The following is a 144,179-nucleotide window of genomic DNA, read 5'->3' as shown; positions in this document are numbered from 1 at the left end:
TGAGTGGGTCTATTGGGAGTGGTTTCATAATTATCTATCAGCTGTGGCAGCTGCAGGGCACTAATGAGGAAAGCTGCTGAGCCTGCATCCCTTTAGACATGTTCCTATTGGGAGTATCTCACCAAAAATGACATTTTTGTTGCAGGGGATGCCAGAAATCTGACTTGTATCTTAGGCAGACTTCTGGGAAAATCTATGAGCCAATCACACAAGCAGGAAATGATTTTTCTGGGGTGTGGTCAGTACACATTCTGTGTACAGAACAGCTCCAGGTAGCCATATTGCATTTTCAGAAAATTACAACAGCTGCAGATTGAAAAGGAAATGTCATTTAAAAAAAAAACATTAAATTACAATATGACTTGTGTCCCAGTTGTATATGCTATATTGTTTTTTCTTTATTTGCTATTTTTTTCCCCATGAAAGTGGAGTTACCCTTTAAGAATACATACTTCCTTAGAATTGTTTAAACCACGGTTTAATGTCACTTTAAACCTGTCAAAAGCATTTTTTTTTAATCCCTAATGTTGTAAATGTTGCATTACAGACTTAAAATGTATTGTCAATTATCACAAATGCAATACAATTATACTGTCTGATCTAGGAGGTACACAGTAGTCATATACAATGTGACAAGAGTATTATTATCACCAACGAGATAAGGTTCAATAAGGGCTGCGTAATTAAACATAGCAGTATATCACAGAAGGAAGGCAAACAGAAACACCATTCTATTATCTTGGGCTGAAGACAAGACACTTCAAGAAAAGAAGAAGCGTTGCCCCTGGGGTAAAGTATTATTTATAATACTTTTGGAAATAGAATAGACACAGCATCGGGATATATGGTATTTGGAGAAGAGGAGGTGGGCATCTTGCTAAGAAAAGAAACAAAAGATGAAAGACATTGATGGCAAGATAGCTGAGGTTCCTCCCTGGGAGGTATGCCAATAGTATTTTAAGCCCAACTCCAGTCATTTAAAAAAAAGAGTTCCAGCCTGTGACCAAAATACAAAAGCAGCAGCAGTATTTACCTCCTCTCCAGAGTTCTCAGTCATCCAGGTTAAATGACACCCAGAGTGATTTATCCAGGTAGAATGAGAATATTCAGCGAGTGAATGGCCACGTGAAGTTGCCCCCTAAGAGGAAGTCATCACAGGTTGATGCATCCTCATCATTGAGGACCTCACTTGAATGGCGAGTTCCTGAGCCAGTAGTTGAGCTTTAACTACTTGCCGACCAGTCACGTTGACTGTACTGCGGCAAAGTGGCTCGATTCCATCCAGCGACGTAGTACTACGTCGCTGGACTCCTTTCCTGGGCGGCGCTCGCGCGCCACCGGAGGCTCGCTCCCGCTGTGTTCAGCCACAGCGGGAGTCAGGCCAGGGGAGGAGCAGCGGCGATCGCCGCCGCTCTTCCCCGAACGTCGGGGAATCGAGTCTGGAGATCCGCCCGCTTGTGTAAACAAAGCAGGCGGATCTCCTAAGTGACAAACAGAGACAGATTGCAGAGTTCAGCGTAGCTGAACCTGCGATCTGTCCCTGTGTCACTCAGTCACCTCCCCCCACACACGTTAGTAAGCACCAGGCATACATTAACCCCTCCCTCTCCAATAAAGTTAACCCCTTCCCTGCCAGTGTCATTTTTACAGTAACAGTGCATATATATAGCACTGGTTACTGCAGTAATGTCACTGGTACCCCCAAAAGTGTCAGAAATGTCAGTCAAGGGTCCGATCTGTCCGCCACAATGTCGCAGTCCCGCAAAAAAAAAAAAACGCAGATCGCTGCCATTACTCGTTAAAAAAAAAAAACACCAAAAATAACAGAAATCTTTCCCTTAGTTAGTAAACGCAATAACTTTTGCGCAAACCAATCAAAATATGCTTATTGTGATTTTTTTTACCAAACATATGTAGCATAAAACAAATTGGCCGAAAATGTTAAAACATTTTGATTTTTACATTTTTTTGGGGGGGGGGGATTTCATATAAAAAAATTTGAAAAATATTGCTATTTTTGCAAAATTGATGCTCTTTTTTTGTTTATAGCGCATGATCAAAAAATCGCACAGGTGATCAAATACCAGCAAAAGAAAGCTCTGTTTATGGGAAAAAAAGGACGTCAAATTTGTTTAGGTACAGAGTCGCACGACCGTGAAATTGTCCATTAAAGTCACGCAGTGCCGAATTGCAAAATAGGCCCCTGTCAGGAAGGGGGTAAAATCTTCCGGGGCTTAAGTGGTTAAAGCTGTGTCTATATAGGTGTCACTTTTTCTTTCCTTCACCTCCTGTATACCCAATTCATATAAAAAAAGGCTGGAAACGCTATTTATCAAAGTGGATTAGAGAACCTCTTTAACTAGGACCTATAATTGTAGAGTAAATATGGAAATACAGATTGTTCTCTATGTGGGGAAATGTGCTTTATTTTGGCAAAGGCGCTCTATATTTTGTCACCACTACAATTGTTAGCTGTTCGGTTTGTTTCAGCTAAGAATAACCCCAGCTGCACGGCTGCTGTCTTCCTGAGATGAATATTATTGTAATTATATTTGTAATAATATTCTAGATAAAAAATGAGATAAATTATCTGTTTTTTTTTTTTTCTTAGCAGATTTACCATTCATTGGTCCAGATTGTTTACCTTATGTGAACTGGGGAAACTATCAGAGAATCGCATGGAATTCACAAAAGAAACCATTTCTACAAAAGAAAAAAAAAAAATCCTATCTTTTGTGTGTTCATGTTTGCATTGAAAGCCACTGCAAGTGGATCAAGGGTGACCTCTGCTGGAGCGGAATGCACTTCAGCTGTCAGTCGTGTTAAATACCCTCAGATGACTGAATGTGTTACAGGATACCTAGCTGGGAATGGTTAATCATTTAGGGATGTACGTTTTAAACATATGTGCCTAAGGATTTCTGGTATAATGACTCTAGAGCATAAGAACAGTATATGTTATGCAACCCTATAGCAAATATAGTGATAGTATAATATAGTATAGTCCTAGCAAGACCACTTGGTTTACCTATTCCATCTTATTAGAAGCTATTTCATATAATGCATATCATATCATTTATTTTGGGCGAAAAGAGACTGCCATTATTGACCTCTCAATCTGAAAATACTAGTCCCCTGGCTGTTCTGCTGTTCCAACTGGCTTTAGTGCCTGTAATAAATATGCAGATTACTGTAGGAGGTCTGACTTTACTAGTATCAGGTTAGTATGATTTCAAGTTAGTATCTCACAGTACTGGGCAGCCTGGCAAATAGCATTTTTAGCAGTTTAGCAATGAGACTCTTCATGTTCTTCTCAGTACAGCAGGTCAGGCAGAGAACATTCAGCTGTATCTTGCATGTTCTCCTTAAAGTGGTTGTAAACCCTCATTTAAAAAAATAAATAAATAACAAACATGCCTATACTTACATGCTCTGTGCAATCACTTTGCACAGAGCAGCCCTGATCCTCTTCTTCTGGGGTGCCCAGCGGGCGCTCCAGGCCCCTTCTCTTCATCAAGTTAAGCCGTGCAGGCATGCTCTAAGTCCCTCTGCTGCATCCATTGACACAGGCAGCAGGACTTTGCCCCTCCTCCTGATCCCATGTCACTGGATTTAATTGTAATTTCATTGGATATCAATCTGTCCAATGAGGGGGTAGGCACCGGCTAGAGCCGTTGTGCTTGTGCACATTACTGGATTGGACTCAGGTAACAAAAAGGGGGGATCTGGAGGGAGCTGCAGCACAGAAGGTTTTTCACCTTAACCTCCCTGGCGGTATGATTCTTTTGGATTTTAGGTGCTGAAAACGGTACCATTATTTTGCATGTAATTCTTGTGAATGAGCAGCCCAAACCAACTGTATACATTTATTTTATATATTATATATATATATATGTATGTATACATATATTATGTATACATATATTATATACATATATATATATATATATATATATATATATATATATATATATATATAATGTATACAGTTGGTTTGGGCTGCTCATTCACAAGAATTACGTATATACATATATATATGTATATTTATATATATATATATATATATATATATATATATATATATATATATATACACTGTATATATATATATATATATATATATATATATATATATAGAGAGAGAGAGAGAGATATATATACATATATATATATATATATCCATATATATATATATATATATATATATATATAAAAAGTACAGTAAAACTGCAGGAAAGGGCACTAGGGGGAAAACTAATGTGATTTTTTTTTTTTTATTTTGAATGGTATCAGTGTGTTTGGTGTGTTTTTACATTTGAATTTGCCGCTGGTTCCACCCCCCTGCGAACGTCACGTCGCAGGAGACAGAAGCCGGGGCACGGAGACGATCGGGAGGAAGATCCGCCGCGAGACACCGCCGAGACACATTGCTGGATCCTGGTGACAAGGTAAGAAACCTCTTTTACAGGATCCAGCGATGCTTCTGGCGGTACCCCGAGTGTGGCTTGGGCTTACCGCTTTTGGCTCTGAAATGTAACCCCGAGCCACGCTCGGGAATACCGCTAAGAAGGTTAATGCATAGAATACATAAGGTGAAAAACCTTGAGGCTTTACAATCACTTTAAAGCATTATTAATCCCAAAACAAAAAATAGAATATATTGCAGCTTACCAATCATTAGAATTGCTGGCTACGATTGTTTTCTTTTCCAGGTTTTTTTCTCCCTCTGTTTTCACCGGTTGATTTGGTCAGTAAAATGTTTCCTGTATTTGAGTGTCCCCACTGGCTGAATGAGAACAGGGGGGCGTTTTAGGACAGCAGCATTGTTAATATGGGGGAAAGAAAAGTTTTAAGGCCCTTTCACACTGGTGCACTTAAAAACACAGTATGCATTTTCTGGTTGCCTGACTCCCAGCATGCACCTGTGAAACATGGACATGCGACTCAAATTACGCACCAAAAACCCAAATGCTATGCCTTTTTAGGCATTTTGATGCATTTTTTTTATGTGTTTCCCATTGATTTCAATGTAAGGTGCATTTTTGGTGCACTTTTGAAACAGGGCACCAAAGGTACAACATGCGGAACTTTAAAAAAAAACTCACCGCACCCACATTGTGCTGGTGTGAAGAGTTCCGTAGGATTTAGAGGAAAATATTGCGTATTTAAGCAGGGTAAAATAACAGCAAAAGCACATTCGTTTGAAAGGACCTTAAGCTTGGGTTGCAGATTTATATACACTAACAAAGTTAATCCAAACTCCAGCTTACACTTTATAATCAGTTATACCAAAAGTTCTTTTTTTCCTTTTAAGGGTAAAGGTTTTACATAAATAAAAAAAAAGCTGATCATTGTAATCAGTCCTGCCAGTTGTAAATGGTTTGTCTCAAGCCTGTAACTGCTACATCTGCACGAGGGTGCTTGTTCTTTTAAAAAAACAACAGACTTGCTTGTTGGATCACCAGATAAAAATAAAGGAAAGAAACCCTCAAAAGAAAACTAATACAACAATCACATTTAAGAATTGGTAAGCTGCAATATAATAAATGTTGGCTTTTGTGTGTAATACTGCTTTAAAACAGCCTTGAACACCCCAAGCAGTGAAACAATCTATTGCACAAATTATTTTTATAATTTATGTGAGAAACATTATACATTTTAGTTACCATAAGTGGCACATTGTAAAAAAATGTAGGGTTTTTATAGTATAGTATACTTTTGTTGACTAGGGATCAGTGAATCTGCCTGGATTCAATTCATGCAGGGTTGTGAACTCCTGTGTGAAGTTTGCAAGAACTCCACAAAACCCAAATGTAGGAGCAAACATCATTAAAGGCATGTGGGACATAATGTATCAATGTTGTTGGACCATGCTGTCAGTGGCCGGGTCCATATGACCACAGGTACATGGTCCAATAAGAATGGGCAGGGATGCTACATATCCTTCAGGGTACACTGGCAGCTGGGAGGGATACAGGGTGGGGCACATTGCTGGAGCTGATACCAGGTGTCTTTTCCAATGGCAACAGTGCAGTCCTTGTACCCCCTCCACACTCCTGGCCTCATATTCTGACTCCTTGGACCAAGCAGTATAGACAAGGGTCTATGCCATATGCAACATCCCAAGCTAAATGCTGTCATGCCATGTTGTAGCTTATATGCCTGGAGCACAGGAGCCACAATGAACTAGAACTGCTGACAGCTCCCCAGGCCCAGACCACAAGGTCGTTGACCCAATGCCATCTTTAGTCTGCAATTTGGTTGCCCTTTGCCTGGGAAAAAAAATCACAAATACCTTTCCTGGCACTTGTTCTCCTCCCCTGCCTTCTCTGCCTTTACCTCCACCCTCTACTTCTGCTCCCCTTCCTCCTCCTTTCCCACCACCTCCTTCTCTTTCTATTTCTCCTTCTCTCTTTCCCCAACATCACTTCCTTTTCTTCCCCCTCCTCTACCTCTACCTTCCTTTACCCCTTCTTCACTTCCTTCTCTTCCTTCTTCACCTCTTCCTTCTCTTCCCCCTCTTCCACCTCCCTCTTCTCCTCCTCCTTTTTCTTCCTTCACCTCGGCCTCCTCCACCTTCTCTTCCTTTTGTGTTATTAGGGCATGAGTAAAGGCTCTGGAGAGCTGTGTTTATATGAGTAAAAAAGTGCCTATTGTATTATACATGGTGATAAACTGACCCAACTGGATTTTTTGGGACAACCACATTTGGCGAAAGACTCATTTTGATAGCCTTTGGTTCTCAATGTCCTTTTCCAGTTAGCCTTTCTCCAGGGACAAGAGGAGAAGGGCAGGCAGTAGCAAAAACTGAGCCCTCCCTGCCCTACCCTAGAGTGATGCTTTCAATTTAAAAAATGTATCTATATTAACAAACCTTCAAATGTCTATCTCCACCTAACAACTGTACTTTAATTTTCTTCATTAGCTCATCCCTCACAGTTATTACCTTTTGTATTGACCCTCCCTTTTACATTTTAAGCTCTAATGAGCTGGCCCCTCTGATTCCTCCTGTATTAAATTGTATTGTAACTGTACTGTTTGCCCTAATGTTGTAAAGCGCTGCGCAATTTATTGGTGCTCTATCAATCCTGTATAATAATAATGGTGTCTACAAGCCCTAAGCTAATTGCTCTTTATTCCTTTTGTCAGCAGCCCGCATTTTACAGCCAAAGCACACTGTTAATATGGCTGCTGGGATCTCACTCTTTAATAGTAAGGGGGCAGGCTTGACCAAAAGTATACTTATTTGGCCCTTTGAAGCCAGTTGACCTTATTTCAAGGGACGGGCAGTGTATTATGATTATTATGGTGAATTCCCTTATTATATTGCCATATCTGTAATCTCAAACATACAGGATTCATAGTGAACTCATGGTAGCAGCGAACCTCATCCCTAATGTTGACCCTTTCACTGTCCCTAAAACACACAAACGTGTCTGAGTATTTTCATGGATTTGCCAGCATGACAGTTTCTGTTTGTAATAATACTGTAGATAAATGTTTGGGGGTTTGGCCAAAGGACCATTCACAAATTCTCCTGGGCAAATGATGGCTAAATGTTTTGCCTAAGGAAAAGTAGGTTGCACCTAGCAATAACCCTCCCTGATTACTCTAACATTTTCTAGAACATTTGTGGTGCAGTAGAGCCCATGCCTTGTCAACTGACTTGTGCTTTGAAAGTGGGCCCACCTTTTTGAAGCATTTGTCAGACAGCAGAAAACGTGCTTGTATTAACATACTGTAGTACTTGCACTTACGGTCTTCTTGCTATTGAAGTTCCCAAAACATATGCTTATTCGGTCAGGTGGTAAAACCATGAGTCTTGAATGACATTCCTTTTTAAATAGTTAAAACAATGAAAAGGCAAATCTAAACACGAAAAAGTATGGATATCATGAACTGCTGGGCAAAATAATTCTTCATTATTTGCTCATCTGTATTCAGTCTCTACTTAAAGTATAACTAAAAGCAAAATGTATTTTTAGTTTTGGACAGAGTGGAAAGGTATTAGAGCCCCTGTCAATTTTCACTGCTGTCTGTGCCCCTGTTAAGGAAATTCACCCTCTCTATTTGTCCTGTTTACCATTATCATTGAAAGTAAAAGTAAAAGAAAACCCCAAATTTTGCGTTGTCCCCAGAAAAGTATTGGATGGGAAATCTTCCAATGGGGACACTAGTTCTATTGATCTTGGGGTCCCCAAGAAATTACTTTAAATCTCACTTCCTGTTTGGCTTCTTTACAGGAAGTGAAGGAAAATCTCTGCAATGGGACAAAGATGGTGAAAAAAAAAAACATCTGACAGGGGTTATAACTTCCCCTTCTTATATCCAAAATTTAAAAAAAAGTTTTGCCCATAGTTCTACTTTAAGGATATTATTGTATAACATTTAAACATTGGGTCCCACAAGTATCTCAGTGTCTAAGTATGTGGGCAGTGACCATGTGGGGACAGGAAGTGAGTGCATGCTCATGCCCCAAGTGGCTAACAGAGAAATATGTCAAAACACCAAATGCCAAACTAATGTTAAGGCAGTATTCTCCGTAAAAGAGACCCTTCTCCACACAGACAATGTTAAAGTCTTTGGAATCCATTGCAGAGTTCCTTAACCCCTCCTTTATACTCTGAGGGTAACCGTTCCCAATTATGCCTCTCTCTTCTGTGTAGCATTTCTGAGCAGGTGCCACAGAGTTTGCACTGAACTCCACCAGTCCAGTCAACCGTCACCTCATCCCATCTTCTGTGACTTTCAGGTTGGGTCCTTAAGATACCCCGTGCCATAAGTCGGTCCCATAATGTAGTACCGTTCGCCAATGAAGGATCAATGCATGTTAGATATATTGCATGTATTGCATCTTCTCTATCATGTCTTGTTTACTGGTTGACCATTTTCTGTGGCACGCCAAGCATTGCATGCACCCCTTTAGGAATGTCCTCAGCTGACTTCAGACTAGGTAAAGTTATGTAACAACAAAGTTCTTTGGTAAAAGTTGTTTAAGTATAACAGAATGTAACAAAGTCCTTTTTTTGTGTCCACTAGGTGGTTTCCAGGTGTCCCTGCACCTTGAGGTAGTCACACCTTAAATCGGTAAGAAAATTATTTGGGGTCCACAAATCCATTAATCAGTAGCATAAGTCCATGTCCCTGAAACCCTGGCAGGGTTCCCACTAACGGGTGGTTTCAGAAGAAATTATAGCTTACATCTTAGTTCAGCTCCTGTTCCCTTCCCATGCATACAGCAATCAATGATTGCCCTAGATGCAGTTCCCATTTTAACTGTTTTTCCCTGCAGAAGGCGGTACTTCCCAAAAAGCCTGGGAAAACCTGGCTAGCAGAGTTATATCCAAAATTTAAAAAAAAGTTTTGCCCATAGTTCTACTTTAAGGATATTATTGTATAACATTTAAACATTGGGTCCCACAAGTATCTCAGTGTCTAAGTATGTGGGCAGTGACCATGTGGGGACAGGAAGTGAGTGCATGCTCATGCCCCAAGTGGCTAACAGAGAAATATGTCAAAACACCAAATGCCAAACTGATGTTAAGGCAGTATTCTCTGTAAAAGAGACCCTTCTCCACACAGACAATGTTAAAGTCTTTGGAATCCATAGCAGAGTTCCTTAACCCCTCCTTTATACTCTGAGGGTAACCGTTCCCAATTATGCCTCTCTCTTCTGTGTAGCATTTCTGAGCAGGTGCCACAGAGTTTGCACTGAACTCCACCAGTCCAGTCAACCGTCACCTCATCCCATCTTCTGTGACTTTCAGGTTGGGTCCTTAAGATACCCCGTGCCATAAGTCGGTCCCATAATGTAGTACCATTCGCCAATGAAGGATCAATGCATGTTAGATATATTGCATGTATTGCATCTTCTCTATCATGTCTTGTTTACTGGTTGACCATTTTCTGTGGCACGCCAAGCATTGCATGCACCCCTTTAGGAATGTCCTCAGCTGACTTCAGACTAGGTAAAGTTATGTAACAACAAAGTTCTTTGGTAAAAGTTGTTTAAGTATAACAGAATGTTACAAAGTCCTTTTTTGTGTCCACTAGGTGGTTTCCAGGTGTCCCTGCACCTTGAGGTAGTCACACCTTAAATCGGTAAGAAAATTCTTTGGGGTCCACAAATCCATTAATCAGTAGCATAAGTCCATGTCCCTGAAACCCTGGCAGGGTTCCCACTAACGGGTGGTTTCAGAAGAAATTATAGCTTACATCTTAGTTCAGCTCCGGTTCCCTTCCCATGCATACAGCAATCAATGATTGCCCTAGATGCAGTTCCCATTTTAACTGTTTTTCCCTGCAGAAGGCGGTACTTCCCAAAAAGCCTGGGAAAACCTGGCTAGCAGAGTTAACCCTTGCTTCTCAGAATTTATCAACTCTACAGGGCAACATAACTAAACTGTGCAATTAACCAACTTTGTAATATACTGTGATACCAAGAATACCAACAAGGCACAATAACAATAAAAAACAAGCAACACTTACAACAATGACAATACCTTCTTAAGCACCGGGTACAACTAACCCATAGCAGACTCCACCTATTGCAATTCTAGTGCGGGTTATAATATACAATAAAAGCTAATATCTAATTGATTGTCAGGGGAAATAGAAAGATATTTTCTTATGTGAGGCAGATATTCTTAATAAAAATAGTGTAATATATGGTTCCTATGACAAATTGGTTTTCACATCTACATTATGATGACACAAGCTGATTGACAATCAGATCAGTTTACACGCTATTGCTGCAGAAGTTTTATACTGCAATATATATATATATATATATATAATTTGAGAGACTTTTCCATTTGAAATGTGAAATGAATTATAAATGATGACATATATGGTCAGTAAATAAGTTATTTCATGGGTCAGAGGAATGTTCCAGAAGGCATTTCCCATTGTTTTCCAGTGTGTAACCAGTGATCAAAGCTTTTGACATTTATCTTTAGTGCAAGCAAAAAAAACAAAAACAAAAAAATAACATATAAATTAATAAACAAGCTTATTTTTCTTTTAAAAGTAGTGTTACTTTTTATGTAAGGATGTGATAGTGATAAATAAACTGTACCTGTAAAACTTTTATCAGAAAATATATTTTAAACAACATGGTAATCTCAGTACTTACTTCTTAAACTGGCTGCACCAGCTAGCAAGAGAAGCTGAGATATGTTTTTGTGCTGGTTGGATTGTCTGCTATAGATTTCTAGCATTAAAATAGACATTAAAACCTAACTGCACAACATTTAGTTAGCAAAAGCACTGTGTATCCTTAAAGTGACAATAAAGTCATGTTTGTTATTTAAACAATACTTGTCATACTTACCTGCTCTGTGCAGTGGTTTAGCACAGAGTAGCCCCAATCCTGCTCTTCTCTGGTCCCCCACCAGCGCTCCTGGCTCCACCCGCCTGTCAAGTGCTGGCAAATATTTACACTGCATCACGTATGTTCCACTTTCCAGATGGTGTTTGCTGCAGCACCCATTTGCTTAGAGCTTATTCCAGAATTGTGTGCGTCGAGATTATAGATGGTTCATTCAGACATGAAGCTGCGGCTCGGCCCCACTCCCTACCACTTCTTATTGGCTCACTGGATGTGATTAAAAATGGCTCTCATTGCTGTCTCAGCCAATGAGGAGGAAGAGTCTCCGGAGAGCTCACCTTCGTGCACATCCCTGGATTGCGATGGGGCTCAGGTAATTATTTGGGGGGGCTGCTGCAATTTTAAAAACATTGAGCCTTTAGAACCACTTTAACAATTGTCATGGGCTAGGTTCACACTTGTGTGCATGCGTTTTCATGTGTGTGTTTTATGCATTTTATATGCATTTTTTTGTGCGCTTTCTTTGAAGTCTATGGGGCCAAAACACACACATTGTCACACCAAAAGAACCTGTACTTTTTTCCAAGGCATAAGGAAGAGAAAAGCACAAGTGTGAACCAGCCTCATAGAGAATAATAGTAACCCTCTTGTTGTGCATTGTCGTGCCTCACCCAACCCACATAAAATCACATAGGTGTAAACAGGACTCAGCGCTACAGCCTTTTCCTGTATACATGTACTAGATTGAGATTCAGCTGCACATCCTGATAGTAAAAGCTATGAGACATGCCTGCACAATGTGTCAGAACAGCATATGATGATAAATCTATTCCACCAGCAATGTATCTATAATTTTATTTAAATTCATGACATTCATCCTTTTTTTTATTCTAACAAATTTAAAAATTAAAATGGCAAAAGTAAACAGTGTATACAGCATGGTAGAATAGTGAGTAAAAGAGAGGCAATGGTGGGTGCCTTTTTACTTTGCCCTGAATAGGCAAACTATGGCCTTTTTTTTTTTAAATGTTGAAGGAAAAAATGCTGAAGGAAATTGACAAAAGGCCAAAGACGGTGAACAAATCTGTATGCACAAAGACCTTAGAGACAGCCCTGGATCCATCCCGTAGTTGGGACCTGAGTCACATCCAAAATTCACCATCATGTAGAAATTCTATTAAACAATACCTTTTTTTTTTTTTTTTAATAAATTTTATTAATTTTTCAAAAGATACAGACAAATGAATCCAACAATATGAATAAGTAACTAGAACACATTCGATCTTGACAATTGAAGGAATCAGCCCATGGGATCCATTGTTGACTGAAGACAAAACTATGTCAAGGGAACATATGCAAAAAGAACAACAGATCCTGAACGGGGGGGGGGGGGGGTAGGGGGGGAGTAAAAGGGGAAAGAGGGGGAAGGGAGGGAATGTGAAGTGAAAATCTTGGCCTCAAGAGTTTCTTTAGCTGTGACATGGAAGTCGGAGCAGACAACAGTACTGTACAAGTGATAAGAAGGCAGAATTGCCAGCATCAGCAGCTGATGCTGTCATCCAACGTAAGTCAGAGATTCCACCGGTATGAGTTCAAATCGGGTATGGGTGAAGGGGCATCCCTGGTGATTGTGAGAGAAAAGGAAGAAGAAGGGTCCTACGATGAGCACTTCCCACCTGCCGCAAATAGCTGGAGTGTCGATATTAGTCCTAGGTCACTTGAAAGAAATTATACTGAATAGAGCAGTAGGTCAGCACAGAGGCAAATTTGATCAGTGGCGAGCCGGTAGGAGTAGCAGACCAACAGAAAGGATCAGCCGCGACCGCTGACTGCAGTTGAGTGGACCATCTCCTATCAAACTTGGTAGTGTCAGATGTGTTAGAGAGCCTAATATCTAAAGCTTCCTTGTCAAACAGCGAACAGTCCGAGCTTGAGAACTCTTAGTGTGGGAAGGGAGTTCGTTATCCATTTGGCCAGGATAGCTCTCCTAGCAACCATGTAGCAAGAGGACAACCAGCTTTTATGTTTGAGAAGAGTGCGTGCTTATAGTTGAGAGATCTTGTGGGTCGTTTCGTCGAAATGGCCAAGGATCAAAAGGAAGGGGTCGTTGCAGGGGGCGAGCCCTGTGGTTGAGGCCACATAAAGTTCCACCTTGGCCCAGAAGGTCCGTATCATAGGGCAGCTCCAAAATCTGTGTTTGAGAGAAGGTTTGGGCGTGTCACATTTAGGGCAGCATGTAGAAACCCCCGCAGAGTTGGAGCGTGGGTATGGGGCATAACCGCAGTGGAGGATTTTGAACTGTTGTTCCCTCCAAAATTCATTGGTGTTGTACTTGCAGGTGGTAAGATATCTGGAAAGGGCACGGTGGCGTGCGTCCATGTCAGGGAAGGCTTTGTCCCATGAGGAAGAACAGGGCAGTGGTTTTGATATCAAGGGGTGGGAAAGAAGGCGCTGGTAGATGTCTGAAATCTTGTGTAGGTCAAGATCCAGGAGCTGATCTATCAGAGTTCTTTTGAACCGGTGCATCCTTGAGGGGCAAAGTTTGACTGTGAAGCCCGAAGCCTGTAGAATTCCCAGAGTGTGGCTTGAGGGCAGGTTGAAGCGAGATGTGATGGTGTGAGCTCCCAGTGGTTTACCTGAGTCCGTATCAAAGAGGTGTGCAAAATGGGTGATACCTTTGGCAGGCCATAGCCGAAAAGGAAGGTGGTACTGCGCCTGTGGAAACAGAGGGTGACCCTCAATAGGTAAATGAGCTGAGACAAGATTAGAAGCTTGGAGCTGTTTCAACACTTCTCTCCAAGCGATTATCGTATCTCTAATGAGAATGTCGTTTTTGAGGTGATTGGGAAGATCTCTGTGTCCACAGTGCAGAAGAGCGGGTAAGGTATAGGGAGCAGCTATTTGCGATTCAAGTAGTAAATTGCAATATCTAGAGGTTTTGCCAACCCAGTCAAGCCCCACTCTAAGGAGACAGGCAAGATTGTATAGTCTAGTGTGAGGGAGTGACACTCCTCCCTCCCTCCTAGGCAGGAAGAGCAATACGTGGCTTCCTACCGTTTCATATAAAGAAGGTGACTGCTTTATGTAGTCTTTGGACATCCTTATGCTTGAGGAGGAGCGGGATAGTTTGTAGAGGGTAAAGGAGTTTGGGGAAGCTAACCATCTTGTAGAGGTGACACCTACCGAAGAGGGAGAGGGGGAAATGTTTCCAAGTGTCTAATTCCGCTACAATTTTAGAAATGACCGGAGGAAAATTGAGCTGGTAAATAGATGATGGGGAGCGGCCAATTTTAATACCTAAGTAAGTGATAAAGTCTTTGGCGATGGGGAAGAGAGGGGTAACCGGCCAGGAATCGGGGGCTGAATAACGCAGAGGTAGAAGTTCACTTTTAGAAAAATGTATTTTGAGGCCGGAGCAGCTACGGAAGGTCTCAAAGATTTGGTGAATCACTTCAATGTCGTGGGATGGTTTAGAGGAGAATATGAGTATGTCGTCAGCGAATAGTGCGATGCGTAGGTCTTGTGTGCCTATCGGTATGCCATGGATGTGAGGGTGCGCAAGTATCAACCTGGCCAGTGGCTCTAAGGCCAAGTTGAAAAGAAGGGGGGACAGAGGGCACCCCTGTCTGGTACCCCTACCAAGCAAAATGGTAGGTGAGACCTAGCCATTGGCCACTACGTGTGCAGACGGATTTGAATACATGGCCTTGATAAGGTGAACAAAGGGCTGGAAAAGCCGAAGCGAGCAAGGACCATATGCAACCAACTTATGTCCACCCTATCAAAGGCCTTTTCAGCATCCAGGGATAGTATGGCCATGTCATGCTGCGTTGAGAGCCGCAAGTACTTTTCTAATATTAGCCGTAGCTGACCTACCGGACGTGAAGCCCGCCTGCGCTGGGTCGATAAGAGTAGGCATGATGGGGGCTAGGCAATTTGTTTTTATTCTTGAAAGAATCTTTCCGTCGATATTTAACAATGAAATGGGGCGATATGACCCGGGGTCAGTGGGATCTTTACCCTTCTTCGGTATCAATTTGATATGAGTCTAGAGTCCGGTAGGGAAGTACGGGAGGCCAGAGAGTATGTGTTGGTATAGCTTCTGAAGGGAGGGAGCAATGGTGGTTGCAGAAAGTTTGTAGAAATCAGAGGTATAGCCATCAGGGCCGGAGGCTTTCCCTGAAGGTAATTGTGAAATGGTGCGGGTGATTTCATCTAATTCAATGGGTGCATTGAGGGACAGGAGTAGGGATTCCTCAATAGTGGGTAGGGAAACCTGATCCAGCCAGGAGGTGGCGACTGTGACGTCCGTTGGTTCTGCACTATAGAGATCCTGGTAGAATTTAGCCAGGATTGTTGCAATATCTGTGGGTGAGGATGACTTTAAGCCATTGTGGTCCTTAAGGGTTGAAATGTGTGTAGGGGTGTAGGGTCGCCTGCAGAGCTTAGCTAGAAGCTTGCCAGGTTTGTTTCCATATTTATGGTATTTCAGGTCCTGGAGTGAAGAATGGAGTCTCTCCTGCGCCGCCGCCCAAGAGTCAAAGGCAGACTTGGCTTCATGCCATCGCTGTCTGTTGGCTTGGTTGTTGGATTGAGAGAGAGCTAGTTGAGCGGCTCGTAGTCTAGTACTAGCTTCCGCATAAGATTTGCGGATGGCCTTTTTGCGGCCAGCGGCGTAGGACAGAATCCGACCACGGAGTACCGCCTTTCCGGTCTCCCAGAAGAGGGTTGGGTCGGAAGCGTGTTCCGCATTGGTGTCAGAGTATTCCTGCCAGGTGTCATGAATAATGGAGGCCACTTTGTCGTCATGAGCCAGAAAGGCCGGGAACCTCCAGCCACTCGGCGGGGGTTTAGATGAGAAACTCGACAGTGTTAGTGAAATGGGCGCATGGTCCGATATGGCTAGATTTTGAATGTCAGTCACTAGAAGGAATGGCATTAGAGAAACATTAAGAAAAGTGAAGTCAATTCGGGAAAGAGAGTCATGCGGGTTTGAGAAGAATGTGAACTCCCTACCCTCTGGGTGTTGTAGACGCCAGGCATCCGTTAAGAGTAAATGGTCTGCGAATTGGGACAGCAAAGATGGGGTGTTGTGTTGGAAGGATAAGAGGGAGGGCTTGGGTGAGTGCGTGATCGGTCTTCCCCCGGATCCATGACCGTATTAAAATCCCCTGCCAATAGCAAGGGGAGATGTAGGTGTGGGGCAAGGTGGGCTGCCAGTGATTGAAAGAATCTCTTAGTGGGAGAGTTTGGGGCATATGTCGTTGAAACCACCCATTCCCTATCACCCATGATCAACTTTACGGCGATGAATCTGCCTGCCTCGTCTATATGAGTGGAGGCGACCGAGCACGCCAGATTTTTGTGCAGTAGTATGAGCACGCCAGCCTTACCATGCACCGCAGGGGAGCCCAATACCTGACCCACCCACAACTTACGCATTCTGCTAAAATCCTGATCCGAGAGATGTGTTTCTTGGAGCAGGGCTATGTCTACCTGAAGCCTCTTCAGGTGACGTAGGATCGCCATTCGCTTAATTGGGCAACGTAGCCCCTTCACGTTCCATGATATTACCTTGAGCATCGGGGGGTTGTGAGGGACATGGCATCAGTGAGCAGAGAGCGTACAGTGGAATCTAAGATGGTATATCTAACAGTATGTGAGCGCCAAAATAGATGTTGGTGGAGGTAGATTATGGGGGGGAAAGGCAAGGGGGAGACGAATGGGGTGGCAAAACCAAAACAATAGACCAGAACAAAAGCAATCAAACATAAACTTGGTAATAGCATACCCAAGGAAGCCCTTGCTTCACTTTTTTCCATATGTGCAACCTCCTAGTACGGCGTTACCGAAAGATGGAGAGGATACAACCCTCGCGGCGAGGCCGCCCCCACTCACGAATCTCCGCCTCCCACAGGGGAAGTCGTCTACACCATCTGGATGGGACAGAGGAATCTGTATCACCCCTGGTGGCGATATATCGGGTAACTTGCAGCAGCGCCGTAATAGTGGGTGGCAGCGGCCGTCTACCTGGCCCAATCCAAAAAACTAGATTAAAAAGAAACAGAGTGATAACATAATGGCATATAAAAACCAACATCAAAAGATAATCGATGAGCGAACGGGGTAAACAGAACCTAATAGTGAATGTAGGCCTTTTTTTTGGGTATGCGATTCCCTAAGAATTTTTTAGTTCGGTTTTAGCCATAATCCCTAAAATATCTTTGAAGGGGGAGGTTTGGTGCCTCAGATCAAGGTGTGTGGGACTTTCAAAGGGCTAATACACAAGAAGGTATCTTAAATATAAATATAGTATTTATTTCAAAATAACATAAAAGGTAGTTATCATACATTTCTGGTTTACAGAAAATATGTTACATGTGGTGTATGGGCTAAGGACCCATAGGTGAGAGTGAAGAAGAGTAGTATGAAAAAAGTGACATGGTGGTAAAGTGATATTAGTCTCTCTCTTGTGGTCCGAACGTCTTGAGTTGGCGTTGGATCTTTGTGTGAGAGAGTTTTTAAATTCCTACGCGTTTCGGCGGGGGGCCTTTGTCAAGGAAAATTGTCAACCATCTCTGCAAGATATATGAAATGGTAGTGAGGGTATTTTATTTTTTGACCATCCTGAGACATTTGTTTCACGGTTGGTCATATAATACATACTTAGGTAATAATATGCCTGGGCCTGCTTGTGGTCCTTGGGTCCTCATAGGAATCAACTGGATATAGCTACTGGGATATATAAGGTAAGGGTATTAATATACGTTTGTGTGTTTAGTACATGTGCCAGTTGTATTGGTTATGTACTTACTGGGTAGATATATTCTCTGGGCCAGTTGAGGGAAGAAGATATTAGATCAACCCGTGTTTGGTCAAGTCTGTATATAGAAGGGAGTGTTTTATTTAAATGTTAAGAACAATATTTACTTTTATATGTTCCATATTATTTTAGCACTTACTTTGCGACATATGATTATATAATCAATATTGCTTCCAGTATTGTCCACTAGGTGGCGTATTGTCCCAGCTGGTCCTGTAGTACTACACAGTTCCAGTGGTCTCCACTGTGGGGTGCTGGTCCGACTGTTCCTGTTCTAAGTATGGTGAACAGGAGAAGTCTTGTTAAAAATATGTCCCAATAGGAAGATACCATCAATGCATCTTTTGCATTGTGGTATACTTACAGTTTTTTGTCCTTCAGTTTGGGGAGAAGAGGGGTGAAGGTCTGAGTAGCGTGGTCCGAGCGTCCTCACCGTCCCTCAGCTCGAGGGAAGTGACGCCCTGTTTGAGATTCCCGGCCTTTTATATCGTTCGCGCATGCGCAGTGGGTGCATGTTTATGTAACTGAAGATCCTTTCCGGATGACGCGTCGCGGGTGCGCGCGCATCCTGTCTTCGTTGTGAACGATATATTCGATGTGGCCGCCGACACAGGAGGTGGAGTTGGGGTCCCAGTTCAGGGTCCTATTGGCAGAAGATGACAAGAGGTCTGCTTAACTCCTTGTTCCCCGGTCTTATCCACCGGGGTTACCTGTGCCGGATGAGGGTTATTTGGGGAAAAGACGAGCAGGCTTTTAAACTTTCTTCCAGGCAGAAAGATATATATGTATATATATAGCAATGAGTAAATTAATTCATCTTTAAATAACGTGCCATTTGGAAGCCGATTTTGGGCTTTTTTTTTTATATCATCCAAGGGGGGCGTCATTTAGGTTATATATGATATGAATATAGGATATAAAATTATTATATTTTAAGCAGCAATTGGTATAAATCTGTTCATGTGTGGTATGGGTGAGACATGAAGTTCTTGATTTTTGGTCGGGAGATGTTCGATTCCAGCAGGGTATTTTAGATGTGGTATCGGAGAATTCCGGAGGGGGATAGTATTTTTCAAGGTAGATTGTCCTCCATATATGGGGGTTTTTTTTTGAGAATAAATGTCTGACGTTGGGGTCTTTTGTTACTGTATCTCAATCGGTTTTCCCAGATACAAAGCCCTCCAAAAAGGGGCGGTAACTAACATTTTCATTCAAGCCCGGTGGGTGGGCTGCATTTAGTTTCTTTATCCAGCGAAGCTCCATCTGGAGGAGCACTTTGTTCCAGTCCCCCCCTCTGGGGGGGATATGTATCCTGTCCAGTATGGAGAATTGGACTTTGGGCATACGGTTTTTGTGGTGATTGGCCACATGACGGCCCAATGGTAAATAGAAGTTGCTTATGGACATACTTTGTAAGTGCTGGTTAACTCTTAGGCCGAACTCTTGTCGCGTTTTCCCTACGTAGAAGCTGCCGCATTCGCACTCCATAAGGTAGACCACCCCTTTGGTCTTGCAATTAGCAAAATGTTTTGGGGTGAACTGGTCTCCGTTCGGTAGTGTCTTGTATGTGGATTTTTTAATAACTGAGCACTGTGCGCATGATCCGCATGGAAAAGTGCCTTTAGTTTGGCAGGGATCTTTTTTGGTTTTGAACTCACTGTGGACCAATGTTTCTTGTAGTGAGGTTGTTTTCCTGTAGGTAACAAGTGTTTTTTCTGTTACTAGTTCTTTTATATTAGGGTCCTCAGTCAATATAGACCAATTTTTTTGTAGTATTTTTTTTAATTGTTTATGTTCATTGGAAAATCGCAAAATCAGCCTTGTTGGTTGTTGCGTTTTGGCCTTAGGGGCATTTTTCTTGAAGAGGATGTCCTGTCTGTTTTTTTGTTGGACTTTGTTAAATGCCTTTCTGAGGCACATTTTAGTATATCCTCGTTCCTGTAATCTCAAGTTTAATTCAGATGCTTCTTTTTTGAAGTCCACTTCTTTTGTGCAGTTCCTTTTTAATCTAAGGAACTGACTATAAGGGATTGATTTTTTTAGGGATTCCGGGTGAAAGCTGGTGGCATGTAGTATTGTATTTCCTGCCGTTTCTTTTCTGTAGAGCGTTGACATCACGTTCCCTTGGTCATCCTTGTAGATGTACGTGTCTAAGAATGGAATTTTGGTTTTATGGTATGACATGGTGAAAAACATGTTATGGTTGTTTTTGTTCATTTTTTCAAGGCATTTTTTGATGAGATCTTCGGGTCCATTCCAGATTACCAGAATATCATCCAGGTATCTTTGCCACAAAAGGATGTTTTCTGTGTATTCTGAGTTTTCTTCTGCTGTCAGGAATTCGTTTTTCCAGTCACCGAGGTATATGTTGGCATAAGCAGGTGCACAACTTGTGCCCATGGCAACTCCGCATACCTGAAGGTAATAGGTTCCACAGAAGGAAAATGTGTTGTGGTTCAATATGAACTTCAGCATGTTGAGGATAAACTGGTTAAACTTCCTGTCGTGGTTGCTCTGTTGGTTAAGAGTTTTTTCTACAGTTTTTAAGCCATGTAAATGAGGAATATTATTATATAAGGCCTCTACATCTATGGTAACCAGTAATGCTTCTTTTGGAACTGTAAGGCCTTCCAAGATCTGTAGCAAGTGTACCGTATCCTTTGTGTACGATGTCAATTGGGTCACATGTGGTCTCAGGTAGGTGTCTATGACTTGACTTGCCTTCTCCGTAATATTCCCGTTCCCCAAGATTATGGGTCTACCGGGTGGGTTTGTTGGAACCCTCATCCGGCACAGGTAACCCCGGTGGATAAGACCGGGGAACAAGGAGTTAAGCAGACCTCTTGTCATCTTCTGCCAATAGGACCCTGAACTGGGACCCCAACTCCGCCTCCTGTGTCAGCGGCCACATCGAATATATCGTTCACAACGAAGACAGGATGCACGCGCACCCGCGACGCGTCATCCGGAAAGGATCTTCAGTTACATAAACATGCACCCACTGCGCATGCGCGAACAATATAAAAGGCCGGGAATCTCAAACAGGGCGTCACTTCCCTCGAGCTGAGGGACGGTGAGGACGCTCGGACCACGCTACTCGGACCTTCACCCCTCTTCTCCCCAAACTGAAGGACAAAAAACTGTAAGTATACCACAATGCAAAAGATGCATTGATGGTATCTTCCTATTGGGACATATTTTTAACAAGACTTCTCCTGTTCACCATACTTAGAACAGGAACAGACTTGACCAAACACGGGTTGATCTAATATCTTCTTCCCTCAACTGGCCCAGAGAATATATCTACCCAGTAAGTACATAACCAATACAACTGGCACATGTACTAAACACACAAACGTATATTAATACCCTTACCTTATATATCCCAGTAGCTATATCCAGTTGATTCCTATGAGGACCCGAGGACCACAAGCAGGCCCAGGCATATTATTACCTAAGTATGTATTATATGACCAACCGTGAAACAAATGTCTCAGGATGGTCAAAAAATAAAATACCCTCACTACCATTTCATATATCTTGCAGAGATGGTTGACAATTTTCCTTGACAAAGGCCCCCCGCCGAAACGCGTAGGAATTTAAAAACTCTCTCACACAAAGATCCAACGCCAACTCAAGACGTTCGGACCACAAGAGAGAGACTAATGTCACTTTACCACCATGTCACTTTTTTCATACTACTCTTCTTCACTCTCACCTATGGGTCCTTAGCCCATACACCACATGTAACATATTTTCTGTAAACCAGAAATGTATGATAACTACCTTTTATGTTATTTTGAAATAAATACTATATTTATATTTAAGATACCTTCTTGTGTATTAGCCCTTTGAAAGTCCCACACACCTTGATCTGAGGCACCAAACCTCCCCCTTCAAAGTGAATGTAGGCCATCAGAAATAGGGAAAAAAAAAACAAAAGGCGTACAAGACTCAGGAGAGCCAAACAATGTGGATAGAGAGATACGACCTCAGAGATGGTGGGGTGAAAAGCTCATGCTGGTCTGTACTGTCCAGAGAGATCCGTGAGGTGAAGTTTTTTAGCTGGATCCTGTCGGGACTCCTTTGGTCCCTAGATACTTGCATGCGGTGTGAGGCTGACAAGGGAGGGGCAGAAGTGTCCATAGGAATACGCATAGCTGATTGAATGTATTGCATGGCTTCCTCTGGATGTGTAAACGCTTTGTGTACCCCTGTGTGATCCGTGAAGCGTAAAGTGGCAGGGTAAGCCAAAGTGAATTTGATACCCTGTTGGTACAATGCAATACATACAGGTTGAAGTGCCTTGCGCCTCCTGGAGACCTCTTGCGAGTAGTCGGCAAACATGAGGATTTTGTGCCCATCGAGTTGGAGGGACTTAGAATTGCGATAAGACTTGAGTATATTTACCCTGTCCGTGTAGTTTAGATACCTCACAATAACTGGGCGGGTGGTCCGACGTTCATTAGATGGTTGCCCCATACGATGGGCACGCTCCGCCACACAGGGAGTTGCAATACCCAGGGCCTGGGGTATGCGAGTGATACAGATATCCAGGAGAGAATCTGCTCCAAAGGACTCAGGGAGGCCTATTATCCGCAAATTATTTCTCCTGGATCTGTTTTCAATGTCGTCCACCTTCTCTAGCAGGTATTGCTGTGTCTGTCTAAACTGCTTATCCATGTGGAAAGAGGCCTGGGTTTCTTCTTCAATTTCCGCCACTCTGCTTTCCAATTCTGTTAAACGCATGGCATGCTCGCCCAAATCCTTCCTGATCTGAGCGATACCAGCTGCCATGGCTTTATCCACTGCTGCTGTAATGGTGGGTGACAACAGGGCAGCTACAGCCTGTGCCATCGCCGTGTATTGCTCGCTTGACGGGGCCAGGAGTGTATCAGCAGGAACTGCACCAGGGGCTGGGGCTGTGAGAGAGGCTGTGGGGCCGTGCTGCAGGCTCGCGCCGTCCGCCATCTTGGCTGTGAGGGAGTCAGACTCTGTGTGAGGATAGCGCGGGACAGAGGGAGCACTGGCCGGTCCGTGTAGCAGGAACTTGTCCATCGGGTGTCAGCCACTATACCGGAGGGCGGCGAGGGGGTGAGGACTCGCCACTGAGGGTTTTATTGCCGATCTTGTAGTGAGATGAGAACGGAGCCGCCGCTTCCTGCTCCCTCACATATGGCGCCGGAACCGGAAGTAAACAATACCTTTTAATGGGAAGCTTGGTGCAAGAGGAAGTAGGCCTAAGTACACCCAAGGATGGCATTCATTTACTCTTACAATATATAATGTTGTAGCGATTTCATATTTTCAAAATACACATTTTAAATTTTTTTGTAAAACATAAGAAGAACTGGGCTGCAGTAAGCTTATCTATGTCTCTATGGGGTTAATTTACTATAACTGGAGAGTGCAAAAGTTATTGCAGCTCTGCATGGAAACCAATCAGCTTCCAGATTTTTTTTTGTCAATGCTTAATTGAACAATTTGAAGTTAGAAGCTGATTGGCTACCATGCACAGCTGCACCAGATGATTTTGCACTCTTCAGTTTTATTAAATCAACCCCTATGTGTTCTCTAAGCACAGGGTGTTACTTTCCCTGCTTAGGCTCTGGCAGGCTGTGCTTAGAGGTATCAAACCTGCTTTATGACTATTTAGTAACCCAGGCAATCACCTGGCTTGGAGGCATGGTGATATGTGCTGGAGAACTTTTAAATATTTGGAACATGTCCTGTTTACTCTCTTCCCTTTTGTGCTTAAGCCTAAGCGGATTGTGCTGAAGGCTTTCTGTTTCTTTCCCAAAGCTTCCAAGTCTAAAGCCCTGTACACACGATCAGATTATCGAACGATCTGTCGCCCGTTTTTTTGTGGCATGCTAGTCTGATGTGGAAAGTGAAGATGTTATTTTCATACGAATTTTCCCATACGACAGAATTCTACTTCAGAAGTGATGTCATGTGCTGGATTGCTTTGTATGTGTTCTTTCGTCTCGGAGCATGCCTAGTCTTGCTCTTAAGATTTTTTTCCGTCAAAATCTGTACTAATGAGATGAAAATCTGACATTGCATTACGAACGACAAAAATGATATAGCCTGCACATCAGGATTTTGTCAGCCGAAAAGTCGGAGTTGGCTGTCGAAAGCACCATACTAACAATCCGAAAGTCGGCAGATCGGTCGTCGGACGCATTATCCCTACAGATTTTCTTATCGTGTGTACAGGCCTTAAGAGTTGGATGAAGTAGGTATCTCCCCATCTTTTAAATGTTCCTGAAAATGTTGGTTTCTGGATGATTAAATATCTGGCCTAGAAGAAGGAACAGCTGCTGCCCTCCATAAAAGAGGTTCTGAGGGACGGGCTGGGCAGAAGACACTTTAAGAACTTTATCAACTCTCCTGCTTTTCTATACAAGGAAAAAGATTCCACTACTAGAACCCTGATCTCCAAGGAACAGACTTGGAGAGCGAAGGGCAGTATTTTCAGCCAATCAGAGTTTTGCTGCTCATTAATCTAACACTGAAAACGCTTATAGAAGAGGAAAGCAAAGGAATAATCTTAGCACCAGGCTGTTCTTTCTTAATTATTCAATCACAGGGAAGATGGAAGAGCGAGGAGAAGTGACTAAAGATGTAGAACTTCAGTGCCCATTTTTTTAATTGTCATCCATATGATGAATAAGTACCTTTTCCATGATTTATGGAAAAAGATGTTCGCCATCCTCAAATACAAGAAAATATATATGACAAATAAATGAGATCCTGATTAGTTATTTTTGTCTGAAATATTCCTATCAATCAGAAATTAGTTTAATGCACATCTTAATCCAAAAACAAAAAATATATATTTTGCATTTCACCAGTCCTTAGATGAGATGGCTGCCTTTATTTTTTAGTTTTTTTTTTTTTTTTTACCTGGTGATTCAGCTAGTAAAATATTACTTGCCTTTGAGTGGCTACACTCATCCCTTCACTGTCTCTAAGGATGAGCAATGTAGAAAACCTTTCAACAATAGTATTGTTCACCTGTGGAGAGGAACAGAAAAATACGTTAGAAATTGATGTTGGTGCCTTCTTGTTCAGCTTCGAAAGTATATATTTGAATGAAGCTGTGGAGAGGATCATGTTGGATGGACTAGTGGATTTGGATAGCTATTACATAAGTGACTAAAAAATTATAAAAAAAAAATAAAATAAAAAACAAACACCTATAACACTTTTTTTGTAAGCTATGGAACATTTTTTTTCTCCTTTTGGAATACAGATTTTAACTACATAAAAAAAACTGAGCATTTTAAGCACCCCTGCATTAAATGGTTCATCTCCACCCTCTCAACGCTCTAGCTGCAACTTTTGCTGGACTGCTTGGTCTGTAAAAATAATTAAAAATAACAGACTTAATAGCAAGATCAACAGGTAATAAAACAAAGTGATGTGTTAATGCTGATGACAGACTGCATCATATATATATTTTTTTGCCCATAGATCCACTTTAACTGGCCTCATTACAATTTAAATAAAAATGTATTTCTATAGGTTACTGCAGTTTGCACGTCCTAATTGCTTTTATTTGCATTGCCATACTAAATTAGCTTGACAATCTAAAAAAAAAAAAAAAAAATTTAGCTACTTTAGAAAACAAAATGGTGGGGGGAAAAATCACAAACCCCATGAGCTGCCATTTGATAGCTTTTCAAAGGCTTTATAAAATATTGAATTCATTTAAAATAGAAATACCAATTATAACAGAAAATATTTACAACACTTTTACATCAATTGCTAAACAAAGCTTATACAAACATGGCTATAAAAAGCTGATTGCATTCACTTGAATTTATGAACACAGTAAATAACACCATGTTTATCAGCCAGCTTCATGAGCCAAATGTATGCATGAGAAAGTGGGGTAATCAGATCTAAGACACAGACCCACCGATATATAATGTATTGACACGGAAACAAGAATTTAAATACTTAACCAGATAAGATTGTCCATGGTTACACTTAATGCTCTAAATGTATGTTATCAAAACCAAGAGAGAGTACAGTTAAATACGCACAATTTCACCAAGCTATAATAAAGGACTAAATGTATGTATAGAACATTTACAACTATAATGCAAATAGGACTTTACAAGCCAGTATGCTTTATTTTACAGTATAATTTTAATTTCCAGCAATGTTTATGCCCTGGATAACCTTGCTTCTATTCTCAGACATCTTCATGGTCAAATCCAGTCTAAGTGGTAGGTAGATGGGACACTGATGGAAAAGGCTAATGAATAAGCCAATTAGTAGAAACACATTTCCATCTAATGCACAGTATGCTCCGTTGCTAGCTAAGACTTGATTTATCATAATATTTATTCAGTTATGGTAAGCACAAGCCCTTATTGGAGGAATAGGCTCTTGATAGCTGATGGTAGTGCACTTACCTAGGAACTTTTAGATTTGGTGTGCTAGGGCCAGGCAAGATGAGGCACAATATTACTATCATTAACATATATAATATCATATCATATATATCATATCATTATCATATAACATTACTATCCACATTGCCTTTCCCTGGCATTGATCATTGTGCACTTAAAATTCAGTGAGTTAGAGATGTTACATTGTCATAGGTTAATATACTGTATATTGGTAGGTTATATTTATTTGACAGCTTTTTCTTTGGAAATTTGGTCAACAAATGACTCCCATTCCATGAAATTTACGTAGGTACAAACTCTAAGATCTAAACTCAGATTGGATTTTTGTATATACTATATATATATCTGCTTTCAGATGTCTGCCTGCATATCACCACCTGCTGAATCAGTTTATGGCTAGTAGCAGTCAGACCCCCAGGTATAATGTAGCATATACAGGTTTTCCTCATTATTATATTTTTTATTATTATTATTGATTTATTTCAATATTTAAAAAAGGACCGAGATATATCCCTGGGAACTACAGGCCAGTTAGCCTAACATCAATAATCTGCAAGCTATTAGAGGGGATGATAAGGGACAATATACAAGATTTTTGCAATGAAAACTGTATCATTAGTAGTAATCAGCATGAAGAATCATTCTTGCCAGACCAATCTATTAACCGTCTATGAAGAAGTAAGCTGCCATCTAGATAAAAGAAGTCCTGTGGATGTGGTGTATCTGGATTTTGCAAAGGCATTTGATACAGGGTCCCACAAATGTTTACTTTACAAACTAAGGTACGTAGTTATGGACCATAGGGTGAGTATCTGGACTGAAAACTGGCTTCAGGGGCGAGCCTAAAGGGTGGGCCAGTAGTCGAAATGGTCTGGTGTGGATCTGGGATTGAGGCTGGGATGAACAGCTCAATCTCAGTATTTGCGGACAATACTAAGTTAAGCAGGGCAATAACTTCTACGCAGAATGTAGACAACTTACAAGAAGACCAGAACAAATAATGTGGTGGGCAACATTGAGGCAAATGAGGTTTAATGTTGGAAAATGTAAGGTAATGCATTTGGGTGAAAAAAATACGAATGCAAGTTACTCACTAGTGGGAGAACCTCTGGGAAAATCTAGGATGGAAAAGGACATGGGGGTCCTAGCAGATAACAAGTTCAGCAATTGCATGCAATGCCAAGCTGCTGCAAGCAAACCAACATAATACTGGCATGTACTGTATTGAAAGGGGATACACTCAAGAGATAAAATTATAATTATCCCACGCTACAAAACTCTGGTCTTGCTGCATCTTGAGTATGCCATCCAGTACTAGGCACCAGTCCTTAGGAAGGTTGTGCTGGAACTGGAAAGAGTTCAGAGAAGGGCAACAAAGCTAATAAAGGGACTGGAGGACTTCAGCTATGAAGAAAGACTACAAGCACTGAACTTATTCTCTCTGGAGAAGAGATGCTTGAGAGGGGATATGATATCATTGTACAAATACCGTAGTGGTGACCCCAGCATAGGGAAAAAACTTTTCAGCAAAAGAGAATTTAAAAAGACACGTGGCTATTAACTAAAATTAGAAGAGAAGTGGTTTACCCTTCAATTGCGGAAAGGGTTCTTTACTGTCTGAGCGATAAGGATGTGGAATTATCTTCCGCAAGTAGTGGTATCAGCAGGGAGCGTCAATAGTTTAAAAAAAACCTGAATAGATGGGCACCTTAATGACCACAACATACAGGGGTATACGATGTACTATTGACATAAACACCTATACACACGCACACACACACTCATCATAGGTTGAACAGGATGGACTGGTGTCTTTTTTCAACCTCACTAACTATGTAACTATCTCAGCACTCTTGTTTATCGCATTTATATTTTTCTTTCTTTTCAGTACTTAGTGCGTGTCTTTTGCATTTATTTTTTGGGAATGTTTGCCTATAGCCATTCTGTGAGTGTGACTAGAACTAATATATGGCTAATCATTACATTTAACATTAATGTGATTGGATTCATAAGTTCAAATACTCAATTTGCTAAATTTATAATAGAATAACAATTACATCTGTTAGCCCCAAGCATTCACTATTTTCAAATTAAATGCTGTTGACTTTAATAATGATTTACGATTGCCATTATTTGATCCCCAAGGAGGACCCCCAAAACTTGATTACGGTCTATTTTTGCTGTATTTTAGCCTAAAATCTTCATTTGCATAGACCCTTTCCTTCAGAATGTATAAATTAGGGGTAGATGGCCAATAAAATCAAATTCACAGCTATGTGCATAGATTCATTCTTAATTTGTGGCGCCTGTGACGATGGACAAAAACAAGAGCAGCTCAAAGAAGATTGATGCAGCTCTGAGGAAGGTCAAAGCCAGGTATAGATAAAGTCAACGGCACCCATCAATTAACTGTGAAAAATCCCAGAAGCATCACAAACTTGAATTGAATGTAAGAGGAATGCATCTGGACGCAAGCTGGTTTTGTCCATTAACACAGCCCAAAGACCATCAACATATTCCTCATGAATATGCCCCTTAGGCTATGTTGATAGGGTTCCATGAACATGTAGGGTCATGTTGTGCAAGTTTCATTCATGCCATGCTGTCAAGGCTCTCTCAGCAGGATAGCCTATTGAGAAAAGCAACCGAAAATAGGATAGTACAGCCAAACATGACATGCATGCATTAGGCTCATCACACCCTTTGTAACCTGATGGCAGGTACAAAGGTAGCCTTTCCTTTAGATTTTTTCTTTAGAACCTTACATTTTTTAAAATGTTTCTTCTGTGCGACTTAATTCATACCATTGCGATTTCAAATGTGACTTGCGTTGCACTAGATTGCATGACAATGGTGTCTGTTTACATCAATGCAACTTAACACAGCATGATTTTGGACAAGGTTTCTGTACTACTTTGGTGCAATTCTAGTTTGATTTTGGCCCCATAGAATATACAAACCACATCCATGTGTGCAAAGCATACTGTAATAGCACTGAAAATGGGATCGCAGCAGTGTGACCCAAGCCTAAAGCTGGATGATATAATACCTTTATATTATACCCTTGTTAAAAATATTCCTCAGTAAAATGCAAGTTAAGAAAAGTCCAAAACAGGAATTTCCACAACTAGCTGTAGAGAAGAGAAAGTGTTTGAATGCTAAGAATAACAGGGAGCTATTACAAATCTAGAGCACTATCTATGAGCTGGTTGTGGTAATTTCATTTAGGCCACCACTGCTCTGCATCCTATTTCTCTGTTCCTGGGAAAGAAATGTAATGAAACTGTCTGCTTGATTTGTATAAATATTTCTCTCTCTCAGCGATTCCTGCATGTTTTTAAAACTGATTTTCAGTTTGTAAAATAGAATTGATAGTTGTATGTAAGAAGCTGAATTTGAAGCAACACTTAGTCATGAGATAACGAGCAGACTTAGGAACTGTGTAATTACACGGGTCAGGGAAGGGAAGACAAAAATCAATCAAGTTCAGCTTTTGTCCACATTGTTTTGTGTTGATCCAGAGTAAGATGAACAAAAACAGTGCTGATGTCATAAACAATTTTACATCATGGTCCTAGTTAATGGCTTTCTATAGCTATGTGACTGATTTGAATAGTAGCAATATGTGCATTGTAAATTCGGAGTCTGGTTCTGGTAGACTTTAGAAAGAGGCTTGCATGTGTTTAGTATTCGGCATCTTTTAGAAGTTGTATCCTTCTAAAACTTAAAGTGGTTGTAAAGTCAGAAGGTTTTTTATCTTAATGCATTCTTTGAATTAAGATAAAAAGCCTTCTGTGTGCAGCAGCCCCCTTCAGCTCCTCTAATACTTACCTGAGGTCCATCTAGATTCAGCGATGTTGCACAAGTGTCTCGGCTGCCCGGGACTCCCCTCTTTATTGGCTGAGAAAGCAGTGCGGTATCACTGGCTCCCGCTGCTGTCATTCAAAGTCAGTCAGCCAATGAGGAGAGAAAGGGGTAAGGCAGGGCAGGGCTGCGGCTCCTGTCTGAATGGACACACGGAGCTGCGGCTCGGCTCAGGTGCCCCCATGGCAAGCTGTTTGCTGTGGGGGCACTCAACAGGAGGGAGGGGCTAGGAGCACCAAAGAAGGACCCGAGAAGAGGAGGATTTAGGCTGCTCTGTGCAAATCCACTCCACAGAGGAGGTAAGTATAACATGTTTTGTATTCTTAACTGAAAAAAAAAAACAGACGTACAATCACTTCAACGCTCAATGCACTCTTTGCAGTATAGCAATTCTTAGATGTGGTAACTGAAATTGTTTTCCTTTCTTTTAGGCTTGTTATCCTCCTTGTTTTCACCTTTTTATGGTGCCGTTTCCTTTAAAAGACCAAGTTGTCCAGCAGAAGTGGCAGTTAGAGTGTTCAGACAAACCATTTAACACTGACAGGGGTACTTAAAGCGATTGTAAAGGACCTTTTTTTTTTAAATAACAAACATGTTATACTTACCTGCTCTGTGAAATGGTTTTTCACACAGCAGCCCAGATCCTCCTCTTCTGAGGTCCCCTACCAGCGCTCCTTGCTCCCCCTTCCTTTGAGTAACCTCCCTAGGAAGTGGCTTTCTAGGGGAATACTGGTGCAGGCTTGATCCTAAGCCACACTGTGTTAATCTATTATTGACACACATAGTGCAGCTCAACCCTCACCCCATTATCATTTGATTTGGTTGACAGCCGAAAAAGCAGATGGCTCCCGCTCCTCTCACTAGTAGTCCAGTCAAAGAGAGAGCAGCACCACTGTTCTCGGGCATAGTGCTAGGTCAAGATAGGGTTTAATGCAAGTATTTAGGGGGTGGAGGAGGAGGAACTGCATCTAAAAGGGTTTTTTAACTTAAACCAAAGAATGTATTAGGATAAAAAAACCTTTAGCCTTTACAACCACTTTAAAATGATCAGCCTTTATTCATTTATGTAAAACCTTTATCCAAAAGGTCTTGTTCATGCATTTCATCTCTGAAGAGTACTCTGCATTCGGAATGCTCTTTAGAGAGGATTTGACAGTCAGTGAGTAAGATGTAAGATAAAAGTAAGATTCAAAATATTACATTTTAGTGTTGGGGGTCAAAGTATAACTATAGCCAAAACATTTTCTTTTCGCAGAAAGCATGGCAATAAAGAAAATGGAAATTTAAAATGTTACAGTTGTCACCAAGCAATGGCTAGAAATACATTTTAACCATTCCCCAAAGCAGGTGCATTCCTTCTTTGCTGTCCTATTCAGGATTGTAAGCAGAGAGGTCAGGGTAAAAATTAGGTTTATTTATTTATTTTATGTCACTTTTTTAGGTTTAGACCGCATTCACACTGAATCGGCACGACTCCTGCATGACTTCGGGGGCGACCTGTGAAGTCCCGTGCACCACGACTTCGGCGCGACTTGCACGGACTTCACATAATTGAAGTCAATGCAAGTCGCTCCGAGGTCGCCCCGAAGTAATACAAGACCCTTTTTCTAAGTCGGAGTGACATGTGTCGCTCCTATTAGAACGGGTCCTGTAGCAGTGCATGGACCACGACGGACCGCGACTTGTCAGGATGACAAGTCGCCTGACCAGTTGCGGCAGTGTGAATGGAGCCTTACGTATCTTTGATTTTCACTATAGTATAAATAAATACAGCGCTATATACAATATTAAATATAAAATAAATTAACCAATAGTGACAATGTGCATCATAAAAAATATATAAATCTTATAAAGTGCAATATATCAAGTGTCCATAAGGTGCATTCCAAGATAAAGTGCATACAAAGTCCAATCAACACATAGATCAGACCATGAGATAAGACAAATCAAAAAAGTGCTTGATAGGTGTTTCAATATAAAATAGTGCTCGTGACACCACCTTCTACCCACAAGATGGCCTCTCACCTCACTGAAGTGATATACAGGCAGTTAATCCTCTATTAGGATAAGCTCAATTGAATGGAGGCCACTTCCTGGATCGATACCTCACATGGATTGATGAATCAGATATGCAGATAAAAATAATAACAGGATCTAAGTGCTCACTGCTACAATCCTTTTATTAAATCGAAGTAAAATTGCACTCACATGAAGGGGCACAATAAGGCTTGTGCGGACCGTACACGCTGAACAATATAAGCTGAAACTGTAGGGAGCCGTGCTGGAGGATCGCCGATCCCCTACTAAACATGATGGATGAAACTGTGTTAAGTTAAGGTGTATATAGCCAATTTTCATTTTCATTTTGGGTAGAGTAGAAAAGGGTTTAAAACCACAAACACATTTTCATTGCTGCAGGTGTCCCTGCTGGGTGGAATGGCCCTCTCTCTACTTGACCTGGAGCCCATTAGTATGTAAATGTGCGCTAATAATGATTTTAGGGTACTTTTAAAACATTGGAAATAGGAGATAGAAAAACATGGACTTTACTGGCACAAGTATAATAAATATAACTTTATAGATAATTAAAATGTAAGACATATGAATGGCAACACTTGCCAACACATACACAAAATATCGACACAAAGAAAAGAAGGTAGGTAATTTCCAAACTACCACATGGTATAATGCAAGCATAAACATGTGTAGACTCTGTGACAATAACCATACTGCATATTCCCCAAGGAAAGGGGAGAAGAAGAAATACCACTTCCCTCCTGGGGAACTGTAGATAAAGTGGTCACAGATGTCCCGAGTAGATGGAGTGTGAATTAGGCTGACATGTTTCGCAGGTGTGCTTCATCTGGAGCTCTAGTTCATCACTCTATATAATAAAACATGTGTCTGAGAGAATGGCTATTAATGAATGAGATCAGGTCAAGCTTTTTAGGTAGTTTGAATTAAAACAATAAAATCAAATAAACAGCTGACTAATGACATGTTAGCAAATTTGTGTCTCCTAGGGAAACTATCTGTGTTGGCAGCCCTGCACAAGGGAAGCCCCAGCAAGGAGAGAATGTGGGGATCCATGTAATAAAGATATAATCAGAACTAATATAAATGGATATAACATACCTGCAAGAGTGCTTGCAAACAGGGTAAATCAAGGGGGTGATTGAAAGAGCTAACAAGATTAAGCCGAGGAAGCTGGAAGGATTAAGTATACTTGTTGATACTTACAAGAACGTTGATCCATATCCAACTGGGACTGCGGTTACAAAATGTAGGAAATTGGCTTCTACAGATAAAAGAAAAATACCAAATATCTATATGAACTATGCCTAGCCTATTGGTTTAAAGAAGGGAGCAACACACAAGAGAAACCTAACCCTGATACACCCATACAGTAGTTGTGAAAAGACCAAATAAAGTTAGATCAGAGGTGCGAACGTTCCCCACACAAATATGAAGGTAAGTTAAAGTAAATATAGAAAGCAAAGCACATAGTGACAAGTAATAGAGCTAAAACAGATCACAATCAGGTGCTAAATAAAGGTTGAATACCCCCATTGGTGTGGGATTTTAAATGCCACTCACACACTGGACAAGAATACAAATAGTATGCGTATAAAATCAAATTTATTGAATAAAAAAACAAAAGGAATTAATTACACAAACATGTATGTCTAGAACAAACTGGACATGACAGATTTAAAAAACTTGCAAGTATTGACAGACCAGTATCCGTACAGAAGACCCTTGGGTATCATTGGTAGGAAGAACCGGAACAGACCTCTGTTCCGGTTCTTGCAAGTTTTTTAAATCTGTCGTGTCCAGTTTGTTCTAGACATACATGTTTGTGTAATAAATTCCTTTTGTTTTGTTATTCAATAAATTTGATTTTATACGCATACTATTTGTATTCTTGTCCAGTGTGTGAGTGGCATATAAAATCCCACACCAATGGGGGTATTCTTCATTTATCTATTTATCGGGATGATGGCCACCCACACTGGGTATTGAGTGACAGGTTCTACCAATCCAATCAGGTGCTAAAGGGCTCACCTGAGAGACCACTCAGTAATCAATGAGAGTAAGGTACGGTCTCTGGGAATAAGGTAAGGAGAAGTCAAAACAGCATAAATGGAGTCCTAGAGATAAAAAAAAAATCCCCAAAAAACTAGTCCTGATATCTCATAAGAGGTGAAATACATGCCTAATTATAATACTAGATGGAGTGGTCTAAAATGATAAAAGCGAATAAATTGTGAGTCTTTTATAAAGTTTTCTTCAGATGTAAAAAGTGGTTTGACCATCTAAAGTAAAAATAGTAAGCAGCTCATGGTAGTGAAAGTGTTGAGATTCTTTTACACAGGTGGGGTCCCTTGCGGTCAGCAGGACCTGTAAAGTGACTACCCTTCCAGACCCTGCTGCACATAGCAGCCATAATGCCCTATGATACCATTGTAATGGTCCATACACCACAATACACAGCCACAGAGCAGGTATCTATCATAATGTTCACAAAGGAAAGCACTCACTGGTCAGCATGACCACGTGTCCACACTAACCATGAGAAGTATGTTCTTGTGGGTGTTAACCAAATGTATTTTAGAAAGTTTTCTTCTGATGTAAAAAGTGGTTTGGCCATCTAAAGTAAAAAATAGTAAGCAGCTCATGGTAGTGAAAGCATTGAGACTCTTCTACACCGGTGGGGTCCCTTGCGGTCAGCAGGACCTGTAAACTGACCACCCTTCCAGACCCTGCTGCACATAGCAGCCATAATGCCCTATGATACCATTGTAATGGTCCATACACCGCAATACACAGCCACAGAGCAGGTATCTATCATAATGTTCACAAAGGAAAGAGCTCACTGGTCAGCATGACCTCGTGTCCACACTGACCATGAGAAGTGTTTTTTTTTTCTTATGGGACACCATACCAGAAGAAGCCTCAAATTTCTTATTTGTCAGCTCAGTCAATCTTCTGACCAATGAGCACTTTCTATTGCGAACATTATGATGGATATTTACTCTGGGGCTGTGTATTGAGGTTTACAGTGTACAGACAGATACACCAGGAGCACTGGGAGTCACGGTCGCTATGTGCAGCGGGGTTCAGAGGGGTGGCTAGGATATTTGGAGTAAATTCCCCCCTTCATTTCTGTGAAAAGGTAAACATACCCTTTTAAGTAGTTACTTTTCTATTGCCATGAAACCACTTTAAATGTTAGGCCGCATTAGTTTGCTTTGTATGTAGTTGTAATGTTTTGTGATTCTGGGGCCTGCTGAGAGAGAACCCTTTGTGGCTGCAGTTCGATGAGTTCCTGGTAAAGTCTTCAGCAAAGGCTTATTTTCAAGCCGCAGTTCCAATGTCTCCTTTTGCCCTGTTGTGTAGCCTTTAGTGTGGTGTTATAAAATGCCTTTAAAAAAAGACGAAAACACTGGTGTCAGGTGTTAAAACAACTGGCAGAATACCAATAAGTTTTTGAATTACACTGCTTAGCTCACAGGTCAATGTGAATCTCTCCTGTCTGTGTCCAAGCAACAAAGCAATCAGCCTGTATGAGAAAAAGACAGAATTTAGCTCTCAGTGTATGTAATATTCAACATGTACTACTGCAAAGAAAATTGCTGGGCTTACATAATTAATGTTAAAATGCCACCTTGTGGCCAAATGACATTCTTACGCTCAGCTGGGTTTTTTTTTTTTTTTTTTACCCTTCCTTTGGTTTTAAACACGTTGTTTGTGAAAATTATATATAATATGAACAAAACATAAAGTAATGACCTAGGTCCAATTAAATTTAGATAATGATCTAATTACTGTCAGTTAAATAAGCGCAAAGTACAATTAAATTCTTAACTGCAAATTTATTTTACCGCACAAAGAATATAATTAAATTGTGTAATTGCCCATAAAGATACTCTTGTTAAGTGTTAGTAATTGTAAGTTAGGATACAGTGCAACCTTGAGTGAAAATAATTTCTATTGACTGGAAGAAAGGGATGCAGCACAAATGAAATTTATGTCAGCAAGTGGCAACATAAATTGATTATTTTAATCAAAGTTGTATTAGTGCAGAAATGTCCTCGTATATCATCTGATGAGGTTAAATGATGGTATATAATAGTAAACACATTTAAGAACATAACAGAGATATGGGTGACTAAATGGACTGTGCAGTGTTGCTGTTAAACTTTACTCCCCTAATATTTGGGTGCTACTCCTATCAACTGCCAGTTTAGAACAACTACAGAACTTACAGATTGCCACATCTAGTTATTTATAACCGATTAAAGCATAACTAAGATCAAAACAAAAATGTAATATATTGCAGCTCGCCAGTCCTTAGATGTGGTGGCTGCATTCATTTTTTATTTTTTTTCACACTTTATAATTCATTTTTTGTTTAGCTTGGTAATGCTGCTGGTAATACACCTCCAGGGGGGATTTACTATATCTGGTGCACATAGAATCTGGTGCAGCTGTGCATAGTAACCAATCAGCTTCTAGGTTTGAGGGCCAGTTTACACTGGTCCGAAATGTGCTCCGACTTCCAGAGCACAAGTCACATGACATGTCAAAATGAATGGTTCCCTTTGAGAGCAGTGTTAACTGGTCCGACTTGTGTCAGTCCGACTTTGAAAATGCCTCCTGAACTACTTTGGCCTGACTTTGATACGACTTCAATGTCATATAGTGTAAAAGGTCACAATAAATTGGATCTAAGTTGGACTAAAGTTGCAGGGAACTGGTCCGACTTGTGTCAGCCCGACTTTGAAAATGCCTCCTGCACTACTTCGGTTTGATTTTGATACAACTTCAATGTCATAGAGTGTAAAAGGTCACAATAAGTTGGATCTAATGCCTCGTACACACGCAACGATTGTTGGCCGTGAATTTTCGGACAGCGTCCAATTGGCCGATTGTCGGCTTGTTAGTATGATGCTTCTGACAACCGACTGCGACTTTTCGGCCGAACAAAATCTGGTGTGCATGCTATAAAATTTTTGTTGGCCGTCAACAGACCGGCAGATTTTCCGTCAGTCAGTACAGATTTCGGCAGACAAAAATCAGATGAGCAAGACTGGGCATGCTCAGATAAGAAAAAACACACGGAAAGTTAACCAGCACATGACATCACTTTTGAAGTTGTTTTTTGTTGGCTGAGAAAATTTGTGTGCAGTCTAGAGCACATTTCAACCAACACAACAACACTGGATGAAAGACGGCCGATTGGTCGGCCAACAATCGTTGCGTGTGTACGAGGTTTTAGTTGGACTAAAGTTGCAGGGAACTGGTCCAACTTGTGTCAGCTCGACTTTGAAAATGCCTCCTGCACTACTTTGGTCTGACTTTGAAACAACTTCAATGTCATAGAGCAGGGGTGGGGAACCTATGGTTCGGGGGCCATATTCGGCCCCCGAAGTCATTTGGTCCGGCCCCCTGTGCAGCGGAGTCTGTGTCTCTCAGCTGATCTGTCAGAACGGAGCCGATGCTTCCTGTATAGTTCCTGCTCCGTTATGGCAGTCTGAGTGAGTCACAGGAGTGATATCAAATGCACTCCGCCTGTGACCAATACAGGAAACATCACCTCTTCCTCCAGCACGGCACCGCTACACTTCTCCTAGCCAGCATTTCCTGCCAGCAGCACACACAGCAGTACCAGCCATAGCCAGCAGTACCAGCCAGAACCAGCAGTACCAGCAGTACCAGCCAGAGCCAGCAGTACTCACAGCAGTACCAGCCAGAACCAGCAGTACCCACAGCAGAACCAGCAGTACCAGCCAGAGCCAGCAGTACCTACAGCAGTACCAGCCAGCAGTACCTACAGCACAGTACCAGCCAGCAGTACCAGCCTGAGCCAGCAGTACCCACAGCAATACCAGCCAGCAGTACCAGCTTGAGGCAGCAGTACCCACAGTAGTACCCGCCTGAGCCAGCAGTAGCAGTCAGCAGTACCAGCCAGCAGTACCCACAGCACAGTACCAGCCATCAGTACCAGCCTGAGCCAGCAGTACCCACAGCAGTACCAGCCAACAGTACCTACAACACAGTACCAGCCTGAGTCAGCAGTACCCACAGCAGTACCAGCCAGCAGTACCAGCCTGAGCCAGCAGTACCCACAGCTGTACCAGCCAGCTATACCCACCACCAGTACCCACCAGCTGTTCTTTTCAAAACTTACCACAAAAAAGTCGACTGCGCTCCAGACTGACCGACGCAAACCTGGAAAACCAGTTGCGAGTAGCAACATCATCAATACCAGCTAACATCACACACCTCACCAAAGAGAAGCAGTTGCAGCCATCACATTAGGGGTGAGTTAATTAAATGTTTGACCAAATATAACAGGCTAATTTTTAAGTTGATAATTTTGTACGGCCCCTGAATGATTTTATAAATACCCAAATGGCCCTTGGCAGAAAAAAGGTTCCCCACCCCTGTCATAGAGTGTAAAAGGTCACAATAAGTTGGACTAAAGTTGCAGAGTTAGATCAGAAGTCAAACTACTTTTGTGTCGGAGCAGTGTGAATATAGGCTTATTGTCAAATCTTAATTGAACAAGCTGACTGTTTACCATACGCAGCTGCACCAGGTTCTGTGTGTACCAGACTTAGTAAATCCCCCTTCATGTTCTAAAATACAATGCTTACTGGCTGCTATGTATTTGGGCCAAGCAATACAACGTGACACCTCAATTCTTCTAGCCTGGAACACAGGTGGAACGCAGAACGGCGTTCCTGCTGTACCAATAGCTCTTGTGGATCATCTGTCTTGTAAGTGTTTTTAACCATTATGCGCTACTAATAAAACGGTAAAATACTGCACTATAAAGGGTCTTCTGTTCTTTCCGATACTTTATGTTTAAAAATTTGGAGCTCCACTGGAATAGTGCCAATAGTGGGAAGTATCCATTGCCATGATGAGGGAGACCTCTCATTGATTGAACACGTGTTAAAAATCCTACTTCTGATGAGTAGGCATTTTATTGTTGGTGGTGGATGAACACTTTATCGCAGTTCATGGTTCCTTGGAAGAGTTGGAGTTTATTCATGATGAAGTCACCATTTTGGAGCACTTTTGGGGTTGATGGATAATTCTTTTTTCTAATTCATTTTTTCTTCAAATCCTCTTTATACACACATTATTATATAATGGAACACTATTAATTATATCAATGGTTGAGAGGGCGGTCTACAAAATAGTAATATTCACTTTTTCATTTGGGCCAAGCAGCCTTGTCAAACTAGGCTGCACTCCTGATTTGGACAACAAACACTCCCCCCTGTCTTCATCTCTATTATATAGAGGGGGGTGCTTTTTAGTTCACAGAAGATCACTCAAAAACTGACAACATTGTTTGAGATATCGCTTCAGTGCACAGGAAGTTACATGGACCCGGGAATTCTTGCAAGATAAACCGGAAAGTTCTGTACGTGCAGAAAATGTGCTTGGCCTGCAGAAATGGAGCCACCTCATTTAAATAGAACATTATGCAGCAATATTTTTTTCTTTTTCATTTTAAGGTTCAGGTATCTATTAAATGTTCAAAGAATAAACAGCCTCAAAATGTAAGTAGACAAAAAAAAGGGGCTCACAGTTTTGGCAAGCGGAAAAATAAATGTTTCTTTTTTAACTTGAGTTCAAGAGTTTTACCTACTTGTTGTCTATGTATTGACACACGATTCAGCACTGTTAGCAAACTAAAACATTGTTTTTTTTTAAACCAAGGTACATTTTTACATTTTAGAGCTGCTTCAGTCTTCCGTCCAACATTTTGTCTGTTGAGGAACAAGATAAGACCCCACATCTCTCCTCCAGGCTGGAAAGCCTGAAATCAAATCTAAAAATGATCTCAGCTTTCCAGCAAAGAACACAGCAGTATTTACAACTGCCAGGCCAGACGTGACGTCATAACATAGCGCCTGGGCCTCCAAGAGTCATAGAGACTGCTGGGGACCATCTGGTCCTCGGTATTCTCTATGATGAACTTCCGCCGCCGGCAGATTCCTTCTCCCTGAACAGCCGCTTACAGTGCAGGAAATGGCCGGCTGAAAAAAATTATATCTGAATGATACCTGCAGCTGCATTCATATATCCCCACTCAAAGCCCAGGACGTACTGCGGGCAGGAAAGAGTTAAAAATGTTCCCTTAGCCCTCCTCCTACCTATTCCACCTAACCTGTGCAAAAAAAGATCTTTACACTTACCTTTACACTTACCTTTTTTAAGTGCGCTCCAGTCCGGTCATGTGATCCTGCAGCTCCAGATCATCTGTGTCAGAGAGCGGCCACTACAGGGGAGAGGAGGGAGCACCGAGGGCCATGGGAGTCTATGGGTGATGTAATTCCAGGAGCGCTCCATGGTATGAGGAATCTTGAGCTGCAGGATCACCTGACCAGAGCAGACTAAAAAAAGGTTAGTATGCAGATCTTTTTTACAAAAAGTAGGTAGCATAGGTAGGAGGAGGGGGGAGGGAATATTTTTTAGGAATAGTTTGTGTTAGGCTTGAATTCTGCGGCAGGTCGGCTCATTATGCAAAATGATGTACCTGTACATCGTTTCATGTAATAGCCAGCGTGCAATGATGATTGGCCAGAGGGGGAGCCAATCAACGGGTTCTATGTAAACAAGGCAGACTGCCGTTCTGTCACAGATGAACACAGGGATCCTTTGTTCCTACTATTTAGGAACACAGGTCCCTGTGTTCATCTATTCATTACATCCCCCACCCAGTTAGAAAGCACTCCCTAGGAGCACACTTAACCCTTTGATCACCCCTGGTGTTAACCCCTTCACTACCAGTGTCATTAGTACACTAACAGTGGATATTTTTAGCAATGATTACTGCAGTAATCTCACAGGTTCCCTCAAAAGTGTCAAAAGGGTCAGTTAGGGGTCCGATCTGTCTGCAGCAATGTCACAATCCCACTAAAAATCACTGATCGCCGCCATTGCTAGCAAAATAAATAAATAAAAATTACATAAATCAATTGCCTAGTTTGTAGAAGCGATAACTTTTGCACAAACCAATCAATATACACTTATTGAGATTTTTTTTATTTAGGTAGAGCGGCGCACGACCGCGCAATTGTCAGATAAAGTAGTTCAGTGCCGTAATGCAAAAAAAGGCCTGGTCATTAAAGGGGTAAAACCTTTCCGGTCCTTAAGTGGTTAAAGTGGAACCCCAGACACACAGCTATTGTACACACAGGTGAGATACATACTGTATTAATGTACAATTAATTTAGTTAATTCAATTTAATTTAAGGTTGTTTCATTTATTCAAGTTTTGTTTAATAATTTGTATATTTGTTCAGCCATGCTCAGGAATCCCCAGATCACAGCCAGGAAGATCCATATACTGTTTCCTGGATTGGGTTTTCTGCTTCCTGCACCCGTTTATTCCTAGCCAAACAGAGTTGAAGATGCGGATTCATTGTTCAATAAGAAGACTGAAGGCAGAATGGTGACAGGGGAAGCATCATGGCTAAACCAACAAATTAATGCATCACATGCAATTAATGAGTCACCTGCCTGGCTGTGCAGGTGAGTGTAAATCAGTATTATGAATCTACATATAAATTGTATTTGGATAGAATTACAACCCCCTTACAGGGCAGATTTATTCATATCATTGAGCCATGATTTAGGAGTCCTTGTAAAGAGTTGGAAAACAGAATGCTAGGGTTTGAACTAGCACTAATCCCTGTCTCCTCCTGTTGCTATTCCCATTCCACAATTCATCAGACCAATGTCTGATTCTGTCCTGGCTACTTAAGTTCTGATATTGGATTGTTGAATAATGAAGATGGTGGCTTAAAGTGTTACTAAACCCACAACAGTAAAATAAGTGTGTGTATGCAGTAAAGCATGCTTGTTATACTCACTGTTGAACCTAAGGGGTTAATCCTCTGCACTGTGTAAAGAGGCTGTTTGATCCTATCTTCTTTGATCCTTCCTTTTTTCAAGAGTCCCCAAACCATCTTCAGATAGTACAGAGGCTTGGGGACAAGCTGCCCATGCTCAAGTTGGTGTTTATTGCTAGATATTTTTTCTTTGTTTTTTTTTTTCGGAGAGTGCATGTGATCAGCACAGGTCCAATCATCACTGTCCAGACAGAGGGTCAAGGGTCCTGCATCTGCATTTGACAATCATTGGAGAATTAAAATTCCTCCTTCAAGCTTAAACCAGACACTAATAGAAGTCAAAAGACTGCTCTAACTGCTGATGAGAAAAGGTATTTAGCAGTTTATATTTACTAAAACTATTGCATTTCCAAAACCCTAAAGCTGATTGTATAAAGATTTTATGATCTGCTTTAAAGATTATCAAAAGTATTTTTTTTTGCAGTTTCATTAGTTTAGAGATAGTGGGACCTGACAAGTACACTTTAACTGAGTTTTTCTTTCCAGATACAGTAGGCTGATAATATAAATGTAAAGTAAAAAATCTGGAATTGTGCAATGCCCCTGAATGAAACAAATGTTGTTTTTTGACATATTGCACTTATTGTTCTATACACCTAGGAATTCAATACAATGTCACTGATTCCAGCTGTGCCTTGGTGTTTTGTGAAATTTTAAAATCTGTACCTGCATGTAGAGTACTGAATTCACAAACATTCACTGAACATTTAGACATGTACAATTCTTCCAAATGATTAACACATGATTTTATATACATACATCCATGCAAATCAGCCCTTAATATGCCAAAAGCACAAAGTAGCTTAGAACAGCAAAAATAAATGAATGTTTTACTCACCTGACTCCAATAAAACTAAATCTGGTTCAATAAAATAAATAAAAAGGTGCATAATTAAAAGCTTGCATAGTATGCACAATGAATTCAAACATCTTATCCTGCACTTTTATTGGAATTCTTAAAGCTTTGGAAGTAACTTAATGGGTTAGTTCACCTTACTTTTCTCTAAAACTTCGCTGTGCAGTGCAGTTTCCTCAATATATTATCATGCTGAGCTCCATTTTGTAAATATTTAATTACTTTTGCAGATGCTTATATTATTGTCATCCCTTCTCTGTCCTGCAGATGGCAGAATGTACCCGACATTGGATACACGCCTCCCCGAAACTCACAAAACGAGCACTCCTGGCTTTGTTCCCTAGCCATGCATACGTCAGCAGACAATGGAATTCAACCTGCTGTCTGCTGAATACAGGTCACAGGAGTGCAGGACAAATGAGCTTTGGCTGTACTTCAACTCCTGCAGCTCAGTGTTCTGTGGGGGTAAATAAAATGGACTGCACATGTCTGAATAGGGAACAAAGCCTAGTCAAGTTTGTGAGTTCCTGGGGCCACGCATTTTGAATTTGGGCATCTGAAAAAGTAAGCACTAATTTACAAAATGTTACCATACTGAGGACACTTTAATACATAGAGAGCTTTTTTGAAATAGTGAACAAAGGGGAACTAACATTTTAACTTTACAATAAAAGGCTAGTTCACCTGAAAAGGTATAATGCCGTACATTCTACCTACCCCTCGGTCTCAGCTGTACTAGTGATAAGCTGTAAGTAATGCTCTGGGCCAGGGCTGACCAATCAGAATCACTCTGATCTGTTCTGGAAGCACTGCAGGAAAAAGAGGGAGAGGAACAGGAAGTTCAAATAACCAGAGTGTTGCACTGGCTTTGTGGCCACTGACAGCTTATCACCCATGGAGGTAAGTACAGTGGGGGATTTAGGGCTAGCGAGGGTGTATAGTATTACCTTTTGATTTTTTTTCTGAAAAGGTGGAATTACACTTTGACTCTGGCAAATTTTTATTGCTCGACACACAGACTATCAGTTTATGGATATTTTATTTAAGAATTTTTTTTTTTTTTTTCAGAAATCATACTTACCTAAGTGGATGCAGCATTGGCCCAATGCTGTTCCAATTGGTCCAATGCTGCATCTGTCCCCTGGTGCCTCTAACACTGAGAACTGAGTGATCAAACACCACAGATTGCTCTGTTCTCACAGCTCCGTAAGCAGAGAGCTGCTGACTGTCAGTCACCACTGTCGGTTCTCCCCCTTCCCCCCTCTTCGCACTCACTGGAGTGCTGGGCTGTGGAGGGGGCAGCAGCGGGCTGCTTAGGCTCTCAGCGGCTTGCTGAGAGGCTGAGCCGGGTGTCGGTCAAGGCATGTGGGCGGATCCCAACTCCATTGTCGACTCGATCTTGCCCGGGCTTGGACCGGCTCTGTGATGTCAGCTGACAACAGAATTCAGCCCGCTGTCTGCTGAAAACGGGTCACAGGAGTGCAGAACAAACAAGCTTTGGCTGTAGTTCAACTTTAACAAAAGTCTTGGCTCCAGGAACACAAAGCCACCAATCAAATTGTTGTGCTTGTATTTTATTGCAGACAGTACTTTTGCACTTAGTAAATATTCTCCTGTGACTAACTTGTCATGCTGTAGACAGCTCTCCATTACATGTGTCTATGATCCATTTATTTAGCGTAAATAGCGTCCTTTCATCTTCAACAATCAATATTGTATGAAATAGCCAGACACATTTCTTCTATTCTTACCGCCTTTTGTGGGCAGCAAAAAATACATTCTGTTCCATCATAAAAGGGCTTCTTATAATGTTTAGAAATATATCTGTAAATGTTTCCAGACCCGGGCACAATTTCAGATTAACTTGTTGTTGTTCACTTCAAACCGCAATGTAACCGTGTGCATACCCTTATATCCTAAATATTTTCTCAATCATTCCTAAATATAGAGAAAGACAACGCTCACTATTTATGTTGTGTGTGTGTATATATATATATATATATATATATATATATATATATATATATTATATATACTGTATATATATATATATATATATATATATATATATATATATATATATACAGTGTTTATATTGTACAGGAAGGGTCCTGGAACACAGGTAAATGTCACCACTGTTTGGGTTGTGGTCCCTTTAAGAGCAAGACAAAAGTGCAGTTTTAGAATGCTCAGGGATTCTCACCCATGCATGGTGAGGGGTCCTGGGATAATTCGGGAAAAGAGGAAATGGACTTTCAGTTTTCCCAGAATTATTAAGTCATCATATAGGTCCCAGAATTAAAAAAAAGACAGTCCATCCAGTTCAACCTATGGTGTGTGTGTGTGTGCATATGTTCATGTCAATAGTAAACCATATATCCCTGTATGTTGTGATCATTAAGATGCCCATTTTTTTAAACTATCGATGCTCCCTGCTGACATCACTGCTTTTGGAAGAGAATTGCACATCCTTAACGCTCTGACAGTAAAGATCCCTCTATGCAGATTAGGGTTAACCAGCCTAGCGGTAACCCTGAGCGTGACTCGGGGTAGAATTTTCCTGCTACTATCGGTATCCCCGAGTCACGCTTGGGATGAATGTGCAGAGAGCGCAGCGGAGTGTCTTACCTTATCCTGGCGATCCAGCGATGAGCTCTCATTGCTGCGACCGCCAGCCGAGATCCCCGCCGCTCGTCTGTCGGTAGGAGGACTTCCTGGCTCCGTTCCCTGCAGCAGCAATGCTGCATGGGAGCGGAATTGGGAGGAAAATTCAAAGTAACACCAAACACAAACATATAAAAAGGAGTTGATACAGTGTAATCTGAGAGGATTACACTGTATCACTTTGGTAAAAGTCACAGTGCCCTCTCAGTGCCCCTTGCCATTGTCATTTGTGTGAAATAATATAATTTGAAAATGGCATCAAAAAAGCGCTGTCCTGCATATGCGCTTTTGGATGAGATGAGCAACTGTGACAGCGACAGTGGCAGCGACACGGAGCTGCTCGCAGAACAGAGCGACAGTGAGTCGTGCGGAGATTTGTCATCTGACTCTGACACCGACACTGATCGAGAAAGTGACGCCGATGATCCCGCACCTGACCTAAGTGATGTGCGCACTTGGTGCCCTTTAGACAGCGATGCGGACCAGGCAGCGCCCCCGAGATTCCGTTTCACTGGACCTCCTGGGATTAAGGTTGATGTGGAGAGTGACAACCCTCTGGCGTACCTGAAGTTATTTCTAACGGAGGAGGTAATTCTAAAAATAGTCGTTGAAACCAACCGCTACCATGAGCAGCAGTCCGCTACGCTGCGCGCCAGATTTTCCTGATCCAGAAAATGGGAACCGGTCAGTAAAGAGGACATCTGGAAGTTTCTGGGACTCATCATCCTTCAGGGGGTGGTGGGGAAACCGCTCCAGAAATGGTATTGGACCACCAATAAGATGCTGGCCCCTCCATTTTTTGGCACAGTGATGTCCGAGTACCGTTTTTCTCTGAGCATGAACAATTTGCATTTTGCCAACAACGAGGAGTTTGATGAGGCCACGCATCCTGCACCCAAACTCAAAAAAATCTGGGAGGTGTGCCAAATGATTGTCACACAATTCCAGCGGACCTATGTGCCAGACAGGGATGTCAGTGTGGACGAAAGTCTCATGGCCTACAAGGGATGCCTGAGCTGGATCCAATTTATTGCATCCAAAAGAGCGCGGTTCGGGATCAAATTTTACATGCTCTGTGAGTCGTCCACAGGATATATATGGAATGCTATCATTTACACCGGGAAAGGTACAAAGTTCAATCCCAAGTACAGCGGCTATGGGATGTCCACTTCCTCTGTCCTTTCACTGCTGGACCCCCTTTTGAACCAGGGATATTGCGTGACAACAGATAACTTTTACACCTCTCCGGAACTTTATGAAGTTTTGCTCCTAAACAAAACTGATGGGTATGGTACTGTTAGGCCAAACCGGCAGGACATGCCATCAATGTTTAGCAGGAAAAAGCTAAAAAAAGGAGAGATGGTTGCCTTTCAAAAGGGTAAAATGATGGCAATGCGGTGGCGAGACAAAAAGGATGTGTGTCTCATGAGCACCGTGCACAGCACCTCCACTGCCATGGTCCGCACAAAACACGGAACAGATATGCTGAAGCCGCAAGTCGTGATCGACTACAATCACACGATGGGAGGTGTCGACCGAGCCGATCAGGCAATGACCTTTTACCCGGCAATGCGGAAGCAACAAAAAAAATACTACAAAAAGATTTTTAGGCATCTCCTTGAACAGTGCCTTTGGAACGCCTATATTCTTTACAAAACCAACACTGCCATACCCCTTGTTCATTCGGACTTTATCTGGAAGGTGGCTGAGCAGATTTTCGTCAACCACCCGACACCATCATCAGTATCTGCTAACAGACCCGGACGACGCGCTGTTGACATTGGCAATCCAGAACGCCTGACAGGCCGTCATTTTGTGGACTTTGTACCACCCACCCCAAAAAAGTCTACCAGGATGTGCGTCGTCTGCTGTTCTAAGAAGGATGGCAATGGAAGAAAAGTCCGAAAGGAAACAAGGTACTATTGTCCAGATTGCAACATCGGACTTTGTCTAGTTCCATGCTTCAAACTGTTTCACACTCAGGATGTGTATTGAATTTCTTTGACAAATTTCATTATTTTTCATTGCATTATTGAATAAAATTCTATTATTGATTAGATTATAATTCATGTGTTTGTGTTTCAAATTCATCACATCTGGGATGTCTACTAGAGTCTTGTTTTGGTAAGTTTTAAGTCAGTAATTACTAAGAATTGTAGGCCTTTAATACATAACGCCAAATTTCCATGCAAAGAATTGTACCGCTTTTGGTACAGAATTCCTGACAGAATCATACCACTAGGGAGGTTAAAGCACTTCTCTTCCAATTTAAGTGAATTGCCATGCATCTTTTTAAAATCCCTTTCACTGAAAAGTTTTTTCTCAATGCTAAGGTCACCAGTAAGGTATTTGTACATCACTATCATGTCCCCTCTAAAGAGTCTCCTCTCCAGAGAGAATAAATTCAATGCTTGTAGTCTTTACCCAAAGCTGAGATCCTCTAGTCCCTTTATTAGCTTTGTTGCCCTTCTCTGGACTCTCTCCAGTTCCAGCACATTCTTCTTGAGGACTGGTGCCCAGAATTGGATGGCATAATCAAGATATATCTGGATACAAAATCAGAGTTTTGTAGAGTGTTATCTTTTTATCTCTGTAGTAAATAACCTTTTACTGGTGCAACTTGTCAGGCGACTTAGTCGTGCTCTATTCAGTGCAATGGAACCGTTCTAATTGGAGCAACTCAAATTACTCCGACTTAGAAAAAAGTTCCTGCACTACTTTGGGGGTGACTTGCATTGACTTCTATTAGAGAAGTAGTATGCAATCCACGCTGAAGTCGCGCTGCATGGGGCAGCTTCAGAGTTGGGCAAGTTTGAAGCCGCCCCAGTGTGAGCCCAGGCTAAAAGAATAAAAATATTTGCTTACAAGATATTTATAAATTGTCCCTTTCACAGTGTATAACAAAAAACACAGATTTCCCACTGCAAAAGTACACCAGAGCTTGTAGATGGGGCCTAACTGGTGTACCCAATAACTGAATAAACACACTTGAATACTTAAACGTTGTCTATATTTTAGAAACTTTTCCACAAATTTAAGGCCCTGGCTCCCAGGTTTTTGCCACACATTTGCGAGTTGGTAGATTAGGGACAGGTACCCCACTTTGTAGGGACAGTACTAGCTGGAACTAGCTGTACTGGAAAAACTTCCTTACAGGATGTCTCCAACCTACAAGCCGACCTCAATGCATTGTTTCATTGGGCAGCTATGTGTCAAATGAGGTTTAATGTTGATAAATGTAAAGTTATGCACTTGGGGGCTACTGAGTGGGTACAGTGCGGGATCTGAAGAGGCCATACAGCAGGAGAGGAACCTACATATGCCCAGTGCTTGCTGTACTATGTGAGTGCATTTCATATTGATTCATTTTCCTTTTATAAAAACTATAATACACTAGGTTTGATGTGCACCTGGTTTTGTTTATCTTTTACACATTTTTTTTATATATTTACCTGTGTGTCCCCTTGTGACGATCCTGAAGTCTTCTTCCCTGGTTTGTGTCCACTTTATTGTCACGGGACTGCATCAACTGTCCATTGCATGGCGATGGCGATGAGGTACATTAAGGCTATGGAATTACCATGAAACACATGCTATTTCCATTAATACCGTGGTTGATCCGGTGGAGAAATCCCCCTTTTTTACATTATTTTCTTTTCAGGCATGCGGCTGGCTTGCTCATGAAAGCGGTCCAAGCGGCTTATGAGCCGGTGTTTCTCGGGCCTACTGTTTTTATTGAAGCGTCCGAGAAATGATCTGACGGAGCGGTCGGCTGGTCACAAAGGCGATAAAAGACTAGATTGTCTTTGATTGCCTCTATGACCTTGGAGGACCAGAACGACATAATGACATCACTTCCAGTCCAGGGTGGAAGTAAACAATTTAAAAAAGCAAATGATTAATATATATATATTTTTTTTAATCTTTTGCTTAACCTCCCTGGCGGTATGATTCTTTCGGATTTGAGGTGCTGAAAGCAGTACCATTATTTTGCATGTAATTCTTAAGAATGAGCAGCCCAAACCAACTATTTACATATGATTTTTTTTTTTACTGTGCGTTCTTCTTTATAACATCTCGGGTATGATAAAGTTTGAAACACAAAATCCTAAATTATAATATAATAAAAAACTATAAATAAGTTAAAGTATGTATGTATCAATACATATATATATATATATATATATATATATATATATATATATATTATATATATATATACTGTATATATATATATATACGTACATATATATATATATATATATATATATATATATATATATATATACATAAAAAGTACAGTAAAACTGCAGGAAAGGGCACTGGGGGGCAAACTAATGTGATTTTTTATTTTATTTTGAATTGTATCAGTGTGTTTGGTGTGTTTTACATTTGAATTTGCCGCTGGTTCCACCCCCCTGCGAACGTCACGTCGCAGGAGATGGAAGCCGGGGCACGGAGAGGATCGGGAGAAAGAACCACCGCCAGACACCGCCAGGACACATCGCTGGATCCCGGTGACAAAGTAAGTAACCCTGCTTTCAGGATCCAGCGATGCTTCTGGCGGTACCCCAAGTGTGGCTCGGGGTTACCGCTTTTGGCTCTGAAATTTAACCCCGAGCCACGCTTGGGAATACCACTAAGAAGGTTAAAGGTAAAGGAGAGATTTGGGGTCTTTTTTTTTTACCTCAGATCACTTTATAAAGAGGACCTGTCGTTGTCATGGCTATCACAAGGGATGTTTACATTCTTTGTAATAGGAATAAAAGTGATCAAAAAATAAAATAAATAAGAAAAAAAAAGTTGAAAGCACCCCTATCCCTCTGTGCTCGTGCACAGAAGCCACGTATACCTAAGTCGCGCAGGCATATGTAAACTGTGTTCACACTACACAGAAGAGGTTTCACTGTGAACATTAGAGTGAGAGCAATAAGTCTAGTGCTAGACCCCCCTCTGTAACTCTAAATAGGTACCCTGTAAAAATGTTAAAAGGGTCACTTATGGATATTTTTAAGTAACAAAGTTTGTTGCCATTCCACGATTGTGCACAATTTTAAAGTGTGACATGTTAGTTATCTATTTACTTGACATAACATCATCTTTTATACCTTACAAAAAATTGGGCATAAATTGCGTTTTGTTTCTTTTTTTTTTTTTTTTCTTTTTTAGCAATATTGTTTTTCAAACAATACAAAAATTGGTACACATCATGGAGATAATGCATATAGTGTACAGGCAGTTAAATATGTACAAAATAATCTGGAGCAACAATAGTTAAAACTTTGGATACATATTTTTCAGACCAAATTGACCATTTTTGGTCAAATTTAGTGCAATTAAGTTTGTTGATCGCCTGTGGGCGTTCATAGGCATAGTTGAGATTAACGGTATTAATGACTTCAGATAAGTTTGGGGAGTCTTGGAATTTCCATTTCTTAACAATGGTGTTTCTTGCTGCCAATAGGATTTGGATAACCAGAATACTTTCTTCCAAAAGCTGGTTAGGTTAGGTTAGGGCAGTCCCAGAGAATGGGGAGTAGACTCCCCGTTTTGCCAAAATTTCTCCAGCGGTTATAGGAGACGCTTTTGGGGAAAATTTTGCAATTCTAAGGGGTGTGTAATACCACCGATGTGTTATTTTTAACATCATTTCCCAGTGGTTCAAACAAAGGCCGTTTGCCACTGCTTTGGGGAATATGATTTGTTGAGATCTGTTTCCCATTTTTGTATGGAGGGGGATTTGAGGAATGCGGTTTTGTCTTGTATTAGGTTATAAAATATAGAGATGCCTTTTTTTATGATGATTGTGAAGTAAGGAAATTCCAGGCCTTAAGGGAAATTGGCATATTTGGTAAGGGGTGTTTGGACATAAAATGTAGGATGCCGAGGCACATGTAGTATGACTTGGTGGGAAGAATATACTCTGTTTGTAGGTTCTCCCATGATTTGACTTTAGAGATGTTATAAAAATTCTGCACTCTGCTCAAACCACTTATTTGAAGTGTATTGGTTTTTAATAAGGGAATCATAGCTTCTAATGTTTGGGTTTTTAGGACAGATGTGTCCACTCTTGTGGGGTGGTTAGGTTGGCTGAGTAAAACTCTCCACACATGTAATATTTCTGCTATTGTGGGGGGGAATGTGGAGGTGTCCTAAGATTTCCATATGTCGCATATTGGTAGTGAGGTGAGGTCCTGCGTAGGTGATAGAGCTGTTTCGATATTAAGTGCCAGTTCACACATGTGCGGTTTGCGAAGATCGCATGTAATTCGGAGCGCACTGCTCCAAATTACATGCAATCTCATGTGCGGTGCAAGTTCAGCAATACACTTTGTATGGCTGAATTCGCACCGCATCCGCAACAAACACGCACATGAGGCTTTTTTTTGAGCCGCAGTAGAATCGGATCGCATAGTGGTTCACACTAGTGTGATCTGATTCTGTGCGAACTTACAGATCGCACTGCGATATGCGATCGCAACTGGGGGTGTCGTTAACTTTTAATTGACACCCCCTGCGTATCGCATATGGCAGTGTGAACTGCCAGAGGTGCGGATGTGATGCGGGATCACGCTGCATATTCGCAGCGTTCGTGCATCGCACAAAATGTGAACTGAGCCTGAACCACAATGGGGCTTCTTTGTTTGTTAACCAGTGTTTGAATTGATCTAGTAGTGTTGCCCAGTGGTAATCTTGAAAGTTCACCAATACTATTCCTCATATGGATCTTTTACCTTTCCAGATAAAGGTATTTAGGAGACCTGAGAGAGTCTTTATATAGGCTGTGGGTATGGAAATGGGGGGCACCCTAAAGATGTACAATGTCTGGGGTAGAATCATAATTTTAAAAGCTGCAAGTCTACTTACCCAGGTAAGTTCACATTGCGCCATATGTTGAAGTTGGTTTTTAATTTTGGTGATGAGGGGTATGATATTTGCCTGGGTTAGGGATGACGCTGAGGGTGTAAGGGTAATCCCTAGATATGGAATACCGTGGCAATTCCATGAAAAGGGCAAGTGATTTTGCAGGTGTTGTTTGACCCTAATATTAAGGATTTAGAGAAGTTGACCTAAAGTATGATATTTTGCTGAATTGTGTGAGGATCCTGTGTGCCTGTGTTAATGATGTTAAGGGGTTGGTTTGGAGAAGAATTACGTCATCAGCAAAAAGGTTACCTTTTGTTGAAGTGGAATATGGGAGTTTGTGCGGATAGATTCTGCTAGTGATTCTATCATGAGATAATAAAAATGGTGGGTGATAGGGGGTATCCCTAGTGGGTTCCATTAGAGATTTGAAATGTTTTGGATTGTAGTCCAGAGGTATATACCTGAAAATATGTGTATTTGTTATAAGCCACCATGTGTTTCTATATGAAGCCTCTGTTTTGACACTAGGTTTGCCCGCACCTGGGTCATTTTTGTGTGTTCTCACAAACCCCATTTGGTTGCTTTGTATTAGGGAAGGTATGATGTTGGCTAGACGGTGCACTAATAATTTGGCGTACACTTTGATATCAGGAGGGCTATGGGCCTGAAGTTGGCTGGTATAACAGGATCTTTCCCAGGTTTGGGTAGTGTTATTATATAGGCTTTCAACATCTCCTGGGGGAAGGAGGCATTTGGGGCTGCAGTAGAAAACACATTTGTTAGGTGAGGGGTTAGTTCTGCGTTGAACATTTTGTGGTATTCATCTGGCAGGTCGTCAGGTCCTGGAGCTTTGCCATTGGGTAGAGATGACACAACCTTACCTATTTTGTAGGCAGTGAATTGGGAATTTAAATGTGAGAGCTGATTCTCTGATATTGTGGGCATTTTTATTTTCTCCAAGAAGGTATTAATATCCTCCACTGAATGTTTGGGAGTGTGGGGATCATTTTTGAGGTTGTATAGTGTCCTGTAATAATCAGCAAATTGGTCTGCTATTTCCTGAAAGTTAAGGCCCGTACACACGTAGCGATTGTCGGCCATAAATATTCGGCCACCGACCGATCGGCCGATTGTCGGCTTGTTAGTATGATGCTTCTGACAACCGACTGCGACTTTTCGGCCGAACAGAATCTGGCGTGCAGACTTTAAAATTTTTGTTGGCCAACACCAGAACGGCCGATTGTTCCTCAGTCAGTACAGAATTCGGCCGACAAACAGCAGATGAGCAAGACTGGGCATGCTCAGAGAAGAAAAAACACACGGAAAGTTAACCATCGCATTACATCACTTCTGCAGTCGGCTGTTGTTGGCCGACAAAATTCGTGTGCAGTCTTTATCACTTTTCAACCGACAGGACAGCACCGGACAAAAGACGGCCGATAGTTCGGCCGACAATCAGTACGTGTGTACGGGGCTTAAGTCCCCTTTTGTTGATGGGTGAGATGAATAAGGTGTGAAATTCTTAGTTTGGATTGTGCAGTTTTAACCCTGTGGGCAAGGGAATTTACCTGCTCGTTTGGCATTAGCATATGAGTTTATTTTAAGCGTCTTATGTGTTTGTCGTATTGCTGTACTAACAGATTTCTTAGTTCTTCTCTGAGAAAGCACAGAGATCAGATGGCTTTTGTGAAGGCTTTATTTATTGCTGCAGTGGGAAATAAATCCTGTCAGCTTACGTGGCTGTGGTGGCAGTTCTTTCCTTCTCCTGGTCATACCTCCAGAGTGCTCGGGTATAGCTGTGTGGCTGGGTGTGTTCTGTGGGCAGATTGGGCTCCGATGGTGGTGAATTCCCCCGGCTGTTTGCGGAGCTCCTGTATCAAGCGGCAATCACAGAGCTCGGTCGCCACGCCCCTGAACCGTTTTGTTTCTTTTTAATTCATTAAGGTGTATTTAAAAAAAAAATGCATTTGAAAAACAGCTGAGCAAATACCACGTGACATAAAAAATGCAACAAATGCCATTTTATTACCTAGGGCAGTGATTGGCTTCCCAGATGTTTTGGAACTACATTTCCCTTGATGCTCATGCACTCTGCAGTGTAGTTGAGCATCATGGGAAATGTAGTTCCAAAGCATCTGGGGTGCCAAGGTTCGCCATCACTGCCCTAGGGTGTCTGCTAAGAAATTATATAATGTTTGTGGGTTACAAGTAATTTTCTAGCAAAAAATACTGATTTAAACTTGTAAACAAAAAGTGCCAGAAAAGGCTTGGTTTTCAAGTGGGTAACAACAGACCCAAAGTCTGGGAAGGTGGTGGCATCAAATGCCTAATGCTTTCTAGTTACACAGGAAATAGCCTAATAACTTGTGTTTTTTCCTCCATTTACACAGATTGAATGTGCATGGACTTTTACTGCACAAATTGCTATGAAATATTTTGAAATACACCGCCAAGTATTTACAGTACATATTCTGAACAACCAGTTAAATCGTGTTTGTAGCTAAAGACATTGTGGAGAATTTTTTTTAATGGTTCTGTTCTGTCCTCTTACTAAGACAGACCAGCCATTAGAATGAGCGCCCCCCTAGCGCTATGGGAGGGAGTACAATCCTTTTCTCTATCCTGTTGCAGCTGATGAGCTCATCCAGATCGAACAAAGAGTGCACTGTGCATGTGCAGCTCTCAAGAAAAAGATGGTGTTCCCTTCTCTAGCACTAGGGGGACCCTCTTGATAACAATTGCTCAATCCTATTAAGAAGACAGGAAGGGGGCCATAAAAAGCATTTATAGTTTTTTTGTAAGGCTTCTGTTATTACAAAAATGGCCTAAAGGTATGCTAGGAGAAGAGAGGTATAGTTTTAAAATCCTATTAGCTTAGGGTGATTGGTTTTTGTATAGTGACTGCATTGACTATAGGGTGAACTAACCCTAAGTGATATAACTTTGACAATTTGACCTTTATTTGCAGAATACACAGGTTTCCTCTATAAACAAATGTGGTTGAAAACACTTTTTATAGGTTACAAATATTTAATGAGAGTCAGTCTCGTCTGTTATATTATTATCCTTCCACAAGCTTGTTTGCATTTGAATTCTCATTTTGCCACAGTGAACTACGAAGCACGTTAATACTAATTAGAACTGCAGACTGCAGTGTCATCTGGAATGTAGATAATAACACTTCACTTCAGCAGCTAAAATATTTCTGCATGTTATTGCTATGACGGCAACAAGCTTCAAATCTATTTTCAAACATTTAAAATACTCCCTCTGGTGGATTTAATGTGTAATTTAGGTACATTTAATTGGGCTTCAGCAAAGCATTTAAAATCACTATATCAGTTTTAGTGTTCATTGCTATAATCTTTAAAATATAGTTTTTGTTTGAAAAACCGTATTTTTATAATCATTCATTTATTTTGAAAATGCTTTATTTCTCTGCACCATTTTCATATCTTTTCTTGTAATCCCCAGGGTGCAATTTTCTTTTACAGGAACTAATAGGTTTTCCTATTTATTGATTTTGTTGCAGATTATATGGCTTCTCCTGAAAATAATAAAAAATATTTATTATGAAAGTGAACTTCAGATGATGCTCAGAGGGCATCTAGTAATTGTTTTTTTTTTCAGTGTTGTTGTGTATTGTTTAATTTCAGCGTAAAGAGAATAGGGATGACGTCTCTGAAATGCCAAGAAATCTAGGAAATTAGCAAACCCTGAACCCCATTAAAGTCTAGGAGGCCTTAATCTTGTCATTTATTTGTGGCCCTTTTCAAGGCCAGTTTGCAAGCTTTGGTTATAAAAATAAGGGCTGGGCAGAGTGGATCTTTTAATGTGTTTTAAAAGGCAACATTAAAAATATGCTTGGGGGACGTCCTATACCTGCACAGGACATTGCACACCTATTGGATGTGCTCCAGTAAAAGTGACAAAAGTGATATAAAAACTAATGCTAAAAAAGTTTCTTCCCCTACATGCTTCTGTTTTGTTTTTGTTTTATTTAATTTAATACTTTTTCTTCAGTATGGGTGCTGTTATTTCCTATTTACATTTTTTTAACCACTTCAGTTTCGGAAGGTTTTACTGCCAGGCAATTTCTTTCAATTCGGCACTGCGTTAATTTACCTGACAATTGCGCGGTCATGCGACACCATACCCAAATACAAATGATGTCCTTTATTCCCACAAATAGAGCTTTCTTTTGGTGGTATTTGATCACCTCTGCGATTTTTAGATTTTGTGCTATAAACAAAAATAAGTGACAATTTCGGAAAAAAAAACAATATTTTTTACTTTCTGCTATAAAACATTCCCAATAAAAAAAAAAATTAAAAAATCTAAATTTTTTATCAGTTTAGGCCAATTTTTATTCTGCTATATATTTTTGGTTAAAAAAAAAAAATCCCAAAAAGCGTATAATAATTGGTTTTACGCAAAAGTTATAGTATTTACAAACTACGGGATAGGTTTATGGACTTTTTTATGTTTTATTTTGTATTATTAAAAAAATAATCAGCAATTTTTATCGGGACTGCGACATTGCGGCAGACAGATCAGACCCCTAACTGACATTTTTGACATGTTTTGGGGACCATTTACATTAACCCCCTCCCATCCGCGCTACAACCTATATACGGCTGCAGCGCGGACTCGAATTTTCGGGAGGCCGTTTTTAAATGGCCTCCAGTGACACGCCCCCCCGCGCGCTCCCTGGAGCGCGCATCGGGGAGAATCTGTGTCGGCCGTGTCCTTTGGACACGGCCGATCACAGATCGTGGTGAATGGCCAATCACAGCGGCCATTCACCACGTGATCAAGCCGTCCAATGAGAGATGATCTCATATGTAAACATATGAGATCATCTCTCATCGCCGGCGCTCCTTCCTCACACAGACACTGCAGTGTGAGGAAGGAGGGGGAGCCGACAGCCGCTGGGGACACAGACAAATGTAATCAGGGCACTGATCACCAGTGCCCTGATTACTGAAGGTAAAAAAACCACACACATTGCCCCCCCATCAGTGCCCACAGTGCCTGCCATCAGTGCCCCCATCAATGCCCACAATCAGTGCCCATAGTGCTGCCAGTCAGTGCCCATCAGTGCCTGCTCATCTAGGCACTGATTAGCACTGACTGGCAGCACTATGGGCACTGAGTGTGGGCACTGATGGTGCCGCCCATCAGTGCTCATCAGTGCCGCCCATCAGTGCTCATCAGTGCCGCCCATCAGTGCTCATCAGTGCCACCCGTCAGTGTCCATCAGTGCCATCCGCCAGTGCCCATCAGTGATGCCTATCAGTGCCCATCAGTGCCGCCCGTCAGTGCCACCTCTCAGTGCCCAGCAGTGCCACCTCTCAGTGCCCAGCAGTGCCGCCTATCAGTGCCGCCTATCAGTGCCGCCTATCAGTGCCGCCTATCAGTGCTCATCAGTGCGGCATATTAGTACCTCCTCATCAGTGCCCATAAGTGCCACCTCATCAGTGCCCATAAGTGCCACCTCATCAGTGCCCATAAGTGCAGCCTATCAGTGCCCATAAGTGCAGCCTATCAGTGCCCATCAGTGCCGCCTCATCAGCGCACATCAGTGAGGGAGAAAAATTTATTTTCAAAATTTCCTCGCAGAAAATAAGAAAAACTTTTTTTTTTTTCAAAATTTTCTGTCTTTTTTCTTTTTTTTTGTAAAAAATAAAAAACCCAGAGATGATTAAATACCACCAAAAGAAAGCTCTGTTTGTGTGAAAAAAATGATAAAAATTTCATATGGGTACAGTGTAGCATGACCGCGCAATTGTCATTCAAAGTGTGACAGCGCTGAAAGCTGAAAATTTGCCTGGATGGGAAGGGTGTTTAAGTGCACGGTAGGCAAGTGGTTAATACAGTAATCAGTGCTAAATAATATGCACTGTTACTGTATAAATGGATTCTAGGACAATATCCCCCCCGGACAATATCCCCCCCGGACAATATCCCCCGGACAATATCCCCCCCGGACAATATCCCCCGGACAATATCCCCCTGGACAATATCCCCCCTGGACAACATCCCCCCCAGACAATATCCCCCCAGGACAACATCCCCCTGGACAATATCCTCCCTAGACAATATCCCCCTAGACAATATCCCCCGTCTAACCCTAACCCTATGTCCCGGGGGATGTTGTCCAAGGGGGATATTATCCGGGGGGATGTTGTCCCAGTGGGATGTTTTCCAGGGGGATATTGTCCTGATACCATATAAATGATACTGGCAGGGAAGGGGTTAAAACTGGGGGTTATCAAGGGGTTAATTGTGCTTACTAACTGTGTGGGGGGATGGGTTGGGCAGGGACAGAGAGAGATCGGTGATTCAGCTTAGCTGAATCACACGATCTTTCCCTGCCTCTTTGACAGAAGAGCCACCTGCTTTGTTTACATAGGCAGGCGGCTCTTCTGTCTCTCTAGCCGAAGATTGCAGGAGGCTGGCAGCGATCGAGCCCGCTCCTCCCGCGGTCTGGCTCCCGCTGTGTCTAATCACAGTGCCTTTGGCCAATCATGGCTATGACAGGACATTGTGCCGTGATTGGCCAAAGCATATAGGTCAGGCGGATGCTTTGGCCAATCATCAGCAACCAATGCACTGCAACAGCGCAGTGCATTATGGGGCGCTCATCAGCGGGCGAACTTCCTGCCGAGCGACCCATTTGTTTGTGTATTCAGCGAAAACACGAACAGCTGATGTTCAAATCGAACACAAAGCCCATTCCTAGTAGAAACCAATCAGCTTCCACTTTTTTTTTTGTCAAAGCTTAACTGAACAAGCTGAAGTCAGAAGCTGATTGGCTACCATGCACAGCTGCGCAAGATTTTGCATTCTCCAGTTTTAGTAAATCAACCCCAATGTCTCCTTCTCCATATCTCTGTAGTCCAGTGCCTAGTTAAAAGAGGCACTCATTAAATTTTGCCTCAGGGGCTCAGGGATGTAAATTAATTCTATCACTTTAAAAACATAAATGCTGAAGCTCTTAAGTGCATGGAAACAGAGCCATAAAGTTAGAAGGGAGAGATAATATGGGCCAATGAATTATTAAATTATAAAATTGAAATGCCACTTTTGCAAAAATGTATCACTTAATCTGATAAGTATATATAGCTTTGCTCTAGTTGGCTTAAACTGACTAGATGTACAGTGGTGGTGGGAATGTGGAGTGTTTCCTGCCCTGTAAAGAAACATTTACTCCTTTACACCTTCTTCTTGGCAAGATTAACATGACATTTCTTAACTAGATTACATTAGGTTAACCTGTTTACATCTCAAATTGTTATTTCTAGATTTAATCCGCTAACATTTTATAGAAAAAATATCATGGATCAAACAGAAAGAATTTTAAACTTCAGGCCAGGTCTGAATTTGGTATTTGCTATATATATGTATTATATATATCTTTCTGTAATAGCTCCCAATGGCCAGAAGATGTCATCATTATGCAGATTTACTATTATAGGTTCCCTAAAGGCATCTTCATTTAAAATATTGTGCAGTCTTCCAGAGCCAATTTTCCGTAACAAAATATATTTTATTTTTATGCTTTCAGTGCTTAGGAAGTTTTCTGTAAGAAAAAAACAAAAAAATAAAAATTCTAACTTTACTAGGAGTTGGATATTTGATGTATTTGATTGTGAATAACTGTTGTCTCTGAGCATATTTAATCCCAAAACAGAAAAATGTAATATATTGAAGTTTACCAGATGTGGTGGCTGTATTAGTTTTCTTTTTGCCAGGTGTTTTTTTCTTTTAGGCTGGGTTCACACCTGTGCAAATTGGATGTGGTTTTCCCCGCATCCAATACGCATAACAGGAGAGCGTGCCCGGCTCTCAATGAAGCTGGTTCACACATCTCTGGGGAGGCTGTAGAGCGGATTGCACAGGGGTCCTGTGCATCTTTGGCTCCATTTCAGGTCCGAATTCGACCAAACATTTGGGCCTGATTCATTCCTTAAATGTAGAACAGGGACGCACCGGACCCTTGCTATTAGTCGCGTCTGAATTAGGTGTGAACCCAGCCTTATTTTTACACAGTGATCCTGCCACTACACACTGCCTATCCGACGATGACAATGCTTCCTCACTGCACTACATCTGCGTAGGAGCAGCATTGTCACCCTGACCAACTCTCCTGATTAGGGATGATCGAACTTTTGAAAAGTTCGGTTCGACCAGAACACCCGAACTTCACGAAAGTTCGGCCCGGATTTCAGAACCCCATTGAAATCAATGGGACCCGAACTTCTGTAATCAAAAAACACCATTTTTAAGCCCTAAAACCCAATAAATGCCCCTAAAAAGTGCCTAGGGTTCTGGGTCATGCCCCATTAACTATTAATCACACAAAAAAAAGTTCTTTAAAAATTGTCATTTTTGATAAAAAAGCCAATTATTGAAAAATTTAAAAAAACAAAAAAAAAAGAGATTTTTTTGATTTTTACTTTGGATTTAGTATCTGGGGGGTCTAAAAGGTGTGCATGTGAAGTTTCAGCTCTGTAGAATGTCCAGAACCATGAAAAAAAAAAAAGATAATTTTTCAGTAGAACAGGGATGTGGTTCGGGAGCCTCCTTTAACTTTAACACCTATATGATCTTTTTTTCTGGTTCTGGACATGCTACAGAGCTGAAACTTCACAGGTACACCTTTTAGACCCCCCAGACACAAAATCACACAAAAAAAAGTTCTTAAAAATTGTCATTTTTGATAAAAAAGCCAATTATTGAAAAATTAAAAAAAAAAAAAAAAAGAGATTTTTTGATTTTTACTTTGGATTTAGTATCTGGGGGGTCTAAAAAGTGTACATGTGAAGTTTCAGCTCTGTAGCATGTCCAGAACCAGAAAAAAAAAAGATTGTTTGTATTAGAAAACTTTAAGCACAGGAATATGGCTTCTCTGCTGTAACACCTTGCCGGTTTAATAGCAGGCATTTTTTTGGGTTCTTTGCAGTCAGGAAAAACATCTGAACTTGTGTATAGTGGTACTGTGCATAAGTTCTGATGTTTTGCCTGCCTCCAAAACCCTCCAAAAAATGCCAGCAAAAACACACCTGGGCATTTTTTTTTTTTGACGCTAGCGTTTTTTTGGCATTTTTTGGGGTTCTTTTGAGGCAGGCAAAACATCTGAACATGTGTATAGGGGGGATATATAGACATATATGTCTGAATATATACCCCTAGACATATATAGGTGTGATAGTAGCAGAAATAAATTCTTGCGCTAATGAAATCATTTACAGTAATATATTTCTGCTACTATCACACCTATATATGTCTAGGGGTATATATTCAGACATATATGCCTATATATACACCCTATACACATGTTCAGATGTTTTGCCTGCCTCAAAAGAACCCCAAAAAATGCCAAAAAAACGCTAGCGTCAAAAAAAAAAAAATGCCCAGGTGTGTTTTTGCTGGCATTTTTTGGGGGGTTTTGGAGGCAGGCAAAACATCAGAACTTGTGCACAGTACCACTATACACAAGTTCAGATGTTTTGCCTGCCTCAAAAGAACCCCAAAAAATGCCAAAAAAAACGCTAGCGTCAAAAAAAAAAATGCCCAGGTGTGTTTTTGCTGGCATTTTTTGGGGAATTTTGGAGGCAGGCAAAACATCAGAACTTGTGCACAGTACCACTATACACAAGTTCAGATGTTTTTCCTGACTGCAAAGAACCCAAAAAAATGCCTGCTATTAAACCGGCAAGGTGTTACAGCAGAGAAGCCATATTCCTGTGCTTAAAGTTTTCTAATACAAACGATCTTTTTTTTATGGTTCTGGACATGCTACAGAGCTGAAACTTCACAGGTACACTTTTTAGACCCCCCGGATACTAAATCCAAAGTAAAAATCAAAAAATCTCTTTTTTTTTTTTTTTTTTTTTAATTTTTCAATAATTGGCTTTTTTATCAAAAATGACAATTTTTAAGAACTTTTTTTTGTGTGATTTTGTGTCTGGGAGGTCTAAAAGGTGTACCTGTGAAGTTTCAGCTCTGTAGCATGTCCAGAACCCCAAAAAAAACTCATATAAGTGTAAAAGAGGGGTCCCACCATCCCTGCTCTACTGAAAAATTATCTTTTTTCTGGTTCTGGACATGCTACAGAGCTGAAACTTCACAGGTACACTTTTTAGACCCCCCAGACACTAAATCCAAAAAAAGTCATGCCTGCCTCCAAAAATGCCCGATAAATGCAAGAAAAAGCGCCGTAGAGAAGCCGTATACCTGTTCTAATAAAAATTATAAGAAAATGCTAATTTTTGGGGGGTTCTGGACATGCTACAGAGCTGAAACTTCACATGTACACTTTTTAGACCCCCCAGATACTAAATCCAAAGTAAAAATCAAAAAATCTCTTTTTTTTTTTTTTTTTTTTTTTTTAAATTTTTCAATAATTGGCTTTTTTATCAAAAATGACAATTTTTAAGAACTTTTTTTTGTGTGATTTTGTGTCTGGGGGGTCTAAAAGGTGTACCTGTGATGTTTCAGCTCTGTAGCATGTCCAGAACCATAAAAAAAAAGATCGTTTGTATTAGAAAACTTTAAGCACAGGAATATGGCTTCTCTGCTGTAACACCTTGCCGGTTTAATAGCAGGCATTTTTTTGGGTTCTTTGCAGTCAGGAAAAACATCTGAACTTGTGTATAGTGGTACTGTGCACAAGTTCTGATGTTTTGCCTGCCTCCAAAACCCCCCAAAAAATGCCAGCAAAAACACACCTGGGCATCTTTTTTTTTTGACGCTAGCGTTTTTTTGGCATTTTTTGGGGTTCTTTTGAGGCAGGCAAAACATCTGAACATGTGTATAGGGGGTATATATAGGCATATATGTCTGAATATATACCCCTAGACATATATAGGTGTGATAGTAGCAGAAATATATTACTGTAAATGATTTCATTAGCGCAAGCATTTATTTCTGCTACTATCACACCTATATATGTCTAGGGGTATATATTCAGACATATATGTCTATATATTCCCCCTATACACATATTCAGATGTCATGTCTGACATCAAACATGTCCTCAAAAAAGCACTGGCAGTGGCAGCCCCTGCAGCATTAAAAAATGCTTGCTGGTGAGAAGCCACATGCCTGTGCCGAAGCAACACAGAGAAATGATCATTTCTCTATAGCGGTCACCCTGCTATGGAAGGGTTTTGTCACCCTGCCATAGCAGTCACTGTCAGTTAACCCTACACTACACTACGGTCCCCTGACACTTAACACTTTCCCTACAGAAACTAAATTTTTGAAGCTAACTTAAGTGTAAAGGAGCACTCTAACTACACTAGCTATCCCTTTCCTCACACTAAAAATAGCTAAATGACACTTTTAAAGTAAAATTAACAGAACTGCTTCCACTCTCTTCCATGTCCAGTATAACAATGCTGGGAATATGGCGGGGGCGATCTTATATACTGGGGGGCGTATTCACTAATGATTGGTCTAGGGACCCCCTAGTCACTCCAATCACATTCCTAGCATTCTCCTGCCCCCTCAATTGGCTTTTGCTAATGGTTCTGGTCCAATCACGGGCTTTTAAAGCCCATTTCCTGAAGCATTGCATTTTGGGCGGTTCTGGTTGCCGAATTCCGAACTTTTTGGGCAAAAAGTTCTAAATTCGGCCGAACCTCGAACACCCAATGTTCGGGCCGAACCGATGGTGGACCCGAACCGTTCGATCATCCCTACTCCTGATTTGGACTGCGAACACCATCCCCATTTCTCCATTACATTTAGTGTTTTGTAGTTCACAGAAGATACGTGAGAAGGCAGTAATGCTTTAAGGCACATACAGTATATATATATATATATATATATATATATATATATATATATATATATATACATACATATACATATATATGTATTGATTCTGTTTCTGTTCTTTCCTAGCTTTCCTTATTTTCAGCTGGCCGTCCCACTTATGCTCCATGAATAAGTCACCACTTATGCAATACCCTCAATCCCTAAGGTAGGGGACCACCGATTGGGTAGATTTTCAGGTTTTCCAAACAAAAGAGTGCCTTCCTATATGAATTGTTTTGATTTGTTTCAGCCCTGCACGCTCACACTCTCAAAGGTCAAGAGCCAGAGAAGACAGAGGATCCTTAGAGGAGGGCAGCCACATGCTCCTCTCATTCCAAGAGAAAGTCCAAAAAAAAAGGTGACATGCCTCCTTTTCTCCTGAGCAATATCAGTGCTCTGAAAAAAAGACTTTCTGATCTGTAAGGGGTGTTTGAAGGAATTTGTGGACAGGGAGCAGGAGACTGCACAGGTATCGTCCTTGTTAAAAAAAGTGGTGCGAGACTCCATCTCAGAACTCACCTCTATTATTTTGGCCAGACAACCTGATAGTGGTGTCAGTCAGGAAGCCCCACTGGAAGATCAGCCAGGGACCTCGGCAGGCAGCACTCCTCCATTTAGCGCTGCTTCCTTAGAGTCCGCACAACTGGTCGGGGATAGCAGCTCATCTTCTTCAGACCCAGAACAGCTTGGGTTTAGTTGGATCCATACATCCAAGCAGTCAAGCAGACCATTGCATGGGAGGAGGAGGATGCACCAAAACAGGAAAAATCCTACTTTCCCCTCCTCCAAAAATGCCAAACCTTCTTTCCCTTCATGACTGAGATTAAAGGTGTCATAAAACAGAAGAATGGTAGAAATCAGAGAAAAGATTCTCATTCAATAGACTGCATAAATTGTACCCCCTGCAGGAGGCAGATGTGGCTTCACTCGACTCCCCTCAAACTGTATATGCAGCAGTGGTCCACCTAGCAAAAAACATTACCCTCATTAAAGGATGTGATCATTAAAGCCTCATTAAAGGATGTGATGGATAGAAAAATAGATCAGGATCTCAGAAGTGCCTATTAGATGGCCGCGCAGCCTGCTGCTCAGCCATAACCCTCACCTCAGTGGCCAGCACTCTAAAAGTCTGGACATAAAACATTAGGACAGCAGTAAAAGAAGGGGTGCCTAGAGCAGATATTCTTTGGGTGCTGGATGAGCTGAAGGTGTCATTGGATTTTATTGGTTAGGCAGCTATAGACAATAAAGTGCAGTGCAAGTGCAGAGCAATGCTGCATTCGGTCACGGGTAAAGGGCACTGTGGTTAAAACCCTGATCTTCATTCTTCAAAGCAAAATTGGTGCAAGATACCATTTGATAGGAAATTCCTGTTCGGAAATAGAATGGAAACGGCCCTCTCAAGAGTATCAGGAGGCAAGTCCGGAATGCTTCTGCTGGATAGGAAGCAAAATAAGACAAAATTCCTTCAGAGCAAATTTCATTTTGCCAGGTCCAGGGAACCTAGAGCCAGACGTCAGCCCAGGGGCCCAGGTGGAAGGGGACACAGGCAACCTTCCTCAGGTCCCACAAGCAGAAGACTCCAAATGTTCCGCAAGAGGCCAACAAGCCCTTTTGTCGGTGTGCAGCCCCAGATGATCACAGTAGGAGCCAGGCTAGCGCATTTTACGGATGTCTGGGCAGAAAATTGTACAGACCTGTGGGTAAATACAGGAGTCTCCCAAGGCCATTTCTGGAGGTTTCTCAAGGCCCCTCCTCCAGATCACTTCTCACCCACCAAAATTCCAGAAACGCCGCACAAGGCAGATATACTGCTACAGTACATACATGCACTCTGAAACCAGCTGGCCATAATACCAGTTCTATCTTCAGAAAGGTACACTAGTTTTTACTCCACCCTTTTTATGGTCCACAAGGAGGACGGAGGTTGGCGTTCGGTCATAGACCTGAAAAGGCTAAACTGCTTTATTCTTTTGGAGAAATTCAAAATTGAGTCCATCAATACAATTAAGCAAACAGTCCAGCAGGGCGCCAACCTTCACATCCCAATCTTGCCGTCCTTTCAAAAATATCTGAGGTTTGCTGTAGGTCATACACATCTGCAATTCACCAGTCTCCCATTTGTCCTATGCACATCGCCAAGGACTTCACAAAAGTCCTCAATGCACTGTTAACCCGGCTCAGAGTGCAGGGCCTCCGGGTTCATCACTATCTGGACAATAAACTTCTACTGGCCAGTGACCAGAGAGAACTGTTTGCACACAGATAGATTCTCAACCATACCCTACAGAGATTTGGTTGGATCTTCAACTTCAGAAAGAGCCAACTTGCTCCGACACAGCAGTTAGTGTACTTGGGGGCACTCTTCAACACTGCCAATGCCTCAGTCTTAATTCTGTCAGAATAAGCAGTGACAGTCAGAAAGAGAGTTCTGAGAGCTGCGACCTCCACTTACCTATCAGCTTCCCAATGTCTCTGCCTGCTGGGCACTATGCCCTCTTGTATTCCAATGATCTCTTGGTCACATTAGCACCTGCGGCAGTTCCAGCTAGGATTCCTGACACAGTGGAGAAAAGAAAACCTAGCACAGTGAATAGTAGTGTCACTCACGAAGAGGAGCCTGCAGTGGTGGTTGAAGAAAGAGACCTTGAAGAAGGTCATTAAATTAGATCATTCTTACAACCAATGACAGCAAAGCAGGCTGAAGGCAGTTTACCCACCTGGGAGGTTGAACATACAGGCAGACTATCTTTCCTGACCCTTTCCGGATCACAACGAGTGGGCCTTACATCCCCAAGTCTTTGCTGGACTTGTCCACAATTGGGGCTCACCTCAAATAGGTCTCTTTGCGACCCACAACAATCGCAAACTTTGCAGATTCCTTTCACACCCTCAAGCAGAGGGGACAATGCTCTAACTGCACCCTGGAATTGTACCCTAGCTTATGCCTTTCCCCCAACATCTCTTATAATGAGATTTCTCTTGAGACTACTGAGAGAGAGCATAACAGTTATAGCCATTCTTTAATTCTGGCCGTGGAGGCCCTGGTTCCCTCTAGCGATCCACCTCACAATGATACAACTAGTTCCCCTCAAAGTTTTTCCATGGCTCCTAGTACAAGAAGACTTTCTACATCTGAACATATGCAGGCTGGGACTTCAAGCATGGCTGTTGAAAGGGGAAGGCTGGAGAGCCTAGGTTGCTCCTTTAGGGTAATCTCTACTCTACAATAGTGATGAGTCGAACACCCCCCCCCCCCCGGTTCGGTTCGCACCAGAACACAGCGAACAGAAGAAAAGTTTGTTAGAATAAACTAACCCTATTGAAGTCTATGGGACTCGATCCTCGAAAATCAAGCCGCCTCATTTTGAAAGCTTAAGTGTAAGTTATTTCCCCAAAAAAGTGTATGGGGGTCCGGGCACTGACCTGGGGAACATGTAGCAATAATAAAAAAATAAAAAAGCTTTTAAAAACAATTGTTTTTAAAGGAGCACTGATTTTAATGAGGCTTAAAGTGATACTATAAAAAATCCTTCAAATATCTTGCCTGGGGGGTCCCCTGAATGTGCCTGTAAAGTAGTGCATCTCTACGATATATGTAGCCTGCTGCAGCAATACTGACATTTCTAAAGCAAAAAATTTCAAATATACATACAAATTTCAAATCGCATGTACTTGTCACACGGGTGCAGAAAAATTGTGCCTTTTCTGTAGGTGGTGCCTGAACACTATAACCCCTCACAGTTAGCAGGACAGAGGGACAGTGCCTGCTGTTAAAAATGACATACAACATTTATATTGTATGCACCTGTCATACAAGTGCAGAAAAATTAGGCCTTGGTGGTTGGTAGTGAGCTAAACCAAAAACATTGTTGGAAACTAGCAGAATCAAGGTAGAGGAATAGGATATGCAGCATATGCAGTCTTCAAGGGATGGCAGACCCCTAGCAAATTCAATCAGTTACATCAGCATCAGGGGCTTGATAGCTCTTGTTGATCCAGGTCTGGCTCATAAAAGTCAGCTGGTCAACAGAGTCTGTGGACAGACACACTCTTTTGTCCGTCACAAAACCTACAGCAGCACTGAACGTCCATTTGGAAAGCACGTTGGAAGAAGGACAGGCCAGTAGCTTCATTGCATATTGACCAAGTTCTGGTCAGTGGCCCATCCTCAAAACCCAGTAACCCAGTGGATGCTCAGCTGGAAAGGTCTCCAAGTCTGCTCTTGCACCTAGATAATCATGCACCATATGATGGAGATGCTGCCGTTGGTTGCTTAAACCTAACAGCCCTGGGTGCTGCTGATGACAAGAACTTTGTAAAGGCATCGGTCAGCCGGCCACCTTCTCCACCGCTCCTCCTTTGGCTGAATGATGCCTCAGAAACACGTCCAGAGAATGTTGACTTCCCAATGTCTGAAAAGGTGGTACACAAATTTTTTTTCAAGGCCTCCTCAAGATGTTTCATCCTCTGCTCCCTCTGCAAAGGCAGGATGGGCTCTGCAATTTTACCCTTGTAACGTGGATCAAGAAGGGTTGCCAACCAGTAATTATCCCTCTCCTTGATAGCTCGAATGCTCGGGTCCTTTCGCAGGCTTTGCAGAACCAGGGTGCCCATGCAACGTAAGTTGGAGGAGGCATGAGCTTCTGAGTCCTCTGGATCACTAAGGTTGACATTGTCAGCAGGAGCAACCTCACCCCAACCACGTACAACTCCTGGGGTTTCTGGGGAATCAAAACCATCCCTTGAAGACTGCTATATGCTATCCTATTCCTCTACATCCATGCTGCCGAAATCCTCCTCCTCCTCTACCTTCTGTGTGTTTTGTGGCCCTGCAGGAATGATATCTGCATAAAGGGGGCCATGTGAGGAAAGGAAGTCCTCCTCTTCCTGCCGCTGTTCTGCCTTAAGTGCCCTGTCCATGATTCCACACAGCGTGTGCTCCAGCAGGTAGACTGGTGGGATAGTGTCACTGATGCATGCATCGACCCGGCTCACCATCCTTGTGGCTTCCTCAAATAATGACAGCATGATGCATGTATCCTTAATCAAAAGCCACCGTGTGGCGAAAAAAAGCCAAGCTCCCCTGACCCTGTCTTTGTGCCATACTCGCACAGGTACTGATTGATGGCCCTCTGCTGCATATGCACGTTGAGTTCCACCTGGTGGGCATGTCACAAATGAGGCGGTTAGTGGGCACTGGCATTGAACGAACGGCAGAAATGGCCACAGATTTTTCTGGCCTGCCTCAAAAGATCTTGGAACCCCGGGTATCTGCTCAAGAAACGTTGCACCACCAGATTCAGAACATGTGCCAAGCATGGAACATGTATCAAGTGTCCCTGTCGGAGGACGGAGAGAAGGTTGGTGCCATTGTCGCATACAACCATTCCTGGCTCAAGCTGTTGTGGCATCAACCATCTCTGAGCCTGCCCCTGCAGAGCTGACAGAATCTATGCCCCGGTGTGACTCCTATCCCCTAGACAGACCAACTGAAGCACAGCATGGCATCTTTTTTTGCCTGACTGCTTGCGTAGCCCCTTGAATGCTTAGGGAGCACTGCTGCTTCAGAGGACAATTGAGCAGAAGAGGACATGGAGGAGGAGGAGGAGGAGGAAGAGGTGGTGGAGTAGTCAGATGAGGCAGAACCAGCACCAGCTTTTTGGAGGCGTGGTTGAAAAACAAGCTGCAACACTGAACCCTGTCCTGCATCTTTCCCAGCAGCCAGCAGAGTTACCCAGTGCGCCGTGAAAGAAATGTAATGTCCCTGTCCATGCCTGCTGGACCAAGAGACATCAGTAATGTGCACCTTCCTGCTGACCGCTTTGTCCAACAAGGCAGCACCAAAAAGAAATGCCTTTTTGGGACCTGCCACTGTGGTGCAGCACATTCCACAAATTCGCGAAAGGGAGCCGAGTCTACCAGCTGAAAAGGCAGCAACTGTAATGCTAGCAATTTGGCCAAGCTAGCATTAAGACACTGAGCATGTGGATGGCTGGCACAGTATTTCTTTCTACGGTTCAAAAACTGGGATAGTGAAATTTTCCTGCTGCTCAAATCAAGCTGTGGTGTATTGGGAGCAGATTGGGTGCAAGTCTCTGTGTCACTCATTGTTATACCATCATCCCTCTCAATTCTGCAATTTAAGAAGGCATTAGGTATAAGAGGGTTAGAGATCACAGATGAAGAGCAAGGTGATGTATGCTTGTTTTGATCTGGTGCCTCTTTCAGGTGCTGTTGGCAACGGACTGCATGGCAGGTCGTCATATGCCTTGTCAAGCATGTGGTGCCCAAGTGGCTGGTGTTCTGGCCACGCTTGATCCACTTTAGACAGATGTTGCAAACAGCAACCCTGCAGTCTACTGCACAGATGCTGTAAACAGCCCACGCTAATGAACTTTTTGGAGTGCGCTGTGATTTTGCAGCACCCTGCACCTGTGGAGCTCTGTGCTGTGATGCAATAGGTTGGTTACTGCTATGGTGTCCCCTGGAGCACATCCTGCCTCGTTGGAGTTGTGGGTCCTCCTTATCCTCCCCCTCCCCCTCCTCCTCCCCTATCCTGTCAGGCACCCAAGTACAGTCAGTGACCTCATCATCCCCTTCCTCCTCGTCACTGGAGCAAACCTGGCAATATGCTTCAGCTTTGGCAACAAGACTGCTGGTTTTTTGTCCGTCATTGTCAACCCCTCTCTGTAGGCTCACGTTATTCCCTTCATCAACATGGGAACCAACATCACAGCTTTCGAATTGCTGCGCATCCTCTAGCAGCATGTCACTGACACTATGATCGAAAAGTTCAGGTGACTCCTCTGTGTATGATGGTGGGGCAACTGAAGGAGTAGCTGTGGAGAAGGACCCTGTGGAATGGGCCGCTTTGGCAGCTGCAGTGGAAGGCAAACTACTGTGAGCATGGGTGTCAGAGGACGAGGAGGATCAGGACAGCTTATTGATCCACTCCACCAACTCTTACACATGTAGTGGCTGAATAGCAGCACCGGAAATAAAGGACGGGTGTGCACTATGTCGACTGTGACCACCACTTTTCACAATGGACACAGAGGCTGCTTGCCCTCTTTTCGTGACCTGTGAGAGTAGGCCTCTCCTTGTCGACCTTTCGGACATGATGTTGATACAGATAAATATAGGGTATATGCAAATGACCAATAGATACTCAATGACCTGATATGATGTAATCTATAGCCCTATAGATGATCTGTGCTGCTTATAGGATGTACCCAAATGACAGATGAACAATACTCTCACTGATATCTGATGCAATCTATATTCCTATAGATGGATGATCTGTGATGCTTATAGAATTTTCCACAACTGACCAATGAACAATACTCTGACTGATTTCTGATGTGATCTATAATCCTATAGGTCTGTGATGCTTATAGAATTTTCCACAACTGACCAATGAACAATACTCTGACTGATTTCTGATGTGATCTATAATCCTATAGGTCTGTGATGCTTATAGAATTTTCCACAACTGACCAATGAACAATACTCTGACTGATATCTGATGTGATCTATAATCCTATAGGTCTGTGATGCTGATAGAATTTTCCACAACTGATTAATGAACAATACTCTGACTGATATCTGATGTGATCTATAATCATATAGGTCTGTGATGCTTATAGAATTTTCCACAACTGACCAATGAACAATACTCTGACTGATACCTGATGTGATCTATAATCCTATAGGTCTGTGATGCTTATAGAATTTTCCACAACTAACCAATGAACAATACTCTCACTGATATCTGATGTGATCTATAATCCTATAGGTCTGTGATGCTTATAGAATTTTCCACAACTGATTAATGAACAATACTCTGACTGATATCTGATGTGATCTATAATCCTATAGGTCTGTGATTGTAACGCTCCTGCGTTTTATGTATGATGTTTATTTTTAGCTGCAGAAATATTCCACTTCAGTAGTCATGTAGAGAAATGCTGAGACACCATTCCCAACTCCCAATGACTCATCATGTGTGGATGATCTCAATTCAGCAAGTAAATACACACACTCAATAAGATGTTTCCTAGAGTGACTTATGTATATAGTAACACAGTGATGATAGGCTGAAGAGACAGGTTGGGTAGAGATGGTAGATGACAGACACTTGAAAGGAAATGTTCTTGAAAGTAAGATAGTAGCAGATGGGATGCAGATAGGTTTAGCAATCATGTATGGTAGCAGATGACAGAGTAGCAGGTGGACATACAAGAGAGATCAACCCAGTGCAAGAACAGGTGGTAGTAGGCTCAAGAGCTAGCAATCTTAGATAATGCAGATGTAGTAATAGTCCTTAGTATGCAGAGCTAGATAGTGTAAGCTTTAGTATGAAGGTTATAGAGGTTTCCCCTATGGGGTACTTATCACTAATAGCAATGTAGCAGAGAAGAGGTTCGGCAAGAGCGGATGATCCGGTAGCGGGATACAGGGATCAGCGCAGCGTGGTTCCGACAGCGAGGTATGCTTGCAAGCATGAGAGCTTCAAGACAGGTTAGCATCAAGGCACAAAGCAGTTTGAACGAACACATGTGAGTGAGAGCCAGCGATCTAAATAGCCATCCAGTCCGGCGCTCAGTGATGACAGCATCAGTCTTAAAGGTGTATGCGCACCTTACCAAAAGAGAATGGTGGGGCGCATACACTTATGAAAGAGTAATTAGGGTACCCAAAGGTACCAGAACATTACAGTACCCCCCCCCCCTTAAGGCCGGCTCCTGAAGGCCTCTGGAGCTGGTTTGTCTGGGTACTTCGCATAAAAATTGCGGATTAATCTAGAGGCATGTATGTCAGAGGTGTTTAGCCAGGTGTCGTCTTGGGGCCCATAGTTCTTCCATCGAACCAAGTACTGAAGTCTTCCTCTGTGGATACGAGAATCCAGAATCTCTTTTATCTCATATTCTTCTCCACCTTCAACTTGTACAGGAGGAGGAGGTGGGATAGTAGGCCTTATTCCTTGGTCAGGAACATGGGGCTTCAGTAGCGACACATGGAAAATGGGATGTATTTTGAGGTCTATTGGCAATGTAAGCTGTACTGCAGCTTTTCCAATAAGTTTCTTGATTGGGAAAGGTCCCAAGAACAGAGGTCCAAGCTTTTTGCTAGGGATTTTCAGTCTTAAATTTTTTGTTGAGAGCCAAACGAGGTCCCCGATAGCGTACTGAGGAGAAGGTCTTCTGCGAAGATCATAGTACTTCTTTTGTTGACTATGAGCGTGTGCAATGGTAGTATTAAGCAAACCCAGAGAGTCCTTTATTTGGGTAAGATAGTCTGAGGCTACTGGGTTATTTGAAGGAAGGATGCGTGGTGGAAGAATAGAGGGATGAAACCCATAGTTCAAGTAGAACGGACTCTGCTTGGTCGTACTGTGGGTTGCGTTGTTGTAGGCAAATTCTGCCAGAGGGAGAAGATCCACCCAATCATCCTGTTGGTAAGAAGTGTAACAACGTAAATATTGCTCGATGCATTGGTTGACTCTTTCAGTCTGTCCGTTGGTCTGCGCATGGTAAGGAGAAGTGAGCTTCCGCTCGATCCGTAGTATGTGACATAGTTCTTGCCAGAACTTGGAAATAAATTGTGATCCACGGTCAGACAGAAGAGTTTTTGGGATACCATGTAACTTAAAGACATGTTTCATCAGGAGTTCTGCCGTTTGTTTGGACGAAGGTAGTCTGCGAATAGCAATGAAATGTGCCATTTTTGTCAGATGGTCCACTGACACTAAGATGGTATTAAATCCTTTGGAAGGAGGCAATTCCACTATAAAGTCCAAGGACACAACTTCCCATGGAGTTTGGGTATTGGTAGACTGCATAGTAGACCGGATGGTCTCGTAGTGTCAATTTTGGACCTGGCACAGACATTGCATGAAGAGACGAATTTTTGTATAGATGTTTTCATGTCAGGCCACCAGAATTGCCTGGTAATCAGATTAAGAGTCTTTGTCATACCCATATGTCCTGCCATAGGCACATCATGCGATAATTCCAAGATCTTGGTGCGTATGGTAGGTGGTATGTAAAGTTTGTCGTTGTAGTAGAGGAAGCCTTCTGCATCAGTATTTAGTTGTGGTGGGGGTGAATCCAAACTTATACCATGCAAAACCTCTTCCTTCAAGGAACGGACAACTCCAATAATGCGTTTGTGAGGTATTATAGGAACGGAAGGGATTTCGAAGTAGTTTTCTTCAGTTAGTCGTGATAGTGCATCCGCCTTTTTGTTCTTATCTGCAGGTGTGTAGGTCACTAGGAAGTTAAACCTTAGAAAGAATAGTGACCATCGTACCTGTCGGTGAGAGAGAGTTTTGTTAGTCTGAAGATATTGGAGATTTTTATGGTCCGTGTATATAAGTATTGGTAATTGGGTGCCTTCAAGTAGATGTCGCCAATTCTCCAGAGCCAATTTTATAGCAAGCAGTTCCTTTTCACCCACGGGGTAATTTATCTCTGGACTGCTTAGGGATTTAGAAAAAAAGGCGACTGGATGAAGTGGTGAAGTGTGAGTTGGTCGTTGGGAGAGTATTGCTCCTACTGCCATGTTTGACGCATCTACTTCCAGAATGTATTGGAGGGATGGGTCTGGATGGCGTAGTATGGGAGCAGAAGTAAACCTTGTCTTTAACAGGTGAAAAGCTTTATTTGCTTCATCTGACCATTTGAATGTTTTTTTAATGCTAGTGAGCTGTGTGAGGGGTCTCACAATGGCAGAGAAGTTTCTGATGAACTTCCTGTAGAAATTCGAAAATCCAAGGAATCGCTGTAGCGCCTTGCGTGTGGTTGGTGTAGGCCAATCCTGAATGCAGGATATCTTACTCATGTCCATCTCGATTCCTGTTTTGGATATGATGTAGCCTAGAAACAGTACCTCTTCTCTATGAAACAAGCATTTTTTCAGTTTCACATAAAGGTTGTGTGCAAGCAATCTCGATAATACTAGTCTTACATGTCTTATGTGTTCAGACAGGGATCGTGAATATATAAGTATATCGTCCAGATATACCACAACACAGACATCTAGTAAGTCTCTGAAAATATCGTTTATAAATCGTTGAAAAACTGCAGGGGCTTTGCATAGCCCGAATGGCATTACAAGATATTCGAACAATCCGTATCTGGTTCTGAATGCAGTCTTCCACTCGTGTCCATCACAGATTCGAATGAGATTGTATGCTCCTTTCAGGTCCAATTTTGAAAAATAGGTAGCTCCACGCACCTGCTCAATGAGCTCAGGGATAAGCGGTAGAGGATAGCGATCTTTTATTGTAATAGCATTCAATTGCCTATAGTCGATGATAGGCCTGAGACTTGAGTCCTTATTGCGGACAAAAAAGAGTCCTGCTGCTGTGGAAGAAGTGGAAGGTCTAATAAAACCTTTCTTCAAATTCTCATCCAAATAGTCTTTGAGATGGGAAAGTTCATCCTGTGAAAGAGGATAAACATGACCGAACGGCAATTTGCTATTTGGGAGTAGATCAATGCTACAATCATAGTCTCGATGGGGAGGTAGTGCTTGAGCATGCTTGAACATCTTCGTTGTTTCTGTACTTTTGCCCAAAATGACTGGATATCCCTTCTCCCATGTGCGGAGTTTGCATACAATAATTCGGTACATGCCTCCACTAACCAGTCCCCATTTTGGGCGAATTATGGGTTCCATCCCTCCTTTTTGCCCAATACCCTTCCGGAAGCATCTGTCCCTGCAGTCCAAGACCAGATTAATTCTATTCAGACGAACTACTTATTCCTTCAGGAGGCCGTCCAGAAAGCACAAACGGATTACAAGAGGTTCTATGATAAAAAGAAAAGAAACGAACCTACCTTTAAAAGAGAGGACAAAGTGTGGCTTTCCTCAGCTAATCTGAAACTTTCCTGCCCATCTCGAAAACTGGGTCCAAGATTCGTTGGACCCTTTGAGATCAAAAGGGAGGTCAACCCTGTGGCTTTCGAACTGGTTTTACCCAACTCCTACAAAATTCACCCAGTATTTCATGTATCTCTGCTAAAACCAGTTGTACCCAGCCCTTTTTCTGGTAGGCATGAATTACCCCCTCCTCCAGTCCTGGTGGAAGGTGAAGCGGAGTATGAAGTGGAGGCCATAATGGACTGCAGAAAGAGGGGTAGACAAACCCAGTACCTCATCAAGTGGAAGGGGTATTCTGCAGAGGAAAATTCCTGGGAGCCTGCAAATAATGTACACGCTCCTAGACTGATCTGGGAGTTCCACAACAGACACTCAGAGAGACTGGCCCGTCTGGACATCCGGAGGCTGCCCCTTGGGGGGGGGGGGCACTGTCAGGGAAATGGCCATAGGATCAGACTCATTGCTGGATTATCTCTCAGCTTCCTGTGTTTCCTGTTTCCTGTTTGGATTTCCTGTTGTGACTTGGCTTGTTCCTGATTCCGTTTGATCTCCTGCTCCTGGTTTGACCCTTGGCTTCTCCCACTGACCTTGCTTCCGTTACCTACTGTGTATGACCCCGGCTTGCTTCAAGACCTCGGCTATTCTGGTTGTCTCCTGTGCATGACCTCGGCTTGTACCACGGTTTCCGCTACTAGAGACTATTCCTTGGCACAAGGTAGCCCGGCTGCTTCAGAGCCTTGAAGACTCATACCCTGCTGCGATTCCAGCCTGTTCCAATTCACTCTCGGATTGCTCTGGTTCTACCTACCTGCCTGCAGCTGGTAACCCGTGCCACTTGGGGCACCACACCCTTTGTACCATCTCCAGGGGTGTGCCGCACTGAGCCGCAAGGGGAGCCCTCTCAGCACCTCGGCCTCGGATCAGGTAACCCTGACAAGACCGCTGTTCTGTCAGTTATGAACACAGAGCTCCTCTTATTTAGGAATACAGATCTGTGTTCATGCAGCAAGCCCTCCCCCCACAGTGAGAAAACACCACCTAGGGACACACTTAACTAGGGCTGAAACAACGAATCGACTAAATCGATAATGAAAATCGTTGTCAACGATTGTCATTATCGATTAGTTGCTCCGTTGATTAGTTGGTCTGCGTACAGGACTTTCCTCCCTGCCTGTCAGTGCCGTGCCCTCTGTACAAGCGGCTGTGTGAATACACTTACAGATCTGTGTTCCTAAATAAGAGGCGCTCTGTGTTCATAACTGACAGAACAGCGGTCTGCTGCGTTTACAACAGTAGACCGCTGTTCTGTCTCCACGGGGAGCGATTGCGGGTGCCCGGCGGTAATCGCGGCTGCTGGACCTGCTGATTGGATCCCCCTGTAGCCAGTCCGCGTGTGTGCGCCCCTACTAGCAATCCCGCCAAACAACGTACTGTTACGTTGTTTCGTGGAACAGAGTTGACTTGCCGCAGTATATGTATTGCTGGCAGTCGGCAAGTGGTTAAACCAGGACACATAATTACACAGGTAGGTTCTGAGGCTGATATAATGCAGATAAGGCACTAAGTGAGTTTAATTACCCCCTAATCAGCCACAGAACCAGTGTAATTAATATGTGTCCTGGTTTTTCACCTTATAAGGAATATTATAATAGAAAAATAAGTGAATAAAAACATCCTTCTAGCACAGTGGTTCTTAACCTTGTTGGAGGTACTGAACCCCACCAGTTTCATATGCGCATTCACCAAACCCTTCTTAATTGAAAAAATAAAATATGATTTTTTCAAATTCAAAACATAGGTATATATTTAGGTATATATTTATACATAGGGGCAAAAAATGAACAAAACCATTAAAAAACAAAACCATAAAAAAAAAAAAAAAAAAAAAAAAAAAAAAAAAAAAAAAAAAAAAAAAAAAAGGCTCCATAGCTCAGGGGTTAGAGCACTGGTCTTGTAAACCAGGGGTCGCGAGTTCAAATCTCGCTGGGGCCTCCCTGCAAGTGTTGGCGACTGTATCTCAAAAAACAAAACCATTAAGAACAAAACCATTAAAACATGGGGTGTCAGGAGGGCACACACTGGGATGGGGGGGGGGGTTGGGAGGGCATACCATGGGGTGTCAGGAGAGAACACACTGAGGGGGGAGGTGTTGGGAGGGCATACTATGGGGTATCAGGAGGACATACACTGGGGGGGGGGGGGTTTTGGGAGGGCATACCGTGGGGTATCAGGGGGGCACACACTGGGGGGGGTTGGGAGGACATAGCATGGGGTGTCAAGAGGGAACACACTTTGGGGGAGGTGTTTGGAGGGCATACCATGGGGTGTTAGGAGGGCACACATTGGGGGGAGGTGTTGGGAGAGCATTCCATGGGGTATCAGGAGGGCACACACCAGGGGGTATTCACAATGCTTTATTGAGCTAAATGAAAAGGACATGAATTTCCATCTGTCAGCTAACAGCAACTCTATGCTAAGCTGCAGTAACTCAGCAGACGTAGCATAGAGGTCCTTGTAAACGAATCCACCATGTACAGCTAGCTGAGCCTACCTCCAGGAACATTCACTCGGCTCCCTCTGCTCAGCTGCTCACACTTCCCACTTCCAGGCGGGTGCGATCTCCGTGGTCAGGTACATCCCCATCCCGCCCACTCAAGCAGCAAGCAGCCTGCAGGAGATAGGCTGGAAACCTGCTGGGGGAGGTACAGGGGGCGGAGTGTCAAGTGTCTATGTGTAATGGCTGCGAGTTGTCCCGACCGCAGCTCTGATTTCCCGGGGTGCGCTCGGCCTCACAATCAGTAATATTTTCTCGGGGGGAGGAATTGCCCCTTTGTCCCCCCCGCCGAACCCCGGAGACTGACTCACCGAACCCCTGGGGTTCGATCGAACCCAGGTTAAGAACCACTGAAGCACATATAGTGGGTCTTTCTATGCTCCCTATCATGGAGTGAAGTCCCATTTTATTAGTGGAATTGCACTATTATAATTTTTCACATCTTTTTTATAACTCTGGCTGACGTTTTCATTCACTTATTTTTCTATTATAATATTTCACCTTATAAGGAATATTAACTATTTTATCCGGATAAGCACATATTTCTTAGGCTTTTGGCTCTGCATTGATTCTTTGTTTAACCACTTTACCGCTGCTCACTAGAACTCTACTGCGGCAAAGTGGCTCTTGTAGGTCTGACGACGTAGACCTACGTCGGCAGACACTCCCCCTTCTCGGCGGCGCACGCGCCGCCGGAGGCTCGCTCCCGCTGTATTCAGTCACAGCGGGAGTCGGGCCAGGGGAGGAGCGGCGGTGATCACCGCCGCTCTTCCCCGATCGTCGGGGATCAAGTGAGGAGATCCGCCCGCTTGTGTAAACAGAGCGGGAAGATCTCCTAAGTGACAGGCAGGGTCAGATTGCAGGGATCAGCATAGCTAAACATGTGATCTGTGTCTGTGTCACTCAGTCACCTCCCCCCACACACGTCAGTAAGCACCAGGCATACATTAACCCCTCCCTCTCCAATAAAATTAACCCCTTCCCTGCCAGTGTAATTTTTACAGTAACAGTGCATATGTATAGCACTGATTACTGCAGTAATGTCACTGGTAACCCCAAAAGTGTCAAAAATGTCAGTCAAGGGTCCGATCTGTCCGCCGCAATGTCGTAGTACCGCAAAAAAAAAAAAAAAAAAAAATCGCAGATCGCCGCCATTACTCGTTAAAAAAAAAAACACCAAAAACGACAGAAATCTTTCCCTTAGTTAGTAAACGCAATCATTTTTGCGCAAACCAATCAAAATACGCTTATTGCGATTTTTTTAACCAAAAATATGTAGCAGAAAACAAAATTGGCCTAAAATGATAAAAAATTTTGATTTTTACATTTTTTTGGGGGGGGGGGAATTTCATATAAAAAAATATTGTTATTTTTTCAAAATTGTCGCTCTTTTTTTGTTTATAGCGCAAAAAGTAAAAATCGCACAGGTGATCAAATATCACCAAAAGAAATCTCTGTTTGTGGGAAAAAAAGGACGTAAATTTTGTTTGGGTACGGTGTTGCATGACCGCGCAATTGTCAGTTAAAGTTGCACAGTGCCGAATCGCAAAAAGTGGCCCAGACATAAGACAGCAAAATCCTCCGGTGGTAAAGTGGATAATTTTGATTTGTGGTTAGTGAAAGGCACTTTTTTGTAAGCTAAAATGGGAGGGACCAATGCGCTACCAGAGAGGTAAATGAGATCAATGGCAGAAAAGAGTGTGTGGAGCACCAAAATTAGCTGCCGATTGTAGTAGTGTCACCACATACTGTTCAAACATAGAAGAAAAGGGGAATCGGCGCTCAATTTCTAAAATGGTGGACCACAAAGTGGATGAAAGGTGTAAAAGAAATCCAAAATAAATAGACAATATAAGTAATAAAATAACAATGAAGATGATAAAAAATCGCTGTTAATTGTGATAAAATATCCAGAATATGCAAATAAGCAAAAAGGTGCTAAAAAAAAGTTGAAGTAAGGGTACCCTTGATAAAGTAATGTGTCTGTTGTGACGCAACGCGTCGTGTCTGTTGTGACGCAACGCATCAGCAGAAGACGGGTGACGTCACTTCCGGTCTACGGCCGAGACCGGAAGCTTCTGTGAACACCGCATCGGCGGTTTGCTTTGTTGCTAGTTCCTGCTTGATTTCCCTTACTTCAACTCATTTTAGCACCTTTTTACTAAAAAAATTGGGGATTCCGCGCTAATGGATAAAAGAAGAAAATGGCTGCAGCCTACCTCAAAATACAGTGTGGAATCTATATTCAGATATATAAGGGATGGTGGTGAGGTGGATGGCGCTGCCAGATATAGTGTTTCAATAAGTAATGATGGTAAATCAGATACGGTATATCATTGAAAGTGTCAAATAAATATAAATAAGTACAATGAACCAATAGCTAAAACAGTTGATAATAATATAATATAGTAAAAAAAAGGCACATTGATATATTATAGTGAGTAAGTGCAACAAAGTGACAGTGACCGTATTAAAAAAATAAATATATATATAAAATTAATAAGTAATTAAATACAGTGAAATTAATTAAATTTAAAGGCTAGGTGAGCATCCAGTGATAAAATATATAGTGAAAAATGGATAAATAAATTGATGTTAAGAGCAGCGTGTGCAAACTAGCTAATTGCTAGGTGAAGCCAATTTATCAATTGGCAGAGAAGGTATAAATAAATAAATGATATAAAGTGATCTAAGAAAAAGAGGGATCTCGGGTATGCTAATAAAGATATAGCAAGTGAATTGGTGGAAAGGTGAAAAAAAAAATCAGAAAAAAGGTATAGTATATATACACATATAATTATATGTATAAATTAGATGTGAAAGATCCAGTAAAAAAGTCCATATACAAATAATATGTATAGAAACGGATTATGTGCCGTGCAAATGTTACTTTTTAATGATTTTATTCCCAAACTTGCTCAAGGATCATTCCAAAGCTTATGGAAATGGGGATTAGGGTGGCTGTACAGGTTGATAGCTAAAACGTGTTTGCAAGAGTCAGCAAAGAAAAAAAATAAAATAAATTTCAGCATTTGGAATAACAGAAGTGAAATATAGTGCCTCATCATTGGTGTTCCCAGGAGGAATGGTGCCTCATCATTGGTGTTCCCAGGAGGAATAGTGCCCCATCATTGGAGTTCCCAGGAGGAATAGTGCCTCATCATTGGAGTTCCGAGGAGGAATAGTGCCTCATCATTGGAGTTCCCAGGAGGAATAGTGCCTCATCATTGGAGTTCCCAGGAGGAATGGTGCCCCATCATTGGTGTTCCCGGAAGGAACGGTGCTTCATCATTGGTGTTCCCGGGAGGAATGGTGCCTCATCATTGGTGTTCCCAGGAGGAATGGTGCCTCATCATTGCTGTTCCAGGGAGGAATGGTGCCCCATCATTGGTGTTCCCAGGAGGAATGGTGCCTCATCATTGGTGTTCCCAGGAGGAATGGTGCCCCATCATTGGTGTTCCCAGGAGGAATGGTGCCTCATCATTGGTGTTCCCAGGAGGAATAGTGCCCCATCATTGGAGTTCCCAGGAGGAATAGTGCCTCATCATTGGAGTTCCGAGGAGGAATAGTGCCTCATCATTGGAGTTCCCAGGAGGAATAGGCCTCATCATTGGAGTTCACAGGAGGAATGGTGCCCCATCATTGGTGTTCCCGGAAGGAACGGTGCTTCATCATTGGTGTTCCCGGGAGGAATGGTGCCTCATCATTGGTGTTCCCAGGAGGAATGGTGCCTCATCATTGCTGTTCCAGGGAGGAATGGTGCCCCATCATTGGTGTTCCCAGGAGGAATGGTGCCTCATCATTGGTGTTCCCAGGAGGAATGGTGCCCCATCATTGGTGTTCCCGGGAGGAATGGTGCCCCATCATTGGTGTTCCCAGGAGGAATGGTGCCTCATCATTGGTGTTCCCGGGCGGAATGGTGCCCCATCATTGGTGTTCCCAGGAGGAATGGTGCCCCATCATTGGTGTTCCCGGAAGGAACGGTGCTTCATCATTGGTGTTCCCGGGAGGAATGGTGCCTCATCATTGGTGTTCCCAGGAGGAATGGTGCCTCATCATTGCTGTTCCAGGGAGGAATGGTGCCCCATCATTGGTGTTCCCAGGAGGAATGGTGCCCCATCATTGGTGTTCCCAGGAGGAATGGTGCCTCATCAATGCTGTTCCCGGGAGGAATGGTGCCCCATCATTGGTGTTCCCAGGAGGAATGGTGCCTCATCATTGGTGTTCCCAGGAGGAATGGTGCCCCATCATTGGTGTTCCTGGGAGGAATGGTGCGCCATCATTGGTGTTCCCAGGAGGAATGGTACCTCATCATTGGTGTTCCCGGGAGGAATAGTGCCCCATCATTGGTGTTCCCAGGAGGAATGGTGCCCCATCATTGGTGTTCCCGGGAGGAATGGTGCCTCATCATTGGTGTTCCTGGGAGAAATAGTGCCCCATCATTGGTGTTCCCGGGAGAAATAGTGCCCCATCATTGGTGCTCCCGGGAGGAATGGTGCCCCATCATTGGTGTTCCCGGGAGGAATGGTGCCCCATCATTGGTGCTCCCGGGAGGAATGGTGCCCCATCATTGGTGTTCTCGGGAGGAATGGTGCCCCATCATTGGTGTTCCCAGGAGGAATGGTGCCCCATCATTGGTGTTCCCGGGAGGAATGGTTGCCCCATCATTGGTGTTCCCAGGAGGAATGGTGCCCCATAATTGGTGTTCCCAGGAGGAATGGTGCCCCATCATTGGTGTTCCCGGGAGGAATGGTGCCCCATCATTGGTGTTCCGGGGAGAAATAGTGCCCCATCATTTCAAAGAAGGGGGGGGGAAGTTTGGGACTTTAAATGAGGCGCACGATGGGATTGTCGTGCTTCTCCATCCCTAATTCATGTAATGAAAACAGCAGCATGCTTGGGACTTTAAATGAGAGAAATGATGCGGCTTGCAGGAAAAAATATTTATTAGAAGATACATATAAATGACAATAATGACATGTTGAATATGTTGTAACACAAAAGAAATAAGTGGCTGATGGAATGCATAGAATAGGGAATAGTACCGATGGCAGCAGAACAGAAATTGTCTTTAAAGATTAAGAAGTATTTTGTAATTAAAAAATTATATATATAAAAATATAAAAAGTAAAATTGTATACCATGCTGCTGCCAAAGTGAGGATATAAGAGCAACTAATCAATAGTCGGTGTGGCACCAGGTGGAGTAAGAAAGATGGAATAGGGTGCAGAGTGTGGATTAATGGATAAAAAGCCCAGAAATGAAGAATAATGAATATGAAGATAAAATAAAATAAATTAAATAAAAGGTGATGAGACCCAATGATGAATTGAAAAACATCAATGTGTAAAAAGCAAGGTGAGAAAGGGAACAGTAGTGCCAGGAATAAAATGAAACAGAGAGCCAAACACCCATGGGTATGAGTGTTGAACCAAAGAGGAATGAAAATCACCAAGAAAACATAACAAAAATGTACCAAAAGTGGAGCCCACTGGTGTCTGGTGACCGCTGATGTAGCCAAGCACTGAGGTCCCAGCGTCACGCCAGTGCAAAGCTGTGAATCACCGCCAGACGGTGAGCACCATAGGCAGACCGATGGCTGGGCTACCTAATATGCACTGAGGTGGAAATGAAAACGACGGCTCAGTGGAGCCAAAATGACGTCATGAGCCGGCGCCAATGCGTGGAGAGTCCGCCCACCCGATCCCCCGCGTAAACTAGCCAAGGGAGAAAGGGGGGGCATCGCAGCTCCCGACATGGATTTCCAAAGGCCAGCCAGCCTAGTGAATCAGCACCTGCCCAAAAAAAGGGGGAACATGTGGATGTAAAAAATATAAAAAATGTTGTAATGATCTGTGTGTTTATGTCTATTAAAACATATGAAGCATCCAAATGCCCTAATTGTCACAGAGGGGATAGAAGTAACATAGTATATTGGACAAGGGAAAAAGTAAACCAATAGTATGCACAGATAAAAAATAAAAACCTGTTTGCTTAGATCAGTGTTAGTCAACCTTTTTTAAGTTGTGGCACCCTTAACAATTCTGCACAATCTTGAGGCACCCCGTTCTAAAATGTAAAAAAACCCCTAAACTAATATTTTTATACTGTATAAGGCAGCAACATCCGTACACATGGGCCATCCAACATTTAAAGTGATTTATTCCTCCACTATTGCAAACTGGTACGGACTAGTATTCTAGGGTTTCTCTTCTCCCTCAGTTTCTCTTCTTCTATTTGCTAATGTGACCCCAGTGCTGAGCAGAAGGGATGAGGAGGAGTAAATAAGGATGCTGTGCAAGCACCCGTCATTCTCCTTATCAACCAGTGATGTCACTCTGGTTGTCAGAGTGCCAGTGGCTTGACCCGCACAGTGCCCAGGTTTGTCAGGGTGCCAGTGGCTTGACCCGCGCAGTGCCCAGGGTTGTCAGGGTGCCAGTGGCTTGACCCACACAGTGCCCAGGGTTGTCAGGGTGCCAGTGGCTTGACCCGCGCAGTGCCCAGGGTTGTCAGGGTGCCAGTGGCTTGACCCGCACAGTGCCCAGGGTTGTCAGAGTGCCTGTGGCTTGACCCGCACAGTGCCCAGGGTTGTCAGAGTGCCAGTGGCTTGACCCGCACAGTGCCCAGGGTTGTCAGGGTGCCAGTGGCTTGACCCACACAGTGCCCAGAGTTGTCAGGGTGTCAGTGGCTTGACGCACACAGTGCCCAGGGTTGTCAGGGTGCCAGTGGCTTGACCCGCACAGTGCCCAGGGTTGTCAGGGTGCCAGTGGCTTGACCCACACAGTGCCCAGAGTTGTCAGGGTGTCAGTGGCTTGACGCACACAGTGCCCAGGGTTGTCAGGGTGCCAGTGGCTTGACCCGCACAGTGCCCAGGGTTGTCAGGGTGCCAGTGGCTTGACCCGCACAGTGCCCAGGGTTGTCAGGGTGCCAGTGGCTTGACCCGCACAGTGCCCAGGGTTGTCAGGGTGCCAGTGGCTTGACCCACACAGTGCCCAGAGTTGTCAGGGTGTCAGTGGCTTGACGCACACAGTGCCCAGGGTTGTCAGGGTGCCAGTGGCTTGACCCGTACAGTGCCCAGGTTTGTCAGGGTGCCAGTGGCTTGACCCGTACAGTGCCCAGGTTTGTCAGGGTGCCAGTGGCTTGACGCACACAGTGCCCAGGGTTGTCAGGGTGCCAGTGGCTTGACCCACACAGTGCTCAGGGTTGTCAGGGTGCCAGTGGCTTGACCGGTACAGTGCCCAGGGTTGTCAGGGTGCCAGTGGCTTGACCCGCACAGTGCCCAGGGTTGTCAGGGTGCCAGTGGCTTGACCCGCACAGTGCCCAGGTTTGTCAGGGTGCCAGTGGCTTGACCCGTACAGTGCCCAGGTTTGTCAGGGTGCCAGTGGCTTGACCCGTACAGTGCCCAGGTTTGTCAGGGTGCCAGTGGCTTGACGCACACAGTGCCCAGGGTTGTCAGGGTGCCAGTGGCTTGACCCACACAGTGCTCAGGGTTGTCAGGGTGCCAGTGGCTTGACCGGTACAGTGCCCAGGTTTGTCAGGGTGCCAGTGGCTTGACCCACACAGTGCCCAGAGTTGTAATTCTACAAAGTAAAAACCTGTGGCAATTTGTTGCCATTTTACCAAGGCACCCCTGAAGAACCCAGGAGGCACACCAGAGTGCCACAGCACCCTGGATGAAAAAGGCTGGCTTAGATCATGTTACTCCATCCCTAATATCGAGTCAAAGAAGGGGAGGAATGGTGCCCCATCATTGGTGTTCCTGGGAGGAATGGTGCCCCATCATTGGTGTTCCTGGGAGGAATGGTGCCCCATCATTGGTGTTCCCAGGAGGAATAGTGCCCCATCATTGGTGTTCCCGAGAGGAATGGTGCCCCATCATTGGTGTTCCCAGGAGGAATGGTGCCTCATCATTGGTGTCCCCAGGAGGAAAAAAACGGCATATTGAGTTTTTTTTAATGATTTTATCCGATTAAACGAAACAATCGGCCAACTAATCGATTATGAAAATAATCGTTAGTTGCAGCCCTACACTTAACCCTTTGATCGCCCCTGGTGTTAACCCCTTCCCTGCCAGTGTCATTATTACAGTAACAGTGCATATTTTTAGCACTGATCACTGCAGTAATGTCACTGGTCCCCCCAAAAGTGTCAAAAATGTCAGTCAGGGGTCCAATCTGTCGGCCGCAATGTCGCAGTCCCGCTAAAAATCGCAGATCGCCGCCATTACTATTAAAAAAAAAAAACAATAAAAATGACATAAATCTTTCCCGTACTTTGTAGACGTGATAACTTTTGCGCAAACCAATCAAAATACGCTTATTGCATTTTTTTTTTTTTTAACCAAAAATATGTATCAGAAAACAAATTCGCCTAAAGTTAAAAAATTTTGATTTTTAATTTTTTTTTTTTTTTGGGGAATGTTATATATCAGAATGTGAAAAATATTGTTTACTTTTCAAAATTGTCGCTCTTTTTTTGTTTTTAGCGCAAAAAATAAAAATCGCACAGGTGATCAAATACCACCAAAAGCTCTATTTGTGGGAAAAAAGGACATCAATTTTTTTTTGGGTACAGCGCCGCACGACATTTATTCCAATAAAAATGTAAAAAAAAACCTCACTTGGTGCCTTTTGTGTCATTCACCCACAACGTCCATTTCAGGACAATGTAAACAAAGAGCGTGACTGACCGACTTCCTGTATACGTTCCGCTTACTTCCGGTAAAAACACAGAGTGCGTGACGCAGCTGACGTCCCGTACGTGCTCCGCCCACCTCTCTGTTCACCCGCCCATTTTCTTTTTGCGCGCCCATTTTCTCTATCTATCGCGGACTTTGCGTATACTCCCCGCCCACCTTCTCTGTCCCCGCCCACTGTCTGTAAACACAGACTGACGTCTAATGCTCCACCCATTCTCTGTTCTCACGTCCCGCCCCCCCCCCCCGCAGACGTCACGTCCGGTCCCTCCGGTGGATAGGAAGTTGCCGGTGTTCCGTGAAAAATCCATACCCGTGAGAAAACCATACCCTCGTCACTTCCGGTTCCGCTACGGAGGGTATGGATTTCTCACGGTAGTTTAACTTGCGGCGCTTATATGTCACTGCCCTCATCTCCGGTAATAAATATAAAAGCGGATCACGGAGCCGCGATCGCCGTCACATTTAGATCACATACACCCGCCACCGCTTTTATATTTATTACCGGAGATGAGGGCAGTGACAGGGCGAAGAGCGGAGATGATTTACGTTTCAGATGAGCTGTTTTAATGTAAGCGCCGCAAGTTTTACATTAGACACAGTGCCGTGAGAATTTCATGCCCACCGAGCATGCGCACTTGTCTAATACTTTAATGTTCAATCACGTCTCCGGGGCTCTGAGCATGCGCACTGCTGCGCTGCTCAGCTGTTTCAGCCCGGAAGTGACGAGGGTATGGTTTCTCCACGGGGTATGGTTTTTTAACGTTACACCGGTACCATTGTTGTGCTATCTCCTCATGGAAGAGAGACTTCCTCCGCTCTACATCTACAGCCGGGAATATGCGACTCTGTGCGACAGTCTGCAGAGCAAAGTGCCGAGACGGGTAAATGAGGGGACAGGTGGGGGGTGTCAGTACAGGAAATGGGGGGACAGGAGGGGGGGTGTCAGTACAGGAAATGAGGGGGACAGGAGAGGGGGTGTCAGTACAGGAAATGAGGGGACAGGAGAGGGGTGTCAGTACAGGAAATTAGGGGACAGGAGAGGGGGTGTCAGTACAGGAAATGAGGGGACAGGAGGGGGGGTGGCAGTACAGGAAATGGGGAGACAGGAGGGGGGGTGTCAGTACAGGAAATGAGGGGACAGGAGAGGGGGTGTCAGTACAGGAAATGAGGGGACAGGAGAGGGGGTGTCAGTATAGGAAATGAGGGGACAGGAGGGGGGGTGGCAGTACAGGAAATGAGGGGACAGGAGGGGGGTGTCAGTACAGGAAATGAAGGGACAGGAGAGGGGGTGTCAGTACAGGAAATGAAGGGACAGGAGGGGGGTGTCAGTACAGGAAATGAAGGGACAGGAGGGGGGTGTCAGTACAGGAAATGAGGGGACAGGAGAGGGGTGTCAGTACAGGAAATGAAGGGACAGGAGAGGGGTGTCAGTACAGGAAATGAAGGGACAGGAGGGGGGTGTCAGTACAGGAAATGGGGGGACAGGAGAGGGGGTGTCAGTACAGGAAATGAGGGGGACAGGAGAGGGGTGTCAGTACAGGAAATGAGGGGACAGGAGAGGGGGTGTCAGTACAGGAAATGAAGGGACAGGAGAGGGGGTGTCAGTACAGGAAATGAAGGGACAGGAGGGGGGTGTCAGTACAGGAAATGAAGGGACAGGAGTGGGGTGTCAGTACAGGAAATGAGGGGACAGGAGAGGGGGTGTCAGTATAGGAAATGAGGGGACAGGAGAGGGGGTGTCAGTACAGGAAATGAGGGGACAGGAGGGAGGGTGGCAGTACAGGAAATGAGGGGACAGGAGGGGGGTGTCAGTACAGGAAATGAGGGGACAGGAGAGGGGGTGTCAGTACAGGAAATGAGGGGACAGGAGGGGGGGTGGCAGTACAGGAAATGAGGGGACAGGAGGGGGGTGTCAGTACAGGAAATGAGGGGACAGGAGAGGGGGTGTCAGTATAGGAAATGAGGGGACAGGAGGGGGGGTGGCAGTACAGGAAATGAGGGGACAGGAGGGGGGTGTCAGTACAGGAAATGAGGGGACAGGAGAGGGGGTGTCAGTACAGGAAATGAAGGGACAGGAGAGGGGGTGTCAGTACAGGAAATGAAGGGACAGGAGGGGGGTGTCAGTACAGGAAATGAAGGGACAGGAGGGGGGTGTCAGTACAGGAAATGAGGGGACAGGAGAGGGGTGTCAGTACAGGAAATGAAGGGACAGGAGAGGGGTGTCAGTACAGGAAATGAAGGGACAGGAGGGGGGTGTCAGTACAGGAAATGGGGGGACAGGAGAGGGGGTGTCAGTACAGGAAATGAGGGGGACAGGAGAGGGGTGTCAGTACAGGAAATGAGGGGACAGGAGAGGGGGTGTCAGTACAGGAAATGAAGGGACAGGAGAGGGGGTGTCAGTACAGGAAATGAAGGGACAGGAGGGGGGTGTCAGTACAGGAAATGAAGGGACAGGAGTGGGGTGTCAGTACAGGAAATGAGGGGACAGGAGAGGGGGTGTCAGTATAGGAAATGAGGGGACAGGAGAGGGGTGTCAGTACAGGAAATGAGGGGACAGGAGGGAGGGTGGCAGTACAGGAAATGAGGGGACAGGAGGGGGGTGTCAGTACAGGAAATGAGGGGACAGGAGAGGGGGTGTCAGTACAGGAAATGAGGGGACAGGAGGGGGGGTGGCAGTACAGGAAATGAGGGGACAGGAGGGGGGTGTCAGTACAGGAAATGAGGGGACAGGAGAGGGGGTGTCAGTACAGGAAATGAAGGGACAGGAGAGGGGGTGTCAGTACAGGAAATTAAGGGACAGGAGGGGGGTGTCAGTACAGGAAATGAAGGGACAGGAGGGGGGTGTCAGTACAGGAAATGAGGGGACGGGACAGGAGAGGGGTGTCAGTACAGGAAATGAAGGGACAGGAGGGGGGTGTCAGTACAGGAAATGAAGGGACAGGAGGGGGGTGTCAGTACAGGAAATGAAGGGACAGGAGGGGGGTGTCAGTACAGGAAATGAGGGGACAGGAGAGGGGTGTCAGTACAGGAAATGAAGGGACAGGAGGGGGGTGTCAGTACAGGAAATGGGGGGACAGGAGAGGGTGTGTCAGTACAGGAAATGAGGGGGACAGGAGAGGGGTGTCAGTACAGGAAATGAGGGGACAGGAGAGGGGGTGTCAGTACAGGAAATGAGGGGACAGGAGGGGGGTGTCAGTACAGGAAATGAAGGGACAGGAGGGGGCGGGGGTGTCAGTACAGGAAATGAGGGGACAGGAGGGGGGGGTGTCAGTACAGGAAATGGGGGGGGGACAGGAGAGGGGGGTGTCAGTACAGGAAATGGGGGGACAGGAGAGGGGGGTGTCAGTACAGGAAATGAGGGGACAGGAGAGGGGGGTGTCAGTACAGGAAATGGGGGGACAGGAGGGGGGTGTCAGTACAGGAAATGAGGGGACAGGAGGGTTGGTGTCAGTACAGGAAATGAGGGGACAGGAGAGGGGGTGCCAGTACTGGAAATGAGGGGACAGGAGAGGGGGTGCCAGTATAGGAAATGAGGGGACAGGAGAGGGGGTGTCAGTACAGGAAATGAGGGGACAGGAGGGGGGGGGTGTCAGTACAGGAAATGAGGGGACAGGAGAGGGGGTGTCAGTATAGGAAATGAGGGGACAGGAGAGGGGGTGCCAGTACAGGAAATGAGGGGACACGAGAGGGGGTGTCAGTACAGGAAATGAGGGGACAGGAGAGGGGGTGTCAGTATAGGAAATGAGGGGACAGGAGAGGGGGTGTCAGTACAGGAAATGAGGGGACAGGAGAGGGGTGTCAGTACAGGAAATGAAGGGACAGGAGGGGGGTGTCAGTACAGGAAATGGGGGGACAGGAGAGGGTGTGTCAGTACAGGAAATGAGGGGGACAGGAGAGGGGTGTCAGTACAGGAAATGAGGGGACAGGAGAGGGGTGTCAGTACAGGAAATGAGGGGACAGGAGAGGGGGTGTCAGTACAGGAAATGAGGGGACAGGAGAGGGGGTGTCAGTACAGGAAATGAAGGGACAGGAGGGGCGTGTCAGTACAGGAAATGAGGGGACAGGAGAGGGGGGTGTCAGTACAGGAAATGAGGGGACAGGATAGGGGGTGTCAGTACAGGAAATGAGGGGACAGGAGGGGGGTGTCAGTACAGGAAATGAGGGGACAGGAGGGGGGGGTGTCAGTACAGGAAATGGGGGGGGGACAGGAGAGGGGGGTGTCAGTACAGGAAATGGGGGGACAGGAGAGGGGGGTGTCAGTACAGGAAATGAGGGGACAGGAGAGGGGGGTGTCAGTACAGGAAATGGGGGGACAGGAGGGGGGTGTCAGTACAGGAAATGAGGGGACAGGAGGGTTGGTGTCAGTACAGGAAATGAGGGGACAGGAGAGGGGGGTGCCAGTACTGGAAATGAGGGGACAGGAGAGGGGGTGCCAGTATAGGAAATGAGGGGACAGGAGAGGGGGTGTCAGTACAGGAAATGAGGGGACAGGAGGGGGGGGGTGTCAGTACAGGAAATGAGGGGACAGGAGAGGGGGTGTCAGTATAGGAAATGAGGGGACAGGAGAGGGGGTGCCAGTACAGGAAATGAGGGGACACGAGAGGGGGTGTCAGTACAGGAAATGAGGGGACAGGAGAGGGGGTGTCAGTATAGGAAATGAGGGGACAGGAGAGGGGGTGTCAGTACAGGAAATGGGGGGTGACAGGACAGGTGGGTCAGTATAGGAAATGGGGGGGGGGGGATTGGACAGGTGGGTCAGTATAGGAAATGGAGGGGGGGGGGGGTGCGACAGGTGGGTCAGTACAGGAAATGGGGGGGAGGGCAGGTGGGTCAGTATAGGAAATGGGGGGTGGGACAGGTGGGTCAGTACAGGAAATGAGGGGGGGGGGTCAGTGCAGGAAAAGGACAGAAACTTTGTTGTAGTTTGCTGTCTATAATGACTTTGTACAATGATGCCTCCTGTGTGTTCCAGGCCAGTATGGTGCACTCCCTGATAGAAGCCTATGGACTCCTCAGTCACATGAGGTGAGTTGGGGTGGGGTGGGGGGGGCATTTAAAGGGGAAATAAAGTTGAAAATAAGTGTGAGCAGGCAGGTCTCTTCTGCAATAAAAATACAACTACCTGCCTGCCTGTGCTCAGTCCCCTGTAGAATGTACATTGAGCTGCGCATGCAGAGCTCCGTTTCCATTCCAGCACACTGCCTGTGTGCTGGGATGACTGTACTCCTGCGCATGCACGGAAGTGATGTCATCCCATGCCGGCCAATGAAGACAGCTGAAGAAACTGGGGGGGGTCAAGAAGCTTAGGTAAGTATTTTTGCCTTTATTTCCTTTGTTTCTGATATCCTTCAGTAATATGACTCCTGAGACGATATCACTTCTCATTGGTGTGGGGATCAATAACAAATATTCAGGCCAAGAGGAAGGTTACTTGACCTCCATGGAAAATTTACCCCCCCCCCCCCCCCCCCCCCACAAATAGAGATTTCTTTTGGTGGTATTTGATCACCTCTGCGGTTTCTTTTGCGCTATAAACAGTAAAAGAGCCACAATTTTGAAGAAAAAAATAAAAACTTTTTTTACTTTCTGCTATAAAACGTTCCCAATAAAAAAAAAAATTATTTTATTTTTTTTTAGATTTCAATATTTTTATTGAGTTTTCAACAGGGTTCGTACGGTCATGAAAATCCTGGAAAAGTCATGGGATTTTGACATGACACTTTCCAGGACTGGAATAGTTATGGAAAATGAGGAAAACCCACTAAGTTTTGGAAAAGTCATGGAATTTTGTGCACCTATTTTATTTAGAAAATGTATTGTATTGTATTCTGTGGGAGCGGGGGACAGTAAGTGGACTATTTTCTCTGTTTCGGGTTTAGGCGGATTGATCTGCCGCAGCGCACTGCACAGCTGAAGCCTGATCACTGGTCTCTTCAATATGAATAGACCGTGACAGGCTAGGAACTCTGCGGCGGATTGATCCGCTGAAACTGAGAAGTGCACTTACTGTCCCACTCCCAGGGGCGTACCAGCAGGCGGGGGAGGCGCGCGCACTGGGGGATGTCAGACGGGCCACTGGGATCGCCGCACTGGGTAGGGATGTCAGCCGGGCCACTCGGATCGCTGCACTGGGGGGTGTCTGAAGGGCCGCCCGCATCGCCGCACTGGGAGGATGTCAGGCAGGTGTCCGCCGGGCTGCCCGCATCGCCGCACTGATGGGTGTCAGGCCGGTGTCCGCATCTCAGTGTGAAGAACTTCCTAGAAAGCAGCTGCAGGAAGAAGGTCAGTGCCTGAGGAGTCTCATTTTGTGTGCTGGATGGGAGGGGGATGGGATGGGGCAGCTGCATAGAGATGAATTGAACTTTCCATATTTATTCCTCATGCCTCATGTCGCTGAATGTTGTTACTCCTCCTCTCAGAAGCTGCACTAGGAATATGGAAAGTTCAATTCATCTATATGCAGCTGCCCCATCCCCCTCCTATACAACTTCCTTTGCTAGCCCCCCTCAGTGCTCTTTAGCCCCCCCCATGCACTTTAGCCTCCCTTCAGTGCTAATAACCCCCCTGGTGCTATTAACGCCCCCTCAGTTCCCCCCCAGACAGTGCTCTCCAGTTCCCCCCCCCCTCCCCCTGTGCTCTCCATCCCCCTGGTTTTTCCTGCTTCCACCCCCCTGCGCCTTCCAACCCCCCTAAAATGCTTTCCAAACCCCTCCTTAATTCTCTCCATTCCCCCCCCCCCTCCGTGCCATTCAGCTCCTCCAGTGCTCTCTGCTTCCCCTGTGCTCTCCGGCCTCCCTAGTGCTCTTCTATCATGTCCGCAGTTCTTGACCATCTCTTGCATCATGTCCGCAGTCTCTGACCATCTCTTGTATCATGTCCGCAGTCTCTGACCATCTCTTGTATCATGTCCACAGTCTCTGACCATCTCTTGTATCATGTCCGCAGTCTCTGACCATCTCTTGTATCATGTCCGCAGTCTCTGACCATCTCTTGTATCATGTCCGCAGTCTCTGACCATCTCTTGTATCATGTCCGCAGTCTCTGACCATCTCTTGTATCATGTCCGCAGTCTCTGACCATCTCTTGTATCATGTCCGCAGTCTCTGACCATCTCTTGTATCATGTCCGCAGTCTCTGACCATCTCTTGTATCATGTCCGCACTTTCTGACCATCTCTTGTATCATGTCCGCACTCTCTGACCATCTTTTGTATCATGTCCGCACTCTCTGACCATCTCTTGTATCATGTCCTCAGCCTTTGACCACCTCCTGTATCATGTCCACAGCCCCACACTTTTTTTCCCAGGACTTGACCCCTGAGTATAGACAAGAGTAAGTGCCACATTTGTGCATCTGTGCCATCCATACCAGTCCACCTGCACCTCCATCATGACTGTGGCTGGGGCCTAAAGAGTAAGCGCTGCATTTTGTGCATCTGACTGTGCCATCCATACCAGTCCGGGAGCACCTCCATCATGACTGCCTAAACTGAAGCTTTTTCCCCATGTACACTACAAAGATTGTCATTTATTTTACTAAAAATATGCTGGGTGTGACATGGATTTTCTTCTTATTTAACATGTATACATAGAGATTTCATGAAACTTTAGGTCATGAATATTTACGTGAAGTCATGGAAAAGTCATAGAATTTTATTGGTAAAAATGTGTATGAACCCTGTTTCAAGAAAAGGTGACAACAGTGCAAAAAATACAGTCAGGTTACGGCCATGAAATAAAGTACCGTATATACTCGAGTATAAGTCTAGGGTGGGAAATGCAGCAGCTACCGGACCCAACTGGACCACCACGAGACACAAAACAGGGGCTGCGGGCATGGTACAGAAGATGGCACAGGTGATGGTAAGGTCATGGCACAGGTGATGGTAAGGTCATGGCACAGGTCATGATACAGGCATTGCACAGGTCATGATACAGGCATTGCACAGGTCATGATACAGGCATTGCACAGGTCATGATACAGGCATGGCACAGGAGATTGTATAGGCATAGCACAGATGATGGTACAGGCATGGTACAGTAGGTACAGGCATTGCACAGTATGTACAGGCATGGCACAGGAGATGCAGTGCTGCGGGCATGGTACAGGAGAATGTCCTGTACCATGCCCGCAGCACTGCATGAGGAAATGCAGGGGCTGCGGAGGAGTCTCACTTACCTGTCGGTGAGGCGCCTTCGATTTAAAAATTGCGCCGCCCGGCGCCAATACATCACTGCGAATGCGCCGCCAATGCTCGGGAAAACCCGTACACGTTCGGCTTTTCCCCCCTGCATGCGGCGCATTGCGCGGTGACACGTCGGCGCCGGGCGGCGCCATTTTTAAAAAGACAGTGACTCGAGTATAAGCAGAGGGGGGCTTTTTCAGCATGAAAAATCATGCTGGAAAAACTCGGCTTATACTTGAGTATATACGCTAATAAAAACGGTACACACAAAACAGTAGGTATGAAAGTGTAAACAGTGGAACACTGGCTCAAACATTAACGGAAGCATAGCCCCCCATCCCCTCCCTTTCAACTTTGGCCGGTCCGTGCCCACCTCTGCCCCAACCCCCCCTCCCCCGGCGCCCCGAGGGAACTTGGCCCCCCAACCCCATTATTGCACAATGGACCGGGGAGGCGTCTACCAGCAGCCATACCACAGGATACCTACCTGAGTGTATAGCAGAGGTAGAGGCCATGGTCAATGACAACCTTGGACCAACCGTGGTCCCTTGACACTAGAATCCTTGTGACAAGCATTATAACAGACAAGACAAAAGAAAGGGAGGAGAATGGAGAGGTATAGGGGCATCGAGAGAGAATGGAAAAGGGGGAAAGAGCAGTAGGAAATGAATAGTAAAAGGGAGAAGTAGCGGTGGAAAAGGGTCGGTGTTCAGGCCCATATCCCCGGAATCGGGGTTAACACACAAGTCATGTGGTCCCAGTGGACACCTGCTCCCCTTCTGTTTAAGGGGGACCAGCTAGATATCGTACCCAGGGGGTCCCAAGTTTTTTCAAAGAGGTGCATTTTGTCATTAAGCATCGCCACCATCCTCTCATTTATCATGATCCAGGTCAGCTTGGCCTTCAACAGCCCAATTGGCACCACCGGAGTCCGCCATGAGTGGGCTATTGCAATTTTGGCGGGCGTAAATATAAAGGCTATAAGACGATGACGTAGTGACGAAATGCGTAGGACGGGAATACAGCGTCACTCGTCACTTCCGGGTTGAGTGGTTCCGGAACGCAGAAGCGCCGAGGCGGCCAGACACCCAGAAGCGGATTGTGAACTTCCTAACAGTGAGTCTATGCTATTGTACAGACATACTACGCCATGGGAGTTTCTTCTTTTGTATATTGACTCTATAGCCACAGTGGGAACGTCCGAGTTCTCCCACCAGCCGAGTCTCACCCATCAGGCTTACACCTTCAGCAAGGGAGACAGCGTGAAACAGTGGGATATCCATCCACCCAACAGCTTTATACCTGGAACAGGGGAGATAGTGCGGTAAGTGCTTTACCTAGTGGGGTCACGGGTACTAGCACTCGCACTTCCAGCACGAGACCAGAGGGTGATACACCCACGAAAAGACTGGTACTCATCACTTTATCGGCTGACACTTCAACATTCAACTATTCTTTCACCCCCTGAAATCCGAGATATTACAAAAAATAGCTTTACAGCACGGTCACTTTTTTATTTTTGCACTATTTATTTCAGCACGCAGCACTTTATGTATCTATAGCTTTCTTATATATGCACAACAGCTGTCCACTACGTAATATTATTAAGCATCTGGAATTGTCATCCAGCATGCTGGCACTATAATACCTTTGCACAGTGCACTTTTTGTTTCCCACGATATATGCAATATCTTTTAAACAATTTTCAGCACAGTGCACCTTGTAACAATCAGGTTTACGTTTAAAACATTGTTTTTTCTGGAACATTGCCATACACCAATTGTATTTAATGCACAATTAGACCTGTGCATGGTGGTAGCGCCACTCGCCAACACTTTTTTTTTTTTTTTTTTTTTAACCACAATATAAGGCGTTTAGTGAGTTTTGGTATCCCCTCAACTGGTTTACCCAGTAGTGCCTGTTGGGGAGATTTCACCAGGTTAATATGTGTTAGAGAATATATAAAATTGAATGTGTGGATCCAGAACCGTCTGACTTTCGTGCAAGTCCACAAGGTGTGGAAGACAGTGCCCACTTGTCCGCATCCCCTGAAGCAGTTGGGGCAGGGGTGGGGAACCTTTTTTCTGCCAAGGGCCATTCGGGGGCCGTACAAAATTATCAACTTAAAAATTACCCTGTTATATTTGGTCAAACATTTAATTAACTCACCCCTAATGTAATGGCTGCAACTTCTTCTCTATGGTGAGGTGTGTGATGTTAGCTGGTATTGATGATGTTGCTACTCGCAACTGGTTTTCCAGGTTTGCGTTGGTCAGTCTGGAGCGCAGTCGACTTTGTGTGGTGGTAAGTTTTGAAAAGAACTGCTGGTTGGTACTGCTGGTGGGTACAGCTGGCTGGTACTGCTGGTGGGTACAGCTGGCTGGTACTGCTGTGGGTACTGCTGGCTTGTACTGTGCTGTGGGTACTGCTGGCTCTGACTGGCACTGCTGTGGGTATTGCTGGTTCTGTTGTGGGTACTGCTGGCTCTGTCTGGTACTGCTGGCTCTGTCTGGTACTGCTGGCTCTGGCTGGTTCTGCTGTGGGTACTGCTGGCTCTGGCTGGTTCTGCTGTGGGTACTGCTGGCTCTGGCTGGTTCTGCTGTGGGTACTGCTGGCTCTGGCTGGTACTGCTGGCTCTGGCTGGTACTGCTGTGGGTACTGCTGGCTCTGGCTGGTACTGCTGTGGGTACTACTGGCTCTGGCTGGTACCGCTGTGTGTACTGCTGGCTCTGGCTGGTACTTCTGTGGGTACTGCTGGTTCTGCTGTGGGTACTGCTGGCTCTGGCTGGTACTGCTGTGGGTACTGCTGGCTCTGGCTGGTACTGCTGTGGGTACTGCTGGCTCTGGCTGGTTCTGCTGTGGGTACTGCTGGCTCTGGCTGGTTCTGCTGTGGGTACTGCTTGCTCTGGCTGGTTCTGCTGTGGGTACTGCTGGTTCTGCTGTGGGTACTGCTGGCTCTGGCTGGTTCTGCTGTGGGTACTGCTGGCTCTGGCTGGTGTGCTGTGGGTACTGCTGGCTCTGGCTGGTACTGCTGTGGGTACTGCTGGCTCTGGTTGGTTCTGCTGTGGGTACTGCTGGCTCTGGCTGGTACTGCTGGCTCTGGCTGGTACTGCTGGCTCTGGCTGGTACTGTTGGCTCTGGCTGGTACTGTTGTCGGTACTGCTGGCTCTGGCTGGTACCGCTGTGTGTACTGCTGGCTCTGGCTGGTACTGCTGGTTCTGCTGTGGGTACTGCTGGCTCTGGCTGGTACTGCTGTGGTTACTGCTTGTTCTGGCTGGTACTGCTGGTTCTGCAAGGAGTACTGCTGGTTCTGGCTGGTAGTGCTGGCTCTGACTGGTACTGCTGGTTCTGCTGTGATTACTGCTGGTTCTGGCTGGTACTGCTGGGAGTAGTGCTGGTACTGCTGTGAGTACTGCTGGCTCTGGCTGGTACTGCTGTGAGTACTTCTGGCTCTGGCTGGTACTGCTAGTTCTGGCTGCTATCGCTGTGAGTACTGCTGGCTCTGGCTGGTTCTGGCTGGTACTGCTGTGTGTGCTGCTGGAGGGAAATGCTGGCTAGGAGAAGTGTAGCAGTGCCACGCTGGAGGAAGAGGTGATGTTTCTTGTATTGGTCACAGGCGGAGTGCATTTGATACATGCGCATACGGCCCCCGAACCATAGGTTCCCCACCCCTGAGTTGGGGGATGCATCCCGAACCGCCGCCTCCAACCTGACCGGGACCATGTACCACCGCAAAAACACTTTGTAGTTAGCTTCTATTAAAGATGCATTGAAAAAATTGGGTATGGGGATGCCAACACCCTCCATCATGCTCAAAGGCTAGAAGGGTGGTGTGCATGCATAACCCCACCAAGAAATTGGGACTTTGAAGGCAGAGACATATGGTGGAAACCTATATTGAATATGAACCAATATAGGATAAAACCTCAACTTTTATTTGACAGTCACATGACAAAGTGTTAAAAACACTGATGCAGCAAATACATCAAGAGACAAAAATCAAAAAATACATAAGAACCAGAAAACCACAGAGAGGAAGGTCAACAGGGTCCTACATGTTTCGCTGATATGATTGGCTTCTTCAGGGACCAGTGGTATTTACGACCTGTTTTGAGGTTCAATTATTTAAAATTATAGATGTGTCCGTTGACAGCGACAAGGGCCCTGAAGTAAGGGACGGCCACACAAGATGAACTGGCCTAGGTCAAATAGTGACATAGAGCCATATGCCTCCAAATTGGTAGGCACTGGACCGGACTGAGGCCAGCAGCAGGTGTACAGTATCCCACAAAGAGGACAGGGAATATGTATCCAAGCCTCAGTAGTCCAGTCACAGGCCAATACAAAGAAAATCATCCAATATGCCAGGGTGTCAGGTAGTCGCGTATGTCTCTGCCTTCAAAGTCCCAATTTCTTTGTGGGGTTATGCATGCACACTTCCCTTCTAGCCTTTGAGCATGATGGAGGGTTCTGGCATCCCCATACCCAATTTTTCCATATATATATTTAGGGATGTGGCAGTGACAGGTGGCTCTATGTGAACCAGTGTTTGCTGTGATCTTTGTAAAGATGCATTGAGTATGGATTTAGAGTTAAGCTGGGCTAGAGAGTTCCATTCTGTGCGGTCTAATTCCTCATCCAGATCCTCCTCCCAGCGCATCATATAAGGAAGTTTAGTGTTATCTTCATGCAGTATATTATAGATCGTGGATATACAGCTTTTATTTGTTTATCCAACGTGCGGCATAAGTACTCCATTGGTGTGGAGATGGTAATATCACATTTGCGTTTGAGGGAGGTTATATAATGAGAAATGTGGCCGTAACGATAGTATTCTCTCACTGGGAGAGAATATTTCTCCTGCAACTGGGCTCTAGTGAGCAATCCCCTGTGATCACACAGATCCGCCAACCTGAGAAAACCTTTATTCGTCAACCACTCGAATGCGGAGGGACAGAGACCCGAGAGGGAACAATGGGTTGCCCAAGAGGGGCGCCAATGGAGTGTGGGGGGACTTAAAGGCATGCCTTTTCGACAATCTATCCCATATTCCCAAAGATAGGGACAGGGTGGGGCAGAGAACCCCTGGTCGATCCTTGGCCCGCAACCACAATACACGATGGATTGGGACATTTTGGTAAATGTGCAGATTCCAGTTGCATCCAAATTGGGTGAGGGTACCGGGAGTGAAAGCAGATTAGGTGGGTGAGCGGCATAATAATACTTCACCAAATCCGGGACCCCCAATCCCCCCCTCAGTCTCGGGGCAAAGAGAGTGCGTCTGTTCACTCTAGGCCTCTTATCGCCCCATATGAATTGTATAACCGTCCTTTGAAACTTCCTTAGATCAGACATTTTAATCATTATAAGTAAGGTGCGAAATAGATATAACAGTCTAGGCAATATATTCATTTTAACTGAATTCAACCTACCGAAACACGACGGGGGATTAGCAGCCCATCTCGAGAGGTTCTCTCGCAACTTTTTATAAAGAGGTGGATAATTGCGTGTGTAGAGAGTGTCAATGGAAGCCGTGAGGTGGACCCCAAGATATGGCATCGACTGTTCCTGCCATGTAAACCTAAAGTTGTTTTTGAGAGCAGATATCGTTGCCCTATCCAAGGTCAAGTTTAAAGCCTGGGATTTAGAAGGGTTCACTCTTAAGCCAGATATCGCAGTGAACGCTACCAGTTCCCTGAGTAAATTGGGGATGGATATCAGTGGGGTTGAGATATATGTTAAGATATCATCTGCAAAGAGAGTGCACTAATGCTCTATACCCCCACATGGGATGCCCTGAATATTCGGTTTATAGCGTATCTTAATGGGCAACGGCTTTAAAGCCAGGATGAATAGGAGCGGGGACAGGGGGCACCTCTGACGCGTTCCCCTTCGTATATTGAGGTAGTCAGATCCATAGCCTTTAATAGACAGTTTCGCAATAGGGTCGCTATATAAGGTTTTGATGATGGTGAGAAAATTGTGTCCAAAGCCAAATTTCCCCAAAGTCTGTAGCAGATATTCCCAGGATAGGGAATCGAACGCCTTGTGTAGGTCTAGAGACAGTAACATGCCCTTCCTCTGTCCCATCCCATTTAGATTTAAGGGCAGAAATAATATTAATCGGGCGTCTAGTTTGGTCAGGTGCTTGTCTACACTGGACAAAGCCCGTTTGGTCAGGATGGATATAGTCTGCTAAAAATGAGTTCAGTCTGGTCGCCAATATTTTTGTCATTTTTAGATCGACATTTATAAGGGAGGTCAGACGATAATTTAGGCATTCGCCATGATCCTTGCCTGGTTTAGGTATGACGTGTATGAAAGCATTGAATTAAAATAGGAGCAGAGGTGAGTGGTGAGGGTCTCGCTGAATTTTTTTTTAGTAGTGGCCAGAGAATCCGTCGGGACCCGGCGCTTTAGCTGAATTGAGGTTTTTGATAGCAGACAGTATCTCGGGTTCCGGGAACTCTCTATCCATGACGTCCGCGTGTGAGGATGAGAGTTGAGGGAGGGGGATGTCGCAGAGAAAATCCGCAAATAAAGACTGTTGGAGCGGTTGTGGCTGGGAATAAAGTTTTTATTTATTTATTTTTAATTCTGTTTATTGAAAATTTTGAACGAAAAGACACAAGCAGAACGCCATACGGGGCATATCCCGGCGCAAAACAACTGAAACCTCTACACACTACTAAACACATATAGACATCAAAGCAATCTCGGCCCAAAAAAGGAGGGCCGAGAGCCCTGAAAGTTGCACTCTCACTTAAAGTCAGGAGAAAGCAATATGCATTACATATGTGATCAGAACATTAAACCCTGTCTCCCACCACCGAGGACCCACAGGTCACCACAATATCCCCTCCCATCAGACACAAAGGGGTCATCACCTCATGCAGGGCCCTCCACCCACCACAAGAGCCAGGGGGCTAATCCTGGGTATCGGTTTTTAGAGAGGAGTTCACCCATAATTGCCACACTTTTTCAAACTTTCGAGGACACCCTCTGGACATGTATGCTGTTTTATATAAAGGCACCACAGCGTTCACCAGTCCCTTCCAGAAACCCAACGTGGGAGGGAGTGTTGATTTCCACTTCAGTACTATTGCCTTCCGGGCGTAAAACAATAGAATGCCCACCAGAGTACGTACCGCCCTGGGAGCCTGTATGACTCCCACCAAACCCAGGAGGCAGACGGTGACCGTCAGCGGAACCGCTCTCCTAACAAGAGTAGACACAAAGCCTGTCACCTCCCACCAGAAGCCACCAACCACCGGGCACGCCCATAAAATATGGGAGAACCCCGCAGAGTCACTGGGGCATCTCCAGCAGGAGGCCGGGACTGCCGGGAACATACGATGTAGCCGCACAGGGGTCAGGTAGATTCTGTGTAATATCTTAAATTGAATCAGCCTATCTCTGGTTGCAATCAGAGCCCCGAAGGGACTGTCCCAGATATCTTCCTTGTCTAACCCCCCCTCCGCATCCCATGTAGCACGCAGTCCTTCCAGACCAGTCTGGATAGAAGGATGGAGCATCTTGGAGAGGGGTTTTTCCAGGGTGTCATCCCGTAGCAGAATCTATAAGTTGTCTCGCTCAAGACTTACAATGGGTCGTCTAAACTGGGTAGTAAAGGCATGTCGGAGTTGTAACTAACGAAAGAAGGAGTTAGGTAGTTGGAATTTATTTTTAAGCCTATCAAATGTAGACAGGGTCGCCCCCTCACAAATGTCTGCCAGGGATTTCACTCCCCTGCCCGCCCACAAAGCGGGATCCGGTATAGAGTGAAACTCCGAAAGCTGAGGGTTAAACCACAATGGGGTATCAGGTGACCAAATTGCCCCCTTGTGATTGGGCATTGCAATAATTACATGCCAGGCCCTGACCACCGTCTGCATGGAGACGGTCAGGGCGGGATGTGTGGCCCTCGGTCCCCTATATAAAGCATTCCGTAAAGTTTCGTACGAGCCTGCAAATGCTGCTTTGAGGACCACGGATGCGTTGGTCTTATCAGCCACCAACCATCCATGTGCCTGGACCAGCATGGCTGCCATGTAGTACAAATATAAATTTGGACATGCTAGTCTTGCCCCCCCCCCCCCCCCTGCTTCCAGGGTCTGCATAACAACCTTCCTGATAAATCTGGCTGGACCTGGGGACCATAGGAATGTGGTAATAAGTGTATCGAGTTGCCTTAACAGGGACTTCGGTAACCAAACCAGGGAATGGCGAATAATATAGAGTATCACTGGAAGAATTTTCATTTTGATCAAATTAATCTTCCCTATGAGGGAGAGGGGGGAGACAGGACCAAGCCCCATGGGAATAAAGTTTGGTATAAAAATTATAAAATTAATTGACTATCAATTGTGGATTTTGTGACCTGTGTCCAGTTCGGAGCTTCAATTTCGGGACTGCTGGGGAATGGTGTCTCGGGGCTAGTTTACGAGCTAGTAGAGTGTGTGGTTTGTCACCCAGTGTATAGTAACGGTTTCCCGATCAGTGAATGGATTTTTTGGCTTTGGTGGTTAAGCGAAGATTAAGGGCTACGTGTGCGGCGTCAATCTTATGCCTAATATCAACCCCCGGGGTTCTTTTCTGTTTTCGGAAGAGGTCTCTCAATTCTGTCTCTTGTCGCAGTATGTCACAGTCCTGTTCCCTTTTTTTTCCGGGAGGCTATTTGGATCTGTTTGCCCTTAACCGTCGCTTTGTGTGTAGCCCATACAATCGCAGGAGAGGTGTCCATGCTAGGGTTGTCAGTAAAGTATTGTCACAAACAATCTTCCACCTTCCTAAAGACTAAGGGTTCATTTAACAGTGAAGCATTTAGCCTCCCAGGATGCAGGTTTGGGTTTGGTCCATAAATCCGAAACTGTCAGCACCACTGGAGAGTGATCCGACCATGGTGTAGCTATTATCTGAGTTTTTAATACAAATGGAAGGAGGGAGGTGACAAGGCAAAGAGATGGTCTATACGAGCTTAAGTTTTATGGGCATGGGAGTAGTGGGTAAAATCCCTCGTGGTGGGGTGGTCATTTCTCCAAACATCCACCAGGCCACCATTAGAGTGTAACAGGCATGCCAACTTAACCCCCTGTTTAGGGGCATGTTTAAGGGAAGTGCGTAAGGAGTTGGATGTGTCCATGATCTGGTCTAGTGGGACATTGCTGTTTCCCCCAAAGATGACATGGCCAGTTGCGTGTGGCATCACCACTTGCAACATATCACAGAAAAAGGGGCAGATGGCCTACGTTGGGAGCGTAGTAGGAAACTAAAGTAACTTCGTGCTCGTTAATTTTGCCGTGAACCATAACATACCTCCCCTCTTTATCCCTTATTACTCCCTTGGGTGTGAGCGGTACTCGATTGGTGATACAAATTGCTACACCCTTTTTCTTGTCCGCACTATTTGACCTATAGCCGGTGGATTATTTGGCGCTAAGGCATTTAGGTGCTGAGGTGCGTGTAAAATGGGTCTCCTGTAACAGGAGGACATCTATACCTTGTTTGTAGTAGAATTGAAAGGCCTTTGCTCGCTTAACAGGAGAAAATCCCTACATTATGTGTAAGGATTTTAAAGTAACTTGCCGAAGGACGTGTCATCGCGGCTCGGTAGGTTGTACTCGCCTGTATCTGCCAAGGACCATCCCCTGTCCCCCCCCCCCCCCCCCTGGTCTCGTAGACATGTGGACCACGTTGATGGAATAGGATGAGCAAGGAAGAAAAGGAAAAGATCCGAGATGAAACAAGAAGGAAAAAAAACAACAAAGTCCCCCCCAGACCACTACCCCCCGGTCACTCGTGATGGGGGGAGGGCAAGGGATCCGCCCTTAACATATGCAAATTACATAAACTTGACTGGTTTTGGGGTCCAGCACCCCATACGTTTTTGCGAGGTTGCTCACCGCCGGCCGTGAGCAAGGTCGCAGTAATGGCGCTTTTCCAGTGTATGGAACCGAACAGTTCGGCTCGCTTTTGCGCTTTTCCACTGCATGGTAACCCATGGTACGGTGTAGGAACGGTTCGGTACAGTACGGCGGCGCTTTTCCACTACATGGAACCGAATGGTATGGCTCGCTTAAACAGTACCACCTCGGTTGTGGTTCCAACAGGGCCGTACCGGTACCATATCCCACAATTGTTTGCATGCAGCCTTGACTGTTTGTCACTGCTAGCCACTGATTGGTCAGAGAATCGTTGTTATCCCACCCACTTACTATTAGTGGAAAAGCAAACCGTACCGAACCGTTCCAACACGGTACCATGCAGTGGAAAACCAAACAGAGCAAAGCAGGGCCGAGTGGATCTGAGCCGGTACTTGCAGTGTAAAAGTGCCATAAGTGGCATACGGAAACAACCCGAACCGCTTTAGTCCAACCTGTAGGTTCTATTCACTGTTAGGAGCGAGGTGGAACCATCCCGGGAGCCCGAAATTACTGGGCCATCAAACCTATAACCCCCATCACAGTCCCTTCACCCCAGCCGACCCCAGGAAGCCAGTCCGGCGCTAGGGGAAAAAATAGCAAAAAGGGTTCCAAAAATAGGTGGGAAAAGTCCCTTAGTCTTCTAGAACATAACCTCAAAGAAAACCGTTTAGCAAAATCGGAAAACTGGAGTCCCCGGTGGGGGTCAGATGGGGCGAACCTGTTCGTCTATCCTCTTCATGCAGATGCAGTCCATGTCCGTTGGATTTAAACAAACATCTTCTCGAACTGTGGATCTCTAAAACTGTGGCTATCCTCCAACCAGATTGATGTACTCATGGTCACGGATCTCCCGTGAACCCAGAGCCCCCCCAAAAAGTAGAAACAGAAGTATAGTCGGTCGATTCAAGGTGGGGTGCGCGACTTGGTATTGCCTCTCCGTGTAGGCTGGGACCATAAGGGCGACAGTGGTCTGGCAGCTTCTGCCGGGGACTCCGGTGGGGATCTGGGTGGGGGGGGCGTCTCTTGAGAGTATGCCTAGGCCCAGTAGGACATCCTCTCCTTCATGGAAGCTGGTGAAGGAGTGGGACTTGCCCTTGAACGTGAAAGATAGCCGGAACGGATAGGACCATCTGTACTTGATTTGACGGTTGATCAGGAGTAAGTAACGGTTTTAGGGATCTCCGTTTTTGTATAGTCGTTTGGGATATGTCCGCAAATATTTGGATGGAGTGGCCAAGGAGGGAGACATCATGACGAAAGCGGGCTGCCGCCATAACTTTTTCCTTAATTCTATAAAAATGGGGCTTCACAATGATGTCCCTGGGCAGGCCATCTGAGCGTGGAGCCGTCAGGGCTCGATGGAATCGGTCCAATGCCAGGTGATGCGGTGAGATATCTGGGATAAGATCCGTCATAAGTGTGTGTATCGCAGGTTCCAGATCACTTATTGACTCGGGGAGCCCCCTTATCCTGAAATTGTACCTGCGAGACCTATTCTCTAGATCATAAATTTTAGCTTGAGCTTGATCTAGTTGATCTTGCAGGGATACTATCAGCTTGTGGTTTTGGTTAACTCTTTTCACAGTGCCGTCTACTTTAGATTCAATGGAGTCCAGCCTCCCTCCTATTTCCTGGAAGTCACCCTTTAAATCAGCAGTAATGGTCGCACAGGCCTTGGAAAGCTCCTGTTGCAGTAAAGCCGAAAATCTGGGTATCAGTATGGAATCCCCTGCTAAGTATGGTTTCGGGGGGCTACTCTGGCTCAGGGCAAGTTCAGCAATGTCAGCCATCTGTCTATCCCAAGAGGATGCTGGAGAATTAGCTCCCTCCACCTCCCCATCTGATGAGGCCTGGTATGGGGAAAAGTGCTGTGGCTCTCCGTGGGGGGGACTGCGAGCTGGCACCCTGGGATTGGGAGGAGAAGGGATCCCTTACCTCCTCCGGATGAGAAGCGGCAGGTGGAGTCCCACACTGTTGGGAGATGGTGTGGCTGTGACTGGCGGTGCTGGAAGAGGGCTGCCGAGCCGCGGGTCGCCGCCATCTTGGGTTTCTGTGTGCCGGGAGGAGACGGGCGTGCTGCTGATGGAGGCTGTGCTGGCGTGGATTGCTTTTTTTTTTTTTTTTGGCCGCACCTGTGACCCTCCGCTTCATCCTCACTTCCTCTCGGTATTGCAAGTGGTTTGGGGCGGCCACTCCCGCTCCGTTAGGCTTGTTGTAGGTTGTGAAGTGGTCGGGGTGTGCGGAGCGCGGTCAGTGCATGTACCGTCCCGCGCATGCGCACTATTTTTTTATTTTTTTAATAGTAATATTAAAGTTATTAATATTAAGTAATATCTTATAGTGGGACTGCGACATTGTGGCGGACAAATCAGACATACTTTTTTGGGGGACCAGTGACACTGATACAGTAATCAGTGCTAAAAAAATATGCTCTGTCATTGTACAAATGACACTGGCAGGGAAGAAGTTAACATCAGGGGCGATTAAAGGGTTAAATGTGAGCCTAGGGGGGTGTTTTCTAACTGTGGGGGAGGGGCTTGTGAAATGATCATAGAGACCTGTGTTCCTATATAGAAGGCTCACAGGCGCTCTGTGATCATTTCAGAGAGAACGGTCGGCTGTGTTTACAACAGCAGACCGTCCTCTCTCAGCGGGGAGCGATCGCTGGTGCTCGGTGGCAATCGTGGCTGCCGGCCCCGTGCATCGGCATCCCCACTGCCTAGAGGGGGCAGGAGTGCGCCCTTGGCGGCGTGCGCTCGCCCCCCAGCGCTACGAATGCGACCAAGGTAGGGCTACGTCGGTTGAGGCTGCCTGCCGCAGAAAATCTCCGGCGGGCGGTCTTAATGTGGTTAAATCTTACATTTATTTATTTTATTTTTTTATCAATTTTAATAAAATGCTTTTGGAGTAAAAATCTATCTAAAGATAGGTACATTAATAATTGAGCTTATTCAGCATGAAATGGAGCTTAGTTCAATGTTCCTAGCCAGTGTTTGTGTACTGTGGGGGGGGGGGGGAGGTGCTTTTACTAAGGGAAGGCATAGACCTGTGTCCATGCTTTGCAGCAAAACAGGATCCATGCCTTCCCTGCTGGCAGATCACCGTTTTGCCTGTGTACTGAACGATCGGGGAGTGCCGGTTACGATCAGGGGGTGCCAGGTACATCGAGTCCGCGGTACCCGCTTCTGGGCTCCTGCTGTGGGTGATGGGAGCGGGCTGAAGGTGTCGCACATGCGCTCCCCATACCTGGAAGTGTCAGATCACATACTAGGTACCTGATCAGGCGCAGAGCAGCCACCCTGCCACAGTATGTGAGGTGCTTTTACTAAGGGAAGGCATAGATTTGCCATGCTTTGCAGGAACACAGGACCCATGCCTCCCCTGCTGACAGAGCGCCAATTAGGTAGATCGCCTTTCTGCCTGTGTACTGAACAATGGATGATGCTGGCGGACATCGAGTCCGCCGTACCTGCTGCTGGGCTTCCACAGCGGGCGCGGGCCGAAGGGGGGCGCACATTCGCGCCCCAGACCCGAAAGTGTTGGATCACCTACTAGGGAGGTGAAATTTTAATTATCTTCTTTTCTTTGCAGACTTTTTGTTTAGTGGAATCCTCTTATATGGTGATATTACGCCATTGTCTACCTCTTCCTTCCACTGTTTACCAGTGTTACGCCCCTGAATCCCCATCACGTGACCCTTGTTCGCAACCCTTTCTAAAGTGAAGACCAATGAATTACCGAGCAGCAGTTTATCCATGACATTGACCAGTCTTGTCTCATTCAGTCTATGATGTTTTCAAACCATCCCCTCCCCTTTCCTCCCACCATTCACCAATGTTGCGCACCTAAGTCTCCGTCACGTCACCCTAGCCCGCACTGCTTCTCTAGAAGTGATTCACCACTGCAGTTCATCCACATTAACTGGTCTTCTTGCTGCCTTCTGTCACACCATCCCCTCCATCTTCTTCCTTATATTCACCAATGTTACGCACCTGAGGCTGCTGTCATGTGACCCTTGGCCTGTACCTCTTCCTGGAGTGAAGACCAATATTTCACTACAGCAGTTCATCCATGACACTAACCAGTCTTTTTGCTACCTTCTTTCCATGATGTCATCACGCCATCCTGTACCCTTTCATCCCACCCTTCCCCAATGTTACACACCTAAATCGGTCATCAAATAAACCTTGCCCGCACCTCCTCCCGGAATGAAGACCCCTTTCTCCCATAATTTGCCAATATTACGCACCTGAGCCCTGCCCACAATTCTTCCCAAATTGGAGACCAGTGATTCACCCCAGTAGTTTATCCAATATACTGACCAGTCTTGTGGCCGCCTTCTCTTTATAATGTTATTATGCCATCCTTTTCCCCTTTCTTCCACCCTTCCCCAAGATTACTCATCTGAGTCTGTCATCACATGACCCCTGGCTGCACTTCTTACCTGAATGAAGGCCAATGATTCATAGCAGCATTCAATCCATGACACTGACCAGTCTTGTTGTCATCTACTCTCTATGTCATCACTCCATCTCCTAGTTTTGCCTGCCACCTCCTTTCCATTACAGCCCTTGCTTGAGCCCACCACCCCCTGACCCTCACTCGCACCTGTTCCTAGAATGGAAGACTGTTGATTCACCACTGCAGTCCATCCATGACACTGACTGATCTTGTTACCACTTTCTCTCTAACATTTCATCCCACCATCTTCTACCCCTTCCTTCCACATTTCACCGGTATAACTTCACTTGAGTCTGCCATCACATGACCCTCGCCAGCACCTCTTCCCAGAGTGAAGATCAGTGATTCTTTGACGCAGTTTACTGACTGGTCTTGTTGCCACCCCCTTTCCATGATGATATCAAGACACTGAAATCTTCAAGAACCTGCTGATGGCAGCTCATAAGAGGTGGCCATGTCACAGGGCAGTGACATAGGCTCTTTATGGTGGAAGCTCGCACTCTGCAGTTCAGAAAAGAGAAGACCTGTGACCTGTTGTGTCACATGACCAAAGATTTAGGTAAGTATTGGAGGTAATTAATGTAGTTTTTTAAAAACTATAATCTATAATTGGGCAATTGGCTACCCTGGAGCTAGATTGCTTTAGTACTGAATCTGCTGCTGCCTGCCTGTTGCTTGCCTGTCCGGACTACTCTTGCTTGCCACCTGCATCGACCTTTCCCTGGACCTGACTACTCTCTTGCCTCTGCCTGGTTTTGTTCTCTTTGTTGTCTGCCACCTACCTCGACCTCTGCCTGGACCTGACTACTCTTGCCTGCCATCTGCCATGACCACTGCCTAGACTTGACTAGTCTCTAGCCTACTGGCTGCCTCGACCGACTACTATCTTGCCTGCTTTAACCTGTGCCTGAACCTCCCTACTCTCTTGCCTGCTAGGACCTCTGTCTAAACCTGACTTACCACCTGCCTGCCTCTGCCTAGACTTGATTACTATCTTGTCTACTGCCTGCCTTGTTCTGACTACTCTCTTGCCTGCTGCCTGCCTCAACCTCAGCCTGGAACTGACTACCCTCTTGCTTGCTGCCTGCCAAGACCTGTGTCTGGACATTTCTCTCTTGAATGCCTTGACCTCTATCTGAACCTGACTACTCTCTTGCCTACCTCAACCTCTGCCTGGACCTGAATACTCTCTTGAATGCCTCTTTATGAATTGTCAGTGCACCATAGCCCTTCTGTTCACCAACCACTTGATAGGGTGGTCCTGTGAGCCACAACCTGGTGGCAGTTTGCGGCAAAGAAAACTGGAGACCATTAGGGTTTCCAGCCCATTACCTCTTGTGGGGTGTTCTGGTGACGACCAACTGTCACTTAGATCAGATGAGCCCATGTCATCTACCAGGGGGGTACCGTAACCGCTACTACTGCAGAATTTCCTGGCCAGACTCTGGTCAGAATCTCCATTCTTTTCAACCAAGAGTCTACCTTTTGGGATGATATACATATGACCTGTCCCTCAGAATGCATTGAGATCCTTCCAGCATGTGCAGACGAAAAGCTTGATGGGAGATCCCTTAGTGGTGGCTAAGCTCATCGAGGATCAGGGAAGACTAGTGGAAAGGGGGACTGTGCCAAAATACAGGTATGGTCAAATTGCTTTTATTTTACTGATATACAATTTCATTCCTTCCTCAGAGGCCTGGTGATGCTCTTTCTGTGTCTGGTGACCGTTTCAGCACGACCTCATCTGATGACGAAGGCGCCTCTGATAGCCGACAAGGGCAGTGGCTCCGTAGAAGACGACTGGATGGGGCTTTGAACAGAGTGCCAGTTGGCTTCTATCAGAAAGTTTGGGCTATTTTGCAGAAGGTAAGGCAGATATATTCTTTACATTACAAGAAGAGTCATGGAGAAGGCAGAGTTTCTCAAATGTTCTTTTTTATTTTTTTTCAGTGCCATGGATTGTCTGTGGAAGGGTTTGTCCTGCCTTCTTCTAGCACACGTGAGGTACAGCATTGCATAGAGTCAGTCCACACAAAATTGGCATTTCAGCTTTGGATTAATGCTTGATTAATTCATTACCCAATGGTTTCTTGTGTGCAGTGTTTAAAAGGGATCCTTACAAAAATTTGCAGGTAAACAAGTATTTAAAATGCGTATTTGCAGCATTTTCCCATTCCATATACAGCTCTCTATTCACTTGCCATGGGCCTCTGAACCTGCTAGGAAATGTGACTTCTTCAGGAGCTTTAATTCCCTCAGCATTCCCCTCTTGCCATGTCATAGCCCTCTCCCCCTCTGGGAGTGTGTAATAATTTCTGTGCTGGCCCAGCTCCTTTCTCCTTGCTTGTCATAGCCCTCTCCCCCTCTCTCCTTGCTTGTCATAGCCCTCTCCCCCTCTCTCCTTGCTTGTCATAGCCCCCTCCCCCTCTCTCCTTGCTTGTCATAGCCCCCTCCCCCTCTCTCCTTGCTTGTCATAGCCCCCTCCCCCTCTCTCCTTGCTTGTCATAGCCCCCTCCCCCTCTCTCCTTGCTTGTCAGCCCCCTCCCCCTCTCTCCTTGCTTGTCAGCCCCCTCCCCCTCTCTCCTTGCTTGTCAGCGCCCTCTCCCCCTCTCTCCTTGCTTGTCATAACCCTCTCTCCTTGCTTGTCATAGCCCTCTCCCCCTCTCTCTGGGAGTATGTAATATATGTGCTGGCCCAGCTTCTCTCTACCCTCTCCCCCTCTGGGAGTGTCTAATAACTTTCTGTGCTGGCTCAGCTCCTTCCCCCCTTGCATGTTATAGCCCTCTCCCCCCTCTGGGAGTGTCTAATAACTTTCTGTGCTGGCTCAGCTCCTTCCCCCCTTGCATGTCATAGCTCTATCCCCCTCTGGGAGTGTGTAATTTCTGTGCTGGCCCAGCTGTTCCCTCCCTGCCCATCATAGTAATCTCCAGCCCTGAAAGTGTCTATATACTTGTTTTGCTGACCCAGTTCCTCTCCTTGCATGTCCTAGCCCTCTTCTTTGCTGGGAGTGTCTACCTTATTGTTTTGACCCATCTACTCTGTCCTTGCGTTCCAGAGCCCTTTTCTTCTCTGGGAGTGTCTAATAACTTTCTATGCTGACCCAGCTCCTCCCTCCTTGCATGTCATAGCCCTCTCCCCATGTGGGAGTGTCTAATAACTTTCTGTGCTGGCTCAGCTGTTCCCTCCTTGCCCATCTTAGAAGTTTCCTCCTCCAAAAGTGTCTAATTACTTTTTATGCTGGCCCAGCTCCTCCCTTTTTGCTTGTCATGGCCCTCTCCTCCTCTAGGACTGTCTGCTTCCCTCTGTGCTAGCCCAACTCCTCTCTCCTTGCATGTCATAGCAGTCTCCTCCTCTGGGAGTGTCTTTTTACTCTCTGTGCTGGCCCAGCTCCTTCTACTTGCATGCCATAGCCCTCTCCTTCTCTGGGAGTGCCTAATAACTTTCTGTGCTAGCCCAGCTATTCCATTCCCTTCTTGCTGTCATAGTAATCTCCTCCTCCAAAAGTGTCTTATTACCTTCTATGCTGACTAAGCTCCTCCCTTTTTCCATGTCATGGCCCTCTCCTTCTCTAAGACTGTCTGATTCCCTCTGTGCTGGCCCAGCTCCTCTCTTCTAGCATGTCATAGCTCTCTCCCCCCTCTGGGAGTGTCTAATTACATTCAGTGCTGACCCAGCCCCTCCCTCCTTTCATATCATTGCCCTCTGGGAAAGTCATACTGTCTGCGCTGGCCCAGCTCCTCTGCCCCTCCCCTCCCTGCATAATGTTTTATATAGCTACCAGGGAGAAGGATTAAATTGGAGTGTCGGCTACTAGTCTTTAGGGGCTGCTGACATCACTCCTAAGATAGCGGCACCCAGCTTTAGTCTCAGGGCTTTTGGATGTCTACACAAGGGAAATGGCATGTATAAAATACTTTAAATGCACATATAATTGTATAGGACAGTGGTCTCCAAACTTCAGACCGGGGGGGGGGGGGGCCAGATCCAGCACTTTGCTTGCCTTTAGTGCCCCAAGGGCTGAATAGTATCCACTGACCCCAATGATGGAGCAGAATTCCTCCCACTGATACCAATGAGGGAGCACTATTCCTCCCACCGACACCACTGACGGGGGCACCATTCCTCCCACCGACACCACTGACGGGGGCACCATTCCTCCCACCGACACCACTGACGGGGGCACCATTCCTCCCACCGACACCACTGACGGGGGCACCATTCCTCCCACCGACACCACTGACGGGGGCACCATTCCTCCCACCGACACCACTGACGGGGGCACCATTCCTCCCACCGACACCACTGACGGGGGCACCATTCCTCCCACCGACACCACTGACGGGGACACCATTCCTCCCACCGACACCACTGACGGGGACACCATTCCTCCCACCGACACCACTGACGGGGGCACCATTCCTCCCACCGACACCACTGACGGGGGCACCATTCCTTCCCACTGACACCACTGACGGGGGCACCATTCCTTCCCAACGACACCACTGACGGGGCACAATTTCTCCCAACGATGGGGCACAAATCCTCTCATTGACAGCAAAGATGGGGCATTGTTCTCTCCCATTGATGCCCTCTGGGTGTGAAGGACCGTACTCTGGCCCCATGTTTAGAAAGTTTGGAGACCGCTGGTAAACTGTTGACGTTTTTGCACAAGTTTTAAGCGAATTTAAATGAGATTTTACTAATTACAGATGACGCCGGGTGAGTTGAAGTTTTCAGCAAATGTGGAGTCCGTCTTGAACCGCGTGCCTCAGCCGGAGTACCGGCAGCTGTTGGTGGAGGCCATATTGGTCCTGACTATGTTTGCTGAAGTGGATATACAGAGTGTGGGTGGAATCATCCATGTGGAGAAGATTGTTCGCATCGCTAATGAACTTTTCTGCCAGGAGCAGGTCAGGAGCCGTCCTCTTCTCATCTTATGTATAATAGATTCCAACCAGTTTATGGTGTGTGCAGTCCTCTGCAATGAGCACATCAATGTTCAAATCTCTATTCATTATAAAGCGGAATAACATCCACATACCAACAGCAGCTGAGATGTATTTATTTTCACATCAGAGGTCCCTTCTTTACACCAAAGGTCCCCACCACTCTTCATATCAAAGGTCCCCCTATCACATCAGAGTTCCCCCATCGCATGAGAGGACCCCCTATACATGGGCCCCCCTCATCACATTAGAGCCCCAATTCACAACAGAGGCTCCTTATCACATCAGAGACCCCCTATACAGAAGTATAGCACGCCCCTCAAAATTAGAAGGTTCTACCCCCCCCCCCTCCTTCACATCAGGTGTTTTCTCCCCCCACCCTTCTTCACATCGGACATCCCCTACATCACATCCGAGATCCCCTCATTACATCACACATCCCCCCCCTGCAATTCAGAGGTCCCCCTATCACATCGGAGACCCTCTATATAGGAGTCATCCCCCTTCGCATCAAAGGTCCCCCTGTGCTTCAGAGACCCCCCTCATCACATCAGAGACCCCCTATACATACAGTAGGTCGTCTCCACCACCCCTCAAAATCAGAGGTCCTCCCCTTCACATCGGACATCCCTTCATTGCATCAAGGCATCCCCCCCCCCCATAAAATCTAAGATTCTCTCTTTACATCAACCCCCCCCCCTTCACATCAGAGGTCCCCCCTATCACATCAGAGACCCGCTATATATGAGTCAGCCCCCTTCGCATCAGAGGGCCCCCCCATCACATGGGAGGGAAACCACCCATGACATTAGGGTCTCCCCTTCATAAAAGAGGCCTCCCATCCAGTCATAGTCCTTCCTACACATCAGAGGCCCCCCTATACATGATCCCCCCCATCACATTGGAGCCCCCATTCACATCAGAGACCCCCCATCACATTAGTGGCCTCACATCTCGGAGTCGCCCCCCCCCCTCCATACATGAGTCGACCAGTAACAGTGCCACTCCCTTTTTAGATAATTTGCTCTCATGGTCAAGGTTTTCCCAATCCTCTTGAATTTGGAGACTGTACCGCCCCCCTTTATTTTATGTGCCGCACAAACCGCTGGCGCGATAGAATTCCCAAATATTAATAACATTGTAACTTTGTTTCTTTTTCCTCTCGGCAGAAAGTGCTTGGTGCAGACGACAGCATGCTGAAAGTTGACCCCGGAACTGGAATCTGCTGCTTGCTGTACTACAGCACCCCCAGTGGACACTTCGGCACAATGACTTACCTCTCCAAATCAGTGGCCATCACCTTGCAGGACTCTCTGCTGCACAGCGGCTGCTCCATGCAGTGACCAACGGACAGTTTCCACCCGAAAAAATGCACTTTTGCCACAATCACCTTTTTGCCTTGTCGCTTCTTGAGACCTACTCCAGAGTGTGTTGCAGGTCACTGATTGGACGATTCGATGACTATGGTTGGCCAAGTAGCCCAAGCCCAAAATATCGCAGAAACCGAGCAATATAGAGAAGAGACTGCAAAGTGTTCATGATGTTAGCTGGTCATGTTAGACACCATGAACAGAAGCCTGGCTCTAGTATCACGCTGCTAAAATCCGCCATGTTTTAAAGTGTATGTCCGGGCAAAAAAAAAAATACTTCTATGCAATGATTTCCCATGGAATATCCCTTTAAAATGTTACAGAAAAATATCTAATCATCTGCCAGAAATCCAGTGAGCGCCTAACTTCCTGTAATGAGCTGACAACGCTGCCTCTGCTGCACTGAAATTATAAGCTGTGTTGTCTCCCATGCCCAGTTCTCCTTTAGTCATATTATTTTTTTCATTTATTTCCTTGTTTTTTGTTGGGTGGGGTTTTTGTTTTTTCTCAATTTTTTTTTTTTTCTTTTTCGCCTATTTTTTGTTTTTGTTTATTTTGGTTTGGTTTATTTTTTACTTTTTTTTTTTTTTTGTTTTCTATTTTTTGTTGATTTTCTTGTTTTGTTATTTGTTTTTTTTTTATTTTTGTTTGTTTGTTTGCACTTTTCTATTTTTTTTTTTTTTTTTTTTTTTTATGGTTTTTTTACTTTTGTGCTTTGTTTTCTATTTCTCAGAGCCGGTTCACACTGAGGCGACACGACTCCTTACTACTTCAGGGACGTACATTGCACCACGACTTTGGAGCGACATGCAGGGACTTCACATAATGGAAGTCTATGCAAGTCGCTCCGAGGTCGCCCCGAAATAATACAGGACCCTTTTTCTAAGTCGGAACGACTTGTGTAGCTCCTATTAGAACAGGTCCTGTAGCGGTCAATGGACCGCGACTTGTCAGGCTGACAAGTCGCGCTAATGTGAACCGGGTCTTAGTGTTTTTTAATTTTTTATTTTGTTTTTTAAATAAATATGAACAGCGTTTGCTAAATAAATAAAATAAAGTATATAATAAATATACAGCGACCGAAATGCTAATAAGTAAAGTGCCAAATGCATACATAGAAAAATGAAAAGGGCAAAGATGAATACAATGAATGTGCAAAAATACAAAAAGAGTTTTAAATGACCATAAATATTATAAACTTCCATATATTGTCCAAAAAACAGCGCAAATGTGCTCAGACTGTGTGGTACATTTGCACTGTTTTTTTTTTTTTTGGACAATATATGGACGTGTATAATAGTCATTTAAAACAGTTTTTGCACATTTTTATATGTATCCATTTGGTACTTTTAGCATTTTGGTCACTGTAGATTTATTACATACTTCATACATATATAGAAAGCGCTGTTTAATATTTATTTATTTAGTCCCACATCCCCATTTGGGTGAACAGCAGCTGCTTTTTGTTTCTTCTTACGCCATCCAAAGCACGGATTTCCCTATACATTATTTTGTTTTTTGCTTGGTTTTGATTTTTGGGATTTTGAGGTTTTGTTTTTTCTTTTTTACTTTTTGTGTTCTACTTTTTTTTTAAATTTTGTTTTTTTCTTTGCTTGGAAATTAATTGCAGTGAATGCCGCAGTGCTGTCAGCTCATTTGATTTCTGGTAAGATCAACAGATATTTTACTGTATTTACAGCATTGTTATAGATTGCATGTATTTTTTTGCTCAGACATGCGCTTCTAAGTAAAAGAACTTAAAGGTTGCAAGCAAAGCATTTGGCTTTCCCGCTTGTTGTCTAAACTACCTAGGGGTGTATTTAAAGAAAAAAAAAAAATAATAATAATATTAAGAGCTCATGAAACTGTGTATATACAATACGTTTTATGCCAATGGTGGAAACATTGGATGTTGTCAGGCTATTTTCTCTCCAGGTCAAATGTCATTCATTCATAAAATATAGAGTAGCTTGGGAAAATCCTGCGTTATGGCCACTGGATGAAGATGGCAGTCATAGTAAATAATATTTATTTCCTATAAGTAGCTTCATCAAGCAGCCATAATGAAGGATATTCAACCTGGAGAGAAAATAGCGAAAAAAACGATTAACTCCCCCCCTGCACAGAATGAATTAATGAATGAATGCGCAGTTTCACATGTGAATAGGCTATAAAAACACCCCATAGTGTCAGTGTATTGTAAAGTACAGCTATTATTGTTGCACTTTAAAATATATACTGTACATTGCAGTGTATTTTATGTTTATCATTTTATCCTTCTCTAGGAAGGAAAGCCAAATCACTTGATAAAAGCAATGGTGGTCAGAGATTGTAGACTTTGCACTGTTATTATTGTACAAGTATAAAGAGTTTAATTTAAATGACAATATATTGGATACTAAATAATGTTCCATTGGATGATTCTTATAGAGGGAATCTTTTTTTTGTTTTCAGTTAGTAGGCGTTTTAAATTATTTTCTTCCTAAAGTTATATTTGATTAAGACTTTGACATTTTACATGTTTTTTGTGTTTATATTGTTATGATTGTACTTCATATTTAGATTTGTAGAGGCTCCGGCTGATGGCTACTAGTCATCAAATAACAAATGGCAGCCACAGTGTGACTCTGGTCACCACGAGATAACGTATGGCAACAACAGAACAGTAAAGGCCAGTTGATGATCTACTGATCGGGCGACGTGGCTTCTGTATGTCATATGGAAATACAGTTGCCTGAGCATGTCTGGGCAAAATTAAAAAATAAAATTAAGTATATAAATGTAAACAAAAGTAAAATTCAAAATGTGTGTGTGTGTGTGTGTGTGTAAAATATATATATATCTGTGTTAAAAAAAATCTGTATCTAAAAAAGAAATAAATATATATTATGTATGTGTGTATGTATGTGTGTGTGTATATATATATATATATATATATAAAATAATAATGTGTATGAATTTTACCCCCTTCCTTTTTTGCGATTTTTTTTTTTTTTTTTTTTTTTTTTTACTGCGTGACTTTAACGGACAATTGCGCGGTCCTGCGACGCTGTACCTTAATGAATTTGGCGTCCTTCTTTTTTTCCACAAACAGAGCTTTCTTTTGGTGGTATTTGATCACCTGTGCGATTTTTTGATCATGCGCTATAAACAAAAAAAGAGCGTAAATTTAGCAAAAATATTTTTCACATTTTTTTTATATGAAATTCCCAAAAAAAATGTAAAAATCAAAAATTTTTTAACATTTTCGGCCAATTTGTTTCATGCTACATATGTTTGGTAAAAAGAAAAACCCAAAAAGCGTATTTTGATTGGTTTGCGCAAAAGTTATCGCGTTTACTAACTAAGGGAAAGATTTTTGTCATTTTTGGTGTATTTTTTTTTTTAACGAGTAATGGCGGCGATCTGCGATTTTTTTTTTTTTTTTTTTTTTTGCGGGACTGCGACATTGCGGCGGACAGATCGGACCCTTGACTTATATTTTTGACACTTTTGGGGTTATCAGTGACATTACTGCAGTAATCAGTGCTATAAATATGCACTGTTACTGTAAAAATGACACTGGCAGGGAAGGGGTTAACTGTATTGGAGAGGGAGGGGTTAAGTGTGTCCTAGGGGCGTGCTTCTAACTGTGATTGGACATGGCTGCTACTGTAAAAACAGAGATCAACGGTCCTACATAGTAGAACCGTCTGATCTCCATTTTTACACAGGGGAGAATGACAGGCGGCTTGTTTACATTAGCCGCCTGCCTTTCTCCCTCTCTACCGACGATCGCAGTGTGACCGGCGGACATCGGGTCCGCCGGTCACACGCACGGACTCCTTAGTGAACGAGCCGGGGCGGGCACGCGCCCGCCCGCTATTGGCTCACAAGCCGATGACAGGCTAGTGAGGTATATATACGTCACTTTGTCTGGCCGGGGCTGACCGCCGCAGTATATGTACTTGCGGCGGTCGGCAAGCGGTTAATATAGATATATATATATATTTTTTTTTTTTTTTTTGTCCAGACATGCTCAAGCGTCTGTGGATATTTCTGGCAAATTAATAGGTATATTTCTGCACTTTCAGCATTTTTGGGGAGGATTTTGACGCAGCAGAGACAGCGCTGTCAGCACCCTACAGGAGGTTAGGAGCTCACTGGATTGCTGGCAGATTCGCATGTCATTTTGCTGCATTTGTTTAGTTTGCCTAGGTATTTTTCTGTACTTGGGGAAATGTGCGTGTATTATATTTTTTAATTTCTATTTTGCCCAGACGTACACTATAACAAATTGTGTATAGACATTTCAAAGTTTTACGCACCCAATCAGATTTACTGTATATTATGGTGATTACATTCACATGTGTAACTTAACTTTAAAAAAAGGTTCCCTTGTAAACCGTTTTTATTATGCCTGGAAACAATAATATAGTTTTGAAAATTGTATTTTATTATTTCATTTTTTTTATTTTATTTTTTTAATTAACAGACGTAATTTAATTTTTCTGTATTATAGGCTGTCACATAGGAGTCTATTTAAAGGGGTCCTTTACTTTTTTAAACAGCCTGAACATATATAATGGTAATCGAACGATATTGTTTTTTTTATTACCGATATTTTGGTCATCGCATATCGGTATTGGCCAATATTTTCCTACATTTAAAAAAAAAAATATATATATATATATAATTTTTTTTTCCCCTCCTCTGCACTTCAAAGCATTCAAAACGCAAAGTTTGGCTGTTTTGAATGCTGTCTTTTTTGGAATCTGCCACCAGACAGTACCCGGAAGTGATGTCATGACATCACTTCCGGGTTTTTACATGGAGACCCAATCAGAGCCAAATGCGGCTTTGATCGGGTGTTCGGCGGCCGTGCAGGCTGGTTGCCCAGGTCTCTTAGTGGGACGGGAGACCCGGGCGAGCCGCGGAAGGCGGCGGCGGGACGTCCCCTCCCGCTCCTTGTAATGACAGCCGAGCGGCTTCTCAGCCGCATCAGTTTTCATTACAAGACAGCCGACCATCGGCTATGGACGCCGGTACTGGGGTGATGCCTCTAGCTGCAGACATCACTCCGGTACAGCACTTTCCCGAAATATCAGCAATATCGGTAACCTCCGGGGCCGATTTCAAAATGTCGGAGAAAGTGCATATCGGCCCCCGATAATCGATTGGTCCCTAATGTATAACCATGATTAAATACAAAGAAGGTTTAGCTTGGGTTTGAAGAAATACATGTAGCTTCTCATCTTTTACTGGTATGGACTGGTTAATGTGTTGGGATCTATACTGGTATGGACTGGTTAATGTGTTGGGATCTATACGGGTATGGACTGGGTAATGTGTTGGGATCTATACTGGTATGGACTGGTTAATGTGTTGGGATCTATACTGGTATGGACTGGTTAATGTGTTGGGATCTATACGGGTATGGACTGGGTAATGTGTTGGGATCTATACTGGTATTGACTGGGTAATGTGTTGGGATCTATACTGGTATGGACTGGTTAATGTGTTGGGATCTATACTGGTATGGACTGGGTAATGTGTTGGGATCTATACTGGTATGGACTGGGTAATGTGTTGGGATCTATACTGGTATGGACTGGGTAATGTGTTGGGATCTATACTGGTATGGACTGGGTAATGTGTTAGGAACTAAAGGATGCCACAACATTTGATTAGAAAATAAAATGATCACCCTACAGAGGGCTGAATTCAAAGACACCCCAAAATCAAAGTAAAAAAAGGATGCAACAGGCTAGTCAAGTTTGCTGAAATTTCATTACAGGAACTCAGAATGGTCCTCAGTAGTTTGTATGGTTCCCACATGCTTGTATGTATGCCTGACAACATCGGGGCATGCTCCTACTAAGACGACAGATGGTGTCCTGGGGTATTTACTCCCCGATCTGGACCAGGGAATCACTGAGCTCCTGAACAGACTGAGGTGCAACCTGGCAGCGTCGGATGGACCGAAACAAAATGTCCCAGAGGTGTTCTATTGGATATCGTTCAGGCGAGCGTGGGGGCCATTCAATGGCATCAATTCCTTCATTCCCCAGGAACTGGATGCATACTCTCACCACATGAGGCCAGACAATGCCCGGCCTCATGTGGTGAGAGTATGCAGCCAGTTCCTGGAGGATGAAGGAATTGATACCATTGAATGGCCCCCACGCTCGCCTGACCTAAATCCAATAGAACACCTCTTGGACATTTTGTTTCTGTCCATCCGACGCCAACAGCTTGCACCTAAATCTGTTGAGGAACTCAGTGATGCCCTGGCCCAGATCTGGGAGGAAATACCCCAGGAGGCCCCAATGTCAGGCATACATACAAACTACTGAGGACCGTTTTTAGTTGCTGCAATGAAATTTCAGCAAAATGGACTCGCCTGCCGCATCATTTTTTTTCACTTTGATTTTCGGGGTGTCTTTGAATTCAGTCCTCTGTAGGGTGATCGTTTTCATTTCCATCAAACAATTTCAGTCCCAACACATTACCCAGTCTATACCAGCATGAGATTTTTCCTCATTGAGATCTGATGTGTTTTCAAAGTGTTCCTTTAATTTTTTTTTTTTTTTAGCAGTGTGTAACGCATCTATAAAATGAGTCCTCTGTTGAAGTCTACCAGACGAAACCGGTCAGGATGCACGTACGCTGCTGCTGAGGAGACGAAGGGAGGATACCGCTGTTGTTCTGGATCTCGCCTGTTAGCCGCAGGAGCGCTGTAATCCACAGCAGGGACTAGCTCGCGGTCGGCAAGCGGCGGTACCTTTCAAAGCCTCTGTGTCTATGATATGCGTGCAAAGGGTGATTGAAATGTAAGCATATACGCTGAAGGGGAGGAAAGTTTTATTTAATTAATAAAGTCGAAACAGTATTACACTACTCTCTTGCTTCATGTCGTTTGCTTACAAATTGCACTGAGGAGATATACAGCCTGATAGTGACCCCTGGTGGACCGATAGGATCTGGACGTGCTCAAGAGACGACAGACCGACCAGAAGCAAGGGCTCATGCAGCTTATGCATAAAGGCGTATTTCAAGGGCAATTTGGTGAGTGGCCACTTCATAGGGGTGCACAGTCGGTGTGGTGAAGGATTAGTGATACTGTGTGTACAATCACTGCTGAACATCAGAGGGGAAATCTTTTTGTTGGCTGTGACTGCTCATCCTGTGGAGTTGGGACTAGTTTGCAGTTGCATGCTCTGAAGCACTGCAGGAACTGACTAATATACTTGCACACATACATTGTGTGTGCTGAAGCGCCGCTGAATGTATGATATAATGAACTGAGACGCACAGATTGGGCTATTATTATACATTTGATTTTGCAAGTTTTACGTTTACAGTGGCAGCTAGTGCATTAAAAGGATGCACAGAGTGACATGTTTTACATGATTTTATTTACTATTTATTCATGATTTGAGTAGATATATTTATTTCTTTATACCTTACACTGATTTATATATATATTTCTCTAGCGCTCATCGACAGACGTAGTCCTCGGTGATACACCACCTTCGGGTTATGTTACCTCCGCAGGAGCAGGACTAGACAGGAAATTAAAAAGCTCTGGCCACACCCTAGGGGCAGTCCCAGAGGGTATATCCTCTCTCTCTCTGCCTCAGCAAATCAGTTATTTTCTGTCTAGTTAGGAGTAAGGACCTAGATACCTTGCTGGGATCTTAGGTCCTGGCAAGAAATTTTTTTCTAAAAGGATTTTTGGACAGCTTTTTTTCTCCAGTGTTCCTGTGAGATCTTCAAGCAAGAAAGCTGAACTGGGCGACGGGCTGGATGTTGAGATCCGGTGGTCACCCCAGTTCAGCCTACGAGCGCGTGCAGGCCATAGCTCCGCGCTGAGTCGGCCGCGACAAAGTCCCATTAAAGGACTGAACCCGCGAGTTAAACGTCTCGCTGAAACGCCAAAGACCATGAGTCACGGCGTCTGTATCGGTCGACAGCCCTCCCGCCCCGGTGGAGAGGGGTACTGTCAGGAGTTGGTGCCCGCCTGGTTCCGGTATGGTGAGTAGTATGTTCCCCCTGTTTTCCCTGACGGGTTTTGTGGTGAACGCGGGCCCCTCTCTGTATGGTAAGAAAGAGTTTCTTTCTATCCTATAACATGTCACAAATCCTCCTACTTTGAGTGTGATTTTATGTGTGCAAAAGCCAGGAGGCTTGGTTTGGGAGCTAACAATCTATTGTATACATGTTTTAAAGATGTAATCTGTGGCATTCTGGGTTAAGTATAAGCTACCTACCAGTCAGAAGCCATGGACATGTAAACTGCCTTCCAAGTCAGATCTCCAGCTAATAGCAGGCCTCCCGAACGGCCATGCGGTCCGCCAGGGCCGGCACCGCCAAACACGCCATATCCCCATGCAGAGAGAGTGTTGTGTGCCTGCAGCACACCGCTAGTCAGCACAGGCCGCCGCCATTTTTTTTGCTGGATCGCACGAGCCGCCATTTTGGCGTAGCCTCGTGTCTCCAGCATGGGGGCGGCCATGTTTTAGGTGATTCTACACCTCGTGGAGCTTGGGGGAGGCGCCGGAAGGCGTACAGAGGGGCGGAGCCGCCTCCTTTCTTCCTGGGCAGCCAGCCAAAAGACTTCCTGTTTGTCTAAGACAGCGCTGTGAGCTGTTGCAGTTCAACTCTGAACATCAAGTGGTGAGCCTGGGGGTCTATCTCTCTCTCTCTCGATCGATAGGGATCCCTAGCAGGGAACACTAAGGGGTTTTTTGTGGCGCTGAGGGTCAAAAAAAAAAAAAAAAAGTTTTTCTTTACTTTGAATTATATCATCCAGGAAGTAACTGGAGTTATTATGGACCCTGCCACACAGATTCCCCCACCTGTTTCCCTCGAGGGGGCCTCGGGACCCGCCGGTGTACAGAGTATAGAGTCATTTACAGCAATTTTGGAGTCTATGGTGGCTCGGGTGGAGGCGGCCTGTCAGGGACGGGGGTCAAGGAAGCGACCCCCGCCTACCCCTATACTATCTGACACCTCTGACTCTGATTCAGAGATGGTCACTGCAGTTGCAGGTTCCTCTGCAAGGGCTGCTATCCCAGGTAAAGCCCCCTCAGACAGTGAGGAGGACGCTTCTTCTCCTGCTATAATTCAGGAAGAAGCATTGGTGGACGCACTAGTTGTGGCAGTGCAAGAAACCTTAAAACTTGAGGCTTTACCGGCAGAGGCAACTGAAACAGAGATTCCTTTTGGGACTAATAAGCCCATCAAAACGGCGAAGGCTTTTCCTGTACCTAAATGTTTTGGAAATCAGATTAAAGGAGAATGGGAACATTCTAAACGTACCTTTACTATTTCCAAGCGTATTGCTAGACGCTATCCGTTTGAGGAATCCATCATTAAGAAATGGACGGTACCACCAGTCGTGGATCCGCCTATTTCCAGGCTGAATAAAGCCACGGTTATTCCAGTGGAGGACACTTCGTCCTTTAAGGATCCGGTGGATCGAAAGATAGAAGCGGAGTCCCGCACTATCTTTTCTCTGATAGGGTCAGCATTTAGACCAGTAATTGTTATTGGTCTAGTTTCCCAGACACTTACAGAATGGGCGAAGATGGTACGCCAAGATCTTAGGGGAAAAGATATTCCCCAGGAGACATCTGATTTGATGGAACAGATCATACAAGGGCTACGGTTTATCTGTGACGCAGCCTTGGACACTACTCCCTTGTTACGGCATGCATCTAAGTTAGCAGTGATCCTCAGACGTGTGCTGTGGTTAAAATGCTGGTCAGCTGACCTAGGTTCCAAAAAGACTTTGACCAATCTCCCTTTCCAGGGGAATCGTCTATTTGGAGCCAACCTAGATGAAATCATTAAGGATGCCACCGGGGGCAAGAGTACTTTTTTGCCACAGGCTGCAAAAGCTAAGGAACCTCGCAACAAGCGAGGACCTTTCTTTACCGCCCATAAAGGATGCCCGGCTGGTACTTCCGGGAAAGGCAAGACTCCTCCAGGAGGGTTCAAGAAGGGCTGGTCGGACAAGCAGAGGACCAACCCAGCCAAACCCGAAGTAAAGGAGTACACAGCCTGAAGGTGCGCCCCCACCCAATTTCAGGGTGGGGGGACGTTTTCACCGGTATTCAGGACATTAGATCGAGCATCAACCACTACTACCGGTGCGATTCTTCCCTTCCAACATTTAAGTACAGGAAGCGGTAGTTACCGTTCCCTGTATAGATCTTTTCCTTTACCTTTTCCTAAGATTAGTCCCGATACCTCACAGGAATCGGATCTGATTGACCAGATAGGCCAAGTAGCCTCTAGTCGGGTGACTTCGGTCCCTGAGGTTCAACCAGAAAAGATCACCTTGCCTGATAACTATCAGGTATCTGATAAATGTGTGGGAACAGAAAACGACCAGACTTTCTCGGATGGTCGGGGCCAGATACCTCTAGGGACGCCTGGTTCAGATCCAATCAGCGCCAGTGGTCCTAGAAATTCTAGGCTGGCCTCTTCAAGCCGGCCTGGCCGACTTGGACAGGTTAGTCGCAGACGTTCCGTGGGAACTTCGTCTCAGGGAGTGTCTGTAGTCTCAAGGACCTATTTACCTTCGTGCTTTACAGTCGCTGGTTTTAATGGCCTGGCCATTGAGACCCAAGTACTGAAGGACAGAGGTTTGTCTACTTCTGTCATTCCTACCCTTATTAAAGCAAGGAAAGCGACTTCCAGCAAAGTCTATTATCACACATGGAAGACTTATATTGCGTGGTGCGAATCTTTAGGATTTCCTCCACGTACCTATTCGGTGTCTCGAATATTGGCCTTTTTGCAACAAGGGGTTGAGCAGAAGCTAGCCTTGAGCACCATCAAGGGTCAAGTTTCAGCATTAGCAATCTTCTTTCAGAAACCTTTAGCTACCAAATCCTTGGTGCGGAATTTCATCCAGGGGGTGCGGCACCTGGCTCCTCCAGTCCGCGCGCCCTTACCGCCCTGGGATCTTAATTTGGTTTTGTCGGTTCTACAGAAACCTCCCTTTGAAAACATCAGGGAGATTCCCTTGCTTACTTTATCCCAGAAGGTGGTCTTCTTGGTGGCTATTACTTCTGCTCGCAGGGTGTCAGAACTGGCTGCATTATCATGCCAGTCCCCATACCTAGTGATTCATAGGGATAAGGTAGTACTTCATCCTAAGCCATCTTTTCTTCCTAAGGTGGTTTCAGATTTTCATCTGAATGAAGATATTGTACTACCTTCCTTGTGTCCTCAGCCCAAGCATCATCGGGAACATGCATTGCATTCCTTGGATGTGGTTCGGGCAATCAGGGTATACCTGAAAGCTACGGAATCATTCCGTAAGACGGATTCACTTTTTGTGATCACGGATGGCCCCAGAAAGGGTTTGCCTGCATCTGCCGCGACCATTGCCAAATGGATTAGACAAACGGTGGTACAGGCTTATTCTATTAAGGGTCAGAGTCCTCCGTTCCCTGTTAGGGCGCACTCCACTCGAGCACTCAGTACTTCCTGGGCCTTTCGCCATCAGGCGTCAGTGGTCCAGGTATGTAAGGCGGCCACTTGGTCGTCGGTACATACCTTTACTAAATTCTATAAAATTGATGTGACGGCATCGGCGGATGCCTCATTTGGCCGCAAGGTTTTGCAGGCCGCAATTTGAGGAGACCGGTGGTCTACCTCGAGGGTTTTTTTCTGTTTGAAAAATTTTTTTGTTGAGTCTCATCATTAAGGATGAGCATTGTAAACTTCTAGTTGGCACCGGTTGGGCCTTCTAGATTGGGATTTGATTTCCATTTTCCCACCCCTCAGTTGTGATACTGCTCTGGGACGTCCCGAAGGTGGTGTATCACCGAGGACTACGTCTGTCGATGAGCGCTAGAGAAAAATGGATTTTTGTAAAATCTTACCGTAAAATCCTTTTCTCTTAGCTCATCGACAGACGTAGTCCCCGCCCCTCTGTTTTGGAGTTGGGTTGGGTTAAATTCTCTAAGCACTGCTTTTTCACATAACTGATTTGCTGAGGCAGAGAGAGAGAGGATATACCCTCTGGGACTGCCCCTAGGGTGTGGCCAGAGCTTTTTAATTTCCTGTCTAGTCCTGCTCCTGCGGAGGTAACATAACCCGAAGGTGGTGTATCACCGAGGACTACGTCTGTCGATGAGCTAAGAGAAAAGGATTTTACGGTAAGATTTTACAAAAATCCATTTATTTTAGCGCTGGGCGGGTGGTTGACGTTTTTTAGCATCAGTTACCTTTTACAATATAAAATATGAGTTTCACTTTTTGAATTGAATTACTGAAATAAATTCCCTTTTTGATTATAGTCTCATTTTATGAGATGCACCGGTATAGCACTGAATAAATAGATTAAGGGCAGGTTTGTCTGGATGGAGCTCACCCCTCCTTAATGGTATGGGGGACACACTCGACACCCAACAAGAGCATAATGGCATCCAGTGTGTCTCCACGCCAAACTCAGCCAGCAAGCTGTGCATGCATGTGGCAATCACCACAATCTATACCTAGCCTTTACAGTAAGATGCACATGGAAGGGCAATGCACAACACAAACAACAAAAATGTTTTTTTTTTCCCCAGCACACTTACCCGGTAGCCTGCAACAAAATCAAATTAACAGTTTGTTAAAAACAGAGGTTTTAGTTGCACACATTGCCCACCACACTCCCCAGGTCAAAGGTATTCCCACCAACGTCACTCCAGGATCACCTCGAACCCAGGGCGAACATGCCAAACTCCACCCCCCCCCCCCCCAAGATTTATTAGCACCATGTGTAATCTGCACGCTTAGCTCAAAACCTCCTGACCCCCCCCTCCAAGAAAATTTCCCCTTCCTTACACAAATTCTCTACCCCACAAATGTCTCTCCTAGGCAAAAATCCCCCATTCCAGCACAAATTCCCCTCACCAATCTCCCACCCTGGCACAAAGCCAGCCAGCCCCCCCCCCCCAATTTCACCTTAAGGTACAAATGCCCCCAACCATCCCTACGAACAAAAATTCCCCCCCTATATTAGTTTTTCTAGCACAAATCCCCCATCCTGGCACAAACCTCCCCAAATTTCCCCTCCTAGAACAATTCTTACCTCCTGCTGCATCCCCAAATTCCACCTTCCAACACAAATCCCCTCTCAATCTCCTTGTGCTGCCCCCCCAACTTCCCATGATACCACAGTACCCAGGGCAGCTGCCTCCCCTTGTCCCGGCCCTGGGTATTTCCACCCACCTTACCACCCTCGGTCACAGGTATTCATATCAACTTTACCCTCCAGTCAAAGACATCCCCACCAACCATACCACCCCTCATCCCCGGGTCACCGGTATCCACACCTACCTCAACTCCCAAGTCACATGAATTTCCACCAAGCTCACAGGTATCCCCATCAACTTTACCCCCCACCCTACACACATCACATGTATTCCCACTAACCTCAACCCCTGGGGCATTGGTATCTCTCTAACCTCAATCTCTAGGTCAATGATCTCCCCACCAATCTTACTCCCAGGCCACATGTATCTCCACTCACCTACCTTCCCCCCAGGTCTCCTCATTAACTAGACTCTCTGAATCCTGGAAGATGAAGTAAAAAATATATAAATAAAGTTCGCTGTCATAAAATAAGCTAAAAAGCAAAAATCCCAAAGGAAGGGTATATAAGAATGTGTAGTGCATAAAATGATGTGCACCAATTCATATACATATCAGATTCCTGTGTATAACATAGTATAATCAAAGTGCATAAAAATGCAAACAGGAGAAAACAAATATGCAAAACTTAAAACAACGAAAAAAAAACCACCCTTACTCCCTGAGTCGCAGGTATCCCCACCAACCTCACCCATCAGGTCAAAGGTATCCTCACTAGCTTTAACTTTGGATCACAGGCATCTCCTGGTTAACCGCATGTATGACTACCAACCCCAACCCACACACACCGTTACACATACTCTACCCCGCCAAATAATAGAATATTGCATGATCAATAAATATAGACACCATAGTTACTGGTAAGTAAATATTATATAGAAACAATCCTTTAGAGGCATAAATATCACAGACAAAGATGAACAGCAATACCAAGAAAACATTCCACAAATATTACAAAACCAATTCTAAGCGGCATATAAATCACAGGCACAGATTCACCCCAACAAAACCCAATCAAATCATCATAAACTGGATGAATTACCAACCAACAGACTTATCCAATATTCCCACTCTCCTCAGTCAGGTCTCCTTCCTGCCATTATTATACTAGTTCCTTCCATTCACTATCATTGAGGAATCTCTGATTGGTCCAAACTGAACAATCATATCTTTCTCAGGAAAATGATTGGATGGAACTCAAGCCCCCTTTATTGTGATTCCCATCAGTATTTCTATCTAAATAAATCTGTTTGCTATTCTTAGTCGTGGGGTCTCTTGCATGGACCAGTTCATTAACCAATTGTCAACCGCCTACCACATATATACTGCGGCAGGTCGGCTCTATTGTGTGAAATGACGTACCTGTATGTCATTTGACGCAACAGCCACTGGGGCGTGCACACGCGCCACGGGAGGCGTGGTCGCGTGCTGATTGGACATAGGGGGGCCAATCAGCAAGTCCGGTGGACTGGATGTCTGCTGGCCATCCGCGATCGTTCCCAGAAAAAACGGCAGATTGCCGTTCTGACAGAGGAGAAGATGGAGATCTTGTGTTCCTGCTAGGCAGAAACACGGATCTCTGTCTTCCCCCAGTCAGACCATCTCCCACACAGTTAGAAAGCACCCCTAGGGACACACTTACCCCATCGATCACCCCTGATGTTAACGGCTTCCCTGTCAGTGTCATTAGTACAGTGACAGTGCATTTTATTAGCACTAATCACCGTATTAGTGTCACTGGTCCCCAAAAATGTGTCAGGTGTCCGATTGGTCCCCCACAATGTCGCAGTCCAGCTAAAGATTGCTGATCGCTGCCATTACTAGTAGAAAAATAAAGTAAATAAAAATTCCATAAATATATCCCCTAGTTTGTAGATGCAATAACTTTTGCACAGACCAATCAATATACACTTATTGGGATTTTATTTACTAAAAATATGTAGCAGAATACATATTGGCCTAAACTGATGAAGAAATTTGATTTTTTTTTTTACATTTTTTTGTTGGATATGTACACTTAACAGTCCATTACATGGACCTAGAGGCAAAACATCAATTGACACTGAGGGATTAATACAACTTCAATCACCAAAGAATGTTTATTGTTCAAGAATAGATCAGGAGTTGTGAAAGTTGTTCAGTAGAAGTCTTTGGGGATCAACTGAACAGGGGGTGTCTGAAGCCATGGATGTCAGACTGAGGTAAGGATGCATCAGGGGCAGCATATGACAACAAAAATTTGGGTAAAATTTTTATTTTTAACTTTCCCAGGAGACAGGAGGCTTTTCTTTTTAGCTGAGAAGAAGGGCCAACTTCGTATTGACGGCCATGGATTTGAAATGGGATGTCCAAAAAGTCCAATAAGGTGTGTTAGTCTATTTCTCTCACTGACACCAACAATGAGGCACTATTCCTCCCACTGACACCAACGATTGGAAACAATTCCTCCCACTAATATCAACAATAAACTACTATTCCCCCCACTGATACCAACAATTGGGCACTATTCCTCCCACTGACACCAATGATGGAGCACTATTCCTCTCACTGATACCAATGATGGGGCACTATTCCTCTCACTGATACCAATGATGGAGCACTATTCCTCTCACTGATACCAATGATGGGGCACTATTCCTCTCACTGATACCAATGATGGGGCACTATTCCTCCCACTGATACCAATGATGGAGCACTATTCCTCCCACTGACACCAATGATGGGGTACTATTCCTCCCACTTATACCAATGATGGGACACTATTCCTCCCACTGACACCAATGATGGAGCATTATTCCTCCCACTGATACCAATGATGGGGCACTATTCCTCCCACTGATACCAATGATGGGGCACTATTCCTCCCACTGACACCAATGACGGGGCACTATTCCTCTCATTGATACCAATGATGGAGCACTATTCCTCCCACTGATACCAATGATGGGACACTATTCCTCCCACTGACACCAATGATGGAGTATTATTCCTCCCACTGATACCAATGATGGGGCACTATTCCTCCCACTGACACCAATGACTGGGCACTATTCCTCTCATTGATACCAATGATGGGACACTATTCCTCTCATTGATACCAATGATGGGGCATTATTCCTCCCACTGATACCAATGATGGAGCATTATTCCTCCCACTGATACCAATGATGGGGCACTATTCCTCCCACTGACACCAATGACGGGGCACTATTCCTACCACTGATACCAATGACGGGGCACTATTCCTCCCACTGATACCAATGACGGGGCACTATTCCTCCCACTGATACCAAAGATGGGACACTATTCCTCCCACTGATACCAATGATGGGACACTATTCCTCCCACTGATACCAATGATGGGACACTATTCCTCCCACTGACACCAATGATGGGGCACTATTCCTCCCACTGATACCAATGATGGGGCACTATTCCTCCCACTGATACCAAAGATGGGACACTATTCCTCCCACTGATACCAATGATGGGACACTATTCCTCCCACTGACACCAATGATGGGGCACTATTCCTCCCACTGACACCAATGACGGGGCACTATTCCTCTCATTGATGCCAATGATGGGGCACTATTCCTCCCACTGATACCAATGATGGGGCACTATTCCTCCCACTGATACCAATGATGGGGCACTATTCCTCCCACTGATACCAATGATGGGGCACTATTCCTTCCACTGATACCAATGATGGGGCACTATTCCTCCCACTGATACCAATGATGGGGCACTATTCCTCCCACTGATACCAATGATGGGGCACTATTCCTCCCACTGATACCAATGATGGGGCACTATTCCTCCCACTGATACCAATGATGGGGCACTATTCCTCCCACTGATACCAATGATGGGGCACTAGTCCTCCCACTGACACCAATGACGGGGCACTATTCCTCCCACTGATACCAATGACGGGGCACTATTCCTCCCACTGATACCAAAGATGGGACACTATTCCTCCCACTGATACCAATGATGGGACACTATTCCTCCCACTGACACCAATGATGGGGCACTATTCCTCCCACTGACACCAATGACGGGGCACTATTCCTCTCATTGATGCCAATGATGGGGCACTATTCCTCCCACTGATACCAATGATGGGGCACTATTCCTCCCACTGATACCAATGACGGGGCACTATTCCTTCCACTGATACCAATGATGGGGCACTATTCCTCCCACTGATACCAATGATGGGGCACTATTCCTCCCACTGATACCAATGATGGGGCACTATTCCCCCCACTGACACCAATGATGGGGAATTATTCATCCCACTCACAACAATGGGACACTACACCTTCCACTAAAACCAACAATTGGAAACTATTCCCCCCACTGATACCAACAATTGGGCATTATATCTCTCACTGACACCAACAATGAGGCCCTATTCCTTCTATTGACACCAATGATGGGCCACTATTTCTCTCACGGACACCAACATGTACTTTTCCCCCTTTTGGACAGTTGATTGCATGGACCTAGAGGCAAAACATCAATTTACACTGAGGGATTAACACAAATTCAATCCAATCACCAATGAATGTTTCTTGTTCAATAATAGATCAGGAGTTGTGAAAGTTGTTCAATAGAAGTCTATGGGGATCAACTGAATAGGGGGTGCCTGAAGGAAGTAAGATTGCATCTGGAAGCGCTAAAAGGTTCCTACAAGCCATGGATGTCAGACTGAGGTAAGGATGCACCAGGGACAGCATATGACATAACAAACAAAAATTTGGGTAAAATTTTTATTTTTAACCTTCCCAGGAGACAGGAGGCTTTTCTTTTTAGCTGGGAAGAAGGACCAACTTTGTATTGACAGCCTCGGTTTTGAAATGGGATGTCCAAAAATTCTAATAAGGTGTGATTGATGGCCTGGTGACCACAAAGTGTCCTAAGCTAAGCATAGCTGAAGTTGCACATGGGGAACGTCATTGTAAAATAAGTTTTATTTCTGAAGGATCCATCTCAGCAGCTTCCAAAGCTTCCCACAGACGTTGGATGGTGGCCTTGCGTCCCATGTGTTGCTTCCATTTCACCAGTCCCTCCAAGACCTGTGAGTGCAGGTTACATGGATGTTCTACTTTACACCTGTACAGGTCGCTTTGGTCTAGTCCTAGGTGACCTAGAACCTGCTCCCATTCCGATCCCAGTTTTCCCGCCAGACGGTTCAGTTGCCGGTCGTTGGGACAGTTCTGTAGGACATTGGCAGGCAAGGCTGAAGATTTGCTCTCGGATACAGGAGGGATCTTTAGACAGTGCTGCTTTAAATTCTCCTGGACCCATGGGAATTCGGTCAACGAGTCCAGGAAGATGTCAAAGGCCTTGGGCCCCCGAGTGGGCAGGATGTCTAAGAGCTTCATGGCTCTTCTCTGACTGGTGACTTGTCCACATATGTCCTCCAATTGTTCACGGGTGATGATGCCTTCCTGGTACAGATACTGGGGAACCAGCCCGTCGGCTACGGCATGGGAACACAAATCAAGACCAAGGCTCCTGAGGAGCTCCTTGTGTTTAGAATCCATCGTTCACCTGTGTAATAGGGACATCAATAGGGAATTTATTACAATACAATATACAGGTCTATCCATACAAAACTTTAGAGCCTCATTCACACTCAAAGCCAAACTTCAGGCAGATATACAAAAAATAACGCAGCTCTGTATTCATTATTACATCAATAAAATTATTATTTTTTAAATGCAACCAATGTAAGTCCCTGAATTTGACTTCTGCCGTGCCTGTACAGCAAAGCCCTGACTGGGGGGGAGGTGAAGCAGCACCAGGAGCCAGTTATAACATGCTAATAGGAGGAGAGAGGGTGCCATTCACAATCAATAATCAATGCACTGCACACAGAACAGGTACACCATTATACGTTTTGGAAACGCGCGTTCAGTGGGTATTGCACGTGTGTCTGTAGGCCATTAACCACTTAAGCCCCGGAAGATTTTACCCCCTTCCTGACCAGGGCCTATTTTGCAATTCGGCACTGCGTAATTTTAACGGACAATTGCGCGGTCGTGCGACGTTGTACCCAAACGAATTTGACGTCCTTTTTTTTCCCCACAAACAGAGCTTTCTTTTGGTGGTATTTGATCACCTGTGCAATTTTTTTGATCATGCGCTATAAACAAAAAAAGAGCGTCAATTTTGGAAAAATAACAATATTTTTCACATTTTTTTATATGAAATTCACCCCAAAAAAATGTAAAAATCAAAATTTTTTAACATTTTCGGCCAATTTGTTTTCTGCTACATATGTTTGGTAAAAAAAAAAATCGCAAAAAGCGTATTTTGATTGGTTTGCGCAAAAGTTATCGCGTTTACTAACAAAGGGAAAGATTTTTGTAATTTTTGTTGTTTTTTTTTAACGCGTAATGGCGGCGATCTGCAATTTTTTTTTGCGGTACTGCGACTTTGCGGGCGGACAGATCGGACCCTTGACTGACATTTTTGACACTTTTGGGGTTACCAGTGACATTACTACAGTAATCAGTACTAAAAATATGCACTGTTACTGTAATAATGACACTGGCAGTGAAGGGGTTAACTTTTTTTTAGAGGAGGGGCTATGTGTGTCCCTAGGGGTGTGATTCTAACTGTGATTGGCTGTGGCTTGAGATGTATGAACAGTGATCAATGGTTCTACATAGCAGAACCGTATGATCATCATTCATACACCGGGGAGAATGACAGGCGGCTTGTTTACATTAGCCGCCTGCCTTTCTCCCTCTCCTACGACGATCGTGAGTGACCGGCGAAGATCGGGTCACACGCGCGGGGGGGTCCGTGACCACTCGGGGGCGCGCGCTCGCTCCCTAGACCCTCACAGGCTAGCGACGTAGTACTACGTCGCTCTGCCTGTGAGGGGCTGACCACCGCAGTAAATAGTCGTGCGGCGGTCGGCAAGTGGTTAAGCTGAACTCTAAGCCAATATAAAAAAATAAAATAAAATACACTGTTTTGCATTTATTAACTTTTTGATGTAGCTAGTGCAAGTTCCCAGAATTCATTTCATTAGGTTTATTTTTGCCATCTGTGTCCCCATTGAGGAGATTTTCCTTCACTTCCTGTCCCAAAGCCAAAAACAGGAAGTTAAAGGAAATCCCTCCAAAGTGGAAGAATCCCTGGTTGTATCCAGAATTAGTGTCCCCCCCCCCCAATTGAAGAATTTCCCGGGGAAGAACTCAAAATTTAGAATGTTCTTTCACTTTTTGCAAATTTTGCCTTTAGTTACACTTTATTCATTTAAATGATAAATTAATTTAGCTGAAAGCTCTTTCACTCCTCCCCAGTGAGAGGACTTAGAATGGATTGCCCATAGGTGGGGTGTGAGGGTATTCACCGTCACTGGAGGTCAGGAGCAGATACTTAATGGTTTGCATTGCTTCAGCACTAGGAGCGTCCGTCAATGGAGGTGCCCGGTCGGGGTGCCGGTTGATCCGTTACATTGGGTGCTGAGATGTAATATTTGGATTGTAAGCTCTTAGGACCCTCTGAACCCTCCTCTTGTTTTAACAGCTTCCCCTCCGCCCCCCTGCCCGCCGCACATTTACTGCGGCAGGCTGGCTCTCCTGCGCAAACCGACGTAGCCCTATGCCGGTTGCGTGCGTGGTGCTGGGGGGCGAGCGTGCGCCTCCAGCGGCGGGCTCCCACCCCCACTTGGCAGCAGGGATGCCGATCCACGGAGCCGGCACCTGCAATTGCCGCCGGGCACCCGCGATCGTTCCCCGCTGAGAGAGAAGGACGGTCGGCTGTTGTATACACAGCTGACAGTTCTTCTCTCTGGAATGGTCACAAAGCTCCTGTGGTCCTTCTATATAGGAACACAGGTCTCTACGATCATTTCACAAGCCACGCCCCCCATACAGTTAGGAAAAAACCCCTAGGCTTACACTTGACCCTTTGATCACCACTGTGTTAACCCTTTCCCTACCAGTGTCATTAGTACAGTAACAGTGCATATTTTGCCACGCCCCCCCCCCCCCACAGTTAGAATCACTCCCCTAGGCTCACATTTAACCCCTTGATCACCCACAATGTTAACCCCTTCCCTGTCAGTGTCATTATTACAGTAACAGTGCATATTTATAGCACTGATTACTGTAGTAATGTTACTGGTCCCCCCAAAAGTGTAAAAAATGTCAGTTAGGGGTCCGATCTGTCCGCCGCAATGTCGCAGTCCCGCTAAAATTCGCCGCCATTACTAATAAAAAAATAAATAAAAATGACAAATCTTTCCCCAAATTTGTAGACGGGATAACTTTTGCGCAAATCAATCAATATACACTTATTGGGATTTTTTTTAACCAAAAATATGTAGCAGAATACAAATTGGCCTAAAAGGATAAAAAATTTAGATTTTTAAAATTTGTTTTTTTTTTGGGGGGGGGGGGGATGTTATAAAGCAGAATGTAAAAAAATAGTGTTTTTTTATTTTCAAAAATTTTGCTCTTTTTTGTTTATAGTACAAAAAAAAAATTGCAGAGGTGATCAAATACCCCCAAAAGAAAGCTCTGTTTGTGGGGAAAAAAGGACATCAATTTTATTTGGGTACAGCGTCACACGACCGCGCAATTGTCCGTTAAATTAACGCAGTGCCACATTGTAAAAAATGGCCTGGTCATTAAGGGGGTAAATCCTTCCGGTCCAGAACTGGTTAAAGCGGAGTTCCGGCCACAAAATCGACATAGTTAATTTTGGGCCATCCGCTTGCTATAGGTCACCTGAAAAGGAATTGGGTAGTTAGGATTTTTTTTTTTTTTTTTTACTTACCTTGTAATTGCAGAAAAACAATACTCACCTTCCTTCCACTTCCTCCCTCGGCTCGCACCGTCACTTCCGCTTTGCAATGATTCCTGGGAGCTGAACGTCATCGCTCCCAGGAATCAATGCGACGGCACCGGCCCTGACGTCAGTTCCGGTGCTGGCGCCGTCATACCTTGCTAAACAGCTTCTGGGCATGCCAGAAGCTGTGGAGGAATGCGGCGACGCACCAGAAGTGACGAGAGGGGCCGGTGAAGGCGCATTCTGGAAGAAGACACGGAGGAGGACACAGAAGAGGATCGCGCCGGCTTCAGCTGCCCACAACAGAGATGGCAGCGCTGGAGAAGAAATTTTATAAGTGAGTATTTCTTTTTGCAGGTAAGTGCGAACCGGGACAGATCAGAGGCTAGCCATTGTGGAATGTACTAGCCCTGACTGTCCCGGGGGTATGTTCATTGAATTTTTTTTTTTTTGTGGCCGGAACTCCGCTTTAAATCATATTGTAAGACTCCGTTCACACTGGGGCGACCAGGTCGCCTGCCATAGAGTAGCTGTGGACCTGTTCTAATAGGAGCGACACAAGTCGTTCCGACTTAGAAAAAGGGTCCGGAGCTTCTTTGGGGCGACCTGGAGCGACCTGCATTGACTTCAATGTTATGAAGTCCGTGCCGGCCGCTCCGAGGTCGTGGTGCGAGCTGCGCACCGCGACCTGTGAGGTCGCCCCGGCAAGTAGCGTCGCCCCAGTGTGAACGGGGTCTAACTGTAACGTGTTTTTGTATTTTGTAAAGCACTGAGCAAACCATTGGTGTTATATATCTTGTAGAATAACAATAATAATAATAATGAAAATAATGATAAGTTAAAAAAAAAATGAAAACAATAATATTTATAGTAATAATAATATTATAATTATTATTAATAAAAAAAATAATATTAATGAAAATACTAATACTACCAATAATATTAATAATAATAACATGAATAAAAACAATAACTTAATAATAATAATAATATTATTGATAAAAATAATATTAATGAAAATACTACTTCTACTACTAATAATAATAACATTAATGAAAACAATATAATGTATATTATTATTGAAAATACTATTACTACTAATAAAATAATAATCATTATCTGATCATGCCAGGCATGCAGACTAAATGACAGCTTCCTGCATAATGAACTGTCTGAGCCCCCATCTATATGCAAACTGTTGGTTCTATATAAATCCTGTATATAAATAATAAGATAATATTAATGAAAATAATATTCATAGAAATACTAATATTATTGTTACTACTACAACTACTAATAATATGATAATACCATTAATAAAAACAATAATATCTATAATACCATCAATAATCATAATAAATTAACAATAAAAAAAATAATCATCATCATCTGATCACTCTGGGTATGAAGACTAAATGACAGCTTCCTGCATAATGAACTGTCTGAGCCCCCCCCCCCCATCTAAGTGTAAACTGTTGGTGCGATATAAATCCTGTATAATAATAATAAAAATAATAATAATAGGATAATAACATTAATGAAAATAATATTTATAGTAATACTAACATCAATGCTAGGACTACTAATAATATGATAATGACATTAATAAAAACAATAATATTTAAAATAAAAACAATTATAATAATAAATAAACAATAATAATAGAATAATAATCATCATCTGATCACTCCAGACATGCAGACTAAATGACAGCTTCCTGCATAATGAACTGTCTGAGCTCCCCATCTAAGTGTAAACTGTTGGTGCTATATAAAACCTGTATAATAATAATAAAAATAAGATAACATTAATGAAAATATTATTTAAAGTAATGCTAATATTAATGCTACTACTATGACTACTAATAATATGATAATGACATTAATAAAAATAATAATATCTAAAATAACAACAATTATAATAATAAATTAATAATAATAATAAAATAATATTTATAGTGATATGATAATAACATTAATAAAAAACAATCTCTATCCAAAAACAACAACAATAATAATAATAATAATAATAAAATTATAATCATCTGATCACTCCAGGTGTGCAGACTAAATGACAGTTTCCTGCATAATGAACTGTCTGAGCCCCCCCATCTAAGTGTAAACTGTTGGTGCTATATAAATCCTGTATTATAATAATAATAATAATAATAATAGGATAATAACATAAATTAAAATACTAATATTTATAGTGATATGATAACATTAATAAAAACAATCTCTATTGTAACAACAACAATAATAATATTAATAATAATAAACAATAATAATAAAATAATCATTATCTGATCACTCCAGGTGTGCAGACTAAATGACAGCTTCCTGCATAATGAACTGTCTGAGCCCCCATCTAAGCACAGAGATTGGATGGGAATGTGTATGGGAATAGCCGTATATCCCGGAATTTACAGAATCCCGTCACACACATGTCAGGAATACACCGTACCGACCTTCCTGCGCTCTCCCGGTGTTTTTGGCTTTTGCTTACTTCCTGTCACCCAGGCAGCTCTGCAAAGAGCAATGGGTCATGTGATCAGAACAGAGTCAGCCATCTTTAATACTGGCATTGTGAAAATGGTGCACCCTGCGTCCTCCCTGAATAGCAGAGCTCACTAGAGCCAAACATATATAGTAGATACTCTGCAGACGTCTGTCTTCCATTAGTGCAGAGGAGAAATACCAACAAACAATAACATTGTCCTTTCTATCAGCTACTTGTCAGTATTTATAATGAAAGTGATGAACGGGTTTCATGAAGTTGTTGCACCAGGTTAAGGAAATGCCTTAAACTGACCATAGACTATACAATCTGATTGTATAATCTCTGCACAATTTCCTTACAGTGTATATATACTAATAAAAAAACAAAATGTAATATACTGCTGAATACAATTCTTAGATGTCGTGTCTGCATTAGCTTTTATTATATCACATAGGGGACTTTTTGTTCCCATGATATAAAGTTTTACTAAAAAATAAAAAAAAAGTGTCAAAAAATATAATTGTCCCCAAGCGCTGTGATAATAAATTCTCTTTTTTGGGTAAAAATAACAAACATGTTATACTTCCCTCCTCTGTGCAGTTGGTTTTGCAAAGAGCAGCCCGGATCCTCCTCTTCTCGGGTCCCTCCCTCCAGCCGAGTGCCCCCACAGCGAGAAACTTGCTATGGGGGCACCCGAGCCGAGCCGCTGCTCTGTGTGTCCATTCAGATATGGTGCTGCAGTTTGGCCCCTCCCCTCTGCCTCCTCATTGGCTCACTGGCTTTGATTGACAGCAGTGGGAGCCAATGGTGTCACTGACTTTGATTGACAGCAGTGGTGTAATGGTGCCCGCCACTGTGTCTCAGCCAATGAGGAGGGAGAGTCCCAGACAGCAGAGTCTCTCGTGCAACATCACTGGATCTAGATGGAGCTCAGGTAAGTATTAGGGGGGTTGGGGGAGGCTGCTGCACACAGGTTTTTTATCTTAATGTATAGAATGCATTAAGATAAAAAAAACTTCTGCCTTTAACCACTTGCCTACCGGGCACTTTCACCCCCTTCCTGCCCAGGCCAATTTTCTGCTTTCAGCGCTCTCACGCTTTGACTGACAATTGCGCGGTCATGCTACACTGCACCCATATGAAATTTTTATAATTTTTTACACACAAATAGAGCTTACTTTTGGTGGTATTTAATCATCTCTGGGTTTTTTATTTCTTACAAAAAAAAGAAAAAAGACAGAAAATTTTGAAAATAAATAAATGTTTCTCCTTCACTGATGTGCGCTGATGAGGCGGCACTGATGAGGTGGCACTGATGAGGTGGCACTAATATGCCGCAACTGATGAGCACTGATAGCTGGGCACTGAGAGGCGGCACTGAGAGGCAGCACTGCTGGACACTGATGGACACTGATGGGCGGCACTGATGAGCACTGATGGGCAGCACCATCAGTGCCTACACTCAGTGCCCATAGTGCTGCTAATCAGTGCCCATCAGTGCCTAGATGAGCAGGCACTGACTGGCAGCACTATGGGCACTGGTTGTGGGCACTGATGGGGGGCACTGTGGACACTTATGTTATTTTATTTACCTCTTTTGTAATCAGGGCACTGGTGATCAGTGCCCTGATTACATTTTTCTTTGTCCCCTTACCGGTGATTGGCTCTGCTCCTTCCTCACATGCAGTCTCTGTGTGAGGAAGGAGCGCTGGCGATGAGAGATGATCTCATATGTTTACATATGAGATCATCTCTCATTGCATGGTCCGATCACGTGGTAAATGGCCGCTGTGATTGGCTGTGTCCAAGGGACACGGCCGACACAGATTTTCCCCGAAGCGCGCTCGCGGTAGCGCGCAGGGAGCCTGTTACCGGGAGGCCATTTAAAGACGGCCTCCCGGAAATTCGAGTCCGCGCTGCAGCTGTACTTCGGCTATAACGCGGACCGGAAGAGGTTAAAACCACTTTAACAGCCCCCCCCCCTCGAAAAAAAAAAAAAAAATGTTGAGCCCCCCGCCACCACATACACTCACGTATGAGGGGGGAGCTCTGCGGGGACTCGGTCGGAGTCCAGGCTGAAGTTGCCGCTCACACTTATCTCAGGGATGGTATGGAGGATGTGCGGTCATAGAGAGGTCTTTCTTCACTTCAACCCATTGACACCAACTATGGGGGCCAGTACTGCACTCCCTGACACCACTGGTAGGGGCTATTATTGCATCTACTGACAGCAATGATGGGAGTTATTGTTGGACTCATTGACAGCAATTCTGGGGGTTATTATTGCACACATTTACACCAGTGTTGGGGTTATTATTGTACTCATTGACAGCAATTCTGGGGGTTATTATTGCACACATTTACACCAGTGTTGGGGTTATTATTGTACTCATTGACACCAATGCTGGGGGGTAATTATTTCATCCACTTATGCCAATGTAGGGGGTTATTTTGGCACTCTTTAACACAAGTGCTGGGGGTCCACTGACACCAATGTAGGGAGTTTTTATTGCATCCCCTGAGACCAATGCTGGGGGTTATTATTGTGTTCAATTACACCAAAGCTGGGCGTTATTATTGTACTCATTGACACCAATGCTGGGGGGTAATTATTTCATCCACTTATGCCAGTGTAGGGGGTTATTTTGGCACTCTTTAACACAAGTGCTGGGGGTCCACTGACACCAATGTAGGGAGTTTTTATTAAATCCCCTGAAACCAATGCTGGGGGTTATTATTGTGTTCAATTACACCAAAGCTGGAGGTTATTATTTCTTCCAATGGTACCAATGATGGGAGTTATTATTGCGTTCAATTACACCAGTGTTGGGGTTATTATTGTACTAATTGACACCAATGCTGGGGGGTAATTAATTCATCCACTTATGCCAGTGTAGGGGGTTATTTTGGCACTCTTTGACACAAGTGCTGGGGGTCCACTGACACCAATGTAGGGAGTTTATATTGCATCCCCTGAGACCAATGCTGGAGGTTATTATTTCTTCCAATGGTACCAATGATGGGAGTTATTATTGCGTTCAATTACACCAAAGCTGGGGGTTATTATTGCTTCCAATGGTACCAATGATGG

General features: G+C 44.3%; 2 protein-coding genes across 2 annotated transcripts; one reads left to right on the top strand and one right to left on the bottom strand.

Annotated features, from left to right (window-relative positions):
• Positions 1 to 28,895: 28,895 nt before the first annotated feature.
• LOC309560537 (phosphorylase b kinase regulatory subunit alpha, skeletal muscle isoform-like) lies at positions 28,896 to 116,599 on the top strand (the record flags this gene model as incomplete). Its single annotated transcript, XM_082264167.1, has 6 exons — positions 28,896 to 28,957; positions 97,112 to 97,250; positions 112,003 to 112,176; positions 112,261 to 112,314; positions 115,020 to 115,220; positions 116,426 to 116,599. 6 exons carry the CDS (start codon positions 28,896 to 28,898, stop codon positions 116,597 to 116,599), a joined length of 804 nt encoding a protein of 267 aa, XP_082120293.1.
• An 18,074-nt stretch (positions 116,600 to 134,673) lies between these two features.
• LOC309560081 (death domain-containing protein CRADD-like) lies at positions 134,674 to 135,356 on the bottom strand. Its single transcript, XM_082263600.1, has one exon. The coding sequence runs from the start codon at positions 135,322 to 135,324 to the stop codon at positions 134,731 to 134,733; it is 594 nt and encodes a 197-aa protein (XP_082119726.1). The 5' UTR covers positions 135,325 to 135,356; the 3' UTR covers positions 134,674 to 134,730.
• Between the last annotated feature and the right edge of the window lie 8,823 nt (positions 135,357 to 144,179).

The sequence above is a fragment of the Pelophylax lessonae genome (assembly GCF_965119305.1).
Source record: "Pelophylax lessonae genome assembly, chromosome: 7".
In the NCBI taxonomy this organism is placed as follows: Eukaryota; Metazoa; Chordata; class Amphibia; order Anura; family Ranidae; genus Pelophylax; species Pelophylax lessonae.
The sequence above is the reverse complement of the archived record's forward strand: the minus strand, read 5'-3'. Positions and strand labels throughout refer to the sequence as shown.

Coding starts and splice junctions, on each gene's coding strand:
- LOC309560081 (XM_082263600.1), bottom strand. CDS start 135,324: ATGGATTCTAAACACAAGGAGCTCCTCAGGAGCCTTGGTCTTGATTTG.